At 32.5% G+C, this 144,179-nt stretch overlaps 3 protein-coding genes across 6 annotated transcripts in view; 1 reads left to right on the forward strand and 2 right to left on the reverse strand.

Annotated features, from left to right (window-relative positions):
- Window positions 1-36,634: 36,634 nt before the first annotated feature.
- LOC137396247 (tenascin-like) lies at window positions 36,635-39,226 on the reverse strand. The gene is made up of 3 exons (XM_068082435.1): window positions 39,170-39,226; window positions 38,917-38,998; window positions 36,635-38,297 (listed from the first exon to the last, which is right to left on the reverse strand). The coding sequence occupies exons 2-3, from the start codon at window positions 38,978-38,980 to the stop codon at window positions 36,883-36,885; spliced, it is 1,479 nt and encodes a 492-aa protein (XP_067938536.1). The 5' UTR covers window positions 38,981-38,998; window positions 39,170-39,226; the 3' UTR covers window positions 36,635-36,882.
- Window positions 39,227-69,155: 29,929 nt separating this feature from the next.
- On the reverse strand, window positions 69,156-108,456 carry LOC137396148 (tenascin-like). 2 transcript variants are annotated; one of them, XM_068082302.1, is made up of 3 exons: window positions 108,325-108,395; window positions 71,530-71,611; window positions 69,156-70,855 (listed from the first exon to the last, which is right to left on the reverse strand). In XM_068082302.1, exons 2-3 carry the CDS (start codon window positions 71,591-71,593, stop codon window positions 69,624-69,626), a joined length of 1,296 nt encoding a protein of 431 aa, XP_067938403.1. In that variant the 5' UTR covers window positions 71,594-71,611; window positions 108,325-108,395; the 3' UTR covers window positions 69,156-69,623. The 2 variants fall into 2 exon arrangements, with proteins under 2 accessions (XP_067938403.1, XP_067938404.1); XM_068082303.1 differs by lacking the exons at window positions 69,156-70,855; window positions 71,530-71,611 and adding exons at window positions 105,809-107,463; window positions 108,076-108,157 and having other exon boundaries at window positions 108,325-108,456.
- A 19,359-nt stretch (window positions 108,457-127,815) lies between these two features.
- LOC137396977 (sodium/glucose cotransporter 4-like) overlaps window positions 127,816-144,179 on the forward strand; it is a 21,247-nt gene continuing 4,883 nt past the window's right edge. Inside the window, exons 1-12 of one of the 3 annotated variants that reach the window (XM_068083260.1) lie at window positions 130,936-131,043; window positions 131,926-131,994; window positions 133,322-133,426; window positions 135,260-135,424; window positions 136,269-136,455; window positions 138,267-138,472; window positions 139,500-139,635; window positions 140,027-140,134; window positions 141,312-141,462; window positions 142,190-142,358; window positions 142,856-143,074; window positions 143,693-143,771. In XM_068083260.1, coding sequence (XP_067939361.1) covers window positions 131,980-131,994; window positions 133,322-133,426; window positions 135,260-135,424; window positions 136,269-136,455; window positions 138,267-138,472; window positions 139,500-139,635; window positions 140,027-140,134; window positions 141,312-141,462; window positions 142,190-142,358; window positions 142,856-143,074; window positions 143,693-143,771 — 1,540 coding nt within the window. In that variant the 5' untranslated portion in view covers window positions 130,936-131,043; window positions 131,926-131,979. Of the gene's footprint in view, window positions 127,847-130,891; window positions 131,044-131,925; window positions 131,995-133,321; window positions 133,427-135,259; window positions 135,425-136,268; window positions 136,456-138,266; window positions 138,473-139,499; window positions 139,636-140,026; window positions 140,135-141,311; window positions 141,463-142,189; window positions 142,359-142,855; window positions 143,075-143,692; window positions 143,772-144,179 lie in introns of those variants that run through there. The other 2 variants (XM_068083258.1, XM_068083259.1) reach the window with 2 other exon arrangements.

Here is a 144,179-nt window from a genome sequence, read left to right on the forward strand (position 1 = left end):
GTACATACATGTATATAGCGCAAATATATGTTACTAGAAATTCCCCTGTCATACAGCCCATAACCAAAGTGATATTAGAAAAAAGAAAGGGTACTGATGGTTGAGAAATGCAACATTAGCAGTCAAATGGCACTGCAGTGCAATAGGATAACTACAATGGTAGCTGTAGTGTACTGGGTGTTATTATTTACAACAAACAGCAATAATGAAATGAAAGGATTATTAGAGATGCCCCGATTCTAACTTCACCAGCCGATTCAGATACCGATTCGATATACCGATTCTTATTGAAAAATAATCCGATTCAGATACCGATTCAGATTCTTTTGTGTTGCATAGATTATTGGTAATTTTATTATGCAAATATAAATATAATGCAAAGAAAATATAAATATTGATGTATTTATTTGTTTGTATTAATGAAAAAATATATACATGTATATATATATATATTCACATACTAACATACCGTGCATCTAATATCAAAACAGTCCATGTTTCTTGAAATACGTTATTAATAATGGTAATTACTGTTTGTGGTACAACTTTCTATGTGATAATGAAGTCTTTTTTCTATTGCTGAATGAACTGCTGCGCCTGTACAAGTCTAGGGCAAATAAATGCATTTTAATTACCGTTAGTGATTTAATTATCTCAGTGAGACCCCTTCATCTTCTATCACTATCGATGCAGCCAGTCGTACTGAAGAAGGACTGGCTTGCTGATGATGATGGAGGACAGGCTAAACAACAATAAGCCACTAAGGTTATTTTATGTTATACAAACGATACATCATATAATCAGGATCAAGAGAGAGATAGATAACTTTATGCATCAAATGCTCAAATTACTTTCGCAATGCTAGTAAATGGAAACATTACACCACATTCTTGTTTCTGATTATGGTTCTATTGTTCGTGATTGGCTGCAACAAATCATATCGTTGTATTTGGGGAAATACCGCACTTTGTGATAACGTTCTGACTAAAGCCAAAAGATTGCTCAGCTGTGTGAATTTTTATTAGTTTATAGACATGAAATAAATTGTGTGACAGGCCCGGAATTTATTAGGTAAAAGTAAGGAACTTGCAGCTGATGACTTTTTTTATTAAAGTAGCAGGGTAAAATACGGATTTCTGCTAAATAGTTGATATGTAAAAAGTATCTGAAGTTTCCGACTTTTTAAGAAAAGATTGGTCGATACCGATTCAGATACTTAACACCCGTATCGGCACCGATACCGATATCAAAATCGGGGCAACTCTGAGGATTATATGTTTATATCCTTCCAGCAGAATAGGAGAAATGAAATATTAGAAGTAAAATACACTGATATTAGTATAATAACCAATATTATTAATACAGCAATACAGTAATAATAAAAAATCAATGCACAAGTTTGTTTACATTTCAAAACGTCATAGCTAACGATATCAAAAAGTTGTGATATTTATATAGGTTTTTAGAAAATCTATTTAACAAATCCATATAGAAAAAATAATTACAGTAACATATTTCCCAACATCGGTCACTATATACTTCGATCTTGTCAACTTGAATGTTTATTCTCGTAATAAAATTTCATAAAATCAAATAATTATCCTTATAATTGAATCTTCTAAAATCGAATAATTATTCTTATAATTAAATATTGTAATAATCTAATAAGAATCGTTAGAAAAAATATCATCGTCATTTCCTTTACTTTCACTGCTTTGGACATCAGTTGGAATACCAAAGTACTCATAAGTGTCCAAAACGTCAATTACTTTGAAATCGGCAAAAAAGGAATGATTACTTTTCAGTAATTCTACACTAATTACAGAAACCTTCGGTAATAGGGCATTGCTATAGACTGGTGAAATGTGCACATTTTTTTGTGAAATGCGCACAACTTCATGGTTCTATTCTCTGTCGCTCGGCGTTTTGTTTGCCGGACTTAATTTTGATAAAAATAAGGCTTGTCAAGTTTTTATAACAATTTTTGGCCAAAATAATCTGTTTATTTATGTATAATCTTATCAGATGGGTTAGGTTTAGGAAACTTTCTATAAATAATAAAGACTTGATAATATATTTAAATAGCTTTATATGTGTTTTGTATCGTTATATACTTAAACGATTTTATTGAAAAATGGTTAAATTTGTTAATGAGATTTCGATGCAATGGTTGGCGACGGCTGTTGATGAATATTTTTTGTGAGTTGTTTACACATATGCATTTATCATAAATCTCCCAAAAAATCGCTTTGATTTTGTTTGGTCGTGGGAATACTGTTGATACACTCATAGCATCAAATTCTGTAGATAGTAAAGTAAACCAGCAGTTGCCTCTACGCAAAGATATGCTGCTCGTATAACAATGATGAGATAAGTACCTGTTTATTTATTTTACTACTTCATTCATTAGGTAACTAAATCTACCAACTGTACAGATTTTGACTGCAATGATGCCAGCCTCTCCTTAGGCTTAATTCAGCTGACATAAACAAATTGTTTTTATTAAAAGCAATTTTCGTTTATATGACCTTTGAAGTAACAACTTTATAACATGTAGTAAGTTCCGTTACTCTTTTGAAATATAGAAAAACATCAATATCGTTAATAATATATTTATTTTGTTTAGGTATTCTGACGGAGGTAGTGCAGCAAATTCTTGACACGTGAATTGATCAGTGATGCTGACCCGAAACTATGTCTGCTTTAACAAGTTCTTTTTTGTACGCCGCAAACTTTTAGAAAAATAGATCAAGTGCAACTCCGAATTGTTGAAGAGGTAGGGTGCAAATTTGCTCACAAAGGCCAACTCTGAATCCATATAAAGCATGGAAACCCGTTGCACTTGTCATCTTTTGCTATTTTTGTTCTGACAAACTCCAAAGTTTTTTTGCTGTCTGCTTAATTACATTTAATTGGTGAAGACGAATGAATTTCATAAAGAAAAACTTGTGTAAGTATTGAGAGTTTTAAAGACTAAAATGCTTTGCAAAATCTATGCTTACATGTATGTATCAATATTTAGCCGCTGCTAACTTGTGACTGTTGAAAAATCAGCATTCAGCTTAAAAATCCGGTAGGTCAGATACGGCAAAATGTCAAAGTTAAAGAAAGACCGGTAGCGTGTTTCAGTAGAGCTATTTAGATGTATTTAGGATGTTATTTTTCAAGTGTTTTTATTTAAGTTGGCATATATGTTTGTTGTCACACATTCTATCAAAGATAATTTAAGCTGTGTTCTAATAAACTCGGTTTCTACTCAGAAGTTAGCTGTCTTACGTATCAATTATAATATGACAATTTTAAGAAAATATCAGAAACAATTACATATTTTGTATATTTTTCTTCTCATTAGTCATGAATTGATTTGTAGTTATTTGATGGCTTTGTCGCTTGTCAATTAGGTCTTCGGTCCCATATAATTACAGAAGGATTGCTGTTTGCCATTGATGTTGCATATCCTAAATAATAACATAAGTGTGGCAACTGGTCAAATATATTTGTAAATGCAAAATACAGCTAGGTCCGGCTTTTAGAAAAACCATCATGTGAAATATTGAACAAAATTGAAAGTATGCAATGTGAAGCTTTTTAGAGAAACTAGATGTCTTCTGATATATAAATATCAGTAAGTGGTTCATCTCACAGTCATGACTTTTTGTGCTGTTCGTATTGATTTTTTTTACTTGATTTTGGTGAACTGCTTATTTTTCTTTATGATTTAGATAGAAAAAAATAAATTTACTGAAAATGTTGCAGTAATTGATTGTGCTTGTTTTGCCATATTTTCAATATACCTGCAAACTCTGATAAGTCGCCCTCGGATAGCTCGAACACATGGTTGACTCAAACGGATTTTTTTAGTCTGTTCCCTCATTATGATAAATTGCTTTACATAAATCGACATCAACATCATTAACTTGAACAGATTTTTGTCCAATGGCTACCACAACGGTTGTTATCACTTTAGAATTTCACTTTATTCTAAGCCATAAGGATAAACATCAACTTTTAAGGTGTCATTGTTGCCATCATCGGCGAAATACTTTCGTTAACGGTGTTTCTGAAAAATTGAAAAAACTTAAATTTTACCAAACATCTACTTTGAAATGGTCTTTTGAAAAAGGAAAAACAAGGTGACCTTTGAATAAACTTGAGGTAAAATCAGCAAGATTGATCTTTGTTAAAACTCTCAAGGGAAAAATATGTATTTTTTTCTGAGCGTTTTAATCGCGATCAAGTTTTGCCAATTTTAACCTGAGAACGTTCGGGCAGCCACATCACCTAAAACAACCAACAAATCTCAAGTGATTCACAAACTATATATAAATTAAAAGCATAGATTGTTTGTTGAAAATTAAAGGGTCTCTTGTGTAAAGTTTTAAAAATTTTTATCAAAAAGTACAGTATACATATTTCTCTATATACATGTATCTACTGATAAACACATGCCCTTGTGACAGTGCTCTGATAACTTGAGCGGTCTGACAACTCAAACACTTTCACTGGGTCCGGTGATGTTTGAGTTATCCGAGTTTCACTGTATTTGCAACATTTTCCCTTTTTAATGCTACTAAAGAAGCATTTTCCTCTGGCACAAAACTTCACTATAACACTTTATAAACAAGTTTACCCAATTTTGCTCCTCAAATATTTAGCGTCATGCTGTGGAGTCAAATAAAACTTCCTTCACAAAATATGAAATTTCCGTTTATTGAGGCTAAAACTCAAGTATTATAAAGCTAAGCAAGAGCTAATTGACTTTCATATAACGAAAGATGACATATAACTCCTGACTGTGATAAAAATATGGATATTACATGGATGTATTGAGTGGAACTTGAACTTGTTTGTTCAATCAGTGTTGATTAAACATCGCGTTTTTCATAATAAGATTGCTATGGTAACCTGTGGTCTGTTTTCTGTGAAGCAATAAATAAAGGAATACATAACCGCATAAGTCAAAGAGATCATGCAACCTATCTTTCGTCACGGTTTTAATATTAGGAAAATTTAGGAGTCACTACTAGCATGTGAAATTATTTCAGGAAAGGTTTAAACGTTTTTCCAGTGTGTCTATTGTTACATTTAGAAGCCAAAGTGACTTGTCAATAATGGGCTTACCGAAAAAAATCACTGATTATACTGATTCAATGAGTAGGTTTTATCTATGCAACCCGCTCAAGCTTACTATGAAAACATACATTGTTGAAAATCTTCTATCTCCTAAACTCTTTGTTGAACTTCTTTGACAAAATTAACTACTGTTTATCAGATCATGCATATTTTAAGTATTCAATGATATGTAATAGAAGAGAGATTTTTTAAAGGTTTTGTAAATTTCTGAATTTTTGGATAACTTCCGGTTGAGAAATCTAAAAGTTCTAAATTGTGAATTCATGTTTAGCAATATCCTTATTAGACAGACTAGCAGTGGGCTAAGTGTATTTGCTGGTAGACCCAACATTGACCGAACTAAAATAAATTGCCCATTCTAACTGTTTCTACATAATCATGAATCATTAATCCCTTTACATTAATCTCGTTAACGTAAACAAATTTAAACTTGTACAGTTAAGAGTCTCTGTATCATTGTTCTAAATACTAACTCTGCAAACACATAAAAAACAATTGACTGGTACCGGCTAACACAGTAGATCTAAATCTGTGAACACGACTGGTTTGATCAGGTTTTGGTCGATTAAAATCTTGAGTCTTCAATAACCACATTGTGTAGTGCTTAGGTATTTATTAAATCTGTAAATGAAACTTTTATATTTCTAAAGGAACTACTGTATCACAACAAATGTTACCTAATGTTTGTAGAGATGAAGCAACCAATTTCAGTGATTACATTTGTAAAGATAGCATTGTAAACGCTATCTCATATTACTTTTTAACTTTTTTGCTACTGCGACAAATTCACAGTTCTGACTAAAATAGTTCTAAGGGATTTTCAAAGTTTTGATATACCGATAGTAGTTATGCGATATCCAGAGAATCAATGCAAATATTGTTTTACTGTAAAATGCATTTTATTCATAAAAAAAACTTTTTAAACAAGATAAGTACAACATTTTTAGTGAATCCCACTTTATTGGTCTAACTAATGTGTGTGCTCTATAATGAAAAAAAAAGTAATACTTTATTGATTAGCCGATTCATTGGCTTGCGATTCTTATGGTCTTCAAGAAGAATCATACTTACAATTCTATTACCTCCAATTGCCAATACATCTGTTCACAATAGTGAAAGAGTTAAACCAAATAGTTTCATTATGGCTGTGTATTTTCTATTCTACACTAAAATACTTATTCATGAGCTATTTTACAACTTAACTGCAAAAGTTTTAGCATCAATGCTATTATTAGCGCTATCATTTTTATTTCAATTTTACATAAGAAGCTGGACATAACATAACATTACATAACATATGTACTTCTGTCATTAAACTACTCCTTTCAAGTCAGAGGAAACAGTATTTTCTAGAGTATATTCATTGACCTGGGCTGTGCTTTTTGTCGCACTATACTAAATCTCCTCGCCTTCTAATTTGTAACTCTGTATGTAGATATGAAGGCTCCAGACACTGTATGTGTCATGTTTGCTTTCACTTTCTAATTTCAGGTTAGTTCTAGATCCAGGTCTCATACCTCTTCAGCATATTTGTTTCTTTTTCACTAACCAGAGTTACCAATGGCTGAGATGCTAATAATTGTTGCACATTAGTTTAACTATTTGGCTACAATGATATCACACATTCCAAACTCCAGTTTTTCACTGGGTGTAGATTCTGATGTCCTAAAAGACTTGTCTTTTGGGACATAATCATCAAGTCTTGAATTGGTAATTATCCGCCACTGGCTCAGTTGACGGCTCAGTTTTGAAACTCACTGACTATATGTTTTACTGTTTGTTATATAACGTTACTCATCTACACTTCTCACCTCAGTGTTCATCCTTCAAACTCACTCTGTAGTTCCTGATTGAGAGTGTCTAAACACTGTGATAGGACCTACAGTAAATAAATATACGTATTACAATGCAATTCATGTAAATTAACCTGAAAGGGTACTACGTAAGGGATGGTTGACTCAACAAGACTATCTCTGTCATGCAACGGGAATTTTCAGACCTAAGCATTATCATCAATTATCAATGGAACAGTCTTTCAAGAGACTTACATCACACTTCTGCATTTACTAGTTTTAGAGGTATTGTTAAAAGCTATTTGTTAAGCCTAGATTCATTCAGACCTGCTGTTTTAGTTTGTCAATTTAAGTAGGCTCAGCACCTCAACTAGCTGCAGCGTTACTGCACATGTCAGCTTTAGCATGCCTTAGCAAGTAGGAACTAAGCTTTGAGTTATTTTGTTTAACTTTATCAATACTAAAATTGTATTTTCATTTTGCTTAATGTTATATTTTTGCCAATAAAATACACGCACGCCCACGCGCGCACACACATGTATACTCAACAAAAAAGAAATAATCTCATGAAAACTATCAAACTGTGAACAAATTTACTATAAGAGTAGCCTATAATACCAATGAGAAGTTGCAAAAAAGATCGCAATCTATGTAAAATAAACAAGGAAAAGTGGCTATCAATGAGTAATGACTATTAGATCAATAGAGATCAGGAGAGACCAATGAAAAAGACAACTGGGTTGCAAATAAAGAACTGGATGAGGTCAATGAAATTTCTATACAAGGAGAGAAAAATTTAAGAGGTGAGAAATGTGAAAGAGTTTTGTCAAATTAAACTATTTTTAATACCATTGTTTTTGTCATTGTTAGTTCATCGTTATTAATAATGATAATATTGAAGTTGTAATAATCACTAAGTTTAAAATGAACATCTTTATCGACCTAAAAGAGTTAGCAAAAATTAACCTAATAGACCGATTTTTTGAATAAAATTATTGATTCAGGTAGCTTCAGGGGATAAAAAACATTATTAAATAAAGGCCATACATCATGGATTCAAAGATAGCTCATAATTTCTTATCATTGATAGCTAATGAACCTGTGAAAATAGAGTTTCCTGTAAGCCATTTGGTCTCTATATATGATTTCAACAGACTGAGAGTATTTGATGGTAGTATTAGATTTGTAGTAGACAATCATTCTTAGTTGTGCACAAAAGTTTAGCAGAAAAATATTAAAAAAAATAATGGTAATTACTTGTTCAAATAACCTTACAGGTGTGACAAACAAAAATTCTTCCGATAAACCCTAAACTGTTCAATGAACAAATACTAGCTATATCAGTATTGAACTTTTGTACAAAATTTAGATATTGTAAAGCAATTCACACATGAGAAGCTGCAAATGATTAGCATGAAAATTCTTAAGATTCATAACAAATTTGAAAACATCAAACATGTCAATGCGCTACATTTAACATTTTTTGTAAAATGTCCTTATTTGTGTAGTTTTACCCTCAGAGTGGATCCTAAGTTATACGCATTAACTCAAAAAAAAGTATCATTTTTATGCCGACTGATAATCATACGACACCAAAATCAAATAACTGACAATTGAACGTAAAGCAATTTTTGAACAAAGCTTTAATATCAGTTGTAAAACTCAATAGGACATTGATAAAAACCCTTTAATATTTGCGAATGTTTGTTATACGCTTTGAAAATGCCTGTTGAAAGTGTCTGAAAATGATTAAAATAAATTTCTACAATTCAATGACAATCTTTATTTATGAATCACAAAATGTAGCTCATGATGAGCAAATTGCTGATTGCTACTCTATAAGTTTTGCAACTCTCTTACGACGTCATACAAATGATACTAAAAAAAGCTATTGCAACTTTATTTCTTGCCTGATTGTTCCAAGTATTTGTTAAGGGAACAACTTAGAAAATTCGAAAATTCTCAAAGTATCAGATAGAAAACTGCCAGTCTTCATAATTTGCGTAGACTTGCCTTTCAAACTCAAAGACTCAGGATATATAAATTTTGATTTAGTTCTGACATTTCCCTTGGTATTCCTCAAAACTAGCAAATAAAGTAAGATCACCTCTTTGAATAATCTTATTATTCCTATTAATTTCCCAGTGTTTTTTTTTCGTGTTCTAAAACCAGCGGTTGCAAACTGTTTTATAATTTTGTGCAGTAATACTTAAATACTTATTAAAATTAGCTTCTTCCTAAATGATGCAAATAAAATTTAAGCTAACAGTATTTAATTTATGGGCACCGTAATTAAAAATTAAGACATCATATGCTAACGCGCTTTATAGTTTCTGCGTAAAACCTGTGTTATTTCAAACAGATGAAACAAATGTACCAACGATGCGCACATTCATGAATAAACAACTGACTTGTTGATTAATCACCTCAACTGATTTGTTTAAACATTCACATCTCTGAAACATTTTGACTGAGCCATTTATGTTAATATGTAAACTTATAGGTAGAGAAATAGTAGTTAGCCTTTCCTTTAACCTGCCTTAATGGCTATTATTAAGCAAGAAATAAGGAAAGGTTTCCTTACGCTCTGACTCAGCTTTCATTGCCGAGAGTTACGGTTACCTCATCAAACGTGGCAAAAATATATTATTATAACTAATTGCCTTTTTAAAGATAAACTACTCTCAGTTGAAATCATATATATTTTGTTTTTTTTGCGCCTAAAGATAGTTGATGATCATATTTGGTTTTGAGTATTCATGTTGTATGACAAATACGCTTTTACTAGGGTAATCTTTTTTTCTTAGTCTCTTTTTGGATTGATTTGCATGACTTGCATCATCACTGTTACAGTGTATAGACACTTTCAATTAAAAACTACAAAGTGAATTTATTGAAAGAGCATAACAGTAAGAAGTGTTTGATATGTGAAGTTTTAAACTAAAAAGTGCAGCATATAGTCAGTGAGTGTCAAAAACTAGCACGATAGAGTAAAACGAGCTATGGCTGCGCAGTTACACTCATGCCCTAGGAATATGTAATCACATAAAATTACAGTAAAAATTGCTTTGAGCCCTAATCTGAGCCAGCGATAGAAAAAAAGAAAGAAAAGATCTTTAGAGACATCGTCATTCTCACCGAATGAAAATTTGGTGTTTGGGAAGCATGATATCATTGTAGTCATAAATTCAAACTCATTTGCAACACTTAATGACGTTAAATAGCGTTGTCTATGCAATCCTTATACATGTGATCAGTGAGAACGGCTGCTTAGTCTCCGTAAAAGTTGGGTAACATTTTTTGTGGCGAGGTAATCCATAGACAAATTTGAAAATTTCATTTATAGATTTAATAATGACCTTAGAACTACACAATGTAGTTATTGACGACTAAAAATTTCAATCAATCAAAACTTGTTTAAAGCCAGTCATGTCTACATATTTAGATACACCGTGCTAGCTAGTACCAGTCACGTGTTTTTTTATGTGTTTACAGAGTTAATATTTAGAACAATGATATAATGACTCTTAAATGTAGAAGTTTAAATTTGTTTAGAGTAAAGTGATTAATGATGAATAATTATATAGAAATGGATAGAAGTAGCAAGTTATTTTAGGTGAATCACTGCTTGGCTTATTAGCAGGTGTCCTTAGCTTTATCTGATAAAGATATCGGTAAACATAAATTCACAAACTTTTAGGTTTCAGTATTCAAAGTTAGTTAAGAAGTTTAGTAACTTACACAATTGCCAAACACCTTTTGTATAATATTTATCACTAAATACTTAAAATATGTATCATTTATATAATATTCAATGTAAGTTTAAGTCATGAAATTATTGCTATAGTTCATATGTTGATGCAAAGTTTACACTGAAAGGGTGGATGATAGCTGGCCTTCGCAAAAAAGTTCCAAATATCTTCACTGCTTTTATTTGCCGCCAAAAATGTCTTCTCAATAGATTGTGTTATTATTCATAATGCTTATACAGCATTAAACACCTCTTAGCCTTAATAAAATAAGTGACAGTGTTTAACTTTCAGATGACCATAGGTCTCATAATTTCTCTGATAACCAACCAAAGTAATAGTCCCTCAACCTTTAGTTATCTGTGCTTTTCCACAACTTTATTCTCATTTCTAATACCTCTTCAAGCATCAACGTTCAAATTTCTGGTAAATTTTAATATTAAAAGTATTGCAGCAATTTAAAAGGACATATAAAAATTATATTACTTCTCTTGTTTGTTGATGTAATTCTTAAACTACAAACTATTTTTAATAAAATAATAAAACAATTGAACATATTTAAGATTATATGAACACCCAGTGGCATGAATATACATGCAACCTGCTTTTTGAATCAGTATAATCAGTGGTCTCATTTTGGTACGCACGTTGGTGACAAGTCAGTTTGGTTTATAAATTTAACATTGAAAAACTGAGAAGAAAGTTTAAAACTTTCTTGAAATAGTTTCACACGCTAGCAGTGACTGCTCACTTTTTTATAATTAAAGCCATGACAAAAGGCAGGTTGCATAACCCATTCAACTCAGGTGCTTATGTATTTCCTTGTTTATTGCTTCCAAGAAAAACACTGGTTACCATAGCAGGCTCATTTTGAAAAGAGCAATCTTTTAGCAAGACTGATTGCGCAAACAAGTTCAAATCGCAAATTACTTCTTCTATATAAGATTCTTCATTTTCTCGCACTCAGTTATCAATTACCTACATGTATTATCCATTTTTCTTGTGCTCACTTATCAGTTATATGTCTTTTTATGCGAAAGTCAATTACCTGTTGCTTAATTTTATTATAATTGCATTTTAGTGCCCAAAAATTGAAATATAGGATACTATGTAATAAGTTTCATGTTACTCCATTTCGTGACATTAGACATTTAAGCGATGGCATTGGGTGAAACTGTTTTTGAGGTTTCATATCGATGTTTTGTATAAAACAAAAGCATTGAAAAGTATATAAGAGAAACAAAACCAAAACACTTGCATGCCGTCTAAACATATCTTTAAGTAGGTTATAGATATGGCCAAGCAATATCGCAGATACCATTCGTTAAGTCAAAAAAGAAATGAAAATATGATAGACAATAAATAAATAGACTATTTGTTAAAATCGTTTGCAAAGCATGTTACAATTATTGAGAATTAAGACATCTAGTGAGAGAAAAACAACCTTGGTTGGTAAGGCATTTTAGTGGACTCTTAAGTTTGCACTCTGAAATGATCAACAAAGTCATTCCGTCTAGAACTGCAATCAATTTTAACTCGATGCACTCAAGAGACTAGAGGTTCCTTTTGACTTATTTACCTCAAATATAATTTACTGTGCTAAATATCAGCTACTTTATCCTAATTAACTTTATCATAAATAAATTGTTTTTTCCTGAATATAAATGATTACTTACCTGGCCAACGTGTCTGAGTTACACACTAGTGATAAAACAGATAATAGATAAAACGACCCATACAATACTTTTAAACATATCAACACCAGCATATCAGACTCTTTTGGCAAAAAAAATACAGAAGCATCAGAAACATCAAACTTGATTGTAACACAATTCCTTACCGCAAACTTTATTTACTTCGTTTTACCTGTGACCCTTTAGCTGCATCTCACTACTTCATAACAACAATTACTGGTGCAGTACATGGCTATTTTATTACTTGATACTCTACAGGATGAATTTATTCGCGAAGTTATATTTCGCGAAAATTGTCATTTCATGCATATTCGCGGATTAATTTATTCGCGGCTGAAAACTGTCGCTCTCTACGAAGAGTTAACTCTATTACGTCTAGCAATAGAGTTAACCCCATGCATGCGCACATTGCGTGTGTTTCGTTTTCTGTTTAGCTTACAACTACACGTACGGGTCAATCGAGCTAAGCTATAATTTTTTTGCTGCATTCAGAGGCTTTCACGATTATTCATAGATTTAGAGGCCTTTGATGAACAAACAATTTGTGGTAAGTAATGAGTTTTTCAAATTTAATAAATTAGTTGAATTTTACTTTGGTTCTTCGGTAAAACGCAATCTTTATTTTTGCCATCCCTACTGCTTCATTGTTTGTTTTAGTGTGAGAGAGAGATTTTTTCAACATACACGGAAGCACAATGATTGCAAGGGTGGTAGATGTCATTCTTAGAAGATCACCAATTATTCAGGGAGGTCTTGAAATTGAGGTAAAAGTGACCGCAGCTGCTAACGAAGAGAATACATCTGTTTTAAAAAAGAAACAAAAACGCCTTTACGAGCACAAATCTTTGGCCAACCAGCAGAACTTTGAAAAAGTAAGTCACGAGGAGAGTTCTGATGATAACTTCCTTACCAGTCATGTAATAGCGAGAGAATTGCCTTTAACATCTACCCAAGACAGTGACACCAACAGAGCTGCTATTACCAAAATAACTAGTCGGAGAGCACCATTACATGCTAGTATTCACTTATCAAGAGTACCAGTTTAATTTTATTGCTAGACAACCGCCATATGGACTAAACTGTTTATATTTACTCCATTCATCTTTTGTAAAATTTTATTTGTATTTGAAATATTTTAATTGTACACTCAAGTTTGTAATAAATTATAATATATCTATACATGAAATAAAATATACAACTTAATCATGTTTGCTGCAGCGATATCAAGGAGTCGTTGTCGATGAAGGGGGTCTAGGTTCACTGGTTGCTTCTTTACCAATATTCTTGCCTTGATGAATATTCCTACTTGTCTTTAGTTTTTGTAATCAAAGTAGGTTGTTTCATTCTCAATCAGCAGTAAACACAAAAAAGAAAAATATTAATAAGTGTTACGGAAGTACAAAAACAATAGCTGAAGTATTTAATGAAAGCGATCAGTTTTTTAACAAAAGAATTAACTAATTCAGTTAATTATGGAAAAGCGTATCTCCACTGCAAATCAAATACATACCATAATGTCCAGATCAGAAGCATGATCGTCCTCAACTTCGGTATTAGAGATTGATAGAGTAGATTTCAATGTAAAAAGACTAGAAGAGGTTTCTCGCAATGACGAAGCCATGCCGAATAACTTGAGAAAACCTTGAATAATTTTGTAAGGACGTTCGATGCAATGGCAATAAAACTCGAAGCCCTGGCGATGAATTTAAAGAAGTTTTGGAACTCGGCTACGTGTAGTACTTTTGCCTAGCAGCTATTTTTGCCATGACGCCATTCTGCATATCTTGTGACAACCTTGAATAATTTTGTAAACAAATGTGATGCATTGGCAATGGTGTTAGCTCAAAGCCCAGGCAATGATTTTAAAAATGTTTTGGAACTCAACTACGTTTAGTATTTATATCAAAAACTACCCCAGCGACTATTTTTTAATTTGATGCAGTAGTTATTCTCCCTTGTGATTAAAAATAGAACTAATTATTCACAGAATTTAATAATTCGCGAAATTGACTGTTCGCGAAATCGCGAAATTTCATAACCAACGAATATTTTCATCCTGTCGGGTAACAATATTTGCTCGTGGGGTGCATAGATATTTTACTATAGTTACATTCTTTTCATTTCCTGTGAGCTTCCAGCCCTGGGAAAATATTGGACCTTAGCAAATTGAAAATGTAATAGTTAATTTGCTTGAAAAACTTGCATAAGTTTGCTGTAGGTTAAACAGAAAATTTGGCAAATAATAGTATTGTGGATGAATAAGTACGTCTATGGTAACAACTTTTCACGTCATTAGCATAAGCGATAATAAATAATAATTGTAATGTGTTTGCAGAGTAAATACGTAGAACAGTGATACAATGACTCCTGACTATACAAATACCAATAGATACAGATCAAATTGAATACAGATTTATGATTATTTAGAAATTTTTTGAATTTGCAACCATTCTTGAGTGAATCCCCCTTGGCTTTTTTGTTGAATATTTAGAGCACTTGTTATCAACTGCCATTATTTTCCTGTAATTCAATCTAGACTTATTTACTATGTTTAAAAGTGAAAGGATTTACTTCTTGCTTTTTTTATAATGCGTGAATTTGCCTTTTATTTTCAAAGTTTAGTTTTAATTGTATTACTCTTATCAGTCATATTTCTAATTGTTCACCTCAATTTAATGATTGACACATTTTATTGAACGCATTTCATTTTGATGTTTGAACCTTAGCATTGAGCCCTGCAGCAAGCTGACTGTAATTAGTTTTGTAGCTAAGCCTTGTTTGAAAAAAAACATTTTGCGTCAGTTGAGCAAGATGAGATAAGATTGGTACAGGTATTTTTAAACTTGTTGGAAAGCAGGCATGACTAATCATTACAACGTTTTTGTGCTCAATATATGCTATGCTTATTTTACACAAACCATAGATAAATCTCATCTGTCTGACAGATAGAATCTATTAAAAAGAATAAATTAGCATAACATGCTGAAATGAAAACGAATCACATCATGGTTGTGAGATGAATCACCGACTCATAGTCATGAGCTTTAGTACTATTGTCATCGTTATCACATCTTGGTTTTTGGAAAGGTTTGGCATTGCATACCTTTAACTTCAATAAGTGACACTAAAAATTATTGGATGAAAACATATTAAGCAGTTTAAAATGCTACTACAAAACGAACAAAAGTAAATTGTTCAAGTTTTCCAGCTCTGAATAAAATGTAAATGATGTGGAGATAGCGTTTTCATACATCAGATTACCGACCGAACTGCTCCGGATTGTTGGAGACAAAACGCGGATGAAAAGCAACTGGACAAATCCAATACCAGTTTATGAGTTAAATTAGCCGTTAGGTTAAGTATTAAGTTGCTGCCAATTTCTATTTGATTCACTTTTTATTCAGTGTTTTATTATTTGGACTATTTGGTTTTGTAACAAAACTAATTTAAAGGAAGATGCTGCAAATGAAACTTGGTAAAAAGTATTTGAAAAAATCTGTCAGTAAAGTTGTTTAATAATACAAAGCCTAGAAACCGCATAAACAAAGGCGTGAATAATGGTAACTGACTCAATTAGTGGGTTATAGTTATTAATTATATATAATTTACCAATTGTTACAAAATAGCTAATGCAGGTCATTGGTGATGAAAACATTGCATTAGTAAAATTAAGGACACATGTGTACCTATAAGTATTAAAATACTAGTATTAAATTGTTTTTGATATTATAGGCAAGCTTTTCTGTATTTACATGTAGTTGATTAAAGACTTTGCATGATTAATACAATGCAGATGAATGGTTCAACTTTTGATATAAAACACTGATGGCTGTGATTTTTCTCAACAGATTCAATAAATCATGAACTAGTAAAAAATGTAGTACTTCATATTATTGACTAATTGTATCAAGGAAAATCATGTCATATTTTAATGTTCCTAAGTTTTTTGTGCTCTATTATTTTGTGTTCAATAATTTTATTTTTATAAAGGTATTAGGCTTTCTTGTATGCCTATAAATATGGATATAAACATTGTTTTTTATTTTATAAAATTGGTATCAGATGCGTTTAGGCTCATGAACTTGAATTATAAGATACCTTGCTACACACTTATGTAGAAACTTTCTATGAAGAGCGTATAAGCGTACACAGCATTTTATAAGCTGAGTAATGCCTTATCTTGAAGATATCTAGCATATACACTTCAAGAACAGCTGTCACAGTGTTTCTATTAAGTTAGTACTACATCCATCTGAAGTTTACTAATTTGAATTGAAATAAAACTTATTTCCTTGTTGTGACACTGTTAGACTGCCAGCAAATGCTAATACTCAACTAGATTTACATAGATTTGCATGCAGACTGAATGCAATTTGAATACTTATAACTTGTACCAGGAACAATTTGAAAGAAAAACAATCGAGTAAAAATTGTGAAACTTAAAATAAAATTATGAGCCTATCCCATAAAGGCTAATCTCATTTTTTATGAAATACCTTCTGTTTTGAGTTTGAGAGTTTGCAACAAAACTTGTAGTTAGAGATTTGATGAATGTCAATTTATGCACAAGTTGTAAGTTATAGTTGATAAACTTTTGGTGAAAATAACCAGTAATTGAGGTAAAATAGCTGCCATGTCTGCTGAGAGGTTTAGATAGTTATCGGATAACCAACTTTATTTTAACCCAAAACTAATTTCTATATGAACATTTTACAGTCATTCATCAAGCTTGTGCGCTAGCACAACAGCAGTGAAACGAAAACATGAATCATTGTCAGTATAGTGATGCATATATTTCCTTAACTCAATAAAAATACAGGTTATCTAATAGAAAAAATTGTTAATGCAGGAAAGAGTTTAAAGCTGGAATGCTCCTCTTGTCACCATCCACGTCCTTCATAAAAATTACACCCTATTATACTGTGTATATAGGTAGATTGTTTTAGAACGCTAGACTTCACCTGTTTCAAAGCAGAGCACTTATAGTAATTATGCTGATGTTTCAAGACTTACTGCATACGTGTAAGATTGGCCGCAAACAAATATACAAAGTAAATTCAATCATCTGGAGAGAAAAAAAGGCAAAGCTCTGTTGCAATTTGAAAAGCCTCCAAAAGAGGTTATAGATACATGCAAATGTTTTTTGAGATCAGCAGAGAATAAGCATACAATATAATGAAAATGAATGCGTATCAATTCTTCCCCAGTTCAACATCACAGAAAGTGTTAAATTCCCAAAGCTAAAAACTACCGTACAAAACACTAACACTATTAATAAATTATCTGTAATATAGTACATGAGACTGTATAAAAAATTGGCACACCTAAAAGTGATTAACTAATAATTTAAAGCTTAGATCATGAAAAACTTTTAAAGATGTAAGATTTAGAAGATTTTAGCAAAGTGATGATTTGATGTATGTATTTTTTCAACTATTTTATAATACGACGTATTTTAAAGACAGCCTAACCTTTAGAAAAAAATCTAGATTTGCTGAATTGCTTATGATAGTAGAAAAATTTATCTGATGATGGAGTGACTCGGTCAGACAGAAGTAAGTCATTACAAGTTTAGTCAGTAAAAAAAGAAAAGCAGAATACGAAATAAAATATTATGTTAGAATGCTTTTTAAAGTTTTTGAATTAAATTTACAAACATTCATATAATTCAGTGATCTAAATATTATATAGTGTAGGTTAATTTCTTGAAATTTTGGTTTCTATTTGTTGTGTCACTGAATGCATAAGTCACGTCCATTAGGAAATAGACTTGCTCATTGGTAATTATGCTTCATATGGAAAGGTAAGAGACTTGCATGCAATACAACCTGAGTGTACTAACAAATTTAGAGTTTTCGAAAAAAATGTTCGCGTTATTGCAAAAATGTTGTCTGTAACATTGACATACAAAATTATTTTCACTATACTACTTATTACCATCATAGTTTCTTAAATCATTCCTACTGATCCAGAGACTATGCTTGACATCTTACAATCTTGAAGTCTTGACTAAAACTTTTTAGTGCAAATATTATCCTCTTCTGTTTGGTGACTGGCTGTTTGACCACAGTTATAGCTTGTTATATTTTGTTAACAGCCACTCAAACAGCATATTATGATCTTAATGTATTAAGAGTTTTAGGTCTAAGTAAAATTGTCTGACTTTTTCTCAGAGGTTTGCAAATAATTGAAAGGGCAAATAAAAAGTCATTGCAGGATACTGACTTTAAACATTTTACTCACTCCTATGCTTATCTGTGAATGCACTGAGACTGTCAGTTTTAGGTACATAGAAATAAGGCGGTGATCAGATTGCTACATGCTTAACAGGGTATGCTTGAAAAGAGATCACGAGATGCAAGTGATCAATCATATTTCATCTACTTGTATATTTATGAGTTTCGTCATATTTCACTTAGTCTAGCAACGTCATGCTGTGACGTATAGCACAATTTTGATGTAAATGGCCTAGAAGATGCCAGACCGTTATAGACAAATACAGATATCACAAAAAGACTGCTTCAACAATTAAATGACTTGCACATCACATAAAGGTTAGGAGCATAACTTTATTGATAGAAGGTTGCTTTGGTTTAAAAAGCATTGAGCTCTTCTGTATTTGAAATGGTGTAAAGGTTTTATTTGCTGAAGTAAAATTTCATCTCAAAATATATTAGAAAAACTTCCAGCATTATTCATGTTATCAAATTATGTTTTGTTTTTAGGCAATCGTTAAAATGGCGATGACTTGTACATGGATGTTTAGACAACACTGGATGAGTTTGACAGCCTTGGTATTGTTTACAGGTAAATATGAACATGCTTTCTCTATCAAATTAGATGTTTCTATTTCAACATGCTTTGAAGATTTTTAGGTTACCCTGTGAAAAGAATTAATGAAAGAAAAATCTATAAATGCAAAAAAGTTTTTTAAAACTGAAACAAAATCAGCAGGCTAAAAAATTTATATTCCAGTTTTGAAATAAATGAAATTTGCTAATTCAATTACGGTGAGAAGTTAAAGTTAACCAGCAAACTTGCGAAGCTTAGAAATTGGGACAATTTATGATCATGTATGCAATCATCTTAATTAACTGTAGTCATCAGTAGTTTAGCTTTGTGGTTGTACAAACGACACAAATTCATTGGCTTAGAATTCTATTCTCTTCTTATCCATGACTATAATATTCTATTTTTCTCTTCAGGCGTCTGCAGTTTGTCAAACGGGTAATGAAATACCTAAAATGATTTCACCAACTTTCAACTAATCAAAAAATGATTGCAATACAATAAACAATGTAGGTTGAAGCTTTACCCTTGCTGGTTAATCATTTAATGTACAAAGTATTGAACTTTACAAATGTCTTAAATAAATCGAAAGGTCAAATATGAATGTTAACTTTTCACATCGTTCTAGTTGCTGTAAGAGGAAAAACTGGATCAACAAGGAACCTAGTCAATAGAAGATTATGTGATCAAACAGAATGCAGCAACATGTGTAGCAATAAAAACTGTGGCACTGGGATCTGCTCCAAAAACACCAGAGGATGTGAATGCACTGAATGTGCAACCAAAAGCTTCCCTCAACAGAGCGGAAATCAAATCCAGTTTGGAGGATTTCAAGGAGGAATAGATAGAGGTAGTCAGTCAAGAGGACAAGGAAATGGCAACAGACAAAGTCCAATAGGAAGGCTGAGTAGTGAAAGACCAAATTCAAAAATGGAAAGTGGTTTTGGTGGTCGTCAAGACAATGGACCAATGGGAAGGCAAAGAAACACAAATTTTGATGGCAATGGAATGAGAAATTGTGATGCAAATTGATGTCTGACAATCTGAAGGGAACTGAGGAACTGTACTTCTGGAACTTGCTCATTGGACAGTGGTAGATGTGAGTGCAATGGTTGTTCAGATGGAGAGAATGGTTTTGGACCAATGGGAGGCCAGAGAGGAAGTCCATTTGGGCAAGGGATGAGAAGAGCAAATCAGCCATGCAATGGAGAAAGATGCTCTATGTTCTGCACCGAGTTTAGAAACTGCTCTTCAGGAAGTTGCCCAGCAGATGGTGGTAGATGTGAGTGCACTGATTGTTTAGATGGAGCAGTTGGTTTTGGATTAATGGGAGGCCAAAGAGGCGAGTCATTCAGACAAGGAATGGAAAGATCCAATCAACCATGCAATGACGATAGTTGCTCAATATTTTGTACTGAACTTAAAAACTGTACCTCAGGAGGATGTCCAGCAGATGGTGGGAGATGTGAATGTAGTGACTGCTCAGATAGTTTTGGTCCAATGGGAAGGGAGATAAATGGACCGTTTGGGCAGGGAATGAGAGAAGCTGACAGGCACTGTGGCGAAGAAAGGTGTTTTAGATTCTGTACAGGCATTAAGAGTTGCACCAGTGGATCATGCCAAGCAGATGGTGGAAGATGTGAGTGCATAGAATGTCCAAACACTAGAACTGGAAATAATATAGACAGAGCAAGATGGAACTTTGGAGGTCGACAGAGAGAACAAAATGGAAGCGGAAATTGGAACAATGCAGACAGGGAGTGCGATCAAAATATGTGTTCTTCCTTCTGCACTGAAAGGCGAGCCTGTGGTGATGGAATATGCCCAGCTAATGGTGGGAGATGTCAGTGCAACAATTGTTAATATCCACTTGATTTTGTTTTTTATTTTTAAGGATGTTACTTAGAATGACGCTTTTGGTTAAAAAGACTTGCTGATATTTTAAACAGCAAAACCTTTTTCTTCATGATTGGTTTTAAAGATGATATCAAATGACAGCTTTCAAATGCACTTTGTAAGTTTTCAAACAATTAGTTTTAAACTAATTATTATAGTAGTTCTGTTTTTTTTTTCTACAACAAGATAGATTGATAACAATCCGACCAAAACTATTGATGCCCATAATATATTTTTAGACAACCATATTTTGAGTGATTGCCATTTTAACATTTACAGAATCTATATAAAGAATATGATCCCATATAAAGTAAATTTTCTCCACTCTGCTTTCATGTTTCATTTTAGCTTTACAAGGCTGAATGCAAAAAAATAGCCAAATTCACAACCAATTATTATCACACTTTGTTCTGCTTTCAACTCATTTTTACTAAAAACTATCTTGTCTCAACTCTCAGCATGTTACATGCATGCACAAACTTATGTATAATTACAGACAAACTACTAGGTAAAATATTGAACAAAGATAACAGTAATTGGCTGTCACAAATTAATAAAAGTTAGTAAGCGATATAGCTTCTGCCCCAGCATAATTTGCTTATTGAACAAATGCTTGCTCTATCAGTCTAATGTTTGTGCAAAGTTGGTAATACTGTAGGGTTGTCTACACTTTATGTGATGACGCAAATGATTACCATAGCAACTGGCAAAAAACACAAAACACAAGGCTATCTATGAGCCAATCATAATGTGAAGTAGTGCAAAAAGTTATATTTTTGTGTAACACAATCCCATATATTGTGGAAGTTAAATTAACCCATTGACAAAAATTTCTCACGTAATCAAATGATTGGCAACTATAAAATGATTTTAGAATAAAGTTTCAATGTAAGATATGTAAAAATTAATTAGACAAAAATACAAACTTTTTAAATATGTGAAGGATGTGAGCCTAAAAAACCCATGGATTTTTTTTCATAATAATTAGTTTAGTATTCCAAAAAAGGCCAAATATGAATGCACATCCAACGTATGTGTGAAAATGTTCTTGCAAGGGTTGATTATGTCTGTGTGTACAAATAAAAGTAGTTTATACTTTTGAACAGCACTGCAACTAATTACAAATCAATAAATGCAGTTCAATGTAACCCTTTGGTGAACCATACTCTCCAGTTTCTCAATTTTCTGAAGTTTTCTAGACTTCCCTAACACAACTTAAACTAACAAGCTTAGTTACCACAGCTTTGCCTTTTTAACCTCATTACACTAAGTAATGGTTAAATACTAAATTAGAAAATATTAAAATCTTAATTTGACACAGGAATATATGCTTTCATTATGAAAAAGTTTGCTAAATGTTTTAATAGGCCTTTCACAATAAAATCAACTAGTATATAAGTAAATGATCAAACCAATTATTAGTGGTGTTAGAGAGAAGGCCACACTGTATGAAACTGTGTTTTTAATTAAGAGTTAGAACCTACCAAATGCTGTCTCTCAAAGTGTTGCCATCTTTTTGTTTCAATCCGCTGCAACCAACTAGTGCAACTGGAACAACTGATTGGCTTTATTAATCAAAAGACTTTCCATCATGATGATTCGTGCTTTATCATTTTAAAGCAATAACAGGACTAATAAGAAGCACAAAGTTTTTCTGAATATACCCAAATAGTTCTTAACGAAAAGGAAAGCCTCTGAATTACAACAATTTTTTTATGGTAACAGGTAAAAAGCAGCATAAATAAGATCAAGATAATAATGGGATTCACAAAACCCATGACGGAAAATCAGTTATTTTTTAAATTTCACAGTGTAAAAACGGCGGTAAAAGTTAAAAAATACTATAAAATAATTTCACATGTATGGGAGTCATGACAATTTTTTTAAATCAATGTTATGAGGTAAAATAGCGAAAAGGTAGGTAGTATACTCGTTTGACTTTTAAGATTCTGCAATACGATTGCATCACTGATACATATAAGCATAATTAAAGCACCAGTTATCATAGCACATTCATTCTGAGTAAGGCCTTTTGTGTAAAAACCAGGTTCAAATTGCAAATCACTTTCTACATGGAATATCGATACTTTTCTGGTACTTGGTAAAAATTTATAGGCAGTTTGTACACAAGTCAAATGAATTACCTGCTGCTTTGTTTTATTGTATTTGCATTTTAGCCTCAAAATTAAATTTAGGAATTTGTTTAATAAGTTTTATTTAATTTGACAGATTGAGTTTTGATAATTGAATGACAGCCTTAAATGAAGCCAATTTTAAGGTGTCCATAGCAAAGTTTTTTATTAAAGAATAAGCCTGAATAACTTGCGTTAGAAAGGGTAAAAATGGTAAAATAATCTTTGAACTTATTGCGATGTAGACATAACCAATTATTACAATGTTCGTTGTTCAATACATGATTTGCTCATTTAATTTTTTTTCATTGAAAAAACTTATTTATTGATCATAATTTAGCAAACAAAAATAAATTGACGAAAAACCTGAAATTGAAAAATATCATCAAGTCATGACAGTGAAATGAATCACCAACTGATAGTGGCACATCAAGATGTTTTTGCCATGCTTGGCAGATCTGGCTCTTCTGAAGATTTTCATAATGCTTGTAAAAATTGATGAAGAAAAAGGAAGTATTTGGAAATGTAACTCTTGGCTACTAAAAACAGAAATTTTAAACACTAAAGTTTAATGTGATTGGTGTAGGGACGGTTTAATAATATGTAAGATCTCCAATCAGATTGTTTAAAAAAGAGTTAAAGAAAGGGCAACCAATCAAATCTAATATTAAGGCTGGTTTTAATATTCTAATTCAGTTTTCTCTTTGGTCACTATTTTATTACTCTGATTGGTTAGTTCTGCAACGAACCTAATGCAAAACACACTGCTACAAAAGATTTCTGTAAAAATAATCAAAATAAGAACTCTCAAGCAAAACAAACGCTAAGAATAACTACTAAATTACACTCATCACAAGAATTAAAGACTACTCAACTACGTAAATTCCGTAAAGCTTGTCAAACAGGCAGTACTACCAGCTATGAAAAACTCATTTAAATCTACTAACCATGCCCAAATTATTTTTGGAAAATTTATTGAGCTGATTAAAACAATTTCTTATTCCCAAAGAAATCTGTGATTATCATTTAAGTGCTTTTATAGATGTGATAAGTTTATACTATGGCATGTTTATACTATGCACTATACACGTATAGTGTTGTTGATAGTTAATTTCCTGGCTGCAACTAAGTCTGCTGTGGTTCAGAAAGTTTTTAAATCTTACAAAAGTCTCGAAAAGTGTATTTTAGAATTTTAACTTTTCATTTTTTGCCAAAATAGACATAACTATACTGGTTCTACCTACATTGAACAAGTAGTGACAATGATCAATATATCTAATACGTCATGACACGCCATGGCAGAGTCATGACACTGTTAACCATCATAAATAACAGCATCAAAAAGTGGAACATTTATAGCAAAACAAAGCTCAGAAAAGAGTCATTACGGGTAGTAAGTGTTTTTTTATCTGCTTACATTTCAGCAGTTTTCATCTCAAACTAGCAATGCTAAAAAAAATCAAGCCGTCAATAGTTTTTGATCTTTAGTTTTTTGTTTTAGTAACCACTGCTGAGAATGCTACAAGGAAACTGTGGTTCGTACGATACCAATAAGATAGAACTTCTTTCAACTTAAACAAAAGTGTTAACAAAGATGAATGACTCAACAATTGATTTACAGCTGTTAACTAGGTAAAATTTTCTATCTTTATGCAAATGATGCAAAAAGTAATAGATTTAAAGCCAGTTTTGTTGCCAGGTTGTGAGATAATAATAATGTCTATAACAGGCTGGCTGTTATAGAAGTTATTACAACAGAACAGAAAAAACAACAGAACATTGCTAGACTAAGTGAAATATTATGACATACGTAAATATACAAGTAAATGAAATGTAATTGATTACTTGTGTCTCATGACCTTCTGTCTTGCATATCTTGTTAAATATGTAGCCATGTGATTACAGCTACATGTATATTATTATTTGTTTAAAACTGACAGAGCATTAGTTCATTCTCACGGTTGACGTACAAGTGAGCATTGATTAATCTCGGTAAACTAGCTATTTTATTATTTAATGTTTCCTCTGTTTACAAACCTTGACATTCTAATTTTTTAAAAATTTTCACTGATAGCTCTTATTTTACTAAAGTTTTATTTTTCTCCTTGAATATCGGTCGAAAAATATAAAAATCCAAACTTCGCTGAGTTAAAGTGTTAAAATTATGATGTTGTTCTTATATATTTGTGTAAAGCTAATCTTGAATATACACAGCAAGTCTTAAGACGGAATTACCAAGATTTTTCATACTAATGACTACCACTAGAAATGAGTTGTAATGAAAACTTCAAGCAGCAATCATTAAACTTTCATGTCTTTAAAAACATAGCAAAAGATTTTACCAGGTTACTAAACTTAATCGAAATAAACTTTTCATAAATTTTGTACTTTTTTAATTTATACATATATTCATTTAATTTAACCCAAATTTTCATCCCATTTAACCCCCTTTTATGTGCAAAGTAGAAAAGAGATGTAATTTACTTATATGATGTTTTCTACTAATCTTCTTAGTATGTTTACTTCAGGGATTAACTTCCTTTGAGAATACGGTTGAGAGAAAAGCCTGTCTTGACAAATTTTCAATTTTTTTGATTTTATCAGATGAATATAAACTCAAGTTAGTAGTAACCTCAAAACAATGAAGGCCAATATTCTTCTGGAGTGGTTTAAGGTAATTTTTGAAAAGTTCAAAAACTAAGTTTGCTGTGTTTGTTTATTTTGAACAACATTCACATCAAATTTAATAAACTTTCCGAAACCTTTCACCAGCCTTATTTGTTTGGAGAATTATAAGTTTATGAAAAACCTATAAGTGTTAGAGCTTTCAACTGTACTCTACATTGAATGTTCTACAAAATTGCAAAATCTTACTGATTGGATTATGACTACATGTAAAAATAAGAAAATTGCAAATCTATGACTCTCTCATAATTTTAATTTATACATTTCCACTTCACGATAATTTACTAAATCCTGCTGCACAGAAAGTTTTATTTTTAAAGCTTTTGTATTTATTATTTACCAAGTCAGCTTATGACGTCTTTCACTGTTTTTTATTTTATCTTCTTAACACAGGCTACTGAGAAAGGTGTTGGTTATCCCAGGTTAGGGGTCCTATGACAAAAGACCATATTAGTCGTAATAACAGTAATAGTAAAAAGCAGAGCAGACATCTTGACATTGAATTAGATATAAGTAGACTGTACGAAAATTTATCAGAAAGTGTTTAACATTTAATATCAGAATGCCAGCTACTTGCAGAAAACAAAAATCTGACAAGACACAGTAGTTTTCTAAAGATTCCGATGACTGTTTGAGCCTAAAATAATAGTCTGCTTAGTCATAACCATCGCTGGTCCATTTTCAGATAAAAATTGTTGTTGTGTTGAGAAGATGCAAAGTTGTGTTAGAACTTTGAACATCAGAAAAGAAAAGAAATAACTTTTTGCCAACTAAACATGACAATTGACGACATAAGCCAAAAGCTGCACCAGATAATCAATTTGTTCTTGTGCCTATTATTTGTTGATCTATGTTGTCAGTATCTATCTATCATGCTTTATGACAAAACATAGATTGAAACATCGGACATAAAAAGCTGAAAAATTAGCAATTGGCTTGTGAATTCCAATAGCCAACTCCAGGCTTAAAAGTGAAACTCATTCCAGTGGTCTTTGCCTTTGGATGCATGAGTGGAGGTGCATCTAGCCTAAAAAAATAAGGAGAATATTGACACTTATGTGAAACTAGCACATATGAAATAGAAAGAAGCACTACAAACTGTATTAGCAGAGAGCAAGATTATCATCAGGAAGATGCTGAGAACCATAACCACAGCACCATACGGAAATACTAAGAAGCCAGCAAACTTTTGTGGCATAAAATGAACATGGCCTGAATGGGCTATATCAAGCAGAATAATAATAATTATAATAACATAAATAATAATGATAATGCTACCAAATAACACTTTGATTCTTAGTTGCACATGTTCTTGTAAAGTTTTTGAATGAATCTTTTTGCTGCAACAACATAGTGTTTACTGTGATTTTTATCTGCTTGCAAAAATAAATGTCTTATATTGCCAAATTTTGCTTTTCTATTATTCTATTTGCACAATGTCCAAGTTACTTTCATTCCTATTTTAGGGATGTTATTCCTAATTGACCCTTATCAAACCAGTGCATAGTAAACTGTCAATCAAGCAGGTACGGTATTTGTTGTAAAATAACTAAATGTGTTTCTCTTTTTTATGAACAAAAATCATAGTTTAGAAATACAGTAGTGTGAGCTTGTTTCATTTGTTCTACTGGCAAGCCTTATTTGATACACCGTGCATTCCTTCAGTTTTGTGAAAATTTGTGCCTTTTAAATCTACTAGATTTTGCTAACAGACTGACAGCTTTCGAAATGAAGAACTCAAGTTGTTTTTAATTTGGTTTACTAATCTCTAAGTGTTACTCACTTAATGACAGGGAACTGTTCAGTTTCCATGCTGGCAAGTTTTAGTTCTGGCATTGCTAAAAATTTAGACACTAAGAGTTTGTGATAATTTTGCATTTCCAGGAATAATCTCATTATTATAGAAAGGCCATTTTAGTTAAGTATATAGTGCAGAGCTTAAACATGTGTGTTGCACTGTACAAAATCGGAGCACTGTAAATACCTAAGTATAATCCAGGCAACAATGTTTTTTTTTATAATCAGCACGATAAAGGACTAATGGTTGGTTACAGCAAACCGAAACATGAATAGTTTGTGTTTAAAGAGAGGGATAGGTCAATAATCAAAATGTAGGTCAATAAGTAAAATTATTAGGCCCACATCAATTTCGGAAAGCTGTAATAACGTTCTTCCATCCAGTTTTTTTGTCGTAGCCTCTCACGAAAAAACTGAGCTGAGACATAATAATGATTGACTCTTTGATATCTTTTGATATTTATGAGACTTTTCTTTTGTTTAAATAAAGTTGAAAGTATGCACTATCAATCCTTTCAGCAAAATTTCAATTTGGACAACTTCACAAAAAATTAGATTCATTTTTTGGCCTGTACTCATGGTTCATAGATACAGATAATTGTATGCGGTGTTTATCTTTACTGCTTCATGGAAAAGAAGAATCTTTCCACAATATTAAAAATTATAAACTCTTTCAATTGTTAATAAATCTGCTTTAAAATGTTTAAGTCATTTTGCAAAGTATTTTGATTGAATTTTTCTGTTAGTCAGTCTATGTCAAATATGGACAATTTTTCTGAAAGACTACTTGGATGAAATTAAAAAAAACTCTGCTTATCAGCTTTTAAACAAACATCTACCAAGTAGAAAGAGCTTTGGTGATCGACCAACTATGTTAGTAGGAAATTACTAGTATATAGAAAGTTCATAATGTGCCTCAAGGCGTATTTACAGTATCTGAAGCACCCATGTGTGTAGCCATGTGCACTAATGTGAATGCGATTAGATGAATATGCACTACTAAGTAATACGTACATAAATCCTATGCTACAAGTTTATTACTTTCTAGCTGAGTGATTCGCTAAGGCAAAGCAAACGTCTTGTGTCTTTGCGAATCACCAACAATGGTTTGCTTATAAATAAGGGTTTCAGTACAATAATTATAACTATTTATTTGGTACTAGGTCTGACTTAAATTAGCCGTTTAGCAACCTCAATCCGCCTCAAGCCTACAATTAATACTGAGAACCCTTTAAATAAATGCATAGCAAATTATCTTTATTATTAGCATTACTAAAAATAAATGAGAATCAGTTGGGTCAAGTTTTAAAAAATAGAAAAGGAACTCAATTCAGTGTGACCTATCGAAACTTTTTTGTAAAGCTAGGAATTGTTTAACGATCCTGTTCAGTACAGGAAATGTGGCTATTTTCAAACTTTGAAAAGCTTCTTCCTTACATATATTGTAAGTAAAAGCTTCAGGAAAACCCATATAATAATGGGCTATGCGTCGACAGCTTTTTAAAATGCAAAAGATGACTTAGTTTGCTAGCTAGACAACTATATCAGGTTATGGCATTGATTCAACTTTAGGTAGCAGTGAGATCAGTTACAAAATAATCTAGTTAGCGCATAACTATGAACCAAAGAAAGTTTATTAAACTATATTTTAGTCTGAAAATAATAAATTAATGAGATAACATTTTGTTTACAATGACTATCTATTAAAAATGTACAACTGAAGCAGCAAGGAAATTTTTAGTAAAAAAAAGGTCAGCTACAATATATTTCTCATCTTCCGAATAAGTGATTATAATTTAAATGTATGAAAAAATTATTCATCGAAGTTAAAAATAGTTGAGCCAAATTTAGTCAACCACCAAGATATTAGCAGCTAAACATAGGCTCTTAAAAGAAGTACATTCATGTTTCATTTCAATTGCTGAAAATGATGCAATGCAACTGAATGAATCATATCCTTTTGTAAGAGATAAAAATACTCACAAGCCATAATATCTATATAAGAAGTTGTTAAAGCGCCAAGCTTGCTAACAGACTAAATATGATTAATGACCTATTTAAACAGACGATATTGGCTGGTGAGCATTTCATAAAAGTTCACTGTTGCTAAGCAATTAATAGAAAGTTTAATTTTAGTTCATGGAAGTTATAACAGTGTTTTATGGCTATGTTTTGTATAAGTACTTATAAAATATCAGTTGCCATGAGATCATCGCTCTTATTCATGATTCATTAGAATTGGTTCCGATTTTATCAATAAAATTCTATCATCACCTACAGTGCTCATGAAACCTTGATGAGTTTTGCAATGCTTTATAGACTTTTAGCTAATAGAGAATGAAGGCTGTAGGACATGAAAATGTTGATTCAAGCAATCTTGTTTTTCAAACATGAATTTGAGATTGAGTGGTATCGAAGCAATAAATAATAAATTTATAAAGGCCTGAATGTTGTAATATACTCTCTATGAAAAACAAAAACTGTCACTTGCTTAGTGGTTGAGTTAACATTTGATTCAAATCGAGAAATATTATTCCCATCACTAAAAACAAGTCTTAAAGTTACACAAAAGTAGTCACAGGTTTATAGGTGCAAGAATATACATCACTTGGTACAAACTCATACCACAGTATATTCTTGCACACCAAAATATAAATAGTAAACTAAAAGAATTATATAAACATTTTTTTGCAGCCAAAATTTCAGAGATTTCACAAAAAAAACAATTTTTGACAAAGTTTTACAGAGTTACTAAAATTAGCATTACACCATTCAATCATACTTTACTTGTCTTTGGCAAACCATAGCTATTATATTTCCGGTTTTTCTAAATTTACAATGAGACGCTGGCAATACCTTTAAGATGAAATGAGGTAATTTTTATAATGTAATCCGGTCTTCCAGCCATAAAAAAGGAAATGGCTGATATTCCTGAATTTCTTGTAGTTACCCACTTTAGCCGCAAGAGTTTTGGTTGTCTCTTTCTAGCCTTCAAGTGTAGTATGAACTTTCTAAAACGCGGTATCAATGTGAAAATACAGGCTTATTTTTGTTTAGCGCTATACCTCTATATATTGAACAATATACAATTTAATCCAAGGAAGTTATCATTATGTGTAAACGCAATAGAAAACAGCTGGTCTGAGACACGTTCTCAACCTTTGTCTTTTTGTTATGTTCTATTGTTATCAAAATATTTTCACAGAACTTTCCATTTTTGGGTGAATAGAGTTTGGTGTTCTTATTTATGTTTAAATAATGAAGCGCTATTCTTACTATATGAAAATCAGTGCTAGTAAAGAGACATTGCCAGCATACAACTCAGCATAAAACATATACAGTTATAATCACAAATTGAATTTAGGTCATAAACTACTTTCAACTGTATTATTTCATTATTATTATTACATTAATAGTTGTGATTAAATAGTGATCAAAGATATTCTGCATTCACGTCCAAGATTCTGTTTTTATACAGCAAAACAATTTCACAGTGCCAGACCTTGCACGTTAATTTGTTATTAACCTGAGAAAAATGTATGACAATTCTATTATAATTGTAATTACCAGTTTCAAACTACTTGTGTGATACAAATAAATAGTAATATTATGTATCGTGTGTAAGAATACCATAGCTATAATACTGTTATAGTTGAACTTTTTTTAAATTAGAGTTTTTCCCAATATTGTCTTTTTACACGGCTACTTATTAAAATCCAAAACTGCATGACACTGTGAGATGATATTGGTTGTGTAGATAGCACATTCATATTATGTTATAGGTTTTGTTTGCTCAAAGAGCATAATATTTTAAGCATGGTTATTTTCACACTCAAAATATATGCATATTTAAATTACAACTTATTTAACAAGTACTTTATTTTGAAATATACTTAGCTACGTAAATGCCCTGCGTTGTCAGAGTAATTGAAAAGTCTATCAACAGAAAACTTACTTTTTTCACATATGTGACATTTACCATTTGAATTTTTAAGCTTCATATCATGAGAAAAGTATTTTTTGAGGTTCAAATACAATAAGAAAAATAATAAACAATGGGTTCATGGAATTCTGCATATAAAAGGGTTTAATGTTCCAACAGAAGCTCATTGTAATCAAAAGTTTGATGGATGTTACTCGATACTGGTATCAACGAAAAAAAAAGTGATATCGCACTGTCTTTATCTGATACTTTGTCTGAATATACTGGAAGAGAATGTTGAGTGTCTGGTCTTATCTACATGTGTGTAGGATATTTCTTAGTATAAGTAATAATTTTGTTCACATAAATAGTACATGTATTTACATTTTACATGTTTAATGTAACCGCAAATAAAAGTGTATTTTAGATGATCCATTTGAAATGGAAATTTACATTTGAAAATTACAAATAAAAAATAGGTAATGAGTGATAGGGAACAAAGGACTTAAAAAAAAATTCTAAAAGATAAAAATAGTAAAATGTAATATTAATTCATAATAGTAAGTGCATATTTAGCTTATACAATCGCAGTAAGGATCTGCTTATATGTACGAGTGTTGGTGATGATTAGAACAGCTTAGCCTAGTACATGTAGTTATGCATGTTTATTTTCCACTGCAGGTCTCGGTATTTTCACATCTCCAATATCATCTTTTCAAACCACCAAGCAGAAATCACCAGTGACAGCCAAATCAACTACCAATGTTCTTGACCTCAGCTTATAGACTATGACCTCAGTCATCGACAACCAAAATTCAGGCCACCTAGCCTCTGTATCTCTGCCAGTCTGTATATCAAAATTCTACAAGATCTTCACATTGTCATGTTTTATCAATGGATCATTTAGACAGCAAAACTAATTCTTATTTTTCATATATCCATGGTACCCATGGATTCGAAAAAAATAAGAAATGGTTTCCTCCTGCTCAGCTTTTCAAGCCACGCAGTCGTGAATCATCCATCACCTAGACAACAGTCTGCGAGGCAATGAGAGACACTGAGTCAGAACAGTACACAGGATATAAAGCATCAGCTGGTAAAAAAGTAATTGAAATAGACTGTTTATAATTTCAAAAGCTAATCTATCAAGTTTGTTTGACTTCGCACAGATATAAATTTGACAGTCATGCACTAGTGTTTGATAGACTGACAAGCTAACAATGTTAATGTGGTTCTAACAGAGACAAGCATGTGTGCAAGTCTTATTATGTTATGTGGAATTCAGCAATGAATCAGTTTCACTCAGAAACATAACCAGAGACAGCTTGTTGTTGCAGATGAAACTTTAAAATTCTTCGAGTTTTAACATATTTGCATAATTGAAAAGGCCAAATATCTTGAAGCAAAAACAGGTAATTAAAACTTTTCAGAGAATTTGCACAAAATTTTTTCTTATTGATAGTAGAGACTTGAAAAAAAAACAAAAAAATGAGAATCTATCAAAATTCATCTGATTCTAACTCTTATTACACTGTTTTGTCAAAAATAAACGATTACTTGATGGGAGCTATTTTATAGCTCCTTTGTATTACGTAGTCAACTACAATACCAAGGGACTTATTCGTAGCTTCAAGTCTTTGGTTGGCATTTAATGTAGAGTTACACATAATTTGAGCAGAAAACGCAATATTTTATTTTTATGTTTCGAGCAACAAGATTGGAAGAATTAACCATATATACTTTTCTTTGCCTCCCATTTGAATATCCCACACTTTGTGATATTTCAGCCTTGTTTGTAAAAGGTCCAATTTTCTAAATTTTGCTGGAATCTTTAAAAAAGTTTTATTTTATATAAGTTAACATGTTTTATTGTGCTAATGTGTTTTTGTCTAATTAATATTCTGCAAATGTTGCAGTTACTTGCGCCATGTATAGCAGATTTTACAAAACAACTAGAATGTGCTTGATGTTTTACGGAACTATGTGCAAAAGTATGTGAAGGCACGTGTGCACATGTGTGTGATTATGAACGCATGTGAATATTTGCAAACGCTTACATTTGTGGGTGCTTAGGAATATCAGATCATGGCTGTTGATTTGACAACTAAAAACTCTCAATAAGTGAACTGTTAACTCTTAAGTCATTTGGCAGCAGCTTTGGCCTATGATTCAGAGCATTTCTACAAGCATTATGTGCTGGTGTAAGTTTCCTTGGCAACCATTATTGCTTCTCATGTTGATAAAGTATTTTACATCTATCACCAAGACACAAGATTGGGGTACAGATAAACTAAGCGTTTTTCAGTTTTCGTTTTCGACTTGAAGCTTTATAAGGTCACCATTTTGTCACTTTGTTAGGAGCCTCAAATAAATAATAGGATTGAACCACATTGTAACTATTTATTACTTTTATAGTTGTAAAATCTACATGTATGTGCAGTTTTCAAGCATCTTTCATTAAAACACATGGAAATTTTCAATTCACATTTAGTGAAAAATATTTGGTAATTTTGAACAATCCTTCAGCATCCAATAGTCTCATTATTCCGATTTTCTTTTATTTCATTAAACCTCATACTTGTGATCTCCATCATCAGTATCACCATCTCATCCAATAAAACTGACTATAGTAGTCATTGATTGTGTAGTGTTACAGTCAATTATGACTTATCATCAATTATCACAGTTATTGAGCATCAGAATAAAAATTAATGTAACAATAATCATTATTATTAGTATTACTATTATTATAATAACAATAATAATAACCATGTACATGTATAGCAGACTTGACCAAACAACTAAAATATGCTCGATGTTTTTTGAAGCTACGTGCTAAAGCATGTGAAGGCATGTGCGCACATGTGTGTGGTTATGAGCGCATGTGAATCTTTGCAAATGCTTACATTTGTCTGTGTTTAGGAATACTAGGCCATGGCTGTTAATTTGATGTTTAAAAAGTATCAATAAGTGAACTGTTAACTGCTAAGTAATTTGGCTTCAGGTGTGGCCTATGATTCAGAGCTTTCTACTAATATTATGCGTTGATGCAAATTACCTTAAAACCATTAATGCTTCTCATGCTGAAAAACTATTTTACATTTATAACCATGACACAAGATTGGGCTACAGATAAACCAAGTTTTTCTATTTTAAACTTGAAGCTTCATAAGGTCAACTTTCTGTCACTTTACTAAGAGCCTCAAATACATTTTAGGATTTGTTCATATTGTAATCATTTATGAGTTTTACAGCTGTATAATCCATGCACAGTTTTTTAACATCTTCCATTAAAGCGAATTAAAAATTTTTGTCCACATTTAGTGAAAAGCATTTGGTAATTTTGAACAATCCTTCAGCGTCCAATAGTCTGGTTATTTCTGGTTTATTCTTATTTAATTAAATCTTCTACTTGTGGTCTCTATCATCAGTGTTACCATCTCATCCAATAAAACTTATTATAGTAGTCGTCGATTATGTAGTGTTACGATCAATTATGCTTGTCATCACAGTTATTGAACATCAGATTTAAGATTAATTTGACAGTAATGATTATTAGAAGTAGTACTATTATTATAATAACAATAATAATACTAAGACTACCCAGCCATCATCAAATGTGTCAAAGACAACACAAATCGTTTTATAACACGTTGTTCCATCATCATATCTATATTGTTAGATTCATAAATAAACGCAAAATCTTGATAGACATTCAATCTGTTCAAACTTTTTTATTCAATAATAATGCTAGGCTAATATTATTCTAGATCAAAATATTTTTAGGTAGGCATATTTTAACCTATACCAGTTGTTCAGAAAACAGGTCAAGTTTTTTGAACTAATAAATTGGGAATTTTTGAGAAGTTAATTGTTACTAAGGCTCCCGTCTTTCAAAATCTGAAAAAGTTTTCATTCCTGTTCTAATGGGTCTTATATCTTAAATTTTAAATCTGAATTTTCAGTTTTTTTCCGAAATGATTTTAGAGTTGGCAAACAATTGGTTACAAGCATTTTGTTAAATTAAGTTTTGTAAATTTAAATTTAGCACTTTTTTTGGATTTACACAAAATATCAATTTTTACACTAATTTAAATTATGATAACCTTGTGTTTTTTGTTTTTTAATGGTTGCCCTGGTGAATCATTTGCAGCTTTATATAGTTTGTAGACAATTATATCATATCCCCATTTTCCCAACTCTCCAGACTGATAGGGCAAGCATTTTTGGCCAGCATTTTCCAATTAGGCAGAAATTATATTGCTCACTAACTTTTATCAATTTATGAGAGGCAGTTATTGTTGGTTTCATCCAATATTTAACCTTCAACTTAATTCAATATTTCAACCATAGACAGCCTTGTGTTTTGTGTTTCTTGCCAGTTGCTCTAGTAATCATTTGCGGCACAACATTTAGTGTAGAAAACTTTACAATATCACCAACTTTACACAAACCTTAGACTGATAGAGCAAGCATTTGTTCAATAAGCAATGTATGCTGGGGCAGAAGCTATATCGCCTGCTAACTTTTATTAATTTGTGATAGCCAATTATTGTTATCTTTGTTTAATATTTTACCTAGTAGTTTGTCTGTAATTATACATAAGTTTGTGTATGCATATACCCTGCTGAGTGTTTGGACAATAGTAGTTTTTAAAGAAAGGGGATGTGAATGCAGAAAAAAATTTGACGATGCAATGGCTGTAAGTTTGGCTAATTATTTATTTGCATTCAACCCTATAAAAGTAAAATGAAACACCAAAACTAAGTTTATCAAATTTCATTTGTACAAACATATTCTTGGTATAGATTTTAAAAACTGCAACATGCAAATTGACTAAAGCTGTGTGAGTAAAATATGGTTGTGAGTTTGGCTGGTTATTTATTTGCATTCAAGGTTGTAAAGTTGAAATGAAACACCAAATCTGGGTTAATAAAATTTCATTTTGTAGTGTATCATATTATTTATATACATGTAGAGTTTGTGAACTGAAATATGCAAATCAATTAAAATATGGCTGTGTAAAAATGTATTATAAGCATTGATCATTTTGGTCAGATTGTGATCAATATATATTGTTGTAGGATAAAAACAGTAAGACTATAAGTAGTTCGAAACTGATTAATTGAAAATTTACAAAAATGCATTTGAAAGCTGCAATTCTAGTTCATTTTTGAAGCAATCAAGGAGCAAAAAACAGTTTTTCTGTTTGAAATATCAGAAGATCTCTTCAACCAAAAGATTCATTCTAGGTAACAAATTTAGAAATAAAAAAACAAAATCAAGTAGATATTAACAATTGTTACACTGACATCTCCCACCATCAGCTGGGCATGTTCCGCTACTACAAGCTCTCCTTTCAGTGCAGAAGGAAGAACACATAACTCGATCGCACCCTCTGTCTGCATTGTTCCAATCTCTGCTTCCATCTTGCCCTCTCTGTTGACTTCCAAAGTTCCATCTTGCTCTATCTTTATCACTTCCAGTTCCGGTGTTTGGACATTCCAGGCATTCACATCTTCCACCATCTGCTAGACATGATCCACTGGTGCAGTTCTTAATTCCTGTACAGAATCTAGAACACATTTCTTCGTCACACCCCCTATCAGCTCTTCCCATCCCTTGTCCAAATAGTCCATTTCTCTCCCTTCCCATTGGACCAAAACCATCTGAGCAATCACTACATTCACATCTTCCACCATCTGCTGGACAAACTCCTGAGGTACAGTTTCTAAGCTCAGTGCAAATTATTGAGCATCTTTCACCATTGCATGGTTGAATGGATCTTCCCATTCCTCGTCTGATTGACACGCCTCTTTGGCCTCCCATTAATCCAAAACCGCTTTCTCCATCTGAACAACCATTGCACTCACATTTCGCACCATCTGCTGGGCAACTTCCTGAAGAGCAGTTTCTAAACTCGGTGCAGAACATAGAGCATCTTTCTCCATCGCATCGCTGGTTTTCTCTTCTCATCCCTTGCCCAAATGGACCTCCTCTTTGACCTCCCATTCGTCCAAAACCATCCTGTCCATCTGGACAACCATTGCACTCACATCTCCCACCATCTGCTGGGCAACTTCCTGAAGAGCAGTTTCTAAACTCGGTGCAGAACATAGAGCATCTTTCTCCATTGCATCGCTGGTTTTCTCTTCTCATCCCTTGCCCAAATGGACCTTCTCTTTGACTTCCCATTGGTCCAAAACCATCCTGTCCATCTGAACAACCATTGCACTCACATCTACCAGTGTCCATTGAACAAGTTCCAGAAGTGCAGTTCCTTAGGTCACTGCAGATTGTATGGCATCGATCAGCATCACAACTTCTCATTCCACTGCCATCGAAATTTGTGTTTCTTTGCCTTCCCATTGGTCCATTGCCTTGGCTACCACCAAAGCCACCTTCCACTCTTGAGTTTGGTCTTCCATTTTGCCTTCCCATTGGACCTTGCCCGTTGCCATCTCCTTGTCTTCTTGATTGACTTCCTTCATTCATTCTTCCTTGAAATCCCCCAAACTGGTTTTGACCTCCTCTTTGTTGAGCAAAGCTATCGGCATCACATTCGGAGCATTCACATCCTCCGGTATTTTCGGAGCAGACTCCAGTTCCGCAGTTTTTATTGCTACACATGTTAGTGCATTCTGTTTGATCACACAATCTTCTATTAATTAAGTTCCTTGTTGATCCAGTTTCTCCTCTTACAGCAACTAAAACAATGTGAGAGGTTAGCAGTCATGTTTTAGCTCTTCATTAAGTTAAGACATCTGTAAAATTTAATACTTAGTGGATCAAATGTCTAACCAGCAAATTTAAGGCTTCAATCTACATGATTAATTGCAATGCAGTAATGCATAATTTGACTAGTTAAAAGCTGTTTAAATCATTTTAGGCCTTTTATTACCTGTTTGACAAACTGTAAATTGCCTGGAGATAAAAATGGATTATCAGAGTCATTGATAATGAAATAATAAAGTTCTAAGCCATTGAACCTTGTTTTCCTTTTATAACCAGAACTAGCTAAACCACTGATGGCCACATTTAGCTAGGAAGATTGCACGCATGATGATAAGTTTTCCCAAATTTTAGGCTTTGCTAGTTTGCTGGATAATTTTGACTTCTCGTTGTATATGAATTAGCAAAAACTATTTATTTCAAAAGTTGATTCTAAATCTTTAGCCAGCTGAATTGGTTTCACAGTTTTAAAGCTTTTTTACATTTATAGATTTTTCTTGTGTTTAATTCTTTATTCAGAGTAACCTAATAAATCATCCAAGCATATTGAAATACAAGCAGCTATTTTGATAAAGAAAACCTGTTCATATTTACCTGTAAGTAATACCAAGGCTGCCAAACCAATCCAGTGCTGTCTAGACATATATGAACAAGCCATCACTGCTTCAACAATTGCCTAAAAACAAAACATAATGCGATAACATAAATAATACTGAAAGTTCTTCTAACATACCATGCAATGAAATTTCACTTCAGTAATTAAAAGCTTTACTCTGGTCCAAACGCAAAATGGCTCAATGCTTTTTAAACCAAGACAACCTTCTGTCAAAGAAGTCATGCCACTAACCTATATTTGATGGGCAAGTTATCTAAATGCTGAAACAATCTTCTTGTGAGAGCAGTATGTGTCTATAAATGTCTAGAATCTGTGAGGTCTTTTATATCTAAATTTTGTAATACGTCACAGCATGACGTTGCTAGACTAAGCCAAATATGATGAAACTTATAAATATACAAGTAAATGAAATATGATTGATTACTTGCATCTCATGATCTCCTGTCAATCATATCCTGTTAAGCATGTAGCAATCTGATCACCACCATATTTCTATGTACTTAAAATTGACAGTCTCACTGCTTTTACAGATAAGCATAGGAGTAGGTAAATTGTTTAAAGTCGGTACTCCAGTATGCCTTATTGTTTAACATTTTAATCATTTGAAAACCTCTGACGAAGAACGCCCAACAAAAAAGAAGTCAAACAAGTTAATACCTAAAAGCTCTTAATATTTTAAGATATGTATTTTTGATTGCGTAGCTTTTATCAGGATATAAAAAAGCTTCAACTGTGGCGAAACAGCCAGGCACTGAACCAAACAATAGTAATATGTGCACTAAAGAAGCTTATTCAAGATGGTATGAAACGGTGTATAATGTCTGGATCAGTAAGCATAATTCAACAAAATATCATGATAATAAGTGGTAAATTAACACACATTTGATTTGTCAACATTATAGACAATATTCTTGCACAAAAGTATAAAGTACTTTCTTCGAAAACTCTAAATTTATTACTATGCTCGAGTTGTATTGCATGCAGGTCATTTACCTTTGCATAAAAAAACATAATTGCCGATGAGAATGTCTATTTTAATACTGCACCATACTAACAACTCTTTTTTCGCTTTTTTGAGCATTATGTATGCATTCAGCGACACAACAAATAGATACCAAAATTCAAAAAAGTTACATATACATGTATAATACGTAGATCACTAAATTTGATGAAAGTTTGTGAATTTAAATTGAAAATTATGCATACTGTGTAACTAATATTTCACTTCGTATTGAGCTTTTATTTTTGTACTGACTGCATTTGTATTTTTTTGCTTTTGTCTGTCTGAGTCACTCAAACATCAGATAATCTTTTCTACTATCTTAAGCAATTCAGCAAATCTAGATTTTTAATTTTTTTCTAAAGGTTATGCTGTTTTTACAATGTGTCATGACATAAACTTATTAAAAATACATAGAGCCACTCATCACTTTGCTAAAAACTGCTGAGTCTTACATCTCTGAAAGCTTTTCATGCTCTAAGCTCTAAATTATTGGCTAATTACTTTTAGGTACATTTACTTTTTCAGAGAGTCTTATATACTATATCACAGATCATTTAGTAATTGTTTTGGTGTTTTGTACGGTAGTTTTTGGCTTAGTTAGTTTAACACATTTTTGTGATGTCTAGTGTTAGGGTATTTACATGTATATGCATTCATTTTAATTATACTGTATGCTTATTCTCTGTTATTGCTTATTGAGATAAGCCTCCTTGGGATGGGCTCGTATTTTTTATTACAAGTTTCCTGATTTTTCAATTGATGGTTTTTCTGTCAAATGGTTCCTGGTACAAATTACAAACTTTCCATTTTGCTTTCAGCCATCACACAAATCTGTGGAAATTTATTGGATTATTAGCATTTTCTGGCAGTCTGACAGTGTCACAATAAAGAAATAAGTTCGATTTCAATTCAGTTTTGATCATCTTCAAATGCATGTACCGCTAACCTAATAGAAACATTTTGACAGCTGTTTTCACGGTGTCTATGCTGAAAATAGTTTAGATTTGGCATTTTTTAACTTATTAGATTTGGCGTACACCCATACCAACTTTATAAACTGGTTCCTTAAATTTTTATGACAGAGCTTCTGATTGGATTTGTCCAGATACTCTTCATCTGGGTTTTTCTGACAATGCGGAGTACTTAAGTTGGTAATCGGATGTATCTAACTCCACGTTCTTTACATTCTATTTAAGATTGGGAAACTTGAGAAATTGGATTTTGTGTGTTTTGGAATATCATTTCAAACAGCTTAATCTATGGTCATCGGAATAATTTTCTTTGTTACTAAGTGAGATTAAAGGAATGCATCGACGAGCCTTTCAGAAAAGCAGGATGTGATAAGCATAACAAAAGTATTAAGGCTCGTGACTATCAATTAGTGATTCGCCTCCCAGTCGGGACTTGATTTGTTTTAATTCCAGAATTTTATGCTAATTGATTCTTCGCAATATGTTCTGTTGAACATTTAGAATTTCTCTATGATTTGCTTAAAAGTAAGCAGAGCATATAATGAATAAAACAAGTTTTATTAAATGGTTAAACCTGTTTTGCAACAATTATAAAGATATCTGCACCAATTTTATCTTATAAAAGTTAACTAAAACAGAAAATGTTTTGTGCAAGACACAGCTATCAAACAACTTAAAGCCAGCTTGCTGCAACACTCAATATAGCAGCTTCAAAGCACAAACTTTTAGTAAAGCTACATGTAAGTGAAACATGTCAACCAGTAATTAATTTATGTAAAAAAATAGAAATAAGAATTACAAGAATAAGACGAATACCACTTAGATAAACTTTGAAACTGAAAAACAAAAGAGGCAAAATAAAGCAAAGCATTTGGTAAATATTTTGACTTCTAAACATATTAGATATATTAGATTGAATAGCAGGAAAATAATGGCAGTATAAAAAAGTGCTTTAAAAACTTAGATAAAAAGCCAAATGATGATTCGCCTAAGAATGATTGCAAGTTCTAGCCATTTTTAAAGAGTCATGAATCATTAATCCCTTTAATCTTTATAGCTATTGGAATTTGTATAGGCAGAAGTCATTGTATCATTGTTCTATATATTTACTCTGCAAACACATTAAAATTATGGTGCTGGTACCGGCTAGCACGGCCGATGTGGTTTTGTAAGCATGACTTGCTTTCATCAGTTTCTAGTTGATTAGAATGTGGAGTGTTCAATAACCACCTTGTATAATACAGAGGTCATTATTAAATACTGAACACAGCTAAAGCAAGGCAACATTTTTCATTGATCACATTATAGTGTCAACAATAGAAATGCTTGCTCTTATTTAGCAGTAAAAATGTTTCTTTTAGTTTCAAGGATGTACTGTAGCGTATATTTTAAATACTCTACCTCAGGTTACTGTCATAATCTCAATAGTGTAACCAATACTGGCAGATTCTTGTTGCATTAGCTGGATGTCGTTAATCTTAAAGGTTGACTTGCAACAAAGTTCACATTACAGTTATTTAGTATCAAAAGATTCACCATGTTTTATTCTGCTGTGTTGTAGGTACAAAATATGTGGAAATGTGATTACAAGCTTTTAAAAGCTCAGAAATGAACAGTTAATCGCCGCCATCAATAAGCCGCCGTAGATTGGAAGCAGTTTATTTATCTGACTTAGTCAATCAATTTGGTTATTTCTTTGACACGTGATGTTCTCACATGAATTGAAAGGCCAAAAAAAGGCTCAATATAAAACTTCTCGTAGTGCTAGTTTAAGACAAACACTTCGGGTTTTACCGAAGAGCCCTTACCAAACATAGATGCTCGCTAATTTACAGTTTTGTTTCAGCTTGATCTAATTTTCTAGTCGTAATCTGATCATGTGACCCGTACTTCCTGCCAAACAGCGCAAACATTTTTTGCAGCATTTTTCTACTACTGCAGGTGACCAACGAGCTTGTCATGTTTATCATCAAATGATATGCACTCATTCAAGCTAAGGTTAAAAAACTAATCAAACTTTTATGGTAGGTTTTGAGATATCAGTGCTCAAATGACAGCATTACAATGATGATGAAATAGACGCGTAAGATCAATAGACATGGCTTTATTGGATGCTTGAAGTAGATTTGTGAAAATATTTCGACGATTGAGGTTGCATGAAAGTGTAAACAGAAGCCATCTTGTTTAATTACATCACATTTGAGCCGCTTTGAAAAGAGATTCTAATCTACGGCAGTTTTATTTTAGCAGCGATGAACAGTTTGTTTTTAGTTTTTAAGAGCCTTTAATCACATTTCCAAATATTTTGCCCCTTCAACACAGCAGAGTAAGACATGGTGAATGTTTTGATATGAAATAACTGTAATGTGAATTTTGGTTCAATTCAATATTTAATGATGTTCAAAGTTGTTACCATTAACTTATTGTTCCACGATTTTATCGTTTGCCAGTTTGCCACTATGTACCAAGTTTGCTATTTACCTTATTGCAAACTCATGCAATTTTTTAGAAAGAATATGACTATTAATATATGTTTTACATTGCCCAAGATCCAATACTTTTGCTTGGCTAGGAGCTCACAAAATATTAAAAGAACATTAACTGCACTAAAATAGCCATGCACTGCATCGGTAAATATTGTTCTTAGGTAGGGATATGTCGCCAAAGGGTCACAGCTAAAGCGCGCTATACATAGTCTCGTAAGGGATTATGATGCAATAAAGTCGGATGTTTCTGATACTTTCGTAAGTTTTTTGCAAAAAAAATCTGATATGCTAGGGCTGACATGCTCAAAAGTTTTGCATGCGTCTGTTTATCTCCCTACACTAGTGTGTAACTCAGACTCATTGACCGTGTGAATAATCATTCATACTTGTGAAAAAGCAAGGTCAAATTAATTAGGTTAAGGTAGATAGTCCTCAGTACAGTAAAGTAAACTTGTAATGAAGAAGTTCAATGGAACCTCTAGTCACCTAAATGCATCAATTTAACATTGATTGCATTTCTTGACAGAGTGAATTTATTGATCATTTCAAAGTGCAAACTTATGCGTCTACTCTTGTGCATAATACTTACAATATTTGTCTTTCTGTGAATAAAAGTTTTAATCACCAACAATTATATACAACTTTTGCTAACGATTTCAACTATTTATCTATATATTTATTCTCTATCACATGTGCATCTTTTCATTTTTACTCAATGAATGGTATCTGCAATATTAATATCTGTATTAATATCTGTATTGCCATATCTGTAACCAACTTATGAAGCTTTTTGGGCAGCATACAAATGTTTTGGTTTTGACTCTCTGATATACAGGGTTTCAATGATGTAAAAAAATGTGGAGTTTCTTCATTCTAAAACATAAAAGTGAAAAATTGAAACAGGTCGGACGCCATTTTGCTTCGAAAAATTTGTACGGAGCCATTTGCAGGAAAGCTGCTATTCATCCTAGCAGAAATGCTCAGTGTGGATAAATTTGAATTAATAATACTTAGTTAAGCTCTCTACCTTAGAAATAGAAAATTAGCACACTTATCAATCTACTATGCAGGTATATTCTAGCTATTATTGCCAAATGTAATGGCAGATCATCGAGATCAGGGCCGGCAGCCATGACCCTACCAAGTCTCTTTATCACAGCAAGAGAATTGGTTGTAAGTTAGACAGATCGGCACATCGAGCTGGCTAACAGAGAACTGGCAAGTCGAGACCGCAGAAGAGGGCAGAGCCTATCAAGAGATTAGGCTATTTATGGAGCTTTATGATAAGGAAAAGGCAGAAATGGTGGCAGTCTCCTTGCATATTGGCAATCATATGCACACATTTACTTCATGTACTCGTACATATATAGCACAAATATATATTGATATCGTTGATCTACTCATAATATTCAATTATGTGGATAGTAAAGGGAACTGGCAGTTGCCTCTACACAACGATAGGCTGTTCATATACCAATGATGAGATAATTACTGGTTTATTTATTTTACTTTCTTGTTCATTAGATAAGTAAGCCTTCCAATTCTACAGATGTTCACTGCATTGGTGCTAACCTTTCCCTCGGCCTAATTCATCTGGCATTAACAAAGTTTTTTATTGAAAGCAATTTTCATTTTTACAACCTTTTAAGTAACAACTTCGTAACATGTAGTTAGTTCCATTGCCCTTTTGTAATATAGAGATCAATATTAATATTGTTAATAAAAAATGAATTTTGGTTAGGTATCCTGGCGGAGGTAGTGCAGCAAACGCTTGACGTGTGAATTGAATAGTAATGGTGATCCAAAAGAGTGTCTGCTTTAATAAGTTCTTTTCCGCGGTATACGCGGATAGTTTTTAGAAAAATTGATAAAGTGCAACTCCGAATTGTTGAAACGGTAGGGTGCAAATTTGCAAACAAAGGCCAACTCTGAATCAATTTACAGCATAAAAACAATGTTGCACTTGGCTTCTTCTGCTATATCAGTTATGACCAACTCAAAGGTTTTTTGGTGTCTGCACATTTACAATGAATTGATGAAGACAGGCTAAAATGAATTTCATCAAGAAAAACTTGTGTAAGTGTTGAAAGTTATAAAAATTAAAATGCCTCACAAAATCTATGCTAATAGATAAATTTTTAGCCCCAGCTAACTAGTGACTTGAAAAATCAGCATTCAGCTTAAAACTCCAATAGGTCAGATACGGCAAAACGTCAGAAGAGTTGAAAGAGTCAAAGTTGAAGAGAGATAGATAGCATGTTTCAGTACAGCCATTTAGATGTATTTAGGCTTTTATTTAAGATGTTTATGTTTAATTTGGCATATAGGTTTGTTATCAAACATTCTATCAAAGAAAATTTAAACTATTTTCTATTAAACTCGGTTTCTACTTAGAAGTTAGCTGTCTTACGTATCAGTTCTAATATGATAAGTTAAACAGTTTTGGGTATTTCTCTTTCCATAAGTCAAGGATTGAAATTTAGTTATTTGACAGCTTTTTCACTTGTCAACTACGTCTTTTGTCTTATATAATTACAGAAGCGTTGCTGTTTGCCAAATATATTTAATGTCTGGTATAATTATAGAAGCGTTACTGTTTGCCAAGTATGATGCATGTCCTAAATAATCACAGAAGTGGGACAACTGGCTAAATATATTTGACATAGCAAAATACAGCTAGGCCCAGCTTGGCCTAGCTGTAAGAAAAACCATCCTGTGAAAGATTGAACAAAGTTGAAAGTATGCAATGTGAAATTTCTCAAAGAAACTAGATGCATCCTGAGGTCTAAATTTAAGTAGATGATTCATCTTACAGTCATGACTTTTTATGCTCTTCACATTGATTTTTTTTACTTGATTTTGATGAGCTGTTAACTTTCCTCAATATTAGTAATTGATTGTGCTTTCTTTGCCATAAGTTTCAGTCAATTTGCACCATTTTTCCTGTTTTAATGCTAACAAGTAAGCACTTCTCTATTGTGCAAAACTTCACCATAAAACTTTAAAAACAAATTCACTCAATGTCACCGCTCAAATGTTTAGGTTCAAGCTTTTGAATCAATTAAAACTTATTACCACCACATCTTACATTTTTACTTATTGCTGTTGAGATACAAAGTAAAATAAAGCTAAAGATAATGAAAAATGACATAATACTATCCACTGGCTGTGTTAAAAATATGAATGTTGCACGGAGGTTTTGATTGGCGACTTGAACTTATTTGTGCAATCAGTGTTGTTAAAATATCACTCCATTCAAAATGAGGTTGCTATGGTAACTAGTGATTTTCTGTGAAGCAATAAATAAGGGATGACATAACCACGTGACTCAAGCGTCATAGCTTTAATTTTAGGGAAACAGAGCAGTCACTACTAGCATGTGAAATTATTTCTGAAAAGTTTTAAACTCTTTTATCAGTTTGTTAATGTTACAACTAGAAACCAAAATGACCTGTCAGCAATAAACGTACCAAGACCATAACACTGTTTATACTGATTCATTGAATAGATTGCATGTGCATGTACATTTGTGCAACTGAGCTCAACCATCTTATGGAAAAACCTTTATACTGTTGAGGACCTCTTACAATGTATCTCCTGAACTCCCCATTAAACTTAGTTGCTAAAATTAACTACTGTGTATGAGATGATAAATATTTTAAGTATTTGCTGATAAGTAATAGAAAAATGATTTTTGAAAACGCTTTGAAAACTATTGAATTTCTTAGATAACTTTAGACAGAAAAATCTAAAAGTCTGACATTGTGAATTCATGTTTAACAATAGATTAGATAGACTAGCAGATCCACCTGAGAAAAATTGTCACTACCAACTGTTTCTATATATGTAATTATTCATCATTAATCCCTTTTAACATAAATAAATTTGAACTTGTGCAGTTAAATGTCATAATATCATTGTTCTATATATTAACTCTGTAAACACATAAAAAGCAAGTGACTGGTACTAGCTAGTACAGTGAATCTAAATCTGTAAACATGACTCACTTTGATCAGGTGCTGATTGATTAAAACTTTGAGTCTTCAATAACCACATCGTGTAGTGTTTGGGTTATTATTAAATCTATAATTGACATTTTTATATTTCTGAAGGGATTACTGTATTGCAACAAATGTTACCCAACTTTTATAAAGATTAAGCAATCACTCTCACTGATCAAATTTATAAAGATCGCATAGGAAGCGCTATCTCTAAAGAGTTATCAAACCAATTTTATTTGGTTATAGCGGGTAATTTTCCATTCTTCACTGAAAAGTAATCATTCACGAGGTATTTTATGACTTTGCTGTAAAAGTTTTAGTACCAATACTATTATTAGTACTGTTATTTATATTCCGATGTTACATAAGAATCTGATATGTACTTCTGCCATTGAACTAATACTTATAAGTCAGGGTAGACTGTGTCTTCCAGACAATATTCATTGTCCTGGGCAGTGCTCCTTTTTGCACTATAACAAATATCCTCACCTTTTAATTTGTAAACTTGTATGTAAATACAAGAACTCCAGTAACTGTATGTATTGAATTTGCTTTCAGTTTCAATCTTCAGATTAGTTCTACTACCAAATATCATACCTTGTCAGCTTATTTGCTCATTTCTTACTAAAAAGTTACCAATGATGGATATGTCAATAATTGTTGCATATGAGTTCAGGCTTATGACTGCAATGATATCACGCCTCCCAAACTCAACCTTTTCATTCGGTGTAAATTTTGATGCTCCAAAACATCTTGAATTTCTCATTCTCTATCATTGGCTCAGTTTAATGCTGATAACGATTTTGACTGCTCTGTAATCCAAGGTAGTTACATAGTCTTAGGGCATGAAGGAAACCGTGCAGCCATAGCTCTTTTTTTATTATCTCTCGAGCTAGTTTCTGACACTCACTGACTTTATGCTTCACTGTTTAGGTTAAAACTTCACACATTTAGCACTTTATACTGCTATGCACTTTCATTAATTTCACCTTGTAGTTTTTAACTGAGAGTGCCTTAACTCTGTGACAGGGATGATGCAACTCATGCAAATCAATCCGAAAGAAGACTATAGAAAAGAATGATTATTCTAGCAAGAGATTATCTGCCACACACGAGAATGTGCAAAACCAGATATTATCATCAACTATCTGTAGGTGCAACAAAGAGAAAATATATGTACATGTATGATTTCAACTGAGATTAGTTCGTTTGCCAAAAGGGCAATTAGTTATAATAATATATTTTTGCCATGTTTGATCAGGTAACCGTAACTCTTGGCAATGAAAGCAGAATCAGAGCATAAGGAAATCTTTCCTCATTCCTTGCTTAATAGCCATTAAGGTTAAAAGAAAGGCTAATTACTATTTCTCATCTAAAAAGCTTACGGAGAAACATCAAGGGCTTGACCAAAGGGTTTGAGAGACGTGAATGTCTAAATAAATTAGTTTATGTTATCAATCAACAAGTCTGTTGCCTATTCATGAACATGCGCATCTTTAGTACCTTTGTTCTATCGGTTTGAAATAGTACATGTCTTATGCAAAAACTAAAGAGCATGTTAGCACACAATGTCTTACTTTTTATTAAGGTGCCCCTATTTAGATACAGTTTGCCTGAATTTTAGTTGCAGCATTTAAGAAAAAGCTAATTTTAATAGGTATTTTAACCTTTTTTGCTGTAGAAAAATATAAAACAATTAGCAATTGCTGGCTTTAGAGCACGGAAGAAAAATACATTAATGGGAATAGTAAGATTATTCAAAGAGGTGATCTTACTTTCTATGTACCGCCAGTAGTTGCTGACGGCAACGCAAAAGTTTAGCGCTGCTCAAATTTGGCGAAATGCACCATACAGGTGAAGGTCAGAATTATTAAGACGACATGGCAAACAAACATTTTTATGCGGTTTTTAGTGATGCGGTTTTATGTGAACGAAAGCCACCAAGCTTAACGTTGCAAGCAATTTGCTGCGCAATATTACCACCAAGCTCTTGCAATCAAAATGGGAACCAGGCTTTAGTTTTGAGAAATATTAAAGGAGATCTCAAAATTAAATCAAAATTTATATATTCTGAAGATTTTAGTTGGAAAGGTAACTCTACACAAATTATAAAAACTTGTAGTTTTCTATCTGTTACTTTTGAGATTTTCATATTTTCTAAGTTGTTCTCTTAACAAATGCTTAGAGCAGCCAGGAATAAAACAGTGTTGCAGTAGCTCATTTTTAGTATCAGCTGCGTAAACCTTTAAAGAGAGTTGCAGATCTTACAGAGTAGTAATCAGCAATTTGCTCATCATGAGCTACATTTTTTATTCATAAATGGACACTGCCATTAAAGTGTAGAAGTCTATTTTAGGCAGCATCTTCAGACGCTTCAAACAGATATTCTCAAAGCGTATAACAAACATTTTCAAATGCAAAAGGGTTCTCCTCGATGTCCTATTGAGTTTTAAAATTGACATTAAAGCTTCGTTCAAAAGTTGTTTCACATTTAATTCTCATTTATTTGATTACGGTGTCGTATGATTATCAGTAGGCATAAATGATGATACATTTTGGGTAATTTAGTTAATATAAGTTAGGAACCACTTTGAAAGTGAAGCTACATAAACAAAGACCTTTTACAAAAAAATTGTTAAAGCTAGCTCATTGACAGGTCGGATGTTTTAAAATTTGTTATCGATTTGAGAACTTCCATGCTAATAATTTGCAGCTGCTCATGTGTAAATTGTTTTACATTATCCCAATTTGGTAAAAAACTTCGATACTGATAGTGCTAGCATTTATTCATTAAACAGTTTATAAAAAATAGGCTTTGGCTGCAAAGGTTTTGTTTGTAGCACCTGTAAGGAAGTGTCAATTACCAATATTTGTTTCCTATATTTTTCTGCTAAACTTTTTTGCATAACTAAGAATGGTTGTCTACTACAAATCTAAGACTACCATCAACTATTCTGCAGAACTAAGAATTGTTGCAAGTAAATATGCTGAGAGTTGAGACAGTCATTGTTCAGTTTAAAAAAAGTGAAAGCAAAGAACAGCGTGAGAATTATAATATGTTATATATTACATTTTATATTACATTGCTATATTACATTAAATCATTTAAATTGAAAGTTAAACATGTAAATTTGCCATTCATGATTTTATCTATTAAACATTGACAGATATCTTAACAGAATTGAGAAGCTAGACATAAATTTTAACATCCCAAAATGTTACAGTTGCTGTAAGAGGAGAAATAGGCTCAACAAGAAACCTTGTCGATAGCAGATCATGTGATCAAACAGAATGCAGCAACACATGTAGTAACAAAAACTGTGTTGGAGGCATCTGCTCTAAAAACACTGGAGGGTGTGAATGTAATGAATGCCAAACTGGTAGCTTTAGCCAGCAAAGAGGAGGCCTAAACCAGTTTAGAGAATGGCAAGAAAGAAAAGGTGGGGGACATCAATCAAGGAGACGAGGAAATGACGACAGACAATGTCAAATGGGATGGTAAAGCAGAGACAAAATTCAAAAGATTGCCACAGATTTTAATTATCATGCCTTTCTCTGCTTTAACTTTTTTTAACTGAACAATGACTGCCTCAACTCTCAGCATATCTAGTTGCAACCAGTCTTAGATCTTCACAAAAGTCTAGCAGAAACATATAGGAAACAAATATTGGTAATTGACTCTTCCTTATAGGTGTTACAAACAAAACCTTTGCAGCCAAAGCCAAAACCATTCAATGAAATAAATGCTAGCTCTAACAATGTCATAGTTTTGTACAAAATTGAGATACTGTAAATCGATTTACACACAAGATGCTGCAAATAATTAGCATGGAAGTTCACAAGACCACAAATTTTAAATCTCCAACCTGTCAATGAGCTACAAACTTTAACGTTTTTTCTATAATGTCCTTCTTCATGTGGTTTCACTTTCAAACTTGTTACTATTTTATACTAACTCATTTAATAAAAGAATGTCATTTTTATTCCCACTAATAACCAAATCAAAAAACTGAAAATTGAATGTAAAGCACTTTTCGAACGAATTTTTAATATCAGTTTTAAAACTCTATAGGACATTGATGAGAACCCTCTTTTATTTGTGAATGTTTGTTATACGCTTTGAAAATGCCTGTTTGAAGTGTCTGAAAATGCTTGAAAATAAACTTCTACATCTCAATGGCAATGCCTACTTATGAATCACAAAGTGTAGTTTAAAATAAGCAAAGTGCTGAATACTACTCCGTAAGTTTTGCTACTCTCTCAAGGCTTCACACAACTGATACTAAAATGAGCTATTGCAGTCTTGTTTCATGCCTGATTGCTCCACGCATTTGTTAAGAGAAAAACTTAGAAAATGTGAAACTCTCCAAGTAACAGATAGAAAACTGCAAGTTGTTATAATTTGTGTAGACTGGCTTTTCAAACTCAAATCCTCAAAATATATAAATTTTGATTTAGTTTTGACATATTCCTTAATATTTCTCAAAACTAACATAAAGAGTAAGATCACCTCTTTGAATAACCTTACTGTTCCCATTAGTGTATTTTTATTTCGTGTTCTAAAACTAGCAGTTGCAAACTTTTTTATATTTTCGGTACAGCAAAAACGGTAAAATACTTATTAAGATTAGCTATTTCCTAAATGGTACAACTAAAATTCAAGCAAACACTATCTAGTTTATGGGCCCCTTAATAAAATGTAAGACATTGTGTGCTAACGCGCTTTTTATTTTTCGCGTAAGACCTGTATTATTTCAAACTACTAAAACAAATATTACCAAAGATGCGCATGTTCATGAATAAGCAGCCGACTTGTTGATTGATAACATCAACTAATTTATTTAAACACTCACGTCTCTGAAACCCTTTGGTCAAGCCATTGATGTTCATATGTAAACTTATTGGGTGGGAAATAGTAATTAGCCTTTCCTTTAACCTACCTTAATGGCTATTATTAAGCAAGGAAGGAGGAAAGATTTCCTTGCACTATGATTCTGCTTTTATTGTTGACAGTTACAGTTACCTGATCAAACATGGCAAAAATATATTATTATAATTAATTGCCCTTTTAAAGATAAACTACTCTCAGTTGAAATCTTATATAAATATTTTCTTGTTGCTGTGCCTACAGATGGTTGAGGATCATATTTGGTTTTGCACATTGTCGTTGTATGACAAATATTCTTTTGCTAGGGTAATCATTTTTCCATAGTCCCCTTTCGGATTGAGTTGCATGATTTGCATCATCCCTCTCACGGTGCTTAGACACTTTCAATTGGTAACTGCAAAGTAAAGTCAATGAAATAGCATAACAGTCAGATGTGTTAGATGTGTGAAGTTATAAACTAAGCAGTGAAGCATACAGTCAGTGAGTGTCAGAAGCTAGCTCGAGAGAGAGCATAAAAAAGAGCTATGGTTATGTGGTTTCCTTCATGCCCTAGGACTATGTAACCACATTGGATTACAGAGCAGTAAAAATGCTACGAGCCCTGAACTGAGCCAATGATAGAGAATGAAAAAGTCAAGATCTTTAGAGACATCAAAATTTCCAGCGAATGAAAACTTGGAGATTGGGAGGCGTGATATCATTGTAGTCAAAAAGCTGAACTCATACGTAACAATTATTGACATAACAGTCATTGGTAACTTTTTTTGTGAGAAATGAGCAAATAAGCTGATAAGGTATGAGATTTGGCAGTAGAACTAATCTGAAAATAGAAACTAAAAGCAAATTCAATACATACAGTTACTGGATTTCTTGTATTTACATACAGAATTAAAAATTAGAAAGTGAGGATATTGGTTATAGTGCAACAAGGAGCACTGCCCAGGACAATGAATACACACTGAAAAACACTGTGTACCCTGACCTATAAGTATTAGTTCAATGGCAGAAGTACCTACCAGCTTTTTATGTGACATCAAAATATAAATAGTAGTACTAATAATAGTATTGATACTAAAACTTCCACAACAGTTATAAAAAACTTCGTTAATGATAATCTTTTGTGAGGAGTGTAAAATTACCAGCTATAACCAAGGAAATTTTGTTTGATACTTTTTGAGAGAGAGGGTTTTCTTTGCAATCTTTATAAATGTGATCAGAGAGAGCAGTTGCTTAATTTCCACAAAAGTTGGATAACAATTGTTGTGGCATGGTAATCCCTTCAGAAATATAAAAATGTCATTTATAGATTTAATAATAACCCAAGCACTACACAATGTGGTTATTGAAGACTCAAAGTTTAAATCAATAAACCCCTGATCAAAGTGAGTCATGTTTACAGATTTAGATCCACTGTGCTAGCCGGTACCATTCACATGCTTTTTATGTACAGAGGTAATATTTAGAACGATGATATTATGACTTTTAACTGTACAAGTTTAAATTTGTTTGAAGTAAAGTGATTAATAATGAATAATTATGTAGAAATAAATAGAATTGGCAATTTATTTTAGATGAGTCACTGTTTGGCTTATCAGCAAGTTTCCTTAGCTTTGTCTAATAAGGGTATTGATAAACATAAATTCACAATGTCAAACTTTTAGGATTCCCTTTCCAAAGTTATCTAAAAAGTTCAGAAACTTACACAATTTTTCAAACATTCTTTCTATAACATTTATCACTGAATACGTGAAATGTGGACCATTTATATAATATTTACTATAAGCTTAAGTTATGTAATAATTGCTATTGCTCATATATTATTACAAAGTTTACACTAAAAGGGTGGATGATAGCTGACCTTCACAAACAAGCTCCAAATATCTTCAATGCCTTTATTTACTGCTGAAAATTTCTTTTTAATAGATTGTTTTATTATTCATTAGGCCTATACAGCTTCAAACATTTCCCAGCCTTAATAAAATAAGGGACAGTTTTTAACGTTCAGATGACCATAGGTCTCATAATTTCTCTAAGAACAAAAGTACTTGTTCCTCAACTTTTAGCTATCTGTGCTTTTCCACAACTTCATTCTAACTTCTAAATTCTCTTCCAGCATCAACATTCAAATTTATGGTAAATTTTAATCTTAAAAGTAATGCAGCTATTAAAAAGGACAAATATCAATGCCATTATTTCTCTCCTTTGTTGATATAATTCTTAAACAACAAAGCACTATTTCGTAACAAAATAATAAAACAATTGAATATTTTTAAGTTTGCATGAACACTCAGTAGCATGAATATACACGCGGTCTTAAATATTCAGTTTACAAAGTAGTGATTTTGCTAAATATGCTCAGCCGAGAGTTTAAGAGAAAGAGAGCTTCAACAATGTAAATCTGTTTTTATTCGGAGGTTTAGCTCAGTTGTGTGAATAAACATGGCAATCTGCTTTTTGAATCAGTATAAACAGTGGTCTCAAATTGGTAAGCACTTTAGTAGCAAGTCAGTTTGCTTTCTAAATTTAACATTGTAAAAAGTTAGAAAAAAGTATAAAACTTCCTTGAAATAATTTCTCACGCTAGTAGTGACGATCACTTTTTTTAAAATTAAAGTCATGACGAAAGGCAGGTTGCATAACTCCTTCAACTCACGTGCTTATGCATCCATTTAATTATTGTTTCACAAAAAATCACTTGTTACCATAGCAACCTCATTTGAATAGAGCGATGTTTTATAGCAAAACTGATGGCACAAACAAGTTTAAATCGTTAACTACTGCCTCCATATAATATTCTTTGTTTTCTCGTACTCAGTTATCAATTATCCATTATCCATAATTTTCTTGTGCTCAACTATCAGTTTTATGTCTGATTTGTATGCAGATCAGTTAGCTGTTGCTTAGCTTTAATATACATGTACCTGAATTTCAGCAGCAAAACATTGAAATGTAGGATACTGTGTAATAGGTTGCATTTGATTCCACATTGTGACGTTAGCTATTAGAGCTTAAAGTTTCATTTTGATGTTTGTATGAAATAAAGGTGTTTCTTTAGTTGCTTTATGAAAGCAAAGATGGCGCAAACTTAATGAAGCTTATTGTAAAGTAAGCACAATCAATTATTTAACACTTTACTTAGTCAACCCATTTTTTTGTTTTATTTAAACTTCCAAATTGGCAGGTCCTCGAAGCCAAGTAAAATGAAAAATCAATGAGATGAGCATAAAAAGGTCATGACAGCGAGATGAATCCCTGACTGATATTTAGACATCAGGATGCTTTTGTCGTGATTAGCTTATCTAGTTTCTCTGAGAAGCTTCACATTGCATACTTTCAACTTTGCTCACTTTGTCACTGCATTGTTTCCCTTTGAAGCTGGGCTGGACTATATTTTGCTATCACAAATATATTTGGTCAGCTGTCACACTTCTGTCATTATATAGGACGTACAACATACTTGGCAAACAGTAATGCTGCTATAACTATTTATGACATAAAACATATTTGGTTAGCAGCAAAACTTTTTTACTGTATAAGACATATAACTTACTTAGCAAGCAGTAACACTTATGTAAGTATATAGGAAATAAAATATATTTGGCTTGCAATAACACTTCCGTAGTTATATCGGACACACAACATACTTGGCAAACAGCAATGCTTCTGTAAATATATAGGACAAAGGGCGTAGATGATAAGCAATAAAGCCTTCAAATAGCTAAATTTCAATCCACGACCTATGAGAACAAGAATCCACAAAAGAGATAATTATGTTTAAAATTGTTTCTGAATTACCATGTTATAATTGATATGAAAGACATTTAATTACTGAGTAGAAACCAAGCTTATTAAAACATAGCTTAAATTAACTTTTGTAGATTGTACAAAAAAAACATATATACAAACTTAAATACATGTATAAACACCTGAAAATAAAAGCTTAAATACATCAAAATGACTGTAATGAAACATGCTGCCTATTTCTCTTCCACTCTGAAATTTTGCCCTATCTGACTTATTAGAGTTTTTAGCTGAATGCTGACTTTCAACAGTGTCAAGTTAGCTAGGCCTAAATATTTATTCATTAGCATTGATTTAGCAAGGTATGTAAAACTTTAAAATTTTCAATACATACAAAACTTTTCTGGATGAAATTTATTTTAGCATGTCTTCCTTGATTGATTGCAATTATGCGGACACGAAAAAAGCTCAGGATTTGCTTTGACAAATATAGGACAATATGGCAAGTGTTACTTTGTTTCCATGGTTCAAATGAATTCGAGTTGGTCTCTGCCAGCAAACTTGCACTTTACCGTTTATTCCGAGTTACACTTTAATGATATTTCGAAAGCTAACGATCTACTTCAAACACTTCAAAACCAAAATTGTTAAAACAGACTTGCTTTTGGGTCACAAACACTTTCTAACTCATTTTTAATTAATTAATTTTTTTATTTTTAATTAAAGCATTAGCTGCGCTACCTCAGTCAGAATGCTCGAACAGCATTATTTATTATTAACGATAATAATATCTCTCTATATCGCAAAAGAACAACAGAATTTACGAAAAGAATGCTAAAAGGTTATTACTTTAAAGGTCGAAGAATCAACAATTGCTTTTGGTGAAAAAAATTTTCATGCTAGATGTATTAAGCTTAGGAAGATGCTGGCTCCGGTGCATTAAAAATCTTCACAATTGGTAAGTTTAGTTACTTAATGAATAAGTACAATAAAGAAAAAGATAATTATCTCATCACTGTTCTATGAGTAGCCTCTCATTGTACAGAGGTAACTGCTGGTTCCCTTTACTCTCCACAAGAATAAATGCTCCTAGTTTATCAACAATATAAATATATTCTTGCACTATATAGGTACAACTGCATGAAGTCAACGTATGCATACAAATAATGACATGCAGAGAGATTGCCGCTATCTCTGCCTTTCCCTTCTCGTCAGATTCTGGTATAGCCAACTTATCCGATAGGCTTCGCTGTTTTCCGTGGTCTTGGTTTGCTGGTTCTTTTTTAGCCAGTTTTGTGTTGGCTTTTTGTTGGCTTGGTTTCCAAACTATTTTACTTTCGGTTTTGGATGGATGAAAAAATTGTAAACAGAGACTCAAACATAATTATGTTTGCTAGTGAAATTCTTCAGCATTGGGCCTCAGATATTCCTGATAACTATACTTTTGTATTAAAGTATGGAGGTCTGCATATTTGGGCAAACTGCATAATAAAAACATTTCTCTTTTGCAGCCAGTTTCACTAAACTAAAAAAATGAAACATAGCCGAAAAATTACAATTTCTATCATTGCTCAGTCATTTATGTGGCTGAGGAACACTTGCCTCCCTCCCCTCTGTTTGTTGAAAGTAGTAGCATGTTCAGCTTTTTTAGCAAAACGCTTTCACACAAATTTTGGAAAACAAAATTCAAGCCAGTCTGTTTGGATTTTCCACGTATATGTTTTAGAATAGAACAAACTCTAAATACATTCAAGGCATTGAAACCAATGAAGCATTGAAAAGCATATAAGAGAAGCAAAACCAAAACACTTGTTGGGGCTCTAAAAATATCGTCAAGTCGGTTATAGATATGGCTAAACGATATAGTAGATACTATTCGTTAGGTAAAAAAGGAGATGAAAATGTGGTAGACAATAAATACTTAGACAAATAGTTGAAATTGCTAGCAAAGCTTTTATACAATTATTGAAAATTAAGACATCTAGCTACAGAAAAAAAGCCTTGGTAAGTATTAGGCATTTTAGTAGATGCATAAGTTTTCACTCTAAAATGATCAATAAATTCACTCCGTCAAAAACTGCAATCAATCTTAACTTGATCCATTCAATTGACTAGAAGTTCCTTTTTACTTATTTATTGCAAATTTAATTTACTGTGCTGAGCATCAGCTACTTTAACTTAAATAACTTGGCCCTGCTTTTTCACAAGTATTAGTGATTATTTACCCGGTCAATGAGTCTGAGTTACAGACTAGTGTCTGAGATAAACAGACACATGCAACATTTTTGAGCATATCAACACTAGTGTATCATATTGTTTTTGCAAAAAGCTTACAGAAGTATCAGAAACATCAAACTTTATTGTAACATTATTCCTTATTGCAAACTTTAATTACTGTGCTTTACCTGTGACCCTTTGGCTGCATCTCACCCCTTCTTAACAATGTTTACTCATGCAGTACATGGCTATTTTAGTACTTGATAACAATATTCACCAATTTAGAGCCTAAATATTCTACTATAGTTAACGTTTTTTTGATGCCATGTGAGCTTCCAGCCAAGCAAAAATATTGGACCTTAGCGAATTGAAAATTTAATAGTTAAATTGTTTCAAAAACTCACATAGGTTTGCAATAAAGTAAATAGAAAACTTGGCAAACAATAGCAGCAAGGATAAATAAGCAGATCTATGTTAACAACTTTGAACATAAACGATAATCAATAATACTAATTTTAATGTGTCTGCAGAGTAAATATGTGGAACAATAATACAATGACTCCTGAGTATACAAATAAAAATGGATACATATCAAAGCAATTACTGATTTATGATTATTTAGAAATTGTTGGAATTTTTAATCATTCTTAAATGAATCCCCCCTTGGCTTTTTAGTTGAACATTGAAAGCACTTGCTATCAACTGCCCTTATTTTCCTGCTATTCAATCTAACATTATCTACTAGGTTTAAAAATGAAATGATTCACTTCCTGCTTTTCTTTATAATGTGTGAACATGCTTTTCAGTTTTAAAGTTTAATTAAGTTTTATTTGTATTACTCTTATCAATCTTATTTATATTTATTTACCTCAATTTAATGATTGACACATTTCATTTTGATATTTGAGCTGTAGCATTGAGCCCTGCAGCAAGCTGACTTTAACTAGTTATATAGCAAAGCCTTGTTTGAAAACACGTTTTGCTTTAGTTGAGCGAGATGAGGTAAGATTGGTACATATAACTTTAAACTTGTTGCTAAACAGGCATGACTAATCATTACAACGTTTTTGCAGTCAATATATGCTATGCTTTTTTTACGCAAACCATAGATAAATCCCATCTGCCTGACAAAATCTATCAAAAAGAATAAATTAGCATAACATGCTGAAATAAAAACAAATCAAGTCATGGGTGTGAGATGAATCACCAACTGATAGTTACGAGCTTTAATACTTTTGTCATCCTTATCACATCTTGGTTTTCAAAAAGGTTTGGCATTACATACCTTTAACTTCAATAAGTGACACTGAAAATTATTTGATAAAAAAATATTAAGCAATTTTAAATGCTGCTACAAAACAAACAAAAGTAAATTGTTCAAGTTTTCCCGATCTGAATGAAATGTAAATCCTGTGGAGAGAGCGTCTTCATGCATCAGATTACCGACTAAAGTGCTCCGGATCGTTGAAGACAGAGCACGGATGAAAAGCAACTGGACAACTCCAATAACGATTTCTGTCATAGGAGTTAAATTAACCGTTCGGTTAAGTATTAATTTGCTGCCAATCTCCATTTGATTCAATTTTTATTCAGTAGTTTTTTTTGGACTATTTGATTTTGTTATAAAATAATGTAAGAAAATACACTGCAAATAAAAGTTGGTAAAAAGTATTTGAAAAAATATTTCAATAAAATTGTTTAATAATACAAAACCTAGAAACCACACAAACGAGAGAGTAAATAATGGTAACTGACTCAATTAGTGAGTTATAGATACATGTAGTACATGTAACTAGATATGATTTGACAATTTTAGGCATGCAAGAAGTATTACATCTCAAGCCCATCCAGTTAATTTACAAATTCAGTTGATGAAAGACAGTTAATTAAAAAGCTGCAAGCTGATGATCAAGTGACTGGTCTAGCTTAGTCAACTTGTTTGCTGTATTCCGACATTCACTCTGCATATTGCTCACTTAATGCATCTTTAGCTACCCCCAACTTTGATTGATGAAAATTTAAAAACATATTTGTGTCTTATTAGCAGTGAAATAACTAAAGCAGGTCATATGCAATAGAAACATTGCATTTGTAAGGTTTAAGGACATAAATGTTACTATCAGTACTAAATACTAGTATTAAGATGTTTGTGATATCATAGGCAAGCTTTTCTATATTTAATTGAATAAAGACTTTGCTTGATAAATGTTATGCAGATGAATGGTTGAACTTTTGATATAAAATGCTAATGACTGAAATTCTTTTCCAACATATTCGATAAATCATAAACTAGTGGAAAATATAGTACTTCTTATGAATGACTTATCTGTATCAAGGAAAATCAGGACATCTTTTTTATGCTCCCAAATTTTGTGTGCTCTATTATTTTGTGTTTAATTATTATATTTTTAAAAAATCATTAGTCTTTTTTGTATGCCTATATTTGTGAATATAAATATTTGGTTTTTTTATTTCATAAAATTTGCATCATATTAGGCTCATGAACTTGATTTATAAAATACCTTGCAACAAACTGATGTAGAAACTTTTTTATAAATACGGTATGAGCGTACACATCATCTTATGAGCGTACACATCATCTTATGAGCATACACATCATCTTATGAGTGTACACATCATCTTATGAGCATACACATCATCTTATGAGTGTACACATCATCTTATGAGCTTACGCATCATCTTATGAGTGTACACATCATCTTATGAGCTTACGCATCATCTTATGAGTGTACACATCATCTTTTGAGCTTACGCATCATCTTATGAGCGTAAACATCATCTGATGAGCTTACGCATCGTCTTATGAACGTACACATCATCTTATGAGCGTACACATCATCTTATGAGTGTACACATCATCTTATGAGCATACACATCATCTTATGAGTGTACACATCATCTTATGAGCTTACGCATCATCTTATGAGTGTACACATCATCTTATGAGCTTACGCATCATCTTATGAGTGTACACATCATCTTATGAGCGTACACATCATCTTATGAGTGTACACATCATCTTATGAGCGTACACATCATCTTTTGAGCTTACGCATCATCTTATGAGCGTAAACATCATCTGATGAGCGTACACATCGTCTTATGAGTGTACCCATCATTTTATAAGCTAATCATAGACATATTTTTAAGATTTCCGGCATATACACTTCAAAAACAGGTGTCACAGTGTTTCTATTAAGTTAGTAGTACATCCATCCAAGGATTACCAATTTGATTTGAAGTAAAATCTATTTCCTTGTTGTGACAATGTAAGACTGCCAGCAAATGCTAATACTCAGATAAATGTACATAGATATTCATGGAACCTGAATGCAATTTGAAAACTTATAACTTGTACCAGGAACAACTTGACAAAAAACAGTCGAGTAAAAATTATGAAACTTAATAGGGAAAATTATGAGCCAATCCCATAGAGGCTGATCTCATTTTTTAGAAAACTTCTTATTGTGTTTGAGAGTTTGCAACAAAACTTGTAGTTATAAATTTGATGAATGTCAATTTATGCACAAGTCATAAGTTCTAGATAATAAGCTTTTGCTAAAGATTACCAGCATTTGAGATGTAATAGTTGCAAAGTCTGCTGAAGTTTAAATGGTTATAGGATAATCAACTTTATTTTAACCCAAAGCTTTTTTTATATAGACAGTTTACAGTCATTCTTAACGCCTTTGTGCTAGCACAACAGCAGTGAAACATAAACACAAATCGTTGTCGCTATAGCAATGCATATATCTCCTTAATAAAAATTACAGCTTATCTAATAGAAAGAAGTGTTAATGCAGGAAAGAATTAAAACCTATAAATGTTTTTTTGTTACCACAAACGTCCTTCATGAAACTTAAACATTATGCTACTGTGTAAAAAGGTAAATTGTTCTAGAGCACTAGACTGCAGCTTTTTTCCAAGCAGAGCAATTATAGTGATTATGCTGATGTATCAAGCCTAACTGCGTACATGTAAGATTGGCTGCAAACACATATACAAGGTAAATTCAATCATATGAAGAGAAAGAAGGCAAAGCTCTGTTGCAATTTGAAAAGTCTCTCAAAGAAGTTACAGATACAGGCAAATTCTTTTTTTAGATCAGCAGAGAATAAGCATACAATATAATGAAAATGAGCGCATATATATTCCCTAAGATTAGACATCACAAATGTGTTCAATTCCCAAAGCTTAAAACTACTGTACAAAACACTATCTCTTTAGTGTTTTGTACGGTATTTTTTGAGAAAAACTCAGTAGTGAGTTCTTCTTTAGCTGCTTACATTTAATCAGTTTTCATCTCAAACCTGCTAAAAAGAATCAAGCCGTCAATAAATCTTTGATCTTTAGTTTTTTGTTTTAGTAACCATTGCTGAGATTCCTACAATGAAACCGTGGTTTGTCTGATACCAATCAAATCGAATTGTTTTTATATAAACAAAAGTGTTAACAAGGATGAATGACTCAACAATTGATTTACAGCTGGTAACTTGGTAAAAATTGTCAAACTTTATACATTTGATAAAAGAAGTAACACATATCGAAGCCAGCTTTGTTGCCAGGTTGTGATGTATAATAACGTCTATACCAGCCTGGCTATTACAGTAATTATTATTATAAGTCAAGGTATGACATTGCTAGAATAAGTGAAATATGATGACACACGTAAATATACAAGTAAATGAAATATGATTGAGCACTCGCATCTCATGATCTTCTGTCTTGCATACTCTGGTGAATATGTAATGATGTGATCACAGCTATGTTATTGTTTGCTTGAAATGGGCAGAGCATTAGTTCTTTCCCTTAGTTCACATACAAGTGAGCAAATATTATATTGGTAAACTAGTTTTTTATGGTTTACTTTTTCCCTTGTTTACAAGTCTTGACAGACTAATTTTAAAAAATTTCCCACAATACTTCTTATTTTACTAAAATTCTATTTTTTTAATATTCGTTAAAAAGTATATAAATCACAACTGCACTAAGTTATGATGTTAACATTATAATGTTATTCTTATATATTTGTGTGAAGCAATTATTGAATATACACAAAAGGTCTTATGGCGGAATTATTGGTGTTTTTCATATTCATGAAAAAGCATTTATTTTAAGCATGAACAGGATTTATCACACGTATGACTACCCGTTAGAAATTATTAGTAAAGTGAAACTCAAGCAGCCATCATAAAACTTTCGTGTCTTTAAAAACATGGCAAAAGATTTTACCAGGTTCCTAATCCTAATTGAAATATAATTTTCATTAATACTTATTTTATCTATACATATATTCATTCACTTTAACCCACATTATGGGTCAAAGTAGAAAATATATGTAAGTTATTTCTATGATCTTATCTGCTAATCTTTTTAGTCTAAAATTAATAAACTTACAAAAATCCGTTACCAGTCTTTTTTGTTCGAACAGTTTTAGAAGTGTCAAAGCTTTCTAATTGTATTCTACGTTGAATGTTTTAGACAATTACAAAATCTTACAAATTGGATTGTGACTATGTGTGCAAATCAAACAATGGTAATGGTATGACTTTATCGTAATTGCAGTTTATATACTTTCATATCATAGATATTGCAGTAAGCCTTACAGCACAGAAAGTTTTAATTTTTAAAGTCTTGTATTTATTATTTACCAAGTCAACTTATGATGCCTCTTACTGATTTCTATTTTATTTTCCTAACACTAATTTACCACTTTTCATGGCACCACTTGTTTCAGGTCTTCTTTATGCTAATATTATAGATTGTTTGCTGCAAGATATGCTTAACCTACTTCAACAGCTTTATAAATGGCTCATTTTATTTATAGAAACATAAAAAACAAAAGCATACAATATACCTCCTTATGACTTATTTACCACATATTTTACTTTTAATACTGAACAAACTTACAATTAGCAGTTACCGCAGAGCCACCAAACAGAGTCTGTATTTGAACTTTGTTGCACTATCTATTTTATTTTCTTATTTAGGCAGTAGCATTAGGCAAAAATTGCTAGTTTTTAGATATTATGCTATTTGTGTAAAAAAATCTGTCTTATTTTATAATACGTTAATAGATCGCTTTATTTTAGAAGTATTTCATAAAACAGTATTTAACAATAACTGCAATGATTAAAAAGAATAGTAAATAGCTCATTGGTGACTTTGAAGATAGATAAAAAGACAAGAAAATTCATGACATGAACCATACACTCAACCAAACCAATTATAAATCTATTCCTCATTATTTCTATACTACTCAATCTCAAACTCAACTTTGAAAAACAAGATTGCTTGAATCAGCAATTTCAAGACCTACAGTCTTCATTAGCTATTACTTAAAAGTCTATGAAATTTTGCAAAACTCTTCAATGTTTTACGAGTACTAAAATGACAGATTTTTTTTGTAAAATCAGAGCCAATTCAAATGAATCATGATTAAGAGTGATGATATCATTGCAACTGATATTCGAAAAGTGCTTATACAAAACATAACTATGAAACACTGTTATAACCTCTCTGAGCTAAAGTTAGACTTTCTCTTGATCCTACAAAAACAGTGAACTTCTATGCAATGCTCAAAAGTTGATTTTGCCAATTTAAAAAACTCATTAATCATATTTAGTCTGTTAGTACATAGGTGTGTCACTTTAACGATTCTTAATTTGTATTATGGTTCATGAGTATTTTTATCTCTGACAATAGCATAGGATTCATTCAGTTGTATTGCATCATTCTCAGCAATTTAAATAAAGTAAGGATTCATTTGTATTACGAGTCTATATTCAACTACAAAAATCATGGCGATTGCATAAGGTTATCTCAGCTATTTCTTGCTGTGATGAATTATTCAGTTTTTAATTATAATTAATGTATTAGCACTCTAGATAGCAGCTTTTGTTGTTGATTTTTTCTGAAAACAAATGGTAAATGTGTTTATAGTTATTTGTTTTAGTTTCTAGACACGCTGTTCAAAATATATCTTTTAATTTGTGGCGAGTTTATCAAAAAGTTTGTTATGTCATTCATTTTTGCAATTTGGTTGGACAAATTCTCTTCATCTGTTTGCCTGCGAATTTTTGGAGCTACATCTATGTAAAGTTCCTCCTTCATGGCAGGTTTAAGGTTGTAATATGTCGATAAAGTTCAGTGTCTTGGTATTTTTATCAGATTTGGACATGATGGTCAGGAACTGAAATCCCTAGTTATTTTGCCTGACTATTTCCAATGGGTATGATTTTACTTACTTCATACCTAAGTTATATTTATATGAAAAATTGAAGTGAATTGAACCAAATCAATCTTATTTGGAAAACAGGAAAAATATTGTTGCTGGAATATATTATACAAAACATTCCCTTGCTCATTCGGTTGTAAGAGTTTTATAGATAGTCACTGTAAAAATGTGTATTTCTTTAATTTATTATTGGTAGAGTGAAACTTAATTTGATAAACTTTCTTAGGCCAAAAGCAGCGCACTAACTTTAACCTTCTTGTAACTGATTTCTCCGCTAACTAAAGTTTTAGCAATGCCATAACATTATATATTTGCGTAGCTAACACACTAAATCGTGTTTTGCAATTTATAAATATCTCAATGCATAATCCATTAGTGTATTTGCTTTTCCTGAGGCCTTTACATTTGCTTTAGTGAAGTAGTTTATAAAAAATTTAAACGTTTTCTGGGTGGAACAGGGTAAGTTCAGAAATCCTTAGCCTTACAAGGAAGTGTCAACAACAAGTCACATTAAACTGAGTTTCCTTTCGATTTTTGGAAATTTAATTCAATAATTGCTGAGTTATTATTAGTAGCGCTAATAATAAAGCTAAATTGCTATGCATTCATTTACAGAGTTCCCAATATTAATGGTTGGCTTAAAACAAATTAAGATTGCTCAACAGCTAAGATAGGTTAGGCTCAGTACCAACTACAGTTACGGTAGGTATGACCATTTTACTGATACTCTCTTTATAAGTAAACCAATTTTGGCGATTCGTTTAAACGCGAGGCACTTTCTTTGTCTCTATGTTTATCACTCAGCTGAAAAGTAATAAACTTGTAGCATAGCATTTATGTATACATTATTAGTGCAAATTCATCTAATTATATTCACATTAGTGCACATACAAACATTAGTTACATAGATACTTGCTTCCCAGCTGAATATTTACCACAAGAACTTCTGACAACCGAACATACTGCAGAGACACTTTGAAGCATATGACGACCCTGATATGTGTACAGGTAGTTTTTACTAATGTGCTCAGTTTATTACTAAGACATTATCTATCTAGCAAGATTTTCTCTAAAAATTGATAGGGAATGTTTTTTTAAATTTCATTAAATCAGCTTTTCAAAAGAAAATTCTATACTTGGCATTGAATGACTGAAAAAAGTCAAGTTTAACTTTGTTTATCCATTCTCTTCAACAAAGTGAGAGTAATGAATGTTGATGTTTATAAACCCAGCTATTAGCGAACAAAAAGGTCTAAATTAATGCAGATTTTAAATTTTGAAAATATTTAAAAGATTTCAAGTCAGTTATATTGACAATTGGAAAGTAGTTATTATTTTCAACAATGTGAAAAAATCCTTCTCTTCCAGTAAAGATAAATACCATATAAGCTTATGTGTATCTATGAGTCGTGAGTAAGGCCATAAATTGAGTCTAAACTTTGCGAGAATCTTTATAACGGTTTTATTTTTTATCCCTTTCACTTCTGCAGACGCATAAATGAGTTTTCGTGGGACGACAGCCGTAGACGCATTATTCTGACTTTCTCAGCAATTGCGTAGTTACCTAATTTTATTATTTGTTAACAACATAACCCACGTTCTTTAAGCCTTTTATAAAATTGGCAGTGTTGTTTGAAGATTTGTTTATAAAATTAGCCTAAGTTAACAAAGCAATTTTAAACTTTTGTTTGAGAATTTCTAATTTAATAACAAACAATTTTTTGTGTGAGTTCATTAATTATTGTGCACGAGTCAGAAAACAGGTAATTAGTTATGTTGATGACATTATAGCCAATTCAGGTTCAGATTTTTTGTGATTCTACAGATAATTAAAGCAGCAGCACTGTCTCTGATAGTGGTGAAAGTAATAATTTTGTAAGAGTAAGGAACATTATGGAGGATTGTTTTAGCTTCACATCGATCGTAGCTTCACACAGCTTTGTCATTGCACAAAGTATAGATCCATTGAGTTTTGCATAGCAATGATGGTTAAAATGTTGGAAAATTAAAATATGTAACAAAAATGCTCTAGATAGAGATTGAAGTTGAAAAAAATACTGTTTACATATCATGAAGCAACATCGGCAATTCTCGGTAAATTGGCTGGCATTTGGCAGATACCCGAATTTGTACATGGTTGGCAGTGAAAGGGTTAAAGTCAATGTATATTTTTATTCTAATGTGTTTTTGTCCATTTGATATTCTGAAAATGTTGCAATTACTCACTTGCAACGTTTATAGCAGACTTTGCAAAACAATCAGTATGTGCTTGATGTTTTACGGAACTATGTGCAAACGTATGTAAAGGCGTGTTTGCAGCTGTTTGTGCTTATGAGTGCATGTGAATTACAAACACTCACAGTCAGGTGGGCTTGATAATATCAGACCATGGCTGTTGATTTGATGAATAAAAAGTCTCGATAAGTGAGCTGTTAACTCCTAAGTCATTTGGCTTCAGGTTTGGCCTATGATTCAGAACATTTCTACTAACATTATGTGTTGATCCAAGTTGCTTTGGCAACCATTATTGTTTCTCATGTTGAAAAACTATTTTACATTTATCACCATGACACAAGATTGGGGTACAGATAAACCAAGTGTTTTTAAATTTCAACTTAACGCTTTACAACCTCACCATTTTGTCACTTTAATAAGAGCCTCAAATAAATTGTAGGACTTGCCCACATTGGAACCATTCACTAGTTTTATAGCTGTAGAATCTATGTTCAGTTTTAAAGCATGTTTCATTGAAACAAATTGAAACTTTCAGTTCACAATTAGTTAGAATATTTGGTAATTTTGAACAATTCTTCAGCATACAATAGTCTCGTTATTCCGGTTTTGTCTTATTTCATTATACCTCATACTTGTGACCTCTTTCATCGGTATTACCATCTCATCCAATAAAACTCATTATAGTAGTCATCGATTATGTAGTGTTACCATCAATGATGCTTGTCATCACAGTTATTGAGCATCAGATTAAAGATTAATGTGACAATAACAATAGTTATTAGTATTACTATTACTATAATAACAATAGTGATAATATTAGGACTACTGGGCCATCATCAATTGTGTCAAAGACAACACAAATCATTATATTTAAGATATACGTAAAAAGCTGGATAGACATTCAATTTGTTCAAATATTTTATTTGTTGATAATTCAAACCTGATATTAATCTAGCTCAACATATTTTAGCTTTTTTTCTAGTTGTTTAGAAAACAAGTCAAGTTTTTTAAATAATCAGCTGAGTAACTGAAAATTAATGGGCTTATTAAGGCTCCCGTCCTTCACAATTTGAAGAAGTTTTCATTTTCATCCTATTAAGTTTCACATATCTGCCATTAAAGCTTTATTCCAAAATTGTTTTAGAATTGTCAACTATTAGATTAGAAGAATTTTTTATTGCCTTAATTTATATTTAGTTCTATTTTGGTTTGCTTGACACCAAATATCACTTTTTCTATTACTTTACATTACGATAGCCTTGTGTTTCGTGTCATTTGCCCTGGTGAATCATTTGCGGGTTCACATAATTTGTAATTTGTAATTTTCTAATATTTTACCTGATGGTTGATCTAAAATTATACATGAGTCTGTGTATGCATGTAATATGCTGGGAGATGAGACAATAAAATATTTTGGTGAAAAGGGGGTGAAGGCATAAAACAGTGTAAGAATAAAATGGTTGTGAGTTTGACTAGTTTTTTTATTTGCAATCAGCCGTGTATAGTTAAAATGAAACACAAAAACTGAGTTGAGAAAATTTCATTTGTAGTGGATCATACTCTTCATTTAGATTTTTTTAAATGCAACCTGCATATGAATTAAAATATGGTTGCCTAAAAATGTATCATAAGCATTGATAATTTTGGTCAGATTGTTAACAATCTATATTGTTGTAGCATAAGACAGTAATACTGTAAGTATTTCAAAACTGGTTAGTTGAAAATAACAAAAGTGCATTTAAAAGCTGCAATTTTATATCATCTTTTGAAGCGATCAAAGAGCAAAAGCAGTTTTGCTGTTTAAAATATCAGCAAATCACTTTAACCAAAAGCGTCTTTCTAGGTGTAACATCTTTGGAAATAAAAAAGGAAAATCGAATAAATATTAACAATTGTTACACTGACATCTTCCACCATCAGCTGGACATGTTCCACTACTACAGGCTCTCCATTCAGTGCAGAAAGAAGAACACATATCTTGATCACACCTTCTGTCTGCATTGTTCCAATCTCTACTTCCTTCTTGGCCTATCTGTCGACCTCCGAAGTTCCATCTTGCTCCATTTTTATCATTTCCAGGTCCGGTGCTTGGACATTCTTGGCACTCACATCTTCCACCATCTGCTGGACATGATCCACGGGTACAATTCTTAATTCCTGTACAGAATCTAGAACACATTTCTGGATCACACCGCCTGTCAGCTCTTCCCATCCCTTGTCCAAATGGTCTGTTTGTCTCCCTTCCCATTGGACCAAAACCATCTGAGCAATCACTACATTCACATTTTCCGCCATCTGCTAGGCAAACTCCTGAGGTACAGTTTCTAAGCTCAGTGCAAAATAGTGAGCATCTTTCACCACTGCATGGTTGATTGGATCTTCCCATTCCTCGTCTGAATGACCCACCTCTTTGGCTTCCCAATAACCCAAAACCGCTTTCTCCATCTGAGCAATCAGTGCACGCACATCTCCCACTATCTGCTGGACAACTTCCTGAAGAGCAGTTTCTAAACTGAGTGCAGAACATAGAGCATCTTTCTCCATTGCATGGCTGGTTTTCTCTTCTCATCCCTTGCCCAAATGGATTTCTTCTTTGACCTCCCATTGGTCCAAACCCATCCTCTCCATCTGAACAACCATTGCACTCACATCTACCACTGTCCATTGAGCAAGTTCCAGAAGTGCAGTCTCTCAAACCACTGCAGATTGTCAGGCATCGATCTGCATCACAACTTCTCATTCCACTGCCGTCAAAATTTGTGTTTCTTTGCCTTCCCATTGGTCCATTGCCTTGGCCGCCACCAAAGCCACTTTCGGTTCTTGAATTTGGTCTTCCACTTTGCCTTCCCATTGGACCTTGCCTGTTGCCATCTCTTTGTCTACTTGACTGACTTCCTCCATCCATTCTTCCTTGAAATCCCCCAAACTGATTTTGACCTCCCCTTTGTTGAGCAAAGCTATCGGTGTCACATTCAGAGCATTCACATCCTCCGGTATTTTGAGAGCAGACTCCAGTGCCACAGTTTTTATTGCTACACATGTCACTGCATTCTGTTTGATCACATGATCTTCTATTGACTGGGTTCCTCGTTGGTCCAGTTTCTCCTCTTACAGCAACTAAAACAATGTCAAAGGTTGGCAGTCATTTTTTACCTATCGACTCTGTTAAGACATCTGTAAAATTTAAGACTTAATATATTAAACGTTTAATTAAATGTTTTATGTAAAGTTTAATACTTAGCAGATTAAATGTTTAACCAGTAAGTGTAAATCTCCAACCTACTTGATTAATTGCAATAAAATCATATTTTGACCAGTTAAAAGTTGTTTAAGTCATTTTCGGCTTTTACTACTTGTTTGGCAGACTGTAAGATGTCTGAAGATAAAAACGGATAATCACTGTCATGAATAAAGATCATAAAATTTGTGTCACCAAATTCTAAACCATTTAAGTTCATGTTGTCTTTACAACCAGAACTGCTAAACCCCTGATGACCACATTTAATTATGAAGACTGAATGCATGATTATAAGTTTTCCCAAATTTTAGGCTTTGCAAGTTTACTGGCTAGTTTTGACTTCTCATCGTATTTGAATTTGCAAAAATACTTTATTTGAAAAGTTGACTCTAAGTTTCATGGCCAGCTGATTTTGTTTCACAGTTTAAAAAAGCTTCTTTTTATTTATAGATTTTTATTGTATTCAATCTTTTTCACAGAGTAACCTAAAAAATCTTAGATACGTTTTGAAATACAAACAGCCATTTTGATAAAGAAACTTGTTCATATTTACCTGTACATAGTATCAAGGCTGCCAAACCCATCCAGAGCTGTCTAGACTTGCATGTACAACCCATTACTGCTTTAATGATCGCCTAAAAACAAAAACTGACATGATTACAAGAATAATGTTGAAAGTTTATTTAATATATCTTGCGACAAAACTTCACTTCAGGAATCAAAACTTTTACACTCGTCCAGATGGATAAGAGCTCTACGCTTCTTAACGCAAAATAACCTTCTATCAAAAAAGTTGTGCTACTAACCTTTATTTGATGTACAAGTTTGTAATTGCTGAAACAGTCTTCTTGTGAGAGCTGTAAGTGTTTGTAACAGTCTAGAATCTGTTAGCTCTTTTATATCTAATGTTTGTAATACGTCACATGATGACGTTGCTAGACTAAGTGAAATATGATGAAACTCATAAATATACAAGTTAAATATGATTGGTTACTTGCATCTCGTGATCGCCTGTCAAGCATATCCTGTTAAGCGTGTAGCAATCTGATCACCACCATATTTCTATATACTTAAAACTGACAGTCTTAGTGCGTTCACATATACACATAGAAGTGAGCAAAATATTTAATGCGGGTTTCCTTAGTATGCCTTACTATTTGAAATTTCAATTGTTTGCAAGCCGTTCAATGGTTTTTTCTGTCAAATGGTTCCTGGCACAAGCTATAAACTTTTCGAATTGCTTTTAGGCTTTACGTTAATCTTCCAAAATTCATTGGAATATTAGCTTTGGCTGGCAGATGTTTAGATGCAAGTACTAGTGACCTAATAAAAACATCGTGACAGCTTTTTTCACAGTGTTTATGCTAAAAATCTTTTAGATATAGCAACTTTTAACCTATCAGATGCCCTTTACGCCCATATTAACTTCATAAAGGTTTTTCTACATCAATGTCTAGCAGAGTTTCCTATGAAGTAAGGTCAAAAGCTTTAACTCATTTGATGCATATTTTATGAAATTGCAAAGCTATATTTATATCCATAGTTATCAGCATATAAGAAGCTTAATAATTTTTTAAATAGAACAACAGAACACAAAATAATATAGCACAAAAACTTTGGAACATAAAGAATATAAAATGATACAGATAGGTCAATCATAAAAAATACTGTATCAAAATACAGTGATTTATTAGTAAAAATATTTTGAATGTGATAGAAGACAATCACGTTCAAAAGTTTTTTATATTGAAAAGTCACTCATTCATCCACATAGCACTAATTCCGTATTCAACAAAATATGGAAAATTTTGCAAGTGATATCCCAACATCTTAGTGCTGGTATTATAGTATTGATAGGCCCAGTTATGTTTTATGCCTTTAAACAAATGCAATGTTTTTATCACACAAAACCTGCATTGGTTATTTCTCTGCTAAAAACAACATTCTTCCATTTTTTTAAATTTACTCACCCGATGTTGGTGCATAACTAAAGATACATTAAGTAAGCAACATGCAAAGTATATGTTGGAATACAACAAGCAAGCCGACTAAGTCGGACCAGTCACTTGTTCGCCAGCTTGCAGATCCTTAGTGAACTGTTCTTCATCAGCTACAGTTTTAAATTAACCCGGCTGGCTTTCAGACGTATTTTTTATAACATGCGTAAGGATTCTCAATCATATTTAGGTAATAACTATGAATCGGTAATTGAGTCAATAACTGTTGTTTACACTTTTGTTTATTTAGTTTCTATGTTTTGTATTATTGTAAAAGTTACTAACAACTTTTTTTTCAAATATTTTTATGGAGTTTCATTTGCAGTATCTTCTATTACATTAAATTTATTTTAAGACAAAATAGTCCAATTATTTAAATACGGTTTAGAAATTGAATCATTTTGAAACTGTCAGCAACCTACAGAAGTAATCACAATTATGGGACAACTTAAAATAATCGTAAATACATCTGTATAATAAAAACCAAGTTCGTATTCGTCAAAAAAACTGGCAACACTCAACATGGGGTTGGAACATACATATGCATATAACTATAATATGATTGTAATCAGGGGACTTTCGAATTACTAGGAATTTTTTAATATTACGCTGGCCAGCCCTAACTATCGACCTCAGAAAGAATAAAATGGGTGCCCAATAACTAGATTATTTTTTTAAGCAACTTTTGGTGGCAGAGAGTTTCTAAAAAACTTGCATCTCAAATATGTATAGTATGTACAGTCTGAGATAATATAGAAAGTGTATAGTTTATATACACTTTCTATATTATTGTATAGTTTATGTCATAAATGACAGAAAAATACAAAAATTTATTAGGTGGCCCATTATCATGATCTCCACTGTAGTACTGAACTTAATGGTTACTTCAACTATAGTGACATGGCCTGTGAATGGATATGTCCAGATACTCTTCAGCCGAGTTTGTCTCTGACAATGCAAAGCACTTAGGTGGGTAATTTGATGTATCAAGCTGCCAAATTCACTCTACTTACAATTTATTTAAGGTTGGGAAACTTGAGATATTTTCTTTTGTGTGCTTCGGAATAGCATTTTAGACAGCTAAATATATTTTTCATCAGAGAGTTTTATTTGTTATTACGTAAAGCTAAATGTATGCATTGTCAAACTTTTCAGAAAACCAAGATTTGATAAGCATGACAAAAGTACGATGGCTCATGACTATCATTTGGTGACTTGCCTTCCAATAATGACTCGATTTATTTTAATTCTAGCATTTTACGCTACGTCGGAAGTTCACACAATGTTAAAAGAATATTAACTATAGTAAAATATCTATGCGGTGCATCAGTAAATATAGTCATTAAGTGGTGAGATGCAGCTAAGGGGTCACAGGTAAATAGATAAAGTCTGTAAAAGAATCACGATACAAAAAAGTTTGATGTTTTTGATACATTCATAAGTATTGTTGCATAAAAAACATAATATGTTAGTGTTTACATGCTTAAAATGTTGCATGCATATGTTTGTCTCAGAGATTAGTGTGTAACTCAGAATCATTGACCAGGTGAATAACTTGGTTGACCACATGGTCACCATTTGACCAGGTGAAAAAAAAGATAATTATCTCCTTTTCTTATTTCTTTTATTCAATAACCAAACCTACCAACAATAAAGTTTTTCATTGCACTGGTACCAACCTCTTTCTAGGTTTAACTCATCTGAAATAAACAAAGAATATTTTTGCTAAAAGTGATTGCTGTTCGTGCAACCTTCGTAGTAATACTGTTATAGCATGTAGTAAGTTGTGTGGCTCTTTTAAATATAGATTGATATTATTATTGTTGATAATAAATAATTATGTTCAGGCTTTCTGCCTGATGTAGTGCAGAAAACGCTTTTCCCATGAATTGAAAAGTGACCATGACTCAAAAATGAGTCTGCTTTGACATGTTTGGTTTTGAGGTATAGGCCTAGGTTGCTATTTTTTGGAAAAATCGATAAATTGCTGCTCCAAATTGTTAAAACGGTAGGGTGCAAGTTTGCTGGCAGAGGCCAACTCCAAATTCATTTGAAGCATAGAAATCAAGTGACAGTTGCTATCTTCTGCTATATTAGTTCAGGCAAACCCTGAGCTGTTTCAGTGTCTGCATAATTACAATCAATCAATGAAGACAGGCTAAAACTGAGTTTTATACAGAAGAGCTTTTGTAAGTGTTAAAAGTTTTAAAGAGTAAAATGCCAAATCTATGCTAATGGATAAATATTTAGCTCTAGCTAATTTCAGACTGTTCAAAAAGCAGCATTCAGACTAAAACTCCAATAGGTCCCAATACAGTAAAATGTCAAAGTGAAAGAGAGATAAGTAACATGATACATTACAGTTGTTTTGATGTATTTAGGCTTTAATTTTAGGGGTTTACATTTAAGTTTGCATATATGTATATTTCTTACCGTACAGTCTGCCAAATTTAATTGTGGGCTATTTTCTAGCAAGATATGTTTTAATTCGGTAATTAGATGTATTTTGTATCAATTCTAATATGGTAAGTTTTAGCAAATATCAGACACAATTATGGATCTTGTGTATTTTTGTTCTCATGGATCATGGGTTGAAATGTAGTTATTTGATGGCTTCATTGCCTGTCAACTATGTCCTTTGTGCTATATAATTACAAAAGCATTACTGTTTGTCGATTATGTATGTACGTTGCATGTCCTATATAATTACAGGAGTGTTACCATTAACCAAATATGTTTTATGTCCTATATAATTATTGAGTCATTACTGTTTGCCAAGCATGTTGTATGTCCTATATAATGACAGAAGTGTGACAACTGACCAAGTATATTGGTGATAGCAAACTATAGCCAGACCCTACTCTAAAGGAAACCATTCCGTGAAAGAGGGAACACAGTCAAAAGTATGCAAGGAGAGGTTTCTCAGAGAAACTAGATATGCTAATGATGACAAACACACCCTGATGTCTAAATATCAGTAAGTGATTCATCCCACAGTCATCGGTTTTTATGCACTTCACATTGACTTTTTCTTACTTGACTTTGATGAACTGCTAATCTTTCTCTATGGTTTTAGTAGGGCAAAGAAATAGACTGACTAAAATGTTGTTGTAATAATTGGTTGTGCCTACTTTGCCATAATTTTTAATATATTTGCACCATTTTCATTGTTAATGCTACTAAAGAAGCACTTCTCTCTTGTCTAAAACTTTACTGTAAAACTTAAAAAACAGTGTCACTGCTCAAATATCAAACGTCATGCCATGAAGTCATATAAAATTTATTATACAATATTTTAAAATTCTATTTTTTGCTGCTAAAAGAAAACTATAATAAAGCTAATCCACAGCTAATTGGCTTTCTTATAATAAAAAATTACATATATTCACCCACTGATTGTGAGAAAAATATGGATATTGCATGGAGGTAGTGACTGGCAATTTGAACTTGTTTGTGCAATCAGTGTTGCTAGAACATTGCTCCATTCAAAATAGGGTTGCTATGGTAACCAGGGCTCTTCTTTTCTGTGAAGCAAAAAATAAGGGAATACATTACCGCGTGAGTCAAAGGAGTCACGCAACTTTTTTTTGTCATGGCATTAATTAAAGAAAAACTGAGCATTCACTACTAGCATGTGAAATTATTTCAGAAAAATGGTAAACTTTTTTTTCAGTTCCTTCAATGTTACATTTACAAACCAAAATGACCTGTCAGCAATAGAGTGAGCAAGACGAGAACACTGTTTATACTGATACATTGAACAGATTGCATGTCTAATCATGTCACTGAGCTCAACCTTGTCATTAAAAAGCTTTACATTGTCAAAGCTCCTTTATCTCATAAACCCTCGTTAAACTTAGCAAAATTAACTAACAATAATGAAGTGATACATATCATAAGCATTCAATGATAAGTAAGAGAAAAAATGATTTTCAAGGAAGTTTGGTAAATATCTGAATTTTGTATTTATCTTCAGACAAAGAAATCTAAAAGTTTGAAATTGTGAGTTTATGCTTAACAGTATATTAGATAGACTAGCAGTAAACTAAGTGCACCAGCTGATAAGCCAAACAGTGATTGACCTAAGATAGATATTCACTTTCTACCATTTCTATATAGTTATAAATCATTAAACACTTTAACGTGAATAAATTAAAAGTTGTATAGTTAGGTGTCGTTATTTCACTGTTCACATATTACTTCTGTAAACGCATAAAAAGCGTGTGAATGGTACCAGCTAGCACAGTAGATCTAAATCTGTAAACATGACTCACTTTGATCATGTTTTGATTGATTAAAACTTTGAGTCTTCAATAACCGCATTGTGTAGTGCTTGGGTTATTATTAAATCTATAAACGACATTTTTATATTTCTGAAGGAATTACCGTGCCACAACAATTGTTACTTAACTTTTGTCGAGATTAAGCAACGCTCTCACTGATCCCATTTGTAAATATGATCCAATGATCATATTTACAAAGATAGCATAGAAAACACTATCTCTTATTAGTTATTAACAATTGTGGATATTAGGAAACAGCTTCTACTAATCACATTTATGAAAATAGCATAGAAAACGCTTTCTTTTATTAATTATTAGCTCTTTCGCTACTGCGCGATATTCATGATTCTGACCAAATTTTAATTCAAACTGATTTTCGAAAATTTGATATGTGGTTAGTATTTATGCGTTATCTTGTGAATCGTGGCAGATATGGTTTTACTGTAAAATGCATCTTAATCATCTCCAAAACATTTTACAAAATAAGATAAAGACAACATTTTTAGCGAACCCAACTTTCACAAAATTTCTGACACTTTCTTTGCATTGTATGAACAAGGTGAGTTTATTAATGCCATGATGGTAGCGATCTGGTTTTCCTGTTTTGAAAAATAAGTAGAAATGGTACTGCTTAGCACAAAACTTTAAATTTTGTGTACGTGATTAGCAACTAGTTATTTTTGTTGGAAACAGAATTTGATTAGTTTAGATAATCTGTAGGCTTTGCAATGAAAAAAAGTAAAACCCTATTGATAAGCTGATACATCGGCTTGCAGTCTGTACTTCATTTACTGCAATTGCCGATACATCGGCTCACAGTAGTAAAAGAGTTGAACACAAAGCTTCTGGTTAAGGCTGGTTATTTTCATTTTGCACAAAAAATAATTGTTTTCGAAGTATTTTATAACTTTGCGGCAAAAGTTTTAACATCAATACTATATATTCATGCTATCGTCTTATTTCAGTGTCACATAAATAGCTAGTATGTACTTATGTCATTAAACTACTTCTTTTAGATCAGGGTAGACAGTATCTTCTAGAGTATATTCATTGACCCGGTCATTTCTCTTTGTTGCACTATACTAGATCTCTTCATCTATTTTGTAATATTGTATGTGGATACAAAAGTTTCATTTGCTGTAGGTATTATGTTTGCTTTCAGTTTCCACTTTCAGATTAGTTCTAATGCCAAACTTTCAACATCGTCAGCTTAATTGCTCTTTTCTAACAACCAAAAGTTACCAATATGCGATATGCCAATAATAGTTGCTTATGAGTTTAACTTATTGACCACAAAAACATCAAGCATTCTGATTTTCAATTTGTTAGTTGGTTTAGATTGTAACCCTTCAAAATATGTTGACTTTCTCATTTTCTACCAATGGTTCAATTTGGGGCTCGTTGCAACTTTTACTGCTCTGTAATTTAGTGGGAATGCATAGTTCGAGTGCATAAAGCAAACACACGGTCATGGCACGTTTTTTATTTTTGTGTTAGCTTCTGACACTCACCGACTACATTGTATATGCTTTACTCTTTAGCTTATAATTTCACACATTAAACACTCCTATCTAAATTTTTTCTGTATCAAATTCATTCGGTTCAACCTAATCAATATAATAACTATTTTTTCTTTTTGATTCATGCTATATTTCTACTATTTGATGAAATAAAATACGAGCAAACACGCACACGCACACGCACACGCACACACACTTGCAAGCTCAACCAAACGGAAATAACCTCCAAAAAACTATCAAACTGTGAACAAGTTTTACATTGAGAGTATAGTAGCATTGGAAGGTTGCTAAAAATATTTCATAATATCTAAAATGAGCAAAGAAAACAGGCTACCAACGAGTAGTGACTATCAGATCAAAAGAGATTAAAGGAGATCAATAAAGAAGGAGACTCGGTTTGCAAATAAATAATTGGATGAGGTCAATGAAATTGTGAGACAAGGAGAGAGTTAGTTAAATAAGATATGTGAAAAAGCTATTTCAAGTTAAGTTGTTTTTATTATTATTATAATAATAAAAGTTTGTTAGTTAGTGTTATCAATAACAATAATTTCAACACTGTATTAGTCATTAACTCTGAAATTTACACCTTTATCGACCTGAAAGAGTTAGTAAGATGAACTTCATAAACAATTTTTTGTAAATAAGATTGTCGATTTAGTTAGCTCCTGATTATAAAATATATTATTAAATAAAGACCATGCATCATCGATTTGAAAATAGTCATTTCTTATTTTCGACACCTTTTAAGCCTTCACAAAATAGAAATTTTTGTAGGTCTGATCCTGTCTATAAATTACTTCAACTGAGAAGAGTTTAACTGTAAGAGACCAATTAGTTTAAATTATATATTTTTGCCATGTGTGATCAGGTAATCGCACCCCTCGCCAATAAAACCAAGATCAAGGCAAAAGGAAATCTTTCCTTATTCACTTTTGTTATCTTTCCTTTCTTTGCTTATTAACGGCCATTAGGAAAGGTCAAAGGAAATGCTAATTCCTATTTCTCATCCATTAAGCTTACATATAAACATCAATGGCACTGCCTAATGGTTTCAATTGCTTTGAGTGCGCAAATAGATTAGTCAAGTCTGTCAATCAAGAAGTCTGTTGCTTAGTCATGAACAAGCACATATTTTGTACAGTTGTTATAATCGTTTGAAATAATACAGATCTTACACCAAAACTAAAGGGGGCCTTAGCAGATGATGGCTTACTTTTTAGTACTACATGGCTAACTTTAAGTAGCCATTATGTACTTACTTATTACATAAAGGTTACTTGAACTTTAGTGATACTATTATTCTAAAGAGAACTGCAATTTTCATTTAAGATGAAGCTACTTTTTATCGGTGTTTGAACTATTTTTGTTCAAAAATATCAACAGCTTGCAACTGCTGGTTTTAGAACATGCAAAAAAATACGTTAAGGGAATAGTGAGATCATTCAAAGAAGCAATTTTATTGTCTATGTTATTTCAGGATATAATAAGGGAGATTTCAAAACTAAATCAAAGTTCATATATGCTGAGAATTTGAGATTAAAGGGCAAGTCTGGACAAATTATACAAACTTGCATTTTTTCATCTGTTACTTTGAGATCTTTTTGTTTTGTGCTTTGTTCTCTTAACAAATTTTTGATGCAACCAGATATGAAACAAGGTATGAAACAAGGCTCATGTTTTTAGTATTAGTTGTGTTTAGCCTTCAGAGAGTTGCAAAACTTACAGAGTAGTAATCAGCGCTCTACTCATCATACACTACTGTTTGTAGATAAAACTAAATTTAATAACAATAAAATAATGACAGTTGACAGCAAGTGATTTAAGTAGTCAGCAAAAAAGGTCTTAAGTGATTCACTTAAATTGATTGCAAATTCTAACCATTTCTAAAAAATCATGAATCATTAATCACTTAAATCTGTATTTATTGTTATTTGTATAATTAGGAGTCATTATATTTTTGTTCTATATACTTATCTGCAAACACATTAAAGTTATGGTGCTTGTACCGGTTAGTACGGCAGATCTAAATGTGTAAGCATGACTTGCTTTTATCAGGTTCTAGTTTATTAGAACCTTGAGTGTTCAATAACTACCTTATATAATGCAGAGGTCATTGTTAACTACCAAATACAGCTGAAGTGAGGCAGCAGCTTTCGTTGATCACATTTTAGTGTCAACAATAGGAATACTTGCGCTTATTTAGCAGTAAAGAAAGGTTTTTCCTAGTTTCAAAGATGTGCTGTAGCGTATCTTTTGAATACTCTGTTCCAGGTTACTGTCATAATCTCAATAGTGTAACTAATACCGGCAGATTCCTGTTGCATTTGCTGGATGTCATTTATCTTAATGATGTTCAAACTTGTCATCATTAAATTATTGTTCCACATTTCTACTGTTTGCCAAGTTTACTATTTACCTTATGTGAATCTACTCACGTGAATAGAAAGAGTACGACTATTAATTTTTTTCAATTTTCCAGAATCCAATACTTTTCCTTGTCTTGAAGCTCACAGAACATCAAAGGGTGTTAACTGCACTAAAACAACTATGCACTTCACCGGTAAATCTTGTCATTAAGTTCTGAAATGAAGCCAAAGGGTCACAGGTTAAGCGAGGTAAATAAAGTTTGCATAAGGAATTGGGATACAATAAAGTTTTATGTTTCTGATACTTTGGCAAGTTATTTATAAAAACAATCTGATATGCTAGGGCTGAGATGCTTAAAAGTTTTGCATGGATCTGTTTATCTCAGACACTAGTGTGTAACTCAGGCTCGTTGACTGGGTGAATAATCATTCATACTTATGAAAAAAAACAAGTTATTTAAGCTAAAGTAGCTAGTGCTTACCAAAGTAAAATAAACTTGTAATAAAATAGTCAAAAGGAACCTCTAATCATTTGAATGCATTAAGTCAAGATCGATTGCAGTTCTTGAAAAAATTAGTTTATTGATCATTTCAAAGAGCAAACTCATTTGTTTACTAATGTACCTAATACTTACAAGATTTTTCTTTCCATGTCTAAAGATTTTAATCATCAATAATTATATAGTTAAATACAGCCTTTGCTAGCAATTTTAACTACTTGTTTATATATTCATTCTCTATCATATTTTCAACTATTTTATTTTTACTCATTAAATGTTATCCGCGACATCGTTTGCCCATATCTGTAACCTATTTGAAAAGATTTTTGGACGGCATACAAGTGTTTTGGTTTTGATTATTTTGTATCCCGGGTTTCGAAGCTTCGAATGAATTTGGATTTTTTCCTATTTTAAATTATAGAAGTAAAAAATTCAAACAGATTCTCTAAAATTTTGCTTGATAATTACATACAACTTTTGCTAGCAATTTTTACTACTTATCTATGTATTAATTCTCTATCAAATTTGATCTTCTCATTTTACCCAATGAATTATATTTAAGATATCTGTAACCTACATAAAAAAAGTTTTAGATGGCTGATCGTAATTAAAGCACGGAGGCGAGGAAAACCCATAATAATAACTATTATTATTATTACTATCATTGCTAATATTAGTATTTTGAAAGAATATTATTTGTAAAATTACTTTACTGGTTTTACAATGAGTCAGGGTCTGATCTAAAAACAAAATGGTTTTCACATATTTGAATACTACTACAATGATGTTCTGAAAACTTGTGGCATTCATTTTGTGGCTCATAGTTTGCAAAGCTCTTATACTTACTAGTTTGACTTCTGGTTAAGCACTCCAAATGTATTCCTTTTCCAATATCAATTAACTAAACTTCTCAATTTTCTTTCTCCTTTCTCATAAGATGCACATCACCTGATATAACAATGTCAATGATCTGACATTGTTTTGTTTCTTTGTTCACAGTTGTATATCGAGGCTCTGTGCTTAATTACTTTATATTTTTGAACATTGAAATCCAGGAGTATTTTGACTTTTCTTTTCCAACCACCAACCAGCGGTGCAGTCCGACAGTTGTATTACTTTTTTTTGGGTGTGGTAAACTTTCCTTCCCACGTAATCGTATTATTATGCGCTTTATTAAATACTAAGCTAGTGTTATTGTATGTCATTGTCAAAACTTTACAAGGCTGGAATAAGCAGGACCTTCCTGAGGACGTTAGTCAATCTCAACAGAGCTGTCCGCTGCAGCAAATGGTATTTCTTAACATCAACTCTCAGTAGAGTCACACAATCAGTAACCCAATATTTTACACTGATAACTTCTAACCCGATAGGAATAACTTTTGCTATTGTCTTCCACATCCACATTAGAGTTAAATAAGTTGGTTTTGTGTCTGACTAATTGACTACATTCATCTTTTTATTTTAATAAAATAAAAGCTATATAGGCATAAAACATTTTGAGTTTGCGTTCTAAAGTTTGTTAACAAAGGAAGCATTAAACTATAAACAAGCTAGTTTACCGACATTAATAATTGCTCATTTGTATGTCGACCAAGTGAAAGCACTAACACTCCGTCAGTTTTAAGCAGATGGTAATATAGCTGTGATCACATCACTAAACATTAAATAGGAAATGCAAAACAGATGATCATGAGATGCAAGTAACCAATCATATTTCTTTTTCTTGTACATTTATGAGTTTCATCATATTTCACTTAGTCTAGCGACGTCATGTTGTGACGTTTTACAAACTTTAGATGAACAAGACCAGGCAGATGTCAGAGTACTGTAGACTTATGCAACTCTTACAAAAAACTTGTTTCAGCTTTTACTTCACTTCTACATCAAACTTGATAGTATCAAACTTTGATAATATAAACTTTTGTCAAAAAATTGCTGTGTTTAGAAGTGTTGAGTTCTTTTGTAATTATATTAGAGCAGAAGTTTGACTTCCCAAAGCATAGTTTTTTATAATTGCTGATTAGAATAACCATCAATTTTAGCTCATTTTATTTATCTGTTTTTATCTTTATTTATCATGTTAACTTTGCTTTTTTCAGGCAACCATTGATCTAGTATGTCTAGACAGCATTGAATAATGCTGACAGACTTTTTATTATTTTCTAGTAAATATAAAGATTTGTTTTTGACAACACAGCTGCTATTATGTCAATATGTAATATAGGCTATTTATGCTACACTAAATAAATAAATCTAACAGCAAAGATGTTCAATATTTGGAAGGTTTTCTTCAAAAACATGAAAAAAACTAGCTTACCGACTTACCACAATTTACCAACTTAAGCTTATCAAAAGACAAAATTTCACTTGAAATTATTTGGTCGTGTAAACTCAGTTACAAACAAAAGTTGAAATTTGGTAGTGCATTTACAATTTTAAAACTTGAAGATTTTGTAAACTTGTGACCATGTGCACATTTTTTATCAGATGTGGTCATTACTGAGTTTAGCTAATTCTAATTCTAAAATCGAAGCGAGGTCTATAGACTGAAAATAAATCCTTATTTGATCCATGAATGTATTTATCCAATTTTTTCATTTTCAAAAGTGTTTTAGTTTTTAAAAAAAATTGTAAAACGCTCAAAATCCTTTAAAAACTATTTTAAACAGCTAGAGCGTGTTGATATTATATAAAATCATGTCAATCGAGATTTTAAACATGCAAGTTTGCCATTTATGATTTCATTTATTGAACGTTGACAAATATTTTAACAAAACTGTGAAGTCAGATATAAATGTTAAAATTCCAAACTGTTAGTGGGTTGTTGATTGGTAACATCGATTAATCTATTTACGCATTCACGTTTTGGCCGAGCCATTTATGTTCATATGAGAAAATGAGAAATAGGAAATAGCCTTTCCTTTAACCTGTCCTAATGGCCATTGTTAAGCAAGGAATAAGGAAAGATTTCCTTACGCCCTCCTGATTCTGTGTTTATTGGCGAAATTTATGGTTACCTGGTAAAACACGGCAAAAATATATTATTTTACCAATTAACCTTTTACACATCAACTACTCTTTGTTGGCATTAAATACAGACAGGATATGACCTACAAAGATTTTTGTTTTTGAAGGCTTATAAAGTGTCATTGATAGGAAATTATGAGTTAACTTTAAATTCATAATGTATGGTTTTTATTTGATACTATATTTAATAATCTGGAGATGACTAAACTAACAGTCTTATTTATAACAAAGTGGTTTAGTAGGTTAATTTTACTAACTATTTTAGGTAGATAAAAGTGCAACTATTTTATGTGTAGTAATTATTACGGTACATAATTATTTTATGCGTAGAATAGAAAACTACTAGTCGTAATCAAAGTATTTTAGTTTGAATTAATTTAGTCAAAGTCATGAATTTTTCGCAGTAGCAAAGGAGCTAATAACTAATAAAAGAATGCGTTTCTACGCCATCTTTATAATTGAGATCACTGGAAGTCATTGCCTAATCTCCACAAACGTTAGATAAAATTTTTTGTGATACAGTAATTCTTCATAAATATAAAAACTTTGTTTACAGATTTAATTATGACCTAGCACTACACAATGTGGTTATTGCAGACTCTATATTTTAATTGACCAAAACATGATCAAAGCAAGTCATGTTTACAGATTTAGATTATCTGTGTTAGCTAGTACCAGCGGCATGTTTTTTATGTGTTTACAAAGGTAATATGTGGAACAGTGAGATAATGACACCTAATGTAACTATGGAACTTTTAATTTATTTAGGTTAATGGGTTTAATGATTCATAATTAGGCCTATATGAAAACGGTGTAACGTCCCAGTTTATTTTTAGGTCGATCACTGTTCGACCTATCAGAAAATACACTTAGCTTATTGCTAGTCTGTCTAATAAGGATTTTTCTAATCATACATTCACAATGTAAAACTTTTAGATTTCTCTACCAAAAGTTATCTAAAAAATTCGAAAAAATACAAAACTTTTTTAAAAATTTGTATTCTATTGTTTTTCATTAAATACTTAAAATATGTATCATCTCATACACAATAATTAATATTGCTAAGTTTAACGAAGATTTTAGTAGATAGAAGATCTTCTACAATATGTATGTTTTTATGATAAGCTTGAGCAAGTTGCGTGGATTTACATACAACCTACTCACTGAATCAGTATTAACAGTGTTTTTGTCCTAGTAAGCCCATTATTGACAAGTCAGTTTGGTTTCTAAATGTAACATTGGAAACAGTCGAAAAAAAGTTTAAACCTTTCCTAAAATAGTTTCACATGCTACTAGTGACTGCTCACTTGTTCTAAAATTAAAGCCATGACGAAAAATAGGTTGTATAACCTCTTTGAGTCACGCGGAGATGAATTCCCTCATTTATTGCTTCACAAAAAAAAGATCACTGGTTACCATAGCAACTCCATTTTGAATGAAGCGATGTTCTAGCAACACTGATTGCACAAACAACTTGAAGTTCCACTCACTACATCCATGCAATATCAGTATTTTTTATCAGTGATTAGGTCTTAAAGTTTTATAGTGGCGTTTTATAAAAGAGAAAAGTGTTTCATTAGTAGCATTAAAATGTGAAAATGGTGCAAATATAATCTAAATTTTGGTAAAGTAAGCACAATCAATTATTAAACCAGTGTTTTTAGTCAATCCATTTTTTGTTTAGTTTAAACCATAGTGCAAGAGCCTAAAGATGAATCACTGTGAGATTAATCACTTACAGATATTTAAACATCAGGTTGCCTTTAGTTTCTCTCAGAAGCTTCACATTGCACACTTTCAACTTTATTCACTTTTTACTGCATGGTTTACCTTATATCTAGGCCTAGCTATATTTTTCCATCACAAATATATTTGGCCAGTTGTCCCATTTTTATAATTATATGGAACATGCAACGTACTTCACAAACAGCAATGCTTCTGTAACTTTATAGGACAAAGGACGTAGTTGACAAGCAAAAAAGCCGTCAAATAACTACATTTCTATTCATGATCCATGAGAAGAAAACTACACAAAAGATATAAATGTGTCTGATATTTCCTCTAACGTACCATAAAAGAACTGATGCAAAAGACATATAATTCCCGGTTTGAAACTGAGCTGGCTAGAATGTAGCTTAAATTAACTTTGATAGATTGTACATCAACAATCATATATACAAACTTAAATATAAACACGTGAAAATAAAGGACATAATACATCAAAATGACTGTACTGAAACATGTTATGTATCTCTCTTCAACTCTGATGTTTTGTCATATCGGATTCTTTGGAGTTTTAAGCTGAATGCTAATTTGTCAACAGTCACTAGTTAACTGAGGCTGAATATTGATACTTTAGCATAGATTTTGCAAAGCATTTTATTCTTTAATACTTTCAACAATTACAAAAGCTCTTCTCTTCATTGATTAATTGTAATTATACAGTCGGTATCTATCTACCATGTGTTATGAAAAAAACATAGATGCGAAACACAGCAGAAAAACTAGCAATTGGCTTGTGCAATCCATTAGCCATGGCAAGGCTTCAAGGTAAACCTCATCCCAGTGGTCTTTGCCCTAAATACATAAGTGTAGCGGCATCCAAGTTAAAGCTATATCCTATAGCTATATCCTATATCGCATAGCTATATCCTTATTGCGATTGCATAGGCTAAATATTCACTTTTTATCACTAATTAATATTGCCTTTGACTATGTTTTCAAAACTTTTTTAAAGTCCATTTTTTTCACTATCATTCATTACCTATTATTTTTATTTTCAAATGTGACATTTCCATTTCGAATGGGTCGCTAAAATATACTTTTATTTGCAGTATCGAAAAATCTGTAAAAGGTAAATACTCTTTACATGAAAAATTTTATTATTCATAGTTGCTCATATCCTACAGACATGTAGATAAGTCAGCACACTCAAAATTCTCTCTCAGTATTGTCAAAAAAAGTATCAGACAAAGACAATTCGATATCTAATTTTTTCGTTTGCACCAGTATCGAGTTTCATCTATCAAACTACTGAATACAATAAGCTTATGTTGGAACAGTAAATCTGTTCATGCACAAAATTCCACGAACTCTTTTTTTATTATTTTTCTTAATTCATTTGAACCTCAAAAGATTCTTTTATTTTGATATGAAGTTTAAAAATTCAAATGATGAATGCCGCACACGTTAAAAACATAATGTAAGTTTTCTTTGCATAGAATTTTTAATTACTCTGGCAATGCAAAAAATATATGTAGTTCAGTATATTTTAAATTAAAGTGCTTGTTATATAAGTAGTAATCTAAATATGCATACATTCTGTGTGTGGCAATAAGAATACTTAAAATATCACACTCTTTGAAAGAATAAAACATATAACATAATATGAATGCGTCATATACACAATTAAATTCATCTCACAGTCACATAAAAATTTAGGATTCTATTAAGCAACAATTTAATAAAAAAAATTGGGAAAAATTGTAATATTAAAAAGATATAACTATAACAGTATTATAGCTAAGGTATTTTCTACACGCAAAAAATAATATTGCTTTATATTTGTATAACACAAGTAGTTTGAAACTGGTAATTACAATTATAATAGAAATGTTAGACATTTGTCTCAGGCTAATAACAAATTAACGTGCAAGGTCTGGCACTGTGAATTGTGTTGCTGCATAAAAACAGCTTCTTGGACATGAATTCAGACTGATGACATATTTATCTTTTGTTCAAGGTTTAAGAATATATTTGATCACTATTTAATCACAGCTATTAATGCAATAAGAAAAATGAAATAATACATTTGAAAGTAGTTTATGACCTAATTTTAATTTGTGGTTACAATTGTATCTGTTATATGCTGAGTTTTATGCTGGCAGTGTCTCTTTATTAGCCCTGATTTTCATATAGTAAGAATAGCGCTTCCTCATTTAAACATAACTAAGAACACTAAACTCTATTCACCCAAAAAAAGAAAGTACTGTGAAAATATTTTGATAACAATGGAACATACCAAAAGGAAAAAGGCGCCGAATGTGTCTCAGAACAGCTGTTTTCTTTGGCGTTCACACATAATGATAACTTCCTTGGCTTAAATTGGATGTTTGCCGATATATAGAGGTATAGTACTAAACTAAAATAAGCCTGCATTTTCATATTGATATTTTACATTTTTTCATATTGATACCACATTTTACAAAATTCAAAACACTTGCGGCTAAAGTGGATGACTTAAAAGAAAATCCAGGCATATCAGCCATTTCTTTTTTATTGCTTGAAGACCAGATTACATTTTAAAAGTTACCTCATCTCAAAGGTATTGCCAGAGTCTCTTCGTAAGTTTAAAAAACTAGATATATAATAGACATGGTTTGCCCAAGAAAATTAAAAGATAATTGAATGGTGTATTTGCTAACTTTAGTAACTTGGTAAAATTTGGTCAAAAAGGTGTTTTTTGTGGATTCTCTGAAATTTTGACTGCAAAAGAAATGCTCATATAATTCTTTTAGTTTTCTGTTTAGGTGCACAAAAATATTGTGGATAGTGAGTTGACCTGATATGCCCTTGCATTAAGCGATGTCTATTCTTGCACCTATAAACTTCTGACTACGTTTGTGTAGCTTTCAGACTTGTTTTTAGCTATGAGAATAATATCGCTTGCTTTGAATCAACTATTAATGCAACTACTAAGCGAGTGACAGTTTTTGTCTTTCATAGAGAGTAGGGCTCCATTATTTAATCAGTAGTTGTTTACACTACAATATTTAGACCTATATAAATCTATTCTTTACCACTTTGATACCACTTGATCTCAAAATCATTTTTAAAAGACAAGATTGCTTGAATTAGCATTTTTAAGTCATGCAGTCTTCATTCTCTATTACTTGAAAGCCTTTGAAGCATTGCAAAAATCTCCAAAATTTTAGGAGCGCGGTAGGCGATGATAGAATTTTATTGGTAAAATCAGAGCCAATTCTAATGAATCATGAATAAGAGCGATGATCTCATTGGGCCTGATATTTGATAAGTACTTTTACGAAACATAACCATAAAACACTGTTACAACCTCCATGAGCTAAACTTAAACTTTCTATTAATTGCTTAGCAACAGTGAACTTTTATGAAATGCTCACCAGCCAATATCGTCTGTTTAAATAGCTCATTAATTATATTTAGTTTGTTAGCAAGTTTTTTGCTTCAACAATTTCTGATATAGATATTATGACTCATGAGTATTTTTATCTCTGACAAAAATATATGATTCATTCAGTTGCATTGCATCAGCCTCAGCAATTGAAATAAAACATAGATTTATTTCCCTTAAAAGTCTATGTTTAGCCGCAAATATTATGGTTGTTGCATAAATTTGGCTCGACTATTTTTACCTCTGATGAATGACTTCTTCATACTATTAAATTATAATCACTGCATTGGCAATCTAGATTGCAGCTTTTTATATTGGCTTATATATAAAAACAAATGATAAATGTTTTATAATTTTTCAAGTCTTGCAACTGCTATTTGAAGTTTTTATCTGACATTAAATGATTAAAATATTTTCTATTGTTCTTAATTATTGTAATACTCTTCATTTGTTTACTTGTTAATTTTTATGCCGCTACTTTTTTTTATAAAATGCTACCTTTGTTTATAAGCAAACCATTGTTGGTGATTTACTAAGACACAAGGCGTTTGCTTTGTTTTATAGTTTATCCATCAGCGAGAAGGTAACAAACTTTTAGCGTAGCATTTATGTATAAATTAGTAGTGCGAAATCGTCTAATTGCATTCATATTAGCGCACATGACTACACACACGGGTGCTTCAGATACTGTAAATATGCCTTGAGGCGCATGATGACTATCCTATATACACTAGTAGTTTCCTACTAATGTACTTGGGCAGTCACCAAAACACGTTCTACTCGGTAGATGTTTGTTTAAAAGCTGATAAGCAGAGATTTTTATTTTCATCTAATTAGTCTTTCAGAAATGTTTCCCATACTTGGCATAGACTGAGTGAAAAAAAAGTCAATCATAATGCTTTACACAATCAGTTACACAAAGTGAAAGTAATTAATATTGATGTAAAGTCTGCAAAACCATACAATAGCAAAAAGATTTTAAATTATAAACGGATGCACTTTTCAAGGTTTAAAACATGTTTAAATATTTTAGGGCAGATACATTAACAATTGACAGGATTGATTATTTTTAATATTGTGAAAAGATTCTTCTTTTCTTTGAACCAGTAAAGCTAAATACTGCATACAATTATGCGTATATATGAACCATGAGTACAAGCCAAACTCTGAGTCTAAATTTTGTTGAAATGCTCAAGAAAGTTTTATTCTGTAAAAGTCAGTATTTTTCATTATGCTAATGTGTTTTTGACTATTTGATATTCTGAAAATGTCGCATATACTTACTTGCACCATATACCGTGTACATGTATAGCAGACTTTACAAAACAACTTAAATATGCTCGATGTTTTACAGAGCTACGTGCTAAAGCATGTGAAGGCATGTGCGCACATGTGTGTGATTATGACCGCATGTGAATCTTTGCAAACGCTTACATTTGTGTGTGTTTAAAAATACTAGGCCATGGCTGTTGATTTGACAATTAGAAAGCCTCAATAAGTGGACTGTTAACTCCTAAGTCATTTGGCTTCAGGTTTGGCTTATGATTCAGAGCATTTCTATTAATATTATGTGTCAATGCAAATTGCCTTGGCAACCATTAATGCTTCTCATGCTGAAAAACTATTTTACATTTATAACCATGACACAAGATTAGGCTACAGATAAACCAAGTGTTTCTATTTTAAACTTGAAGCTTCATAAGGTCAACTTTCTGTCACTTTACTAGGAGCCTCAAATACATTATAGGACTTGCCCACATTGTAACCATTTATTAGTTTTATAGCTGTAGAATCTATGTTCAGTTTCAAACATATTTCATTGAAGCGATATAAAATTGTTTGTCCGCACTTAGTGAAAAGCATTTGGTAATTTTAAACAATCCTTCAGCTTCCAATAGTTTAGTTATTTTTGATTTTCTCTTGTTTCATGAAATATTTATACTCATGATCTCTCTCATCAGTATTACCATCTCATCCAATAAAACTGATTGTAGTAGTCATTGATTATGTAGTGTTACGATCAATTATGCTTGTCATCAGGGCCGTATCCTCCTATACTGCAGCTACTGCCATGGCAGTACTATATTTTGAGGCTCAAAATTCCGGAATTCACGTCATCTTTGCTTGATTTTAACACTTTGGTTGGGAAAATGACCAAAATTTTGTTTGTCGGTTGCGTGGGGAAACGGCATTTACGTCGCTTTTAGTAGACGTTTATAAAGCTGCCGTCTCGTAACGTTAAACAAAGGATATGAATGCTAGTAATCATCAACAATATATTAGTCGATAAATTAAGATATGAAACGATTATCCGAAAGGCGTTGCTTTGTGCTAAAGAATTCGCGCCTCCTTGGAAAAGAATAAAAGCTGGAAATACCAGTCAACATCGGCTCGATTTTCAAAACGGTAAAATAAAATATTATTTGATTCTCCGATTGTAAGTGATTTTTGGTGTGATTAGAATAACAATAATTCAGATGATAGAAGTGATGTAAACATTTTAGACTTTGATAATACGTGGAATATACAGAGAAAAACGATCCTTATGGTAGCTCGCACGGCAACGTTATAGCGTTGGACTCTACCGAAAGGAATGTTTCCAAGCATTTCATACAGAGACAATTGTACATGGTTGTATTTTTTGTAGTAGTAGATATGTGAATAAATGCTTATGTACAAAAGATTTTGTTCACAGAAATTAATTAAGTTTGAGCTATGCGTGTAACATGCATAGCTCAAACTTAAATCTACTCCTACTTGCTCAGTATTATAAACTATAGTATACGTACATTATTTTTAACAGGGTGTTCTATTAATTTTACTTTTTAACTCTACAATATTATTTAATTAAATTATTTCATAAAAGACTACTCATCTCCTACACCAATCAGCATTGTACCCGGTGATAATTTTACCTCATGCTAGCTGTGGCCATCCCCTTTAGCAGCTCCCATTCACGTTATACTTTTAATAAGCTTTGTTAAAGACAATCTCAATAAACTGTTTTATATTTAGAATACTGGATTATAATGTCAAATTTTCTGTTAGAACATGTGCCTTATCAGGAGCCAAGCGTGCAAGATTTGCACCATTTTGACTAGTTATACTAAAAAAAATACCGGTGGGGAACCCCCGGACCCCCCTCCCCCACCGAAAGGGCGCTCGATACCTCTCTTGGACTCTCCCGCAGTACCATTTTCAAACAGGTGGATACTGCCCTGCTTGTCATCACAGTTATTGAACATCAGATTTAAGATTAATTAGACAGTAATAATTATTAGCAGTAGTACTATTATTATAACAACAATAATAATACTAAGACTACCCAGTCATCATCAAATGTGTCAAAGACAACACAAATCATAGTTGTTCAGAAAACATGTAAAGTTTTTTGAAATAATGATCTGGGAAATTTTGAGAAATTATTTGGCTTACTAAGGCTTCGGTCTTTTACAATTTAAAAAAGTTTTCATTCTTGTTCCAATGGGTTTTTGATCTTAAATTTTAAATCTGAATTTTCAGTTTTTTTCCGAAATGATTTTAGAGTTGGCAAACAATTGGTTACAAGCATTTTGTTAAATTAAGTTTTGTAAATTTAAATTTAGCACTTTTTTTGGATTTACAATATCACTTTTTACACTAATTTAAATTATGATAACCATGTGTTTTTTGTTTTTTAATAGTTTCCCTGGTGAATCATTTGCAGCTTTATATAGTTTGTAGACAATTATATCATATCCCTATTTTTCCAACTCTCCAGACTGATAAGACAAGCATTTTTGGCCAGCATTTTCCAATTAGGCAGAAACTATATTGCTCACTAACTTTCATCAATTTATGAGAGCCAGTTATTGTTGGTTTTATCCAATATTAACCTTCAACTTAATTCAATATTTCAACCATAGATAGCCTTTTTTTTGTGTTTCTTGCCAGTTGCTCTAGTAATCATTTGCGTCACAACATAAAGTGTAGAAAACTTTACACTATCACCAACTTTACACAAACCTTAGACTGATAGAGCAAGCATTTGTTCAATAAGCAATGTATGCTGGGGCAGAAGCTATATCGCCTGCTAACTTTTATTAATTTGTGATAGCCAATTATTGTTATCTTTGTTTAATATTTTACCTAGTAGTTTGTCTGTAATTATACATAAGTTGCAAGTTGTTTTTATTTTTGTACATCAACCCTTCAAATACTGATGAAAAGTAGCTTCGTCCTAAACAGAAAATATACTATTCTTCAGAATAATCGTACTACTAAAATTCAAGCAAATATTATTTAAATTATGGGCTCCTTAATAAAAAAGTCAGTCATTCATTATGTGTTAACGCCTTGTTTAGTTTTTGTATAAAACTTATATGATTGTGTGATATCAAATATACAAAATATGTGCACATTCATGAATAAGCAATTGGCTCGTTGATTAATAACATTGATTAATCTATTTATGCATCCAAGTCTCTGAAACACTTTGGCCGAGCCACTTATGTTCTTACGAAAAAATGAGAAATAGGAAAGAGCCTTTCCTTTAACCTGTCCTAATGGCCATTATTAATCAAGGAATAAGGAAAGATTTCCTTACACTCTGATTCTGCATTTATTGGTGAGATTTATGGTTACCTGGTGAAACATGCTAAAAATATATTTTTTTACCGATTAACCTTTTACAAATCAACTACTCTCTGTTGGAATCATATATAGACAGAATATGACCTACAAAAATTTATATTTCTAAAGGTTTATATATTGTCAGTGATATGAAATTATGAGCTATCTTTGAATTTGTGATGTAGGCTACGGCCTTTACTTGATACTATATTTAGTAATCTGGAGAAAACTAAATTAATAATCTTATTTATAAAAACAATGTTTATCAGTTCAATTTTACTAATTTTTTTAGGTGGATAAAAGTGTACATTTCAAGATTAGTGACCGCAACTTCCCTATTATTGTTATTAATGACACCTAACTGACAATAATAAAAACAATAATATTAAAAATAGTTTAACTTGACAAAGCTTTTTCACATCTCTCATCTATTAATTAATTCTCTCTCTCTCTGTATTACATTTTCATTGACCTTATCTAGCTCTTCATTTGCAAACTGGCTGGCCTTTTTTATTGATCTTTCCTGATCTTTCTTGATCTGATATTCACTACTCATTGATAGCCTATTTTCCTTGTTCATTTAATGTAATGTAATTTTCTTAGCAATCTCTCACTGCTACTATATTCCTAAAGTAGAATGTGTTCACAGTTTGGTAGTTATCTTGAGATTATTTCCTTTTTGTTTAGGCTACAGATAAGCCTGCTTAGTTCTGCACATTCTTGTTGCATAGGAGGGACATTCTCGTTAGGTTAATCATCCCTTCCTAAGTACCCTTTCAGATTGGTTTCTATAAGTTACAGGTATAGTTATTTAAGTTGTGTCACCATGTTTAGGCACTCTCAATCAGGAACTATAGAGTGAATTTGATGAAGAAACAAAGCAGTAAGAATTGTTAAATGTGTGAAGTTATAAACTAAACTGTAAAACGTATAGTCAGTGGGTATCAGAAGAGTAAGAGAATAAAAAAGAGCCATGAATGTTTGGTTTCCTTCATACACTAGGACTATGCAATCACACTAGATTACGGAGTAGCAAAAATTGCTATGAGTCCTAAACTGAGCCAGTGGTGGAAAATGACAAAGTCCAAATCTTTTGAGAGATTTGAATTTAAAACGATTAACAAATTGAAGCTTGTGAAGGTTGATATTGTTTTGGCCAATAAGTTAAACTCATAAGCAGCCATTATTGGCATATCATTCATTGGTAACATTCTTTTGTTAGGAATGAGCAAATACAGGTAAGCTGAAAAGGAATAAGACCTGGCAGTAGAACTAAACTGAAAGTGGAAACTGAAAGCAATACAGCATTATGTAATACATACAATGACTGGAGCTTATGTATCTACATACAGAACTACAAATTCGATGGTGAGGTGAATTAGTATAGTGCAACAAGGAGAACTGACCAGGTCGATGAATATACTCTGGAAGATACTGTCTACCCTGACTTAAAAACAGTAGTTTAATGGCATAAGTACATATCAGCTATTTACGTGACATTAAAATAAAAACGATGGCGCTAATAATAGTCTTGATGTTAAAACGTGTGCAGCCAAATCATAAAGTACCTCCTGAATAATTATTTTATGTCATGTAGAATATAAAATTACCAGCCATAACCAATAGTAATTTCTAACTCATTCATTACCGTAAGCCAATGCATCGGCTAATTGAAAAAGCTTCACTTTATTTCATTACAAAGCCCACGCATTAGCTAGATTAACCAAATTTGGTATTCAATGAAAAGACCTTAATTCCAATTACATACAGCTAATCAAAAGTTTTTTTGTTGAGAAATTCCATTTTTAATCATTTTTCAAAATGGGAAGACCAGATCGGTACCATCATGGCAACAAAATATTCCCTGTGTTCGTTCAATCCAAAGAATGCGTCAGAAATTTTGTGAAAGTAAGATCCACTAAAATTCTTGAGAAGTTGTACTTATTTTCAAAAGAATCTTATTATGAATAAGATGCATTTCACAGTAAAACAATATCGGCGTTGATTCCGAAATATTGCATAAATACTAGTGGTACATCGAATTTTAGAAATTCCGTTTGAATTAATTAAGTCAGAATCATGAATTTCGCGCAATAGCGAAATTCATGATTTTTTTGCGCAGTAGCGAGAGAGCTAATAACTAATAAAAGAAGCCTTCATAAATAATTAATAACTAATAATTTACTTCATAAATAAGATCACTGGAAGTCATTGCTTAATCTCCACAAAAGTTAGGTATTATTTATTGTGATACAGTAATCCCTTCATAAATATAAAAATTTTATTTACAGATTTAATTATGACCTAGCACTACTCAATGTGGTTATTGAAGACTCTATATTTTAATTGACCAAAACCTGATCAAACCAGTGATGTTTACAGATTTAGACTATCCGTGTTAGCTAGTACCAGCCGCATGCTTTTTAGGTGTTTACAAAGGTAATATGTGGAACAGTGAGATAATGACACCTAACTATACAACTTTTAATTTATTTAGGTTGATGGGTTTAATGATTCATAATTATATGAAAACGGTGGAACGTGCCAGTTTATTTTAGGTCGATCTCTTATTGGCCAATCAGCAAATAAACTTAACTCACTGCTAGTCTGTCTAATAACGATTTTTCTAATCATACATTCACAATGTAAAACTTTTACATTTCTCTACCCAAAGCTATCTAAAAAATTCAGAAAATTACAAAACTTTTTTAAAAATCTCTTTTCTATTACTTATCATCAAATGCTTAAAATGTGTATCATCGCATACACAGTAATTAATATCGCTAAGTTTAACGAAGATTTTAGTAGATTGAAGATCTTCAACAATGTATGTTTTCATGGTAAGCTTGAGCAGGTTGCATGTATTTACATACAACCTACTCACTGAATCAGCATAAACAGCGTTTTTGTCTTGGTAAGCCCATTATTGACAAGTCAGTTTGGTTTCTAAATGTAACATTGAAAACGCTAGAAAAAAAATTTAAGCCTTTCCTAAAATAGTTTCACATGCTACTAGTGACTGCTCACTTGTCCTAAAATTAAAGCCATGACGAAAAATAGGTTGTATAACCTCTTTGAGTCATGCGGTTATGTATTCCATCATTTATTGCTTCACAGAAAAAAGATCACTGGTTACCATAGCAACCTCATTTTGAATGAAGCGGTGTTTTAGCAACACTGATTGCACCAACAAGTTCAAGTTGCCAATAACTACCTTCATGCTGCATCAATATTTTCATCACAGTCAGTAGGTGTTATATGTCACATTTCATTATATGAAAGTCAATTAGCTCTGGTTTAGCTTTATAATACGTGTATTTTAGCAGCGAGAAACAGAAATGTAATGTATTGTGTAGTAAAATTTATTTGACTCCACAGCATGACGCTAAATATTTGAGGAGCAAAAATGGGTGAACTTGTTTATAAAGTTTTATAGTGAAGTTTTAGACAAGAGAGAAGTGTTTCTTTAGTAGCATTAAAAAGTGAAAATGGTGCAAATATACTGAAAATTGTGGCAAACTAGGCACAATCAGTTGTTAAAACAGTTTTTAGTCCCTCCATCTTTTTGTTTACTAAAACCATAGTGAAAGAACCTAAAAGTTCATGACTGTAAGATGAATCATTTACAGATTTTTAGACATCAGAATGTCTTCAGTTTCTCTCAGAAGCTTCCCATTGCACACTTTCAACTTTATTCACTTTTTACTGCAAGGTTTTTCTTAGACTTTGGTCTAGCTATATTTTTCATCACAAATATATTTTGCCAGTGGTCCCATTTTTTTATTATATGGAACATGCAGCATACTTGACAAATAGCAATGCTTCTGTAACTATATAGGACAAAAGATGTAGTTGACAAGCAAAAAAGCCGTCAAATAACTACACTTCAATCCATGATCCATGAGAAGAAAAATACACAAAAGACATAAATGTGTCTGATATCATCTCTAACGTACTTTATTAGAATTGATGCAAAAGACATATAATTCCCTATTTGAAACTGAGCTGGCTAGAATGTAGCTTAAATTAACTTTGATAGATTGTACGTCAACAATCATATATATAAACTTAAATATAAACACCTGAAAATAAAGGTCATAATACATCAAAATGGCTGTACTGAAACATGCTTTGTATCTCTCTTACACTCTGACACTATGTCATATCGGATTCTTTGGAGTTTTAAGCTGAGTGCTGATTTTGCAACAGTCACTAGTTAGCTGGGGCTAAATATTTATAGTTTAACATAGATTTTGCAAAGCATATGCATTTTTTAATACTTTCAATAATTACAAAAGCTATTCTTAATGAAATTAATTGTTAGCGTCTCTTCATTGATTAATTGTAATTATGCAATTGGTATCTATCTAGCATGTGTTATGAAAAAAACATAGATGCAAAGATTAGGTAAAAATGGCAGAAAAACTAGCAATTGGCTTGTAAAATCCAATAGCCAAGGCCAGGCTTCAAAGTGAAACTCATTCCAGTGGTCTTTGCTCCCGATGCATGAGTGAAGGGGCATCTAAGCTAAAGGGAAAAATAAGAAAAGTACTGACACTTATAAGAAACTAGCACATATGACATGGAAAGAAGCGCCATGAACACATAAATGCAAAACTTTATATTTATAATTACATTTACATTTACATTTATAATTAAGTTTACATTTAAATACATGTAAATCTGTACATGGTAAACTTTCAAGCAAGTGGTTACCGAGTTCATTTTAAAATAACTAAATGTGCTTGTCTTCTTTTTATGAACAAAAATCATTGTTTAGAAATACACTAGTGTGAGCTTGCTTCAATTTCTTTACTGGCAAGCCTTTTCTTGATACATAGTGCATTCCTTAAGCTTAATAAAAAGTTGCTCCATTCAAATGCACTAGAATTTTCTTGCAGTCTGACAGTTTTCAAAATGAAGAACTCAAATTGATTTTAATCCGGTTTACTAATCCCTAAATATTACTCATCTGTTCAGCTTCTAAGCTTGTCAGTTTTAGTCATGGCATTTCTAAAAAGTTAGACCCTAAGAATTGGCAATTATTTTGCTTTTCCAAGAATAATCTCATTATTTTAAAAAGGCCATCTTAGTGAAATATAAAGTGTAGAGCTTAAACGGGTGTGTGTCTTACTTTACAAAATCAGAGCACTGTAAATACGTAATTATAATCCAAAAAGGTTTCAACGATACAACAATATTTTGTTTATAATCAGCACAATAAAAAACTAACAAGTTTGTTACAGCAAACTGAAACATGAGTAGGTCGTTTTTGAGGAGATAGTTGAATAGCCAAAATTATCAGGTTCATAACAACTTCAAAAATTTTAATGGCGCTCTTTCATCAAGGTTTTTTTTTGCCTCTCATAGAAAAACTGAACTGAGACATATTAATGATTGACTCATTAATATATTTTGATATTCTTGAGACTTTCTTTTATTAAAATGAAGTTGAAAGTATGCGCTCTCCATCCTTTCAGAAAAGCGACATTTTACAAACATGGCTGCAGTACCACAAAGTGTGGGAGTCAAATGGGAAGCATAGAAAAATCCTGATGGTTGATCATTCCAATCTTGCTGCTGGCAACATAGAAATAAATTATCGCGTTTTGGCGCAAATTATGTGTAACTCTACATTAAATGCCAAATAAATATTTGAAGTCTCTTGGCATTATGGTTGACTATGTAATACAAAAAAGCTTTGAAATCGCTAGCCATCATGTGGATGTTCATTTTTGACAAAACTGTGTACCAAGAGTTATAATCAGATGATTCTTGATAGATTCTCATTTTTGTGTTTTTTTCTTAAAATATCAACTATCTAAAAGAAAAGAATTTCCGCAAATTTTCTGAAAGGGTTTTATTTCTTATTTTGTGCTTCAAGATATTTTGTTTTTAAATTCTGCTAATATGTTGAAAAACAAAAAGTTTTAAAATTCCATCTGCTCCAACAAGCGGTCTCTGGTTATGTTTATGAGTGAAACTGATTCATTGCCAAATTCCACATAACATTATGAGATTCGCACGCATGCTTGTCTCTGTTAAACCCACATTCTTATTGTTAGTTTGTCACTCTATCAAACACGAGTGCATGACTGTCAGATATCTATCTGTGTGAAGTCAACCAAACTTGATTGATTAGCTTTTGAAATTATAAACAGTCTATTTCAGTTACCTTTTTACTATATGATGTTCCATATCGTGTGTACTGTTCTGACTCAGCGCATATCTTTGCCTCGCAGACTGTTGTCTAGGTAATGGATGGTTTACGACTGTGTGTCTTGAAAGGTTAAGAAAGATTAATCCCATTCTTATTTTTCTTGAATCCATGGGTACCATGAAAAAAAAGACTTTAAAAAAATTCTAAAAAATAACCATAGTAAAAGATAATAATAATTAATAATAATAAGTGCATATTTAGCCTATACAATGGCAATAAAGATATACTTATGTGTACGAGCACTGGTGATGATGAGAAAGACTTAGCCTAGTAGTAAGTCCTGATTATTATCTAGTGCAGGTCATGGTATTTTCCAATCTTCTCTAACTTCATCTCTCCAAATCACCGAGCGAGAATCATCAGTAACTGTCAAATCAACTACCAATGTTTCTGACCTCTGCTTATCTACTATGACCTCAGTCATCAATTACCAAAATATCAGGCCTCCTAGCCTCTGTGACCCTGTCAGTCTGTATAATGAACTTCCACAAGATCTTTACATTATCATGTTCTATTAATGGATCATTCCAATAGCAATGCCAATTCTTATATTTCTTGAATCTATGGTACCCATGAATTCAAGAAAACAATAATATTAAGAAACAAATAACAATAATGAAATAATATAGTTGAAAGTAGTTTATGTCCTAATTTTAATTTGTGGTTATAATTGTATCTGTTTTATGCTGAGTTTTATGCTGGCAACGTCTCTTTGTTAGCCCTGATTTTCATACAGTAAGAATAGCACTTAGTGTGCTATGGCTCAGAATGTGTCTCAGACCAGCTGTTTTCTTTTGCGTTTACACATAATGATAACTTCCTTGACTTAAATTGTACGCTCTCCAATATATAGAGGTACTAAACAAAAACAAGCCTGCATTTTCATATTGATACCACAGTTTACAAAGTTCAAAACCCTTGCGGCTAAAGTGGGTGACCAGAAAAAATCTAGGCATTTCTCTTTTATTGAAGACCAGATTACATTTTAAAAGTTAATTCATTTCAAAGGTGTAGTCAGGGTTTCATTGTAAGTTTTAAAAAACTAGAAATATAATAGATATGGTTTGCCGAAGACAACTAAAAAATAAGAGAATTTGCTAACTTTAGTAACTTGGTAAAATTTGGTCAAAAGGTGTTTTTTGTGGATTCCCTGAAATTTTGACTGCATAAGAAATGTTCATATAATTCGTTTAGTTTTCTATTTTGGAGCGCAAAAATATTGTGATAGTGATTTGACCTAATATGAATTTGAACCAAGCAATGTATATTCTAGCACCTATAAACTTCTGACTACATTTGTGTAACTTTCAGACTTGTTTTTAGTTATGAGAATAATATTGCTCTTTTTGAATCCAATATTACTGCAACTACTAAGCGAGTGACAGTTTTTGTCTTTCATAGAGAGTAGCGCTCCATTAGTTCATCAGTAGTTGTTTACACTACAATATTTAGGCCTATTTAAATCTATTCTTTATTGCTTCAAAACTACTCGATCTCAAATTCTTTTTTTTAAACATTGCTTAAATCAGTATTTTCAAGTCCTACAATCTACATCCTCTATTACTTCCAAGTCTATGAAGCATTGCAAAACTCTTCAATATTCTAGGAGCAATGTAGCTGATGATAGGATTTTATTTGTAAAGTTTTAGCCAATCAGAATGAATTATAAAGGAGAGCAATGATCTCATGGTGACTGAGATTAGATACGTATTTATAGACAACATAACCACGAAACAGCATTACAACTTCCACTGGCTGAAATTAGACTTTTCCTTGATCCCACGAAAGCAGTGAACTTCTATGCAATACTCACAAACTGATGTTGTCTATTCAAAACGCTCATCATTCGTACAATGTATTTATTCTGTTAGGAAGTGTGTTGCTTTAACGATTTCTAATATAGATATTATGGTTCATAACTATTTTTATCTCTGACAAAAGCATATGATTCACCTAGTTGCATTACATAAGCCTCAGCAATTTAAATAAAACATGGATTTATTTCTGTTAAGAGTCTTTATTCAGCTGCAAGTACATTGTATTTGCATAAAATTGGCTCGACAATCTTTTAATCCTGACAAGTTACTTGTTCATACTTTTAAATTGTAATGGATGCATTGGCTGTCCTGATTTCAGCTTTTAATATTGAAGTTTTCATAAAAACAAACTATAAATGTGTTTATAATATGTCTGGTTTTGCACCTTCTATTTGAAGTTTTTTATCTGAGATGAAGTGATTAGAATAGTTTCTATTGTTCTTTAATTATTGTAATACTCTTAATTTGTTTACCTGTTAATTTTTATGCCGCTACTCTTTCTATGAAACTGTCCCTTCATGGAAGATTTTAAAAGCTTTAATATGTCTATGAAGTTTAGCAACTTTGCATTTTTATCAAGTTTGAATATGCTGATCAGTGACATAAATATTTAGCTGTATTGCTTGACTATAGTTTCAAAAGGTAAGATCTTATTTACCTCATATCAAAGTGATACGCGTATAAAAAGCTAAAGTTAGTTGAAGTAAATCAATCTTATTTGGAAGAAGGGAAATATATTGTAGCTAAATTTTTTCTTACTAAGCATTTCCTTGCTCCTATAATTGTAAGGTTATAATTGATAGTCACTGTGTATAAAAGGTGATCTCCTTAATTTATTATTATCAGAGTGAAAGGTTGTTTAATAAACATTCTTTGGTCAATAATCATGCACTAACTAGACTGTCTTGTAACTGATCTCACTGCTTCCTAAAGCTGGATCGATGCCATAACCTGATATGGTTGTCTATTTAGCACACAAAATCTTCTTTTTTAACATTAAAAAGCTCTCACACATAGCTCATTATTATATTTGTTTGCCTTAGGCATTTACTTACGATATATTTAAGGAAGTGGCTTTTTGAAGTTTGAAAATAGCCACATTTCTTAGACTGAACAGGATAGTTCAGCATTTTTTACCTTTTCAATAAGGTTTCAATACAACACACTAAATTGAGTTCATTTTCTATTCAGAAAACTTAACTAAATCGATGCTCAGTTATTCTTAGTAACGCTAATAATAAAGATAAAGTGATATTTAAAGGGTTCTCGGTTTTAATTGAAGGTTTGAAGCAGATTGAGATAGTTCAATGGCTGAATTAGGTCAGGCCCGGTACCAACTACAGTAGGTATAATTATTGTACTAAAATTTTTGTTTTTTGTTTATTAATAAGCAAACCAATATTGGCGATTCACTAAGACACAAGACGTTTCCTTTGCCTTACAGTGTATACTCATATAATTGCATTCACATTACTGCACATGACTACACACATGGATGCTTCAGATACTGGAAAAATGCCTTGAGGCGCATGATGACTCTTCTATATACACTAGTAGTTTCCTACTAATGTACTTGGTCAGTCATCAAAACACTTTCAGCTTGGTAGATGTTCGTTTAAAAGCTGATAAGCAGAGTTTTTCCAAGTTCATCCACTTAGTCTTTCAGAAATGTTTTCCATACTTGGCATAGACTGACTGAAAGAAAAAGTCAATCATAATGCTTTGCGTAATTACTTAAACAAAGTGGAGATAATAAATATTGATGTAAAATCTGAAAAGTCATCTACTACCAAAAAATTTCAATTATAAGTTAGGGCAGTTTTCAATGTTTAAAACATATTAACACATTTTAAGGCAAATAATAACAGTTTAAAGGGTTTATTAATGTTAATATTGCGCAAAGATTCTTTTTTTCCATGAACCAGTAAATATAAATACTGCATACAATTATGTGTATTTATGAACCATGAGTACAGGCCAAAATCTGAGTCTAAATTTTCCTGGAGTTTTTAAGAAAGTTTTTTGTAAAGTTAACATGTTTTATTATGCTAGTGTGTTTTTGTCTATTTTATATTCTAAAAAAGTTGCAATTACTTACTTGCACCAAGTATAGCAGACCTTAAGAAAGCTGCTCGAATGTGCTTGATGTGTTATGGAATTATATGCAAAAGCATGTGAAGGCATGTGTGCACATGTGTGTAGTTATGATTACTTGTGAGTCTTTGCGAGCACTTACACTTGGGTGTGCTTAAGAATATCTGACCATGGCTGTTTATTTGACAATTAAAAACTACCAATAAGTGAACTGCTAACTCTTAATTCATTTGGCTTCAAGTTTGGCCTATGATTCAGAGCATCTCTACTAATACTATGTGTTGATGCAGATTGCCTTGACAACCATTATTGGTTCTCATGTTGAAAAAGTATTTTACATCTATCACCATGACACAGGGTTGGGTTACAGATAAACCAAGTATTTTATTTTCCGACTTCAAGCCTTATAAGGTCACCATTTTGTCACTTTATCAGGAGCCCCAAACCAATCATAAGATTTTCCTACATTGTAACCATTTCTTAGTTTTATAGCTTTATAATCTAAGAACTGTTTTCAAACATATTTTATTGAAACAAATCGAAATTATCAGTTCACGCTTAGTTGAAAATATTTTGTAATTTTAAACAGTCCTTCAGCATCTAACAGTATTGTTGTCAAAGGTAAAAGTCTAGATAAAAGTCAAAAATATGGATGGACATTCAGTTTGTTCAAATTTTTTTATTTTCTAACGTTGTGAACCTAATATTAATCTAGCTCAAAATATTTTGATGTAGGCATACATGATTCTACAGGCATCTATTATTCAAGAGTATCATTCCAAAATGGTTTTAGAAATGTCAACTATTTGAATAGAGGCGTTTTTAATGTGTTAAATTAAGTTTAACACTAGTTTGGTTGGCTTTACACAAAATATTACTTTTTATATTATTTTACATTACGATAGCCTTGTGCTTTGTGTCATTTGCCCTGGTGAATCATTCGCAGCTTCACATAATGCATAGACAATTATACTGTATCCTGTCTTCACAGCCTCTAGACTGATAAAGCAAGCATTTTAGTGAACACTTTATGATTTAGCAAAAGTTATATTGCTCACTAACTTTTATTAATTTACGAGAGCCAATTATTGTTAGCTGTCTCCAACATTTCACCTGATGGTTTGTCAAAGATTATGCATAAACTTGTGTATGCATATAACATGCTTAGAGATAAGACAATAATAGTTTTTTAATAAAATGAAGGTGAGGGCAGAGAATAGCATGAGAATAAAACGGTTGTGAGTTTGGCTAGTTTTTTATTTGCATTCAGTCATGTAAAGTTAAAATGAAACACAAAAACTTAATAAAAGCTAATAAAATTTGATTTTGTAGTTAATCATATTCTTTATATAGATTTTGTAAACTGCAATATGTAAATCAATTAAAATATGGTTGTCTAAGAATATACTATAAGCATTGATAATTTGGATCAGATTATTATCAAACTATAATGTTGTAGGAAAAAAACAGTAGTACTATAGGTAGTTCAAACTGGTTAGTTGAAAATTTACAAAAGCGCATTTAAAAGCTGCAATTTTAGATCATTTTTAAAGCAATCAAAGAGCAAAAACAGTTTTGCTGTTTGAAATATTAGCAAATCTCTTCAACCAAAAGATTAATTTTAGGTATCATCTTTAGAAATAAAAAAACAAAGTCAAGTGGATATTAACAATTGTTACACTGACATCTCCCACCATCAGCTGGGCATGTTCCACTACTACAGGCTCTTCTTTCAGTGCAGAAGGAAAAACACATATCTCGATCGCACTCTCTGTTTGCATTGTTCCAATCTCTACTTCCATCTTGCCTTCCCTGTCGACCTCCAAAGTTCCATCTCGCTCCATCTTTATCACTTCCAGTTCTGGTGTTTAGACATTCTAGGCACTCACATCTTCCACCATCTGCTGGGCATGATCCACGGGTACAATTCTTTATGCCTGTACAGAATCTAGAACACCTTTCTGCGTCACACTGCCTGTCAGCTCTTCCCATCCCTTGTCCAAATGGTCCATTTCTCTCTCGTCCCATTGGACCAAAACCATCTGAGCAATCACTACATTCACATCTTCCGCCATCTGCTGGACAAACTCCTGAGGTACAGTTTCTAAGCTCAGTGCAAACTAATGAGCATCTTTCGCCATTGCATGGTTGATTGGATCTTCCCATTCCTTGTCTGAATGACCCGTCTCTTTGGCCTCCCATTAATCCAAAACGATTTGCTCCATCTGAACAATCAGTGCACTCACATCTCGCACCACCTGCTGGGCAACTTCCTGAAGAGCAGTTTCTAAACTCAGTGCAGAACATAGAGCATCTCTCTCCATTGCATGGCCGGTTTGCTCTTCTCATCCCTTGCCCGAATGGACCTCCTCTTTGACCTCCCAATGGTCCAAAACCGTCCTGTCCGTCTGAACAACCATTGCACTCACATCTACCACTGTCCGTTGAACAAGTTCCAGAAGTGCAGTTTCTTAGGTTACTGCAGATTGTCTGGCATCGATCTGCATCACAATTTCTCATTCTATTGCCATCAAAATTTGTGTTTCTTTGCCTTCCCATTGGTCCATTGCCTTGGCTACCATCAAAGCCACTTTCCATTCTTGAATTTGGTCTTCCACTTTGTCTTCCCATTGGACCTTGTCCGTTGCGATCTCCTTGTCCTCTTGACTGGCTTCCTCCATCCATTCTTCCTTGAAATCCTCCAAATTGGTTTTGACCTCTTCTTTGTTGAGTAAAACTATCAGTGTCACATTCAGAACATTCACATCCTCTGGTATTTTCAGAGCAGATCCCAGTGCCACAGTTTTTATTGCTACACATGTTGCTGCATTCCGTTTGATCACATGATCTTCTATTGACTAGGTTCATCGTTGATCCTGTTACTCCTCTTACAGCAACTAAAACGATGTGAGAGGTTAACATTAATATTTGACCTCTCTATTCAGTTAACACATATGTAAAGTTTAATACTTAGTATATTCAATGTTTAACCAGCAAGTTTAAAACTTCAACCTACATGATTAATTGCAATACAGTCTTATTTTGACTAATTAAAATTGTTTGTATCATTTTGACCTCTTATTACCTGTTTCACAAACCGTATGACGTCTGAAGATAAAAATGGATTATTACAGTCAGAGATAAAGAAGAAATAAAACTCTAAACAATTGAACCTTGTGATGTTTTACAACCAGTGCTGCTAAACTACCGATGACCACAGTTAATTAAGAAGATTGCATGCATGATCATATGTTTTCTCATTTTGCAAGCTTTGGAAGTTTGCTGGCTAGTTTTGACTTCTTACCATACTTAATTAACAAAAGTTATTTATTTCAAAAGTTGAATCTAAATTTATAACCAGCTGATTTTGTTTTACAAGTTCCAAAATAGTTTACACATCTATAGATTTTTCTTGTATCAAATTTTTTATTCAGAGTAACCTAAAAAATCTTTGATGCATATTAAAGTACAAATAGCTAGTTTGGTAAAAAAAACTGGTTCATATTTACCTGTAAGTAATACCAAGGCTGTCAAACTCATCCAGAGCTGTCTAGACTTGCATGTACAAGCCATTGCTGCTTTAACAATTGCCTGAAAACCAAAACTAATATGATAACATAAATGATGTTGAAAGTTTTTCTAATATATCTTGCAATGAAATTTTGTTCCAAGAATTTAATCAGTTGTATCAAATGCATAAGAGGTCCCTGCATTTGAACACAAAGCATCCTTTATGTCAAAGAAGTAACGCTATTAACCTTTATTTGATGCACAAATTATGTAAATGCTGAAACAGTCTTCTTGTGAGAGCTGTAAGTGTTTGTAACAGTCTGGTATCTGATAGCTCTTTTATATCTATAGTTTGTAATACGTCACGTGATGACGTTGCTAGACTAAGTGAAATATGATGAAACTTATAAGTATACAAGTAAGTGAAATATGATTGGTTACTTGCATCTCATGATCTCCTGTCAAGCATATCCTGTTAAGCATGTAGCAATATGATCACCGCCATATTTCTATGTACTTAAAACTGACTGTTTGAGTGCGTTTACAGATAAGCATAGAAGGGAGCAAAATAATTAAAGTCTGTATCTTAGTATGCCTTATTATTTAATGTTTTAATTGTTTTCTGTTCTGTTTTAATGATTTTCCTGTCAAATGGTTCTTGGTACAAGCTATAAACGTTCCAAATTGCATTCACTCTTTACGCTGATCTACGTAAATCCATTGGAATATTAGCATTTGCTGGCAGATGCTCAGATTCATGTACTACTAACTTAATCCAAATATCGCGACAGCTGTCTTCACAGTGTCTACGCTAAAATTCCTTTAGCTGTAGCATTGTTTAACCTATCAGATGCCCTGTCCGCTTATACCGACTTCATAAAAAAGTTCCTACATCAGTGTTTAGCAGGGCTTCCTATGAAGTAAGGTCAAAAGCTTTAACTAATGCGATGCAAATTTTATGAAATCAAAAAGCTATATTTATTTCCATAGTTATAGACGTAGAAAAGGTTTTATCATATTTGACATTGAATAATAGAACACAAATTAATATAACCCAAAAAGATTTGGAACATAAAGATTATGAAACAGTTTTCTTTCATACAGATAAGTCACTCATAAAAATTAATATATTTTTTACTAGCTCATAATATAGTAATTTATTAGTAAAAATATAATGAATGTGACAAAAAAAATCACTTTTAGAATATTTTTACATTTAAAAGTCAGCCATCCATCCAAATAGCACTTATTTTGTAGTCAACAAAATATGGAAAAGCTCGCTTATGATATCACAAACATCTTAGCACTGGTCTTATAGTACTGATAAGCACAGTTATGTCTTTGAACCTTTGACTAATCCAATGTTATGACACTATAAGTGTAAACAGAAGCCATCTCGTACAACTACGTCCCATTTGAGCTGTTTTGGAAAGAGAATCCAAACTACGGCGGTCTCGTGTGGCTGCGATTAACTGTTCGCTTTTGAACTTTTAAGAGCTTGTAATCACATGTCCACATATTTTGCACCTACAACACAGCAGAGTAAGACATGGTGAGTCTTTTGATACCAAATAACTTTAATGTGAATTTTGTGGCAAGTCAACCTTTAAACTAGTCAGGAGTCATATTTTTTGTTCTATATACTTACTCTGCAAACACATTAAAATTATGTTGCTAGTACCGGCTGGCACAACGAATCTAAACCTATCAGTATGACTTGCTTTTATAAGTTTCTAGTTAATTAGAACCTTGATTCATCAATAAAAATCTTTTATAATACAGAGGTCATTATTAAATGTCAAATGCAGCTGAAGTTTTCGACTGTTTTGGCAACAGTTTTCGACGATCCGCACTTTAAAGCCAGCAATAGGACTGCTTGCATTTTTTTAACAGTGGGAGATATTTCTCCAACTTTCTCAGGATATACTATAATGTATATTTAAAACACTCAACCTCACATTACTGCCATGATCTCAAGAATGTAATTAAAACTGGCAGATTCCTGTTGCGTTTGCTGATAATCGTTTATCTTAATGATAATCAAAGATGTTACCATAGATTTACGTATTGTTCCACATTTTTATTGCTTGCCAAGTTTGCTATTTACTTCATTCCAAACTCATGTGAATTTTTAGAAACAATGTGAATATTAAGTTTTTCAATTTTTTCAAGATCCAATACTTTTGATTGCCTGGAAGCTTAAAGAATATTCATATAACGTTAGCTGCAATAAAATGGCCATGCACTGCACCTGTAAACATTGTCATTAAGTGCTGAGATGCAGCCAAAGGGTCACAGCTAAAACGCAGGAAATAAAGTCTGCATAAGGAATTATGATACAATGAAGTTTGATGTATCTGGTACTTCTGTAAGTTTGTTTGCAAAAATAATCTAATATGCTAGTGTTGAGCTGCTCAAAAATGTTGCATATGTCGTTTTATCTCAGAAAATATTGTGTAACTCATTCTTGTTGGCCGGATGAATAATCATTTGTATTTGTGAAAAATCAAGTCCTGTGCCTTAATTACAAGTGTGAAAATTTGCCTTCAATTAATTAATTGCAAGTGTGCTTTAATTACTTTATCCGCTTGAACATTGAAATCCAGGAGTTGTTTCGCCTTTTCTTTTCCAACCAGCGATGCAGCCCAACGGTTGCATTACTTTTTTCTGATTGTGGTAGACTGTCCTTCCTGCATAATCTTGTTACTTTACGTTTTATTAAATATTAAGCTAGTGTTATTTTCTGTCATTGCCAGATTTTACTAGGCTAGAATAAATAGGATTTCCCTGAGGACGTTAGCCAATCCTAACAGGGCTGTCGGCTTCAACAACTATTATTTCTTAACATCAACTCTCAGTAAAGCTATTCAATAAGTAACCCGATATTTGTGCACCGATAGCTTCTAACCCTATAGAAATAACTTACACATTCGGGTTGCCTCCAGCGCCAGGATTTCCAATTTACCTCCCAATCAAAAAATCACCAGAGACAGCCAAATCAGCAAGCGGTGTTTCTCATTTCAGCCTATCCAATACTACAACATTTGGCCTCCCCACTTATTTGACCCTGTCCGTGTGTATATTGAAATTCCACAAGATCTTTACATTATCATGTTTAATTATCTGTCAGCGTGCATATCTTTACGTCATAATTTTTTACACTGAATCAATCCAATGGCAAAACAATTTTTGCTTTTTTTAATCAATGGGTAATACACCGATTCACGTGAATGATTGAAGTCACACCGTTATGTCTCTTTATGTATTCTCGACTTTCTCTGCTAATTTCTCACAATCACTGAGCAGGTGCATCAACAGTCCATCCTGTTCATAACACATCCTAAAGTTCTTACTGCTGGTTTTATTCATGGTTTTCAACTTTCAATTTTTATGGAGAGAGAGCAGCTAAAAGTAATTCTACGGTTTTTATTTTCCGACAATGAGAATAGAATTTTGCTTTCAATGCAATTTATTTCAACTAAGTAAAGGCACTAGAACTCTGTCAGTTTAAAGGGAATGATAATAAAGCTCTTATCAAATACTTACATGTTTAACAGGATATGCAAGACAGAAGGTCTTGAGATGCAAGTAATCAATCATATTTCTTTTTCTTGTACATTTATGAGTTTCATCATATTTCACTTAGTCTAGCGACGTCATGTTGTGACGTTTTACAAACTTTAGATGAACAAGACCAGGCAGATGCAAAAGTGTTGTAGACTCATGCAACTATTACAAAAAGCTTGTTTCATCTTTTACATTATTTCTTCTTTTACATAGTTTACCGACATTAATAATTGCTCACTTGTATGTCGACCAAGTGAAAGCACTAACACTGTCAGTTTCAAGCAGATAGTAATATAGCTGTGATCACATCACTAAACATTAAATAGGATATGCAAGACAGATGATCATGAGATGCAAGTAACCAATCATATTTCTTTTTCTTGTATATTTATGAGTTTCATCATATTTCACTTAGTTTAGCGACGTCATGTTGTAACGTATTACAAACTTTAGATGAACAAGACCAGGCAGATGCCAGGCTGTTATAGACTTATTCAATTCTTACAAAAAGGTTGTTTCATCTTTTGCATCACTTCTACATCAAATTAAACTTTTCTAACATAATCTTTTGTCAAAAAAGTTGCTGCGTTAAGAAGCATGGAGTTTTTTTGTAATTATATTAGAGCAAAATTTTGACTTCCAAAAGCAAAGTTTTTTTATCATAACTTATTAGAACAACTGTCAATTTTAGCTCATTTTATTAATGTTACCACATTAGTTTTGATTTTTAGGCAACCATTGATCTATTACGTCTAGAAAGCATTGAATGAGGGTGACAGGCTTTTTATTATTATTGAGTAAATAATGTATAACAATTTGTCTGAAAACACAGCTGCTATTATCTCAGTATGTAATATAGGCTATATATATATTATATATATATATTATAATATATAATATATTTATGTTACACCAAATAAATAAATCTAACACAGCAAACATGTTCAAAATTTGAAAGGTACTCTTTAAGACCATGAAAATAAACTAGCTTACCGGCTTACCACAATTTACCAACTAAAACTTACCCGAAGGCTAAGTTTAAACTTTTGAAATTAATTGGTTCTGTAAGCCCATTTACCACCAAAAATTGAAATGTGGTAGTACACTTTCAAAACCTGAAAAACTTGTAAACTTGTGAACTTGCGCATGTTCTTCATCTAATGTGGTCATCACTGAGTTGAGCTAATTGTAGTTCTAAAATCAAAGCGATGTTCATGAACTGAAATTTAATCTTTAGTTGATTAATGACAGAAATTATCCAATTCTTTCGCTTTCAGAAGTTTTTTAGTTTTTCAATGAAGTTGAAAAATGTTCAATATTTTTTAAAACTGTTTTAACCTGCTAGAGCATGTTGATATTACATAAAACCATGTAAATTGAAATTTAAACATGCAAACTGGCCATTTATGATTTTAACTATTGGACATTGGCAGATATCTTATCAAAGTCGGTAAGCCAGATATAAATTTTAACAATCTAAAATGCTACAGTTGCTCTAGCAGGAAAGACACTGTCAACAAGAAGCCTTGTTCATAAAAGATTATGTGATCAAATAGAATGCAACAACCTCTATCGTAACAAAAACTGTGTTCAAGGAACATGCTCTGAAAACACTTGAGGGTGAGAATGTAATGAATGCCAAACTGATAGTTTCACTCAGCAAGATAAGGCCAATAGCAATAGGGGGAATTCAAAGAAGACTGGATAGAGGAAGCCAGTTACAAAGACAAGGAGTTGGCAATAGGCAAAGTTTAATCGGTCGTCAAAGCAAAAAGCAAAATTCAAGAATGCAAGGTGGTTTTGGTGGTAGCCAAGGGAGTTGACCAATGAGAAGGCAAAGAAACACAAACTCTGAAGGCACTAAATTGAGAAACTGTGATGCAGACAGATGATTGACAATCTGTACTAAGCTGAGGAACTGCACTTCTGAAAATGGCTCATCTGACAGTGGTAGATGTGAGTGCATTGTTTGTTTGGAGGGAGAAGATTGTAATGAACTGGTTGAAGGTAAAGGAAGTGGTTCGTTTGGACAGGGGATGAGAAGAACTGATCGGCCATAAAATGGTGCGAGAAGTTCTATGTTCTGCCCTGAGCTTAGAAACTGCTCTTCAGGAAGTTGTCCGGCAGATGATAGTAGGTGTGAGTATAATGATTGTTCAGATGGTGCTAATGGCTTCGAACCAAGGGGTAACCAAAGAGTTGCGCCATTCGGACAAAAGATGAGTAAAACAAACTGACCATGCAATGACAAAAGATGTTCAAGCTCAATAGGATATAAATGAAATACTTTCATGCTTACGAATGTTTGTTATCAACATTGACAATTCCTGTTGGAAATACTTAAAAATACCTGAATGAACTTTTACATATCAATGGCAATATCTATTAATAAATCACAAATAGTAGTTTATGATGATCAACATGCTGAATACTACTCAACGAACTCTGCAACTCTCTTGAGGTTTAACAGAGCTGATACTCAAAGCATGAGCTATCACAACCTTGTTTCATACTTGGTGGCACCAAATATTTGTAAAAAGAACATACCAGAAAAAATGAAAATCTCAAAGTAACAGATGAAATAATGCTAGCCTTTATAGTTTGTGTAGACTTGCCTTTTAATCTCAAATCCTTAGCGTATACAAGTTATGGGTTGCTTTTGACATATTCCTTAATATTTCTCAAAACTACCATAGAAATTAAAATTACTTCTTTTAAGATTTTTACTATTCCCATCGATGTTTTCTCTTCTATGTTCTAAAACGAGCAGTTGCAAGTTGTTTTTATTTTTGTACATCAAAACTTTCAAATACTGATGAAAAGTAGCTTCCTCCTAAACGAAAAATATACTTTTCTTCAGAATAATCGTACTACTAAAATTCAAGCAAACATTATCCAAAATTATGGCTTCCATAATAAAAAGTCAGTCATCCATTATGTGCTAACGCCTTGTTTAGTTTTTCTATGAAACCTATATGACTTTAAGATATCAAGCGTACAAAATATGTGCACATTCATGAATAAGCAACTGACTTGTTGATTGATAACATTGAATAATCTATTTAGGCATTCAAGTCTCAAAAAGATTTTGGCCGAGCCATTTATGTTCCTATGAGAAAATGAAAAATAGGAAATAGCCTTTCCTTCAACCTGCCCTAATGGCCATTATTGTTCAAGGAATAAGGAAACATTTCCTTACACTTTGATTCTGCATTTATCTGCGAGATTTATGTTTACCCGGTAAAGCATGCTAAAAATATATTATTTTACCAATTTACCTTTGACAAATCAACTACTCTCTGTTGGAATCATATAAAGACATGATATGACCTACAAAAATTTATATTTTTGAAGGTTTTTATATTGTCAGTGATATGAAATTATGAGCTATCTTTGAATCTGTGATGTTGGCTTTGGCCTTTATTTGTTACTATATTTAATAATCTGGAGATAACTAAATTGACAATTTTATTTATAAAAAAATGTTTATCAGTTCAATTTTACTAACTCTTTTAGGTGGATAGAAGTGTACATTTCAAAGTTAGTGACCACAACTTCCATATTATTGTTATTAATAACACCTAACTGACAATAATAAAAACAATAATATTAAAAATAGTTTACTTTGACAATACTTTTTCATATCTCTCATCTCTTAACTAATTCTCTCTCTCTGTATCAAACTTTCATTGACCTTATCTAGCTCTCCATTTGCAAACCGGTTGTCCTTCTTTATTGATCTTTTCTGATCTCTCTTTATCTGATATTCACTACTCATTGATAACCTATTTTTCTTGTTCATTTTAGACTTAATGCAATCTTTTTAGCAACCTCTCACTGCTAGTATACTCATAAAGTAGAATTTTTTCACAGTTTGATTATTTTCTTGAGAGTATTTCTTTTTTGTTAAGCTTATACGGATAGTTGATGAGCCTGCTTAGCTCTGCACATTCTTGTTGCATGACAGAGATGGTCTTGTTCGTTTAATCACCCCTTCTAAAAACCCCTTTCTTATTGATTTGTATAAGTTGCATTCTAACAGGTGTAGCTATTTAGGTCCTCTCACAGTGTTTAGACACTCTCAATCAGGAACTACAGGGTGAATTTAATGAAGAAACAAAGCAGTATAAAGAGTTAAATGTGTGAAGTTATAATATAAACTAAACAGTAAAGCATATAGTCAGTGACTGTCAGAAGTGTAAGAGAATAAAAAAGAGCCATGAATGTTTGGTTTCCTTCATACACTAGGACTATGCAATCACACTAGATTACGGAGTAGCAAAAGTTGCTATGAGCCCTAAACTGAGCCAGTGGTGGGGAATGACAAAGTCCTAATCTTTTGAGAGATTTGAGTTTAAAATGACTAACAAAATGAAGGTTGGAAGGCATGATATTGTTGTGGTCAAAAGTTGAACTCATAAGCAGCAATTATTGGTATATCATTCATTGGGAACATTTGCTTGTTAGAAAGGAGCAAATAAGCTGAAGAGGTATGAGACTTGACATTAGAACTAACCTGAAGTTAAAAGGTGAGAGCAAATGCAATACATATAGTCATGAGAGCTCTTGTTTATGCATACAGAATGACAAATTGAATGGTGAGGTGATTTGGTAAAGTCCAACAAGGAGCACTGCCTAGATTGATGAATATGCTCTGGAAAAAACTGTCTACCCTGACCTAAAATTAGTAGTTCAATAAACGAAGTACTACATTCCAGCTAACTATGTGACATTGAAATGAAAACGGTGGCGGTAATAAGAGTATTGATGTTAAAACTTGAAGATCCACGTTGTAAAAAACCTCCTGAATAATTATTTTATCTGAATTTAAAACGATTAACAAATTGAAGGTTGAGAGAATTGATATTGTTGTGGTCAATAAGTTAAACTCATAAGCAGCCATTATTGGTATATCATTCATTGGTAACTTTTTTGTTAGAAAGAAGCAAATACATGTAAGCTGATAAGGTATAAGACCTGACATTACAACTAAACTGAAAGTGGAAACTGAAAGCAAATGTAATACATACAGTGACTGGAGCTCTTGTATCTACATACAGAATTACAAATTGGATGGTGAAGAGATTTAGTATAGTGCAACAAAGAGAGCTGACCAGGACAATGAATATAGTCTGGAAGACACTGTCTACCGTGACCTATAAGTACATGTAGTAGTTCAATGGCAGAAGTATATACCAGCTATTTATGTGACATTAATTAAAAATCATAGCGATAATAATAGTCTTGATGTTAAAACTTGTGCAGCCAAATTATAAAATACCTTGTGAATAATTATTTTATGTGTAGAATATAAAATCATCAGCCATAACCAAAAATATTTTGTTTAACTCACTACCGTGAGCCGATGTATCGGCAATCCCGGTAACATAAGTACAGACTGTAAGCCAATGAATCGGCTAATCGATAAGGTTTCACATTTTTCATTGCAAAGCCCACGCATTAACTAGACCAATCAAATTTGGTCTCCAATGAAAAGACCTTGTTTCCAATCATGTACAGCTAATCAAAAATCTTTTTGCTGAGAATATCTATTTCTACTCATTTTTCAAAACGGGAAGATCAGATTGGTACCATCATGGCAACCAAAAATTCACTGTGTTTGTTCAATGCAAAGAATGCGTCAGAATTTTTGCGAAAGCAGAATCCAATTAAAATCTTGAAAAGTGGTACTTATCTTCAAAAGAATCTTCTTATGAATAATATGCGTTTCGCAGTAAAATAATATCGGCATTGATTTCCGAAATATTGCATAGATACTAGCGGTATATCGACTTTTAGAAATTCCGTGCGAATTAATTTGGTCAGAATCATGAATTTAACGCCGTAGCAAAAGAGCTATAAACTAATAAAAGAAGGCGTTTTTGTGCTATCTTCATAAATAAGATCAGTGGAAGTCATTCCTTAATCTCCACAAACGTTATAGGCTATAAAATTTGTTGCAATACAGTAATTCCTTCAGAAACCTAAAAATTTCATTTATAGATTTAATAATAGCCTAAGCACTACACAATGTGGTTATTGAAGACTCAAATTTTAATCAATAAACACCTGATCAAAGCAAGTCATGCTTACAAATTTAGATTCACCGTGCTAGCTTGTACCAGTCACTTTGCTTTTTATGTGTTTACAGAGTTAATATTTAGAACAGAGATATAATGACACCTAACTATAGAACTTTTAATTTATTTAGGTTAAAGGGATTAATGATTCATAGTTATATAGAAATGGTGGAAAGTGACAATTGATTTTAGATTGATTACTGTTTAGTTTATCAGCAAATGTACTTAGCTCACTGCTAGTCTATCTAATCCATTGTTATTTATAGGTTCACACTGTCAAACTTTTCAATTTTTCTGTTTAAAGTTATCTAAAAAATTTATAAATTTATAAAACTTTTCAAAATTCATGTTTTTTTACTTATCACTGAATACTTAAAACATTTATCATCTCATAAACAGTAGTTTATTTTGCTAAGTTTTACGTAGAGTTTAGGAGATAGAAGATCTTCAACAATATAAAGGTGTTTCCATGATAAGGTTGAGCCCGGTTGCAAGAATATAGATACAATCTGTTCAATGAATCAATATAAACAGTGTTCTTGTTTTTATAAGCCAAGTGGTGACAAGTCATTTTGGTTGATCACTGTAACATTGAAATAACTGAGAAGAAAGTTTAAAACTTTTCTAAAATAATCTCAGTAAAATTTTGCTAGAACTAACTGCTCAGTTTGCTTAAAATTAAAGCCATGATGAAAAATAGGTTGTATAACCCCTTTGGCTCACGTGGTTATGTATTCCATTATTTATTGCTTCACAAAAAAAAAGATCACTGGTTACCATAGCAACCTCATTTTGAATGAAGCGGTGTTTTAGCAACACTGATTGCACCAACAAGTTCAAGTTGCCAATAACTACCTTCATGCTGCATCAATATTTTATCACAGTCAGTAGGTGTTTTGTCATTTTTCATTTTACAAAAGTCAATTAGCTCTGACTTAGCTATATAATACTTGTATTCTAGCAGCAATAGATAGAAACTTAATATTTTATGTAGTAAGTTTTATTTGACTCCACAGCATGATGCTAAATATTTGAGAAGCAAAATAATGTACATAGATGCGGAGATCAGACAAAAACAGCAAAAAAACTAGCAATTGGCTTGGGAAATCCAACAGTCAAGACCAGGCTTCAAGGTGAAACTTATCCCAGGGGGTCATTGCTCCGGATGCATTAGTGGAAATGCAACTATGCTAAAGGGAAAAATAAGAAAAATACCGACGCTTATAATAAACTAGCAAATATGACAGTAAAAAAAGCGCTATCAACACATACATGTGAAACCTTATCTTTATAATTACATTTAAATTTATAATTAAGTTTACATTTAAATACATGTAAATCTGTACATGGTAAACTTTCAAGCAAGCAGTTACCGAATTCATTGTAAAATAACTAAATGTGTTTGTCTTCTTTTTATGAACAAAAATCATTGTTTTGAAATACAATAGTGCAAGCTTGCTTCAATTGTTCTACTGGAAAATCCTTTCCTGATACATATTGCATTTCTTAAGCTTCATGAAAAGCTCTGTCATTCATTTGTAGGTACTAGAATTTGCTTACAGTCTGACAGTTTTTGAAATTGAGAACTCAAGTTAGTTTTAATTTGGTTTACCAATCTCTAAGTATTACTCATTTAATGACAAGTAACTGATCTGTTTCCAAGCTGGCTGGTTTTAGTCATGGCATTGCTAAAAATTTAGGCACCAAGAATCTGTGATAGTTTTGCATTTCCAAGAATAATCTCGTTATTTTAGAAAGGCAATCTTAGTGAAATATAAAGTGTGGAGCTTAAACGGGTGTGTGTCGCACTTTACAAAATCAGGGCACTGTAAATACCTAATTATAATTCAGGAAGGTTTCAACGATACAATAACTATTTTTATAAGACACATGATAAAGCACTAAAAGGTTTGTTACAGCAAATCAGAACATTATTAGGTCATTTTTGAAGAAATAAGTCAATAAGCAAAATTATAACATTTTCAAAAAGTTATAATAGCATTATTTCATCAAGTTCTTTGTCTTAGCCTCTCATGGAAAACTGAGCTGAGACATATTAACGATTATCCCTTTCATATCTTTTGATATTTATGAGACTTTCCTTTCGTTCAAATAAAGTTGGAAGAGCATTGTATGCACTTTGAATCTTTCAAGAGAAGTGACCATTTACAAACATGGCTAAAGTACCACAAAGTGTGGAATTCTGATGGGAAACAATGAAAAGTCATGGTAGTTAATCATTTCAATTTTGTTACTAGAAGCAGAGAAATAGCATATTGAATTTTCGTACTTTGGTATGCTTTTTCATGACAGCTCAAAATATGATTAATCTCAAATTGAAGGCCAACTAACGCCACCTATTCGAAGTTATAAATACGTTTCATAGTATTGTGATTTTCTATTTATAACATGAAAGTATTAAAATAGCTCGACGTCAAGCAATTATTTGCTTTTGATAAAACGGTGCAAAAAGAGTTATAATCAGATGATTTTTGATAAATCCTCATTTTCGGTGCTTTTTTTCTTAAAATCTCAACTATCAAAGAGAAAAAGGTGTTCGCAAAATTTCTGAAAGAGTTTTATTTCTCAGGTTGCACTTCAAGATATTTTCTCTTTTAAATTCTTACCAATGTATTAAAGCACAAAGATTTTTAATGGTTTTGTCTGCGCTGATTCACAGCTAACTTTCACATAACTTAATAGGATGTGCATGCATGCCTGTCTCTGTTAGAACCATATTTCCATTGTTAGCTTGTCAGTCTATCAGGCAGGAGCGCATGACTGTCAGATTTCTATCTTTGCGACGTCAAACAATCTTGATGGATTAGCTTTAAAAATAATAAACAGTCCATTTAATTTATCTTTTACCATCTGATGTTCCATATTCTGTATACTGATATGATTCAGCGTATCTCACTGCCTCACAGACTGTTACCTAGGTTATGGATGATTCACGACTGTGTGGCATAAAGGATCAAGAAGGATGATGGTGAATAGACTTAATGTTCCAAATCCCAAACATCCTTCAACGACAATGAGCTATTATTTAACTTTCATTTGCTCGTTCTTATCTGATGTCCTGAATAAGCTCGTTGATTTAGTACTAATGCATAAACAACAAGCTGCAATGACTTCAGCAGAAAAATATACATTTCCAGCAAAGGTTCAGAGTACTTGTTTGCATTTCTTATGACTTTTGTAGCAGAAAAATTTCTTTTACAATTTATACTACTAAGAGATCAGTGAATTTAGCCTTGAATTCTACACCTCCTTGCTGCATAAGCATCGATTGTTGTAAGTAAAACCAAAGTTTGAGCTAAGTTTCGTGAAGAAAATATTGCAATGTCAATAAAAGGAATATTTTAGAACATCAGTCAGCTAGTAACATCTCATCTGCATAAATGTTGCATACACCTATTGATCTAACCTGATAAAACTTACTCTATTTATTATTTGACATATGTAAATCATAGCTTCATAAAATTTTTTATACTTGTGCATGAGGTAACAAAGAACTCACAGTTTGCATTACTCTGCTTAACTGCTTATGCAGTAGCCATGAAGTTGATGTTATTTAGAAATAAAGAAACTATTGGTTTATTTGCTTGTTGCTATGTAATGTAGCTAAAAAGTTATATTGTGCTGTGAAGAGTTTTAGGTACTTGGAGCATATTGATTGTGTTATGGTCTGTGTTTAAACCTGTATCAAAGTATATGACCTTGGCAACGCCAGTGTTTATACTGACATCTATCACCTTGTGTAGGCTTTTATCTATGATCATGTTATGGCTATTTCTATGGTCATAAATATTTCTAGATCAATGTCTATGCTTGCTTTCTTATTTTTTCCTAGGTCTAAACTCGTCGTTATCGCTATATTTAGATGTATGTTTACTTTGTTCAGACTGCAAGCTCTGAAGTAATTCTATCAAGTAACTGAATGGAAACTAAATAAAATTACTTTTTATAATTAGAGTTGAAAGTGTATTACTGGTTGATAATTAATAGACATTAAATAAAATTGTTTTGGTACATGGTCTTCATCGACTTTACCAAAGCGCTCAATACTGTGGGCTAGACAACTCTGTCTAGATTAAACAACAGAAACCTGGTGTTCCCAGTCATTTTATTAACCTAATCAAGGCTTTACACAAAGGCATGAGGGCTTCAGTTAGGATAAAGAAAAAGTTATCAACTGCATTTCAGGTCAACAATAGTATTAATCAGGTTGTGTGTAGACTGCAATGCTATCTTCCATATTGCTCTCAGTTGTTTTTCAGCATGCTTTTGAGAGCTGTGACAAAAACATCTGGATAAAAATAGGCCTAGAGTAGAACTGTTCAATGTAAAGTAAGACAAGATTGCAATAAGAACACCGGAAATCTAGGTTAGAGAACTCATGTTTGCTGATGACGCTGTCATTGCTTCACTCACAAGTGACGATGATGATGATGATGATGATGATGATGATGATGATGATGATGATGATGATGATGATGATGATGATGATGAGGATGATGATGATGATGAGGATGATGATGATGATGAGGATGATGATGATGATTTTTATTATTATGATGATGATTATGATGATGTACAGGTAGTGGTCAGCAAATTTGCTAGATCTGCTAAAGCTTTCGGACTTAAGAAAATATCAAGAATATAGAAATGTTGTTTAAGCCTATCCCTGGACTACATGCCATAAGTCAGAGTATTTACATCAGCAATAAAGAGCTAGCCAGTGCCAAAAAGTTTAAATAGCTTGGAATGGAAGTTAGGGTAATAATAAAATGGATAATGAGTCAAACTCTACAATGTTCAAAACCTCAATCTGTTTTGAATGGCTAAAGACAAAGATGGGTGTAAGAAGGACCTGACAATCAAAACTAAATGTTCAGTTGATCAGGCCATTGTTCTACCTTCGCTTTTATATTGAGCAGAGACCTGGCCAGATACAAGCTAGGGGCCCAAAAATTTAACACTTATATGATGAGATACTAACATCAAATTTTAGGTGTGGTAGCGAAACTTTATATGAAAAGAGAATATTTTATCTCAAGCCAACCTGGCTACGTACACAGAATGGAGGACACCAGACTGCCCAAACAGATCATTTAACTACAACTGAGAAAAGGGTGTTTGTGGTAATGGAAGGCTGAGATTAAGGTTCAAAGATGCAGGAAAAAGCAACTTTAATGACAAAAAGATACCCATTGAACGCTGACGATCTCTAAGCATAAATTGAGATCAATGTATTGTGGAAGTTTTATTGCAATTTTAATTGTTTTTCTTTAGCTGTCTTTCATATCCAAATATGACTTTAAAAAAATTTACTTCTATAGAAGTACGTTTTTTAAAGTCATATTTGGATATGAAAGACAGCTAAAGAAAAACAAACAAAATTGCAATAAAACTTCCATAGCAATAAAAACTTGATATTTATTAATTTTAAGTTTTTATTAAACTCTAAAGATTATTGAGCAAGTGCAACTCAAGCAATTTACAAATTGTCTACTTTCTATTACCTGTGAGGTTATGTGACAGATAAAAACAGTAGGCCTACTAGGAATCTTTGCAAAGCTTTTCCTATCTAAAATTCATTTAGTTGTAAAAGTTGGCGCAACGTTATTTGGCATTGCAAAAAAGTCCGTAATTGCCCATTTCACATTAACTATGAGTTGTCTGCTGATGAGTTTCTATTCGCTAAAAATCACACATGAGAACACAACTTCTTTTAATTCAATCGTTTGTGTTTACAAAATTTGGTTTTCTGGTAAAGGTTTGTTAGACCCATTTTAACTGACTAAAGATGTGATATTGTTTTCTTTTTTGCGTCTTATTTGAATTTGTTTACGTCTTACTACATTTTTTTCAATGTTACTGCGTTATATTATACTACACTAATGCATTGTGTAGTATAAAATACTTTGTTTCGTTGTGTTGTCTTTCATTTTTTTATTGTGTTTTACTATCTTATAATATGCTATAACTTTTAAAATATTTCTACGCTTTATTATGTCACATATATTTTGCTTCCTTTCATACTGTATCGTCTTTTAAAATACTAATAGATTAGATTATATAATAATTTACAAAACTTTGTATTACTTATTTTGGTTATATTATTCATATTATATCCCATTATGTTATACTGTACCATAATAGAATTTGCTGTACTACTCTATTTTATGTTTTTCTTGAATATAATATTGCGCCATTCCTTTGTGCATAGTTAATTATGCTATATCCAGTTATATGATTACATTTTTGACTTTATTTTTTTTAATTTTAGTGCATTATAATGTATTTCCTTTACCCATGTAAGCTTCACCACAATATGTTGAGTTCTATTAAACTATTACATATTTTGTAGCAATATATGCTGCTGCTACTACATAGGCTGCAAAGTATCTGGCAGATTGAGCAACTGTTGTGTAGACTCAGGAAATAACTATAGTACGATTCTTAGCTACCTAATTATGTGAAGGTTACATAGTTCGCCAAGTTAGGTGATGTGATTTTGTATGAATAAAAGGCAAATGCTCGTTTTGCAGTATGTTGGTTAACAAATAACACACTTTGTCAGTTTCAGCTGCAAAAAAATGTTGAAGTGAATGCCAGCTAAAATAAAAATTGATTAAAGTGCAGGTAACTAGGAGTTGTCTACTACTGTGATTATACTAAGATCAAACACGAGAACCTGATTTCTTTCAAATCGCCAAATTTTTGCTCAAAAGGTTTAGCTACTTGAAAAAACTTGTGTTTAGTTTCATTTTTATTCAACATTCTATCATAATTTAGTAATTCTGACGCTGTCACCCTTAAACATTTAGCATCAGCTGTAGTTATATTTGAACAAGTTCAAAGGGTTCCTGTAAACATTTAGAATAGTTTAGTTGAGCAGAGTAAAATAGAATTAAATGGATTAAAATATAATAGAATTAATAGAAAAATATTCATAAAAATCCTAAAAACAACAAAGATACATCACTAAGATAGTTTCAGGCTTACATGAACAAGGCAGTATGCTATATATAATGTTTTATTATATAAGATTATATTTCATTATATCACAATACATTACACTCTAATATAATTTGCATCATATTATATGTTTGCTATTGTATGTTATGGTTAACATTATACTATACATACTATTGTTTACTATCATCTAACATACTATAGTGTACTTTAATAGAGGCCTACTTGAGTACAGTGAACCCTCGCAATGCAATTTTAATTGGTTTAGTGTTGGCATCGTGAGGCAACAATTTTGTTTTGTGAAGTATGATGGAAATCCATAGTAAGTATTTAATGTGAACACCACTTGGTAAAATTGTTGAAATACTGTATATGCTCTGTACGTATTAAATATTAGCAACAGAATAATATGTTAACTTTAGTGACTATAATTACTGACAGTAACTTTAGGGCATTTAGTGTACTTAGCGGTTATGATCTGCAATAAAAATAATGTAATGTTACAATGTACCATGTGCAGTACGTACTGTAGGAAGTTCTCACTTTTGTGGCAGACATACATGTATAATAAAAACATTGAATTTAACTTCAATTAATTTAAATTGCTAAACACGTACCTAAAGCTAAATTTTAGTCTGTATTTTTAACTATTTTTCTGAACTTCAACTTTTTCAATGATAAAATCATAACTCTTATCTGTTTGCGGCTTTTTTTCTCAATAACTAATAACAACTAACGCGAGATTATAACTGAGCGAGATGAAGCAACTTATCTCTTTCATTCGTTGTAAGAGCGATTGCGGCAAATAGCATACCAAGTATTTCAAGAAAAAAATTTTTTGTTGCCGAATGGCAATCAGTATTGTGTTTGGAGAGAGTGAAAATCATGATTTTCTACATCGTAGAGCAAAATAAATTGCATAACAGTACCATCGTAACTGTTTGTTGAATAAGTTGAATTATATCAAGTTATAATGTGCTTCGCAGAAGTATAGTTGTTGCTTTAAAATATGCTACATCAGGAGTAAATCAGGGAACTCTAGATTAAGTACATAGCTGCATTGGAAATCCTAGGGATCATTGTGTAAGCTAAGATCATTGGGTTTCACGGTTTACCGTAAAGGTATTTTATATTTTCCGAAAGCTAATGCCCAAGTAAGTAAGCAGCGCTTTGGCATGCATCATTAAGCCCAGGAGTAATTCAATGTTGAATTAGCCTGCAATATGCAACAAATTATTACCAGCAATGAGAAGTTATTTATTATTGCAGGTTATTAGGAGTTATTTCCTAATGCAGTTATATTGATTAAATTAATGAATGAAAGCACAACTTCTCTTAAAGCAACATTGAGAATGATTATTGTTTAAAAGGATCTAATGTACCTATATCATTGCTAATGTCATAACAAAGGCCTAGTTATGTGTTATGTGGTTTTCAAGTGGTATGCACTGATGCATGCTTTGTGGCAACTGTCTTGGCCTGCTATCACCATAGTTGATACAATGATATATCACTGGGACTTTGCTCATACACCATTGCGCTCTGAACCAGCCCTGTTTGATTTCATGTTGTGTTTATGCAGTGACAGACACTTACTATTTATGGTGCCACCAATTTTGTATAGCTAGTTTTTGTTTTTTTCTAATTAAATGCAAAAGCTGTAATGTGGTAAGCAGGGAAGTCATGGTGAATGTATAGCTCACAAATAGCATGCAAAGTTAAAGAATGACGAAACTTAGCTCTGCGTTTGTTTCTTTTTACATAGAGCTAATTGTGACACTGTATGACTTAGAATGTATTAAGCAGACGAACTCAATAAAGTTATATAACCGAGTACAGAATATAACTCTCAGGTAAAAATTACCCTCTTAAATTATCATACATAATCAAATGGCAGTTAGATAACATGATCTATAAGATAATAAAACAAATGCTTATGCAAAGGCTAGCCATGTAATGTGATGCTTAAACTGGGAACACAGGCTAAAACCAAATTCAAGCTGAGCAGTATAGACGCTTAACAGTGACACAGGTCTGAACACTGACTTTCGATGCAAGGGAGACCATTTGTTTCGGTTTAGCTCTCTTAACAAGGTCAGCCAACAACAAAAGTTTTGTCAACCAAATTCTTTATTTCAAAGTAATTTTTGTTCAATCCAAAATAAATTCTGGACAATTTGATAAATACAAAAAGTCATAAAAATTTCATCACCTTAATTTTTTGCAATATTTCACAATTCATAAAATTGAACTCAATGTAGATAGAGTTTAAAGGCAAAGTTCTGCACTGAAAGGTATGCATCTAACAAATGAATATTTATCTGGGTGCTGAAATATAGTTTAGCTAGCTTAATCTGTTTTTAAATTCTCTGACTGAGTAAATAGAGTTAGACAGATCATACAACTTACTACTCTGCTATCATGTTCTGCTATGGACCTTTTATCGTAAGTAATGGCTATTAAAATAAAATTAAAATGCTTGTAGATTAGGCCTATGGACATACTAATCTCAATAGCAATGACAAGTGAAGCAAGCAATAAACATATTAGAAAAGTGATATTTTGTTGTTTTGGAGAGAATCAAAAATACTTCCAATACCAAGTAGCCATACAAAAAGGCTTGGTATGTGTATTTGTTGGACTAACTTTTTACCCTCTCTCTCTCTATCTCTCTCTCTCTCAGGCCTTTCTCTTATCAGATAAGTAGGCCTATATTACTTGCTAGTGAAGCTCACAATTGATACATTTAGTTTACCTAAACATTATTCCTTGCAATGGAAATTTAGTGTGCAGTAGATGTGGAATCTGGTCATCAATCAAAGGGTTGTCAAGGATAAGTAATAAACTATTGTGATTGCCTTGTAGCGCTATTGTCTGCCATAGCGCTGTATGAATACTTCATGAGGTCATAGGTGAGCTTCTCTGTGAGCTTCTCTCACCTTAACTGTTTCACAGTAGCCTGAGAACCTAACACGACAACATCTGATACGGCAAAACAGTTGCCGATGGTTGTTGAGTAAACAGTCAATTAGCTCATGCTAATCAATTACAGCTCTAAACAAATAAACTGTCATACTTTATTCACATCTCTTGACAAGAGGTAGCAGGTCGCTACGCTCGAGCTTAGCACAAGGATTTAAAGGTAAAATGTGCATAGAGCTAGAGTAGAATAGGTTTAGGCTTGCATCTACTATTTACTTGTGGATTGCCTAAATAAACAGTGCCAGTATAGTGTTTGTTAGGTTATACATGTACCTCCCAATGTTTAGCTTATGGTGAAAAGGTAAGTTTTGGTTGATGTGCTTTTTTGGAACTGGCATCGGGAAATACAGCGTGTTCATCCTTTACACTGACTTGTTTTAACTATCGGCTGAAAATATACGTTGACCACACTTTAGCTAATTGTATCAGATAGTATAGGTATTGTTGTATCATTTGCGATTGTTTTTATGTTTATTGCTCACGTACTCTTTCATATACGCTCCCTATATACGTCATAATAACGCTGCTTGAATCTGTGCATCTAAAAAAGTAGTATCATTCAAACTTGTATATAGCTAAACAGGGCTAGTCTACAAAGACAAAAATTACATCCAATTTTAGCTGGTGTTTTAGCCTTATATTGGTATTAATTTTATTTAGATGGTTAAAATGGTGCTGTCACATCTTTGTTCAAATTTATTAGAGTTTTGTACACTAACTTCGGTGTTACTCTAAATTTTTTTATCAATAATGTAAGCAATATTTTAGATTTTGCCAATCGAAACTAAAGTTGCAGTAGCTGAAGAAAATATGTTCTATATTGGATATTTAAGCACCTTCAGTTCTAATGAGTACATCATAATAATACATACTGCCATTTGCAAAATGATTGTTTCTACGTCTTTTACAGATCCAGCTGAAATTTTTGACAAGAATCGTAAAACTGTGATTATGTTTAACATTGCACAAAATAGATGCAATTTATAGAGTGCATCAAATGCTGAGCACCTGCTTCACCTACCTTGTGTTATTGTCAGCTGATTTTGAAAGCTTTTAAAATATTTTTTTATATGTTTTAAAATGCTCTCAATAATATAACAGTGACTAATGTGTTTTTTATCATTCATGTATCTACTCGGGATACAAGCGAGGCAACTAGATTCTACTTTCTTTTTTCACTATTTTACAGTAGAGTAGCTTTTTGCAGTGATTGGGTTTGTGCAAGATGCATAATAGGCAAGTTACTTGTTTTTTATTGACTGCAGATGAGTGCAAGAGCATTAATGCATTATTAAAACCCATGCCTCCAGATATGTAAAAATATTTAATTGTATAGGCTAGGTTAGCCGAACCAAAGCTTGGCTTATAACATAACTAGTTCGTGTTAGCTAAAAGTTTTTGCTTGCATTTTTGAGCAGTTCATTGCTGAACACTGCGTGTAGAGGATAGCCACAAGTTCATGGACATGAGCTATACTAAACAAATACTCGACCTCACCAATTTGGGATGTTTTTTCAAGTGTACCTCCCGCATGTTGTCACCAAGCTTTTTTCAAGATGATGTTGCCAGAATATCTCTGAGATGCAAAATTGATCAAGCTTCTATACATTTTCTGTAATGTTGATTTCTTACACTAGCAATTAGAATGGTGCGGTATACTGATTTTAATATCTTTTTTACAAAGTCAGCCAAATAATTTATAAAAAAAATTTGTGACTTTTGACTAAAAAGTCTGTCTGAGTTTTTGTCAGTTTCTTACACTATCCGCTAGTAATTAGGGAACTCACAAACTAAAACTGATATAAGGTCTCATCTAAGATCCAAGAACTGAAATTTCATTTGATTTATAGCATGGTTTTAGTGATAAGTTTAGCCTCAAAGAGAATAGCATCGTATCAACGTGTGCAGCATTGCTGTACAATAGCAGAATAAGAACTGACCAAATTCCACATTTTACTAGCACCTATTACCATCCGTTTTAAACTAGAATTCCTGATCTCTAATATACCACCACCTTCCTGTCTAGTAAAGTTTTAACATTTGCCCCTACAATGTCTCACAAGGTATTTTGCTATCTAGAAAGAACTGGGTGTGGAGCTTTTTGGCAATGATACAAAAACAGGTATACCTAATACCCTGACTATGTTCACTAGACAAAAGAAATATTTGTGCATATCGATTTCCTAATAGCTAGTTTTCATTATACCAGAGAAAAATGTAAACAACTATTAAAGCTATTCACCACATGAAAAAATCCAATACTCTAAAACAATTACTATTGTGTAGGCTTTGTGGTATAGTCGTTCAGCCTGTCTGAAAGTATGTACTTAGCTTCATACCCACTAAGCTCCCAATTCTATTGTATTACTGTCTTACAAATGTAAACAATTCTGAATGTAAAAAGCTTTGCTGCAACATGCATAAAAATTAGCATAGATTAGGCTATAGCGCAGTGCAAGTGGTTTTACACAAGGGAATCAAACATGGAACTCATCAGGAAGCCTTACTTGCTAAATATTCCCTGTTATTGAACCTGCTAAACTAATTCAAAGCACCCTTTTGTGTATGATGTGAATTTATTTGCTCATTATGATAAAACCTACAGCAAAACTTGCTATTTCGTGGCATTTTCTTTATATTTTTGCTTTTTATCTGCTTACAGATGTTTTATTTGGAGAAAAATATATATAATTTGGAACTGATATTAGCTATCGACAATTCATTTCAGACTAATTAATTGTTGTGCACCTTTTCAACTATAGCCAAACAGTAATGACAGTATTATGTTTGGTTCCCTATTTATTTTAGATTGAGAAAAATATTCATTGGTATAATTATCAGTGTTTTACCCATCCAAATTCTTTTTAAAAGACACAGTATCTTGCAGATGCTCAATCGATATCACATATTTCTGTGCAGACAACAGATTTGAGTAAGTTTTGAATAGAGGTACCTTACACCTATAAACAATCGCTGTTAGATTCTGTCTCTAATAGATTTGTTAAAATATTTTGCGAAAGAACCTTAAGAACATTGAGAAAACTGCATGAGAAGAGTAAAAGAAACAACCAACAAGTGTATTAAACTATTTGATGAAATAATAAATTTTTCCTATCTAATTAATCTTCATAATATATGATCCTTCAAACCTGTGTATTGCTATTCAGGCACCTAATAATAACCTCAAATATGTCTCTCATGTTAGGTTTACAGAAGAAAAACATTCTGGGAGCAAAGATGGCTGACAGCGCTGGTTCAGATGGCACCAACCAGTTTTTGGCTGGAACAGCACTTCATTGGTCAGATGTAGCTGTCATTTTTGTATACTTTGCGTTTGTTCTCTTCATTGGTCTTTGGGTAAGTAGACATGCAAACTTACTAGTAAGTGGATACGTTTGATCTTGTTATCTTATCTTTTTTATCTCTAAAGCTCCTTTGCAAGTGGCTCACCTAGTTGATGCATTAACAGTAACTCAGTGCACAGTTCCCTTCTGTAACCTCACTTAAACAGCCTTACGCCTTCCTATTCACTGCGTAATAATCACCATGGAATGTTTGCCTATGTAAAATATATATAGAATACATGCCTATTTAATAGCAGAGAGAGTACGCAAGTATATTCAGTGGCAAGTATCGGTATAGGTAGTTTGCAACCCAAACTACCTTTGTGTACTGCTAAGAAACGTAAGGCTCTTTTCATCATCATCATTACAGCATAGCAAGCTCAATTAGTTTATACATAAAGAAGAAGCCGGCCACATTATGGCTTAACTGACTATCTAAATGTTTTTTACCCATATGTTTTCTATTGATGTAATTTTGCTGTTTCTGAGAACTCCTAATTTTAAACACCAACTTAGCTTTTTAAAGAAATATTTTTGATAAGTTAGTATTAATGATGTGGATGTTTTTATAGAATTGTTGAATATTCAGAAACAAAAGATATTTATAAATTGTTCATTTTCCACATAAATATGAATTACCTCAAATTTTAACAAATCAAAAATTTTCAAACAAGACCAGTTTCTATATAGTTTTAGATATTAGCTTTCACTTTCCACAATTTAATTAATTAATCAATTTAATCAAATTCAAATTTACTTTAAAATTTACTCAATCACAATTAATTCAAAATTGGCTTTTAATTACCAAATACTATCTGCGTAAAGCTCTGTCTACATTAAGCTACACACTCATTTATCAAAAACCATAAACGTTTTGGTATGACTATGATTGTAGACATCTCGTAGCAACAGGGGAAGTATAGATGGCTATTTCTTAGCTGGAAGAAACATGCACTGGCTACCTGTAAGTAGACACCTTTTTAAAGTATGTGATTTATTAAAATACTTTGAAATTGAAAGCCCTTTTGTGAGCTTTCAGGGAATGTTTGGAACCTTGTTTAAAGCCTGGTTTCCATATGACAGCGCAATGATCGCGCGCGGCCCAGTGATCGTGCGCAATGCATTTCTTGGACCGAGAGGCAGTGTTTTCATATCGCGCGTAAGCTTCTTGCTTGCATTGGACAGGGTGGATATTTTCCTTACTTTTTCGTAAGAGAGACATATTTCTTCGGAAAAACAGACCTCCGTTGCGAAATTACGCTGTCATATAAAAATCATGCTTACTCTTTCGTACGGGAGACCGATTTCTTCGGAACAAAGCCCTTCGCTGGAATTGTGGGATAGGTTGAAAAGGTCTAGCGGTGTATTGTGGGATACATAATCGCACGCACCCATTGCAAGGATCCATTCTGTTGGATACTTGCGATCAGCGTACGCACGTCGCGCGACCGTCGTGCGTTGACGATTCCATATCACAACTGGCCTAAGCACGACGTCGTGCGCTTTGTTGCGCGCCTTGCGCTGTCATATGGAAACCAGACTTTAGCATTAGTTTTAAATATAAGCATTAGTTGTTCAAACTCTTGTGCTTGCTTTTTAGCTATTACCTGCTGTTTTATGTCTGTTTTTTTACTCATTTCACAGCAGCCTAATTGAACCTAAGCTAGAAGTAAATTACTTTTACTATAAAGCTTTAAAAAAGCCTCACGTCAACAGGAATCCATAACAAAAACTTCCTGGTAAAATTGAACCTAATAAATCTTAGCCATATTGAATTAGCATAGTGATGCTAAAGGTTGCTTTTATTATTGTTTCTATTAAAAAGGTTTTGAAGAACTTTCATAAAAGTCAAATAGGGAACCTTGTAACAAACCAACAGCTGTATTTTGTGTATATAACATAAAGTATGGTTAATTCAGGGCGTGTGGCGTATAAGTCATGATTCTGATGGTATATGGTCACTCGCGTAACTGAAAATGTCACGATGGAATTTAATTTTGCAACTAACTGCTGTTGGCTAAAAAAAACATCACACATCTTACCATGCTCTTGGGAATTTTTGTCAAAACCTTGGCAAAACAATGTTAGCATATGTATTAGGAACAAAGTTACGCATAAATATGCTCTGGGCCAAACCTACAAAGTCATGAGGGGAGGGTGAGATTGTAATGACAAAGCTTGTGCATTTTCAATTGCAACTATTTGATATTGATATATTGATATTGGTGGTGTTTGGCAAATAGAGGTAATAGTAAGTAGCTTATAAACCTTGTTTTATGTTTTGCACGCAGGTTGGAGCCTCGATATTTGCTAGTAACATTGGAAGTATCCATTTTGTTGGACTCGCAGGAAGTGGAGCCAATTCTGGCATCGGTGTTGGAGTCTATGAAGTGAATGTAAGATAAGATAATAATATGCTGCATGATAAGCAAAGTTCTTTAGTAAACAAACTTAGATAAACATATGTTTCAGTTAGCTCACCTCTACTCTGAATCAAAGACTGGCAATAAATCAAGCATGACAACCTGACATAGCTCATAAGGCTTCATTACTCCATGCCATTTTCTCTAACAAACTTGCTTATGCACAACCCAAGCTTCTTCTCCCTTCTTGTAACGATATTCATTCCTCTTTCTCAGTACTATCCCTAATGTTGTGTTAAGCAATAACGTAATATATTTTTATTAATATTCTACAATCTCTGTAAAAAGGCCGCAGATGTTAAAAATAGCTATTTAGATTTCCGGATGTATTGCATGTACTGCAAGTGAAACCCTGATATTATGCCGCTTGTAAATGCTACATTATGCAGGTACTTGTGGTCACTTGCATGTTGGTGTCACCGTGACTAAGTAAACTGATTCGATCATTCATCTGAGTTGACACTACCTCACAAGTTTTAGAATATAGAACAACGGGTAAACTTTACTCTTAAAGTAAAGTTTACTCTTTCAAACTATTCCTAATTCTTTGTATTCAAAAAGGTGCTCAGGTGTATCAAATGTGAAGAAAGTATTTTGATACACTTGTATGGTTCTATAACCACGAGATATTGGTGAGCTGAAATACAACAAATTATATTTGAATTATAATAAAGCCTATGCCATGCAACGCACTGTTTGATTCCCTTGGGTCTAAGCAAATCGATCTCATAAAGCAATGCTGCCTGGTGCAGCTCAAGAAAATGGAAAGCTCTTATTAAATGTTAGCATTTCTTTCCAAATATTCTTAGCGAGGTTTCAAGCACTGAAACGTGCTTCCATTTTTCTTTTGATTTCATTGGTTATTGCCAAGACCAAGCCTATGGCTAAACACTAAAAGCAACCATATAATATTTGTTCCCATTTTTAGTTTCTTTTTATTGTTAGTAGTAAACTCTGTTACTAAGATTTTCCATTCTTAACTTCATTTTGTGTGTTTTAAACAGGTGACTATGCAATGCATTGCCTGATTATACTTGTGTTTTGTAAGGTATATCAGACCAGTACATTGTCCACCACACAGTACAATCATGCAAGCAAATGTTTTCCAGTGGGATGCTGTATAAAAAATCTATACAATGTCAATGATCTCTGCACTAGTTTTATATAGACCTTGCGAAGTCGTGAAAGCCGCAAGGTTATTATGGCCTATATTTTAGTCTTGTTTACATCAGTGACAAGAAGATATCGTCTGTCATTTTCACAAAGTTTAACAAACACAAAGGGGACTAACGAACCTAGTCAATAAGATATGAGCAATGCCGAAAAATAGTTATGTAACAAGAACATTCTGCATAACATGCCAATGCAATCAAAGGTAGATGCATGGTAGGGGGCTGCATGCAAGATGACATCATGCTTAGTGGCGGCATGATGTGTGGCTGCATGGTGACTAATTGTGTGGTGAGTGGCTGCATGTTGGGTAGCAGCATGGCAGGTAGCTGCATGGTGGGAGGCTCCATTTGTGGTGGCTGCATGGTTAGTGACTGGATTGTAGGCAGCTGCATCTGTTGCGACCACTCTTGCACGAGCTGATGACACTACCAGATTAAGTGTAAATACCATGATAGTGTTTACATTGCAACAAAGTTTTTGTCAGTCAAGAGACCATAGTGCTCTGTGTAAGACCTTTTTAATCGTTAGTACACCTTTTAATCAGTACTCAGTATGGCCAGGCTTTTTCTAAGCCAACCGGTATACTTATTCATAATGCGATCACTACAATACCCACTGTGTTGTATTATTTAGGCAATTTTTATAGTACTGATGTTGGGATGGCTCTTTGTTCCCGTTTACATGGCTGGAAATGTGTCTACAATGCCAGAGTACTTGAGACTACGGTTCGGCGGAGTGAGAATTCGAGTATCTCTGGCTCTGTTAGCCTTACTACTCTATGTATTCACCAAAATATCGGTAAGGGCTTTTATTTAATTAGCATTTAATTTATTATGTTATTTAATTAGCATTTGGTATTACTAGCTGTGATGAGAGTTTGTTACATCTCAAGTGATGTAAAAACATCATTGCGTCAAACTCTATTGATTTTATAATGTAGATTCTATTGATGAATATAATCAAAACTGGAAGGAAACTAATTTCAACCTCTTTCATGCTTAGTTGCTACACTGTTGTAAAATAGCTGAACAATTTTGTCAAGTCATAAATGCAATTTATACATTAGGCCTATTCATTAAAAATATCACATGCCATGCTGACTTGCTTAATTGCAAGCAATTTTCTGTATGTACCTTTGCTTTAATATAATTTAATATATTGCTATATTTCGTTCAGGGCCCATATTTTATTATTATTATTATTTTGTTCTCAGACTGTTTAAAATTAGCTAGTCTTACGTTTCGCCTTCCTATTTTTGTGAAAATGTGAACAGAGTTCTTTGAACACCAGCAGCTATAGTTACAATTGACTACGGGTGTACAAAAATAGTACAGAAACGCACATTCATAGCATTTATCACAATCAAAATTTGGTTCGTTTTTGCGCCAGTTATATAAAAATGACTGTGTTGTATTATAGTTGTAATTTACTGAAGTATGTTTTGTACTCAAGTTAGCATTATTGGTCAAATTTAAAAATTTATTGGAAGTAGTTCATGTTTTTTTATTAAGCGCTGTTCAAACTTCGTTGTGAGCTACTGCAGCTAACACCCACTATCAGGTAGTCAGTACAATAGCATCTACTAGCCATAGACTCAGGTAGAAGTTTCTCCAAGTCAGAAATTTCCTTCTATTACTTGCAGTCAGACCTGTATGCTGGAGCCATATTCATAGAACAGTCTCTCAAGTGGAACATGTACGTAAGCATCTTGGTTCTGCTCGTCGTCGCTGCCGTCTTTACCATCACAGGAGGTTTGACAGCGGTCGTCTGGACAGACTTTGTACAAACTATACTTATGCTGGCTGGTGCCATTGCCCTCACTATAATAGGTAATCAATCGTTCTGTTCATTTTTGTCATTGAAGAGTTTTCATACTTCAATGATATTGTTGAAGGAATTCTGCTTCATATAGCCTCTAAAACGATTCTTGTTGTCTGACAAAGAACAACAAGTTTGGAAAATTGTGGAACTTTTCGTAGTTAGCTTTTGATTTCAAAAGAATACACTAGGCATCGCCTAATTTCCTTAGCTTGCAGCTACATGCATTTTAAATGACATACTTATCATGTTTTTCTAGCTTGCTTTTTGATGAGCTCAAAACTGATCTCTTTTTTGGGTTGAATGAACTAAAATTAAGAGGTCACTAACACATTTTTATTTTCTATTTTAGGTACATATGAAATAGTGTTTTGATAAAGCCTGCAAAATAATGCAAGACAGCTGTCGTTTTTTATTCTCTTGAAGCTTTCGAAGAACTTTCTGAGCACCTTCAGTTTAGATTTAAAATAAATGATTACTATCTTCAATATACTGTCAATACTATTTTAACAGAGTAGTTAGTTAAAACTAATATTTGCACTATGCATTGCAAACAAGCTAAAACTTTGACTTTTAAGGTTGCAGGTCATTACTGCACAGACAGATGTTTAGCTCTATTGTAGTGCCTTTTGTTTTGGCTTTGGTAGTTGGTGGAATTATTGCCGGAACCAACATGCTGGTGTTTTTGGAATACATTAGCTTTTTCATGTTTTGTCAAGTTTGCCAAAGTGAAAAATAATCTAGGCTGTTGACTTGGCAGGAAAATAAATTTGAAGTTAGGGACCCGTTTAATCATCCCCATCTTCTAATAACCATGACGTGTTTTCATGAGTCATACGCTCTACGAGTCATATGAGTCATATGAGTCATATGACTCATATGAGTCATACCACTACAACTGTTTGCTCATTGGCTGACCGCGCAATTATATCACCAACTTTTGAAATAGTTACGGGAAAGAGAGAGTGTACCATGGCAATAACTCATTTTGTTATAACACGAGCAATATCACACAAATCATTGATCAAAATAGCATCAGTAAGCCAGCGGTCTTTGCAAGCACAGATTTTGAAACAACCAGTTATAAAGCGTGCAATGCTGTTAAATCAAAAGGTAAGCCTCTATGGGCATATGTCAACTGAAGCCAAATTGCTTATGCAAGTTCTGGTTGTTTGTCAACATTGTGTACTGATTCCTAATTGTAGATGTTTTTATAATCACCCCAAAATAAAAACTAGCTCTAAGGCTGCTAGTTTTAGTATGTGACACAAATGGCAACTTGACAAACTTATCATTTATGGCAAAATAATTGAATTAGCCACTGCTAAAAATAACATGGTTCAAAGCATAACTTAAAGAAAACTCGCAATTAATATACTTACATTTTGTTGTGTTCACCCCGGTACAACTTGCATTAAAAACGCGTCTCATCTGTCTTTTTTGTCAAAAAACTAGATGTTTAGATCAAACGAAGTTTTCATACTTTCCTAAAAATGATAAAAGTAGTTTCATAGTGTTTCAAAGAAATAATAACAAAGATTTAAATGGATTATAAGCTATCATAAACTATGTTCATATTATCATTAACAAACTTTTTTAGTTGATATGTTTTTGTTAAATTTATAGATTTTTAAATAGATTGAATAACAATTAAAATTATAGATTATAGATTTATAAATTATAGATTCAATTAAAATTAAATATATTTTTTTCTAATCAAATATCACTAAAAGCAACTTCCTATGTGTTGTTGGCTTACTTGTGTCAGTATCTCAGTTAACTCACAATTAATAATCAAACATTGGCAGCTACATGTTCGCAGGTTTTTACAAGGTTGGTGGGTACCAAGGGATGGTAGAGAAATATCCCACAGCTATTGCCAAAAGCGCCCTCCTTAGTAACAGTACTTGCAATATGCCTCGGGAAGACTACATGCACATGTTTCGAGATCCTAAGACAGGGGACTTGCCATGGCCTGGGCTGGCTGGAGTAATGATAAACTCTCTCTGGTATTGGTGTGCAGACCAGGTAACTTTATTGTCTTTGATGTGCTTTTTTGACAATGTTGCTTGTTACTGGTCTTCATATTATATATTTATAAAGGCAATTATAAAATCCTGCTTGCAGTAGCAATTTTAGCTTTTGCTTAATAGATTTTTAGCATATTAAGGGCTTTCGTTATTTTTATTTACTTTTCAATTATATTGATTGTTTGAGTATAACCCTAAACTCAACTAATGATGTCCTAAGAACAAGACAATTTTTTAAAAGTGTTTTTTTTATTGAAAAACTGCAACTTTAGCATGAGCTTAAACTAAAAGTCTGTTTGGAAGTTATAAAGTTTTTAAATCTGTTCTATACATATTTTAATAATATTTTTGGCTAGCATATGTTGCGATCTTTAATCTAACAATTTCAAAGAAAATAATAGTAATTGCGCATTAATGAGAGCTCATTAAAAGCGGTACTTTAAATAATACGATCATTAATGACAGTAAAATGACTTGATGACAGTACATCGAGTCATTGTACTGTTACTAGAACGGACAACTTCTACCTTACCTATACAGTTAGCAAAACATTTTTCGATCAGACTTGGTCAACACAATTTTCAGCTATGTATGTTGTTTTGAATTTGTGTAGAAATGTAATAAGTAACCTTATATTCAATACTATTGAATCGGACACCTTTTAAGCGGGGTTCCTATATTGGCTGCGATACCCAGGCTGTAATCTCGTCAGCAAAACACTTGCTGCTCTAGGCTTGGCAGCTTATGTTTGCATAAAGTTGTGCCGCTGGTGATGGCATAAAAATGGCCGCTTGTCATGTCATTTGTAAAATGCTGACCTTCACCTGTAGAGTGCATTTTGGAAAGATGTTGCCTGCGGTCTTGCCAAAGTTAGTAAGTGCTGAGGCACGTAGGTTCCTATTTCACCACCAATAGCCTTGCGATCCTGCTACTGGTGCTGGCAACCCGTGTAGAAACCAGGCTTCAACCTTCAACTTCACTGTCAGCCATGTTTGTAATAATCTCTTTGTCACACTTATTTAAAGGTGATTGTGCAGAGAGCCCTGGCTTCAAGGAACTTAACCCATGCCAAAGCAGGAACTGTTTTTGCAGGGTTCCTTAAGATTCTTCCCTTGTTCACGCTCGTATTTCCTGGAATGATAGCTCGAATTCTTTATCCAGGTGAGGGAGGTCTCCACAATACTATTTCTTCTTATTATAACCTTCTTTGAATTGTGAGTTACTTTGTAATAGCACGATAAGTTTCGATTAAAATTTGTAATAGAAATGTTGAAATTGTCTTCCCTTACCTAGATGAACTTCAACCTGTGGTTTGAAAAAAGGTTCTTCAATATTAAAAATCTCTGAGTATCGCCTCTTTCACATACCCGTTATGAGTTTGTTTGCATATAATGTTCATCTTTTAGTAAAATAGGCATGATTGCTATTCAGTATAGACACAAAACTGAATTTGCTTCTTTTAATTTATCACCTATTACTGGGTTGTGGAATTCCCTAGCTGTGAATTATCTAGACCACTGACTAGCACTTGTCAGACCTTGTCTGGTTACAGATACTGTAGCTTGTGCGGATGGAGACACTTGCTATGCTATTTGTGGGTCAAGGGCTGGTTGCTCAAACATCGCTTATCCCACCCTTGTGCTAAATCTTATGCCCCTGGGTAAGTCAGAAATGAACTCGCTCCATTTTAGGTTAAAAACTAGCCTTTTCATAGAAAGCTGTTAACCTCTGGGCGCTGATCTCGGATAAACATAAATGAAAAGTGAAGTATTTGACTAAGCGCATTCTAAGCTATTATACTTGAAACTAAGCATTCTAAGCTAAAATATTTGATGAACACATGGCTATATTTTGCGCGGTATTGTTTCGTTCCAGTTTTGGCAACTGATTTACATGCAAATAAATTATGGCTATTGATTTTAGTTCAAAGCTACCAATTGCAGCTCAAATATTAGCTAAAGAAATAAGCTCACGAGTCGCAAGATAGGATGCTTTCAGGTTTACTTATCAACCATCAATCATTTTGTTTACCAACCAACTTTGCTCAGGACAAAAAGACATTAGCTAATTCTAAAATAAAATAGCTCAAATTGGGTGTTAATAAAAATGATAACAATATAATACCAATACCTGGCCTACTGTTTTTACTCAACAGCTATTAACAGCTACCAACAGCTATCAGCTTATCCCATTGAAAGATGACAAATATGCCATCTTTCAATGGAATAAGTGAAACGAATTTGCATCTTATTGCTTAGAGTACGATCGTCATTGGGTAATGAGAAACGAAGGAGTGCTTCATTAAAAAAATCATGTTATTACAGTAATCGTTTTGAATCAAATCAATGATTTATGTGAAATGGGTTATGGGCATAATTAATTTGTTTATCATAGTTAAAGGCGATTTAAGCAAAACCGTTCCAGATTTCTGTGTATTTAAAATTACTAAAAATTTTAGGAAATGTTTTAAATTCTTAATTTCTCGCATCATAGAAAGTCTTTATATTTTCATTATCGAAAACACTTTAAATGCATGAAATCCCAAGCTGGACACACAGCTAAAATTATACAGAAGTCAAAAGTGACTTCTTTTGATAATTAAATCTGAAGTAATCTTGCAAGTGGCTGACCATACTTTCTCTATTTCTTCTATTTCTCTATTTAGAAGCTTTTGTGCTATTTTATGTGTAACCCCTTTACAATCGAAGTTTATGTAAACTGCTTGCTTAATATTTTTACAAATGTTCATCTGTTCAGGTACAACAGTTGTCTTCTCATGTTTTTCCTAGAAGTAGGTGTCAACTGACTACTGAATGGAGGAGTTGTGTACTTTACAGGGGCAAGAGGAATGATGTTAGCTGTCATGCTTGCGGCCCTCATGTCCTCATTGACTTCCATATTCAATTCAAGCAGCACAATATTTACCATAGACATCTGGATGCACATTCGCAAAAAGGCGTCACCAAGAGAGCAGATGATAGTTGGCAGGTATCACTTCTAAACATAAACAGTCGACTAAATTGACAGCGCTATTAAACAAATTTTGTTTCCGATCCTACATAGATATTCAGTTTTTGAATAAATAGTCATTTCCCTATTTATAAATGCGCATATCCATTACATTTTACAATAACACGATGTAATACGCGTAAGAATGATGAACAGCTATTAAGAGTTGAGTGTAGGTGGAAAATTAAAGGAAAGCCTTGTTTGAGGTTGATTCTGAAATATAAGTCATGATTGGTTGAACATCTAAGTGTGGATATTGGCTAGTGAGCACCTCAATTTACATCATACCAAACACTTGCCTCGCTATTGATAATAAAGATTTTATGGTACACTTTGATAACTGCTGTACTTTTTTTGCCAGAAATCAATAACAGTATTAAACCGGAAATGCGACCAAAATTTTTTTGATGAATTAAACTTTGAAATGGTGCGATTTAGAAAAAGGTTTAACTGTTTAATCATTGAGTTGGGTGTTAACCTTCTGTTGACTGCTAACCGGCCCTTGTAATCGCATAAGACTTTTCAGTTAGATGTTTAGATTTATTGCAAGCATTTTTACAGCTGCTTTTGCAGCAGCTAGTATAAACATACCTCGGCAATTATTGCTTGGGTTTTATTACTTGATAATGTTCCTCACTCCATAACATACAAATAATAATAAGAATTTTCTTTTTAAAATTAAAAAGCTTCTGTTACTTTTTTACAGAGTGTTTGTGTTGATACTGGTGGGAGTCAGCATTCTTTGGGTTCCTATTATCAAGGAATCTCAAGGCACTGAACTTTTTGTTTACATTCAAGAAATATCCAGCTTTCTGCAGCCTCCGATCATAGCAGTCTTTATGGCCGGACTTTTCTGGTCTAGAGCTAATGAGTTGGTGAGTATAGAGTGTTGAATATATATATGCAAAAATAATAAAATTGTTTTAAATATTAAGTAGGTAATACTAAAATCCATTAAATTTTAATAGCAAAGAATCAAACAAACCAATTAAAGTACGCTATCAATGCTGTGGCACGTTTAGAGATAGGAGTATGACGTGACCTAGATGTAAGCCATAAATCGATTTTTATGTTCACTACTACCAAAAGTACCTAAACAACATTGTACAGACTCACAATATGTGTACCTAAGTAATTAGTCATTTTGGAGCTGTGCCAATAACCATATATCAACGGCCGGCAATGAAAAGTCGCTGAATTTGGATTTCTCCTTTTCCTTTTTCCTGGTGGTAATATCCTATAGCTCCTTGTTTAAGCCATACAAAGAAATTTTAACCAGTTACTTTTTTCTACTATGATGTAATTTTTATGACGGCCAAATGCTGACATCCAACATTCATTTATAGTGAAATTGAGAAATATTTTGTTGCAGGGGGCCTTTGTAGGCCTTGTAGTTGGCATAGGATCAGGGATAATCCGATTTGCTATCCAGTATTCATTCAAAGGACCAACTTGTGAGGATCCAACAGACTACCGACCTGCCATAGTGAAAGATCTTCATTACCTCTACTTTGGGACCATGCTTTACTTTCTTACCTTAATAATAGTAGTAGTTGTCTCCCTCCTCACCAAGCCCATTGACAAGAAACATGTAAGTTGCCAATAACAAAAGTTTGACAGTTGCATGTTTTGATTGGAGCTTAGTCATGGAATCGCACAAATAGAGTTATATACTCGTATAATATAAAACGATACTGTGGCTCTATGGCCTTCAATTAAATGTGTGCATATATGTGTATAGACATGTATTTGCATGTATGTTATATATAACAATTTGGTAACTCTATGGTATGATGATAATAGCAAATGTACAATGTAACTTACAACAATTCAATGTATAATTATAAAACAAATACATATAGTATAAATGAAATATAAAGTAATAATTCACTCCATGATGTATAATAATTGGATGTAAAGATTAAGCAAAAAGATGCATCTTTGAAATATGAAATAGATAAACTAACGAACCTTTTTCAAAATTCTGAAAAAATAAAAATAAATATAAAACATATTTCTACAAAACAAAAGGATACTTACGATTTCTGTTAGACTAAAGTTATAATTTGAACAAGTTACTTTCCGATAGCTTATTGAGACAGACTATGTTGACTATGTTGAGGCAAGCCTTTGAAAAATCTACTACAAGTAGTTTATATGTCAATTTAAGTAATATTTACCATCAGGAAACATTTGTATTGTATTTCAGCTCTACAGGCTAACCTTCTGGACAAGACATAGCAAAGAGAAGCGAATAGACTTAGGCTCTGAAGAACACACTGTGTCAGGTATTACGACTTTTACTGTCGAAATAGACTAGGGTTTGTCAGAGTTGAACAGCCTTTTCATTGAGCATCTTTTGCAGAAAAATGGTTCACACTAAATATTTTGTGGGGTCTTCATAACTTTGGTGCTGTAACTAAAAATACGTCAGCTATGTACTGTCATAGCTTTTTAAATTTATAGGTTCGAGTTTTTTTATATGATACATTTAGATGACATGATGATGAGGTATAATTTAGGTTCTTTGAACTTACAACTTTTACTTCTTTGTTAGATAAACTTTATCATGTCTAGTAGCTGTCTAGAATAATGGTCTTTATCATTGGGCTTTGTGTTTGGTTTTAATTTCTGCAATGCAATAACTGCTATTTTTTACTGTTTTTCTTTTTACAACAATCAACTATTATACCTTT

The sequence above is a fragment of the Watersipora subatra genome, chromosome 5 (genome assembly GCF_963576615.1).
Source record: "Watersipora subatra chromosome 5, tzWatSuba1.1, whole genome shotgun sequence".
NCBI classification, from domain to species: domain Eukaryota; kingdom Metazoa; phylum Bryozoa; class Gymnolaemata; order Cheilostomatida; family Watersiporidae; genus Watersipora; species Watersipora subatra.

Bases quoted from the DNA above. Each gene is read 5' to 3' on its own strand.
- LOC137396247 (XM_068082435.1), bottom strand. From the start codon at position 38,980: ATGGCTTGTTCATATATGTCTAGACAGCACTGGATTGGTTTGGCAGCC. The intron at 38,298-38,916 runs GTAAATATGAAC...ACATTGTTTTAG, and splicing joins AGCCTTGGTATTACTTACAG to TTGCTGTAAGAGGAGAAACT.
- LOC137396148 (XM_068082302.1), bottom strand. From the start codon at position 71,593: ATGGGTTGTACATGCAAGTCTAGACAGCTCTGGATGGGTTTGGCAGCC. The intron at 70,856-71,529 runs GTAAATATGAAC...ACATTGTTTTAG, and splicing joins AGCCTTGATACTATGTACAG to TTGCTGTAAGAGGAGAAACT.